Raw genomic sequence first — 144179 nt, 5'->3', positions numbered from 1 at the left:
CCTAGCATTCCAAAGTGCTTGGTCGGATACAACATCATCTTTTGCAGTATCATTTCATTGGTCCCCTCCAGGTGCAACAGTATTTTGGGGACTTTAGATCTTTGAATTTGTTTATCCCCCTCAGCCTCTCTCTGTTGGAAATCAGCAGCATGATTACATCTATATATAAGGGACACAGCACAGAATGTAAAATGTGATGTGATTAAATGAGAGAATGTGTGAGAACTCAAGTGCTTACTATGTAACGAGCTTTCAATAAGCCTATTATGCTGAAAATATCATTAAAAGGAAGGATTTGACTCCTAATTCATTGAACTAAAATCGCATAAACATTGGTTTGGACACTATGACTTTAATAATAAAATAACTATCAAGGAAATGTGATGAATTTGTTAAGTAGGTCTGAGAGGTCACAAAGGTAATTAGATTTCTGGCCACTCAAATTTGCCACTGCATGGGGAAGCTGGCTTTACTTGATTATTTGAAGAATGAAAATCACAAAAATAAATTCAGTGGTTTCAGATTATAATGACCTCTTGAGAGATATTTATCTAGTAAAGCCTTTCTTAGTCACTTTCTATAGGTTCTATCACTTGTGGATAAGCGAGTCCAAAGCACTCTAATCTATTAGAGCCCTCTTGGAGCTAAAATTTCTGTTGTTCAGAAAGCTGCTTTTTAAGTGAGACACAAAGCCTTTTTATTCATCATTTGAGAGAATTATTGGTCTCTCTGGTTTGTTTTTGCAGTTCCCCTGAAGACAAAGGTTGCTGTGACATTTCTTATCACCCTTGCCTCTTGTGAATATTTATCTTCAGTTTTAAGAAAACATTGAGACCTCTCTGCAGAATATTCTGACCTCACAACCCTTCTAAAGAAGGCTTTAATCTTCCTCCCCTTGAGCATGCTGGATGACTAAGAGTTGGCCACATTTCATTTCCTTGCCCCTCATCTATTTGCTGTCTTCTCAACTGAAAGTAGATTTTATTAATTATGTAAAGTATTACCTCCAGAAATAAATACACAGGCCACTTGGACCAAAAATCTGACTTTCAGATAAAAGAAAATAGGCATAACTTGTGCAAAGTTTGCTTTAAGCACCCATTAGGCTGTGTCTATTCAGGGCTGTGACACACCAAAGCACTTTTTGAGTGATTTAGGATTGAAGAAAGAAGAACTTCTGTACTGATGTACACAAAATTCTTGACTTTTTTTCATTGTAGACAAAACATTTGAGTTTAGAGGGAAAGTAACATATTGCTCATGAACCCTAGAACTACATTTTCACCTTTGGTGACAACAATGATAAAACACAAAGGTGACCATCATTTCTTTCTCCACCCTGACAAAAAACTACATGGAAGACTTGCCTCCACAGAGGGCAACTGCAGCTGACTTGATTCTCCTAGGAATGTGAGCTTCTTGTCTTTGTGTTCGCCAGAACTAAGACCTACATGCAAGTATACATCTTTTATGAAGAATTCAGCACACTGTGGTATTAGTTTTGGGTTTCAGTACACACTATGCCATATATACTGCATGGCTCTGAATGAGTCAACTTATATACCCTTAGTAGAAGATGATGAGGCAGTCCATAAACCATATTTATTATGCTCCAAGTGTTCATGTTCTAGTCAAGAAAGAGATACTTTGCAAAGACAGTACAAATAGGCAAGAATAGAAATTGATGCCCAGCCTTTCAACCCATTATATATCTCACTTTGTACTTTACCCACCGAGTATTTTCTTTCCTTAGAAATAACTATTCAAATCAGGAATATGAATGAATGCTGGACTTATTTGCAAATTGCATGACTTGCCCTTCCTTATTTTGCCTCATAAACAACACATCATATTGTTGTGCCTTGGAGGCAAACATTGAAATAGTTAAAACAAGAGCATCTTCTACTTGTGAAATGCCTATGCTCATTTTATGCCAAAGTTTGATGAACAGGTGGATGAAGGCAAAAGGTATTCTTTGTGATAATTTGATTTTTCTTGAAGTCATGGCACAACAGAGTGCAAAATTCTAACTTTCATCAAGGACTTTAATTGATTCAAGTACTGTTAATTGTCTATTCTCCAGACAAGTAAGTTATGTTGTTTCACATCTTTAACAATGCAACCATTTACTTTTTGATTATTCTGGAATTATGCATTTTCTGCTTGTAAACTTAAACTTTAAGAGATTGATTTATTTCTAAAGCAAGGGCAATATGTGATTTGCCTTACAATTTATGTGCATGATTGAGAACAGCATTGGATAGAAGAAATGAAGATTCCATTTTAGCCCTAGCTCCATCATCTGTAAACCTCCTCAAGTCCTAGCTTCTTCATAGGTAGGAGGGAAGGAAGACATTGTATCTAACCACATACTTCCCATAATTTCTATGTGAATCAGATAAAAATAGGTAAGAATGCTTTGAAAACTATGGAGAACTGATTAACTCTAAATTGTTACCATTTGAGAATAAAATTCACGGAAGGAGGGAGATCTATCAATTGAGTGTCAAAATGCAAATGTCTGATTTTTACATAGGAAAGTGATCCTACAGTGGAATGGCACTCTTTCTCTTGTAAGTTGTGGGTTATGTATTCCAGAAGTTGAATTAATTCTGGGACAATTAACAGAACAAATATATTTCAAAGGCAATATTAGTATAAAGGAGAGAATATATTCAGAAAAATTGAGAAACTATCCTCATTTTTTTTTAAAAAACGTGCATACTCTTTACCACACTCCCCTTTATCCAGTAATATCCTAGCTACATGTCAAGAGGGAGTGATCTGCATTCCACTCAGGTACCTCAATATAGATGGCATCTATTCCCACTTCTGGCTAATGGGAAGATGTCAACAAAATTAATTCCAATTGGCTTTCCTCAGGTTAGCTACAAAGAAAGCATTTGACACAGACTATAATATTTGAGTGACCATTCATTCAACAAATATTGACTGTCAAGTATATTCTAGCTTGAGTTTAAGAAGTAGGCATTCAAAAATAACATATAAACAGCCTTGTGCCCTCCAGGAAAGTCTGTCAACTTAGCAAAAGATGAGGAATAACAACTAAACAAACAATAATGGCACTGTACAGTGGATGCTACCATCCAGATATGGAAAGAGGGGTCTGTGGGCAGCCATGGGGTCAGTTTTTTTCAAGCTCCTTGAGCCTTGATAATAATTTCTCCAAGGAGACATCACACTTTATAGGAAAGGAAGGGAGAGGAGGATTTTGGTGCTGAGGGAGTCGGGAATGGCCCAGTCAGAGGAGGATGCAAGTTCAGAATGTGAAACTGGAGCTAGAGAAGAATTGGTATGTTCCTGCAGCGGTGCAGGAGGCAGGAGCAGCCTCACTGACCGTAAGTGAGGCTTCCTGTGCAACAGTAGGGAACACCCATCCCACACTGCGGGGGAAATGGGGCCAAGGATGGATGGATTTCAATTCAGTGATATTTTCTTTAGGAAACTAACATCCACTATAAACTGACAAATAAAGTGAAATGATTAATAACTAGCACTAGGCTCTATTGCTATGACTATATTGCACTAGAGGACTAATTGGAGTTCCTGTGGTTAAGGGTTATAGAGCAAATTGTATTTATCCTGAATTCATTAATTGATGTCCTAACTCCCAATATGACTGTATTTGGAGATAGGCGATTTAAGTTAACTGAGTCATAACGGTGGGACCCTGTTGTCACAGAACTGGTGGCCTAATAAAAATAGCAAGAAACACCAGGGAGCTCTTTCTCTCCTTGTACGCACAAAGAAAAGGCCACGTGAAGCCACAGCGAAATAGGAGCCAGATACCTGCAACCCAAAGGAAGGGGACTCACAAGAAACCAACTCTACAGCATCTTGATCATGGATGTCTAGCTTCCAGAGCGAAATAATACATTTCTCCTGGTAAAACCAACCAGTCTGTGGCGTGTTTTTTGGATGGAGGAGTGGGTTGGTAAGGTGGGCGGGGTTAGCATACCAAGAACAGCATGCAAGTCATATCTACTTTACCATTAAGGTGATACAAAAACATAAATAGAAAAGACAGACTGGGTTTGAATAGCACTCTTAAAAGGTTAAGAATTTTTATATAAGCAAGACAACAGATTGATGTTGTGCACTGACCCTTAAGCTAACCTCAGGAATGTCAATTGAGCAGAGTCTCAGTACCTTCACTGATGAAATGAGAGTGGGCACAGGAATTGGCACTCAAGGATCCTTCACTTCTAATATCAGATTGAATAATACCTATATTTAATCACATACTATTTTCAAAACCTTTATATATATTTATTTTTTAGTATTTTTGGTGTGGTTTGTATCTTTTACAAATCACAACCACTAGCCAATTAAGTAGTAAGCACCAGAAGCCAGAACAATTAGATAAATGGTCTGTTGTCATAATGCTTTCTTATTTTGGAAATAATTCCAGATGTCTTACCACCCACTTAAATAATAAAACCCATCATATTTTCATAACCAAAATATTTTGAGATTATTGCAGACAGGACTAGTCAATCTTTCAGCCAACATTTTTTAGCACCCACTGTGAGCTGGTAGTCATTCACAGCACTCGATCCTTAGGACTTCTATCCAACATGAGTAAAAACTTATTCATCAAAATTGTGTCATAGAAACTGTCCAATGAGTGCTGACTACAGTACCATCTTGCTGTATATAGTTACTATTGTTTTTATAGAATTCTCGACAGGCATGGCCTTGACTTAAGCATGCAGCAGCTTATATAATGGACATGTGGATCTGCCTGAGTGATTTTAAGTGAAGAAAAAATTGAGTTGTATGTAAATTACACCCAGATATATCTGACAGCATTCTAGAAAGTGCTCATTTTTTTTTTATTTGCCCCTTTCTCTCCTCCCAACCATCTTTACCACTATGGAATAAGTTTGAGTCTCCTTGGCCCATCATCATTAATTATAGGTGAACTAGAGTGTATGCATAAGAATGGCAAAGAAGCTCTTATGTTAAATTACTGAATCAGATTCCATGTCATATAAACCTTATGCCTTGAGAAGAAGCCTCTTCTATATTAACGTTCCTTGTCACCAAGCCCTACCTGAATAATTCTGGAGATGTAATTATTAATGTCAGGGTTTCTACACAGAATGTCCACTCCCTCTTTCAAGTAACAGCCCTCAAAACATTCAAGGGTGATATATTTACTCTGCTATTTGCTCCCTCAAACCAAAGATCCTCAGTTTCTTTAACTCTTTGTCTGATTTGATTTATAGTTACCTTTAGCCATCTACATTAAAAAATATTGTTAAATCTATGAATATTCATTTTAAAATAGAGCCTGGTGATGAAGAAGGTTAAGTTTAACTGATGATAATGGTACTCAAACTGACAAAACTAAATAAAATCAAGGCAAAGCAAAAACCTGTGGCAATGCATTGATTCTGAAACTACTGAATGTGGAAGTGGAGCAGTTTTCAGTCATGAAAGACTCTAAGGGCTCAACTGATATCATCAGGAGTAGATCAATCTTTCCTTCTCTTTCTTCTGTATAGGTTAATTCCCTGGTGGGATATCCCCAAGAAGTAAAAACATAGATACTGGGATATTCAGGCTGCCATGAGAGATCGCTTATTCCCTGATAGATGTAGCAAAAACCTTGGGGTTTAGTTAAATTGTCATGGGTTTTACCATGTGTTCAAGAGAATGAGGTCTGGAATGCCTGCCTCACTCCTGGAAATGAGTTGGAATAGCCCCATCCAAAACTCATGGGCAGAGGTTGAGGAGCAGCAGTTCTGATTCCCATAAAAAGTGGGGATAAAAGCTAACAAGGCAAAAGCAACAGATGTCTACTAAATACAGCACTGAGCAGCTAACAACAATTCCTGGACATTCACCCTAACTCTTTGGGAAGCATTAATGATATGATGGTGTTAACTATTTCAGAATTTGAATTTCACTAATCTCAATGAATTTTGTACTCATCAAAAGCATTGTCTTGGCAAAGAACTAATACCTCATGTCCCTTTGTCCAGGAAGAATTATACACAACTTGCAAATTATCTTTAAAGGCAAAAATGGAATAAGTATGAAAAGTTACTGTCATCTAGATCCCAGTGTGATTTTTTAAAATTCTGATTTAAAGTGTTCACACAAATGAGTTATGTGAGCTATTCTAGTGGTCCTGGCATTTATGAATGTAGTCCAATACTTAACCACATTTTCTCTTGCTATAGGTCAAAGAGGTTGTTTGGTTTTTTGAGTGTTATAAATTCTCACTTCTAACTTCTTCCAAAAAAATTCTGGATATTTCATGTCACAGTGTAGTCTTTATCTTCCAGATTTCACTAAGATCAGTAAGTATATTTAACTCTATTATCTCAAATTTTAATTTTGAATATTTCATCTTTTTTTTCTAGATCTCTAAGTGTTCTTTAAACTTTTTCTGCCTTCACTTTTGAATACATGGTTACTTCCAATGGTTTTTCTCCAAGTACATTATTCTGGAGAAGCTAATTATCATGAGCCTGTCTACATAATTTTTGATATTATTTCCAGGTAGGGTGATCATAAAGACAGAGGAAAATGGAAACTACAGAAATGTCAACCTCTATTGACCAAGAGAAAAGCCCAAGGAAAGGTAATGGGCCATGAGCCTACAAATGCCACAGGCAACTTTGCAGATTATGAGCAAGAGTGGGACATTTGCCATCTTTTAAAAAAAAATTATTCTCCATACATTAATTCAGCATTTGTAGTAACAGAGATTGAGGTTAAATATTTATAAACAAAGGATTTGCTAAACAATAAAAAATACTAAGCTAGTAAAATATCTCAACTAGTTAGAGGACAACTGTTTTGCAGTACACAATACTATAAGAGAACTCATTGAGACATCATTGAATGCCTATGTAGAAATAAGTTGTGTCTTTTGCTATAATTTGACATTCCTTTCCCCAGGTATCAGAACTCATTCCTGGTTCCATCTTAATCTGCTCTACATAATGGTATCACTCTTCATCCAAGTAGTGTCCAAGAATACAAATTTCCTACCAATGAGGCTACTCTGGGCATGTCATCCAGAGCAGAGCACCTCAAGGCTTATAAAAGATATTGAGAAGCCTTGTTGGATGGAGATTAATTGACCTGTCAATGTTCCATGATAACAGATGATAAGTTGCTCTGACACCAATGCCCAAGTGAACAGCAGGATATTGAAAATAACATTTGTCTCCAAATTTCCTGCATATTTATTTTCCTTCATTTCTCTCTTTGTTTAATCTCTTCTTTCCTTATCACCCTTTGTTTTCTGTCTTTAACTCATTTCTTCAATTATTTTCTCTTAAAGGGCTTTTAAGCAAGACAATATGGAGCAGAAGTGAATGTGGCATTACATGTATTGAATTGCATTTCATATCACCTACTGTTATGTTAAATTTAATTTAATATTTAAATACAATTAAGAAAAAGTGAGTGCATGCGAATCTTCACTAATGCTTCTTCTGTGGGTCCAGGGTTGTCAGGGTTGTCAGGGTAAGCAAGTCCCTTCAAATCACCACCATCCATATCTGAGACTGTTGATTTTAACTGGGTATGTCTGAAAATAAGAAAATGAATTGCATTTAAAAAATATTATCATTTAAGCTTCAAATAAACTCAACTTAGCTTCTTTCCATGTTTACCTCTAGTAGTATGGTTACCTTAATTGAAGGCTCAGATAAAATTTAAAAGATTATGAAAATCTCCCTGAGATAATCTGACATGGAACCTAATACTACCCTAATGAGAGGTCAATGAAAGGTAAAATGATGAGCATGGGTTAACCAGTTTTAAGATTGTTTTTTCCTAAAGCTCTAAAACTCAAGGGAACCTTACTGAGAAGCATAGGATCTAAAGTCTATGAAAGGGATGGGGCACTCTGATTAAATCATGGCTCTAGGGTTCATCCATCTCCATGCATGCAAGTTTCCAAACAATTCCCAAGGCAATGCCTTGGAACACATGGGATCCAAGGAACACAGTTCACAACCTGCTGTTTTGGAGCTAGGTGGAAGGCCGTGGAGCATGATGGAATTAGGAAATCATGCAGAGTTCATGATTACTACTTAAGAACAGAGGAACTTGGGGACCAATTTCCACCAATTATGGTTTGCTACATTCTAGGGCTTTGAAAACTGTACTACAATAAGTCATTGAACTGATATTAGGTAGTTCAAGAGAAATATTGATCCACAGCTTTTTCCTAATTTATACTTCTGAATGACTTCCTCTGTTAGACATGACATCTCTTCCTCTCCAAACTTCGTAAAGTGCTACTTTTACCTGACTCACCTCTTATTTCAACACACAGAGGCACAAATATATACACAGAGTATTATGAGGTATTTGTCCAGAACAAATGGGTAGCTTCAGTTTACTACTAAATGCCATAAAATACATAGAAGTGAAAAATCTAACGCATCATGGAATTTCACATCGCGGCTGCTGCTCCTTAGGAGATTCTTTTTTTTTTTTTTTTAACTTTTATTTAATGAATATAAATTTCCAGTGTACAGCTTATGGATTACAATGGCTTCCCCCCCCCCCATAACTTCCCTCCCACCCGCAACCCTCCCCCCTCCCGCTCCCTCTCCCCTTCCATTTGCATCAAGATTCATTTTCAATTCTCTTTATATACAGAAGATCAATTTAGTATAAAGATTTCAACAGTTTGCACCCACATAGAAACACAAAGTGAAACATACTGTTTGAGTACTAGTTATAGCATTAAATCAAAATGTACAGCACATTAAGGACAGAGATCCCACATGAGGAGCAAGTGCACAGTGGCTCCTGTTGTTGACCCAACAAATTGACACTCTAGTTTATGGCGCCAGTAACCATCTTAGGCTGTCGTCATGAGTTGCCAAGGCTATGGAAGCCTTCCAAGTTTGCCGACTCTGATCATATTTAGACAAGGTCATAAAAGACAGAGTGAGGATAGTAACCAATGATCCTAAGAGTGGCATTTACCAGGTTTGAACAATTATACAGCATTAAGTGGGGAAGAGGACCATCAGTACACACAGGTTGGGAGTAGAGCCATTGGTGGTAGAGTAGAGGTTATGATTACAAAGGAATGAGGCCCAAGTGCACTAGACAGGGCCTAGAACAAAGGACAGAGTCATTATTAGAGGAGCTAAGAAAGGTGCTGTCTAAGCTACAATTAAGTTTTCTGATTGAGAGGCAAATAGAACCTGACAGAAGCGGCTTGATAATAATCTGGTGGGCTTTAGGCCTTGTAAATTCAGAGGCCCAGACCTATCTATCTCTTCACATGGGGTATATCCTAAGGGAGGTGTGAACCTCCTAGGGGAAGGCACTCTGTTGACTTTCATTACTTGGCTGGCCTGGGAGGAGAGCTGGCCTAAAGGAGGCAGAAGGTTAGCTCCAGGTGGTGTCCACCAGCCTTCCTTTCTCTGTCCTTGGTCCTGACCTCCTTCTCTACGGCGTATCGGCCTCTCCTCGCTCTGTTTCTCTACCTGACAACCACGTTCCCTTCTTTGATGCATGAGAATACGGCACAGCCACATCCAGCCACGTCTCTCAGTTGGACACTCTTCTACCTCCATAGTACCTCTGAGTCTTCGACTTCTGCTTGTCCCACCTTCACCAGTCCTCTGGAGCTCTGACTTCTGCCTGCAGGCTACCCCACCTGTCAGTTTGGACTCTCCATGCTTTTAGCCTTTGGTCCTTAATCTTTTAGCTTCATTTAGAATTAGCTGTGGCCTAGGTACTTTAACCCTGATTAAGTGTCACTCCTAATTATCAATTACTTTGAGGGATGGCATGATATAAACTAGCAAATTAGATTGAATTCGCATGAACTTGCACAAAACTTGCTTTTATTTTCAGTTACAAATATGAAATGCTAATCCTACTGTTATCCAAATAAAATAATTCTTAAAGCTATACCACTTGCTGTTGTCAGACTGCCTCATGCTAAAACTGTTTTTAGTTTCCGCAAAGACCTTGTTCCTAATGTACAGGCATATTTTGTTGTGCTGCCCAAATCAAAGAAACACCAATAAATGTTTAATGGGAGAGTGATTTTGGTTTTTAAGGCAAATAATTGATACATGTATATTAATGATTTTTGGGGGGGAGGGAATTTTTGATGTTCTATGGACCATGTAATCACACTGCCAGCACCGTCAGTTACATAGATCTACAGCTGGAAATGACTGTACACAATTCACATTTTCCAGGAAGACATACAGTGCGAGCCATAGGAGAAAATCTTTACAAACTCAAAGAATCTACTTAAGATTTTCTCTGGTTTTTGATGTTTAAAATATACTGAGATGCAATCAGGATCTGATTCTTGTATATATCATCATGTTTTACCCCAAAAGAAAATGCGAAGAAATATTTTATTTTCACCTTCCTCTTTATAACGAGTGGAAACCAGTCAATTTACCGATTTACCTTCCATTATAGGGCATTTCAGACTTGGGATTATTGAGAAGTAAATGTCAGTAACTTTGCCCTTATAACACTTGCTAAGTACAACTGAGTTCAATGTAGCTTTCTTTATCTCAACCAGACACTAACACTTGCTCTCAGGGTTCTGGGACTAAAATGTGGCGATTGTACTGTCGGCAGCAGCTCGCAGTCTGCGTGTTAATATGCAGACCATTACCAGGGTGCGGTGAGACAGACCATAGAGGATCGATATGTCTCCAAGTGTCAGCCCCGCACGCCCACAGGAAGTCTGCGCCCCCACCTGCTGTGTGACCCTGAGGGTTCCTTGGTTTTTTATTCTGCTGTCAGTGCCTCCTGCTCCAAGATACGCTTTGCATTTTGTTTTTATCCCTGGCTCTTGTGCAAATGAAAGGAGCAGTGCAAAAGATCAAATGGTGCCTTGCTGTGACTCGGCTCTTGGGAGAGATGGCTGATCAGGGCATGGCTGCTCAGGGCCACTCCTGGCAAGAGCTATGGAGGCCGTGGTGAACTGTGTGGATTAGGCCCAATTCATAGCTCAGCGCCAAGAGCAGGAAAAGAAAGACGATGTTGAGGAGGAAGAAGCACCGCATACCTTGACCGGTCTCTTTGCGCCTCTCTTCTCTTACCTTTGTCACAATTATTACTCGGAATATGGCTCTCTCCTTTTCACTTTGTTTAGATGCACGAGTGGCGACAGTATGGATAATACCAACGGAGGTAATACTGACTGTGGCAACCTCAGTTGACACCCTAGTCTCTCAATGATAGAGGCCACAGCCTCTTTCCCTACAGGACCACCGTCTTCACGTTTTACCACGGATGGGGCTCTCTTTCTTTCTTAGGCTATGCCTCCTTAATTACAGTTTTCCTAAAATTTTCCACATGTTGCAATTGTTCTTATGTAAAGGTTACGAATAGAGGAGACCTGGTGATTTTTCCTGTGAGTTTTCAGCCTGATTTAAAGTTTAGAGAAAAGAAAATCGAGAGGACAGCAATTAGTGGAGACCTGTGGCTCCCAGACTCTGCCCCTCCACTCTGGTGTCCTTAATGGCATTGTCACCAGGCTGTTGGTGGCCTGCCGGCTCATCAAGGGTCCAGGACATGGCATAAACACTTTGAGCCTGCTTATGCTAACGTCTGCCAGAGTCTGTTGTGTTTATTATGGAAAGGTTTTTATCATGATATCTTTAGTGGTAAAAGCAGAAAATCTAAATGTGGCTTACAAAATACTGTTCTCCTGCCTCTGACATGATTTTGGTGGTGTGGGGCAAGGTTAGCCAAGTTGCTCTCAGGTACAATCTCCAGGGATATTACTAGAAAAGCATATTCAGGGTCCTGGGACTGTGGAATAGTGGGTAAAGCCACCTCCTGCAGCGCTGGCATCCCATATGGGTACCAATTCTAGACCCAGCTGTTCCACTTCTGATCCAGCTAACTGCTAATGGCCTGGGAAAGCAGTACAAGGTCACTCAAGTCCTTAGGCCCCTGCACCCATGTGGGAGACCTGGAAGAAGCTCCTGGCTCCTGGCTTCAGATAGGCCCAGCCCAGCCGTTGCAGCCATTTGGGCAGTGAATCAACAGATGGAAGACTTTCTCTCTCTCAAATAAATAAATCTTTTTTTTCAAAAGCATATTCAGAAAGATTAGAATTCTGGTTCAGGATACTGTGTAAGGAGGCAGCAAGGTGGCAACACAGCCATGGACGTGGCCATCTCGTGACTTTAGAATATTTACAAAGGCTGGATCTTGCAATTGATGGTGACAGTGATAGAGATAGAGAGATAGTGATAGAGATAGTGATAGAGACTTCTGGAACAACTGGCATAAGAATGAGAGCTGGGAGGTGCAATGTACTCACCAGGGCCTTCCAATGGTTTCTAACCTCAGCTTCTGGATGAGTCCCCAGTGGCTTCCAGACTTTAGTTTTTAAAGTCCCAACATTTCCAGTTAACCTCTAGTAACCAAGCCTGGTGACAGAAAGGCAAGGGTATCACTTTATAACAGAATTTAGACATCAGAGTAAGTGAGAAAAACAACACTCAATATTACTCTAATTCAGTCATAATACATATGGAATTGATATTACTGAAAATCATCTAGGTGTCTTTGAGAGAGAGAGAGAGGAGAGATTGATTCCATCTGCTGGTTTACTTCCCAAATACCACAACAGCTGGAACTGGGCTAGGCTGAAGCCAGGAAATGGAAACTCACTCTAGGTCTCCCGTATGAGTGTTAGGGATCCACACATTTAAACCGTCACCTCAGGGAGTGCAGTGGAGGATGGCTCAAGTGCTTGAGCCCTGCACCCCATGGGAGACCAGGATAGGCACCTGGCTCCTGCCATTGGATCAGCGTGGTGCGCCGGCTGCAGCGCGCCAGCAGCGGCGACCATTGGAGGGTGAACGAACGGCAAAGGAAGACCTTTCTCTCTGTCTCTCTCTCTCACTGTCCACTCTGCCTGTCAAAAAATAAAAATAAAATAAAATAAAATAAAAAAATAAAAAACCGTCACCTGCCCCTCCTAGGGTACCTATTAACAGGGAGCTGTAATTGAAAGTGGAGCCAGGGATTGAACCCAGCTACTCTAACATGGGATGTGGGCCTCTCAAGTAGCATCTTAACTGTTGTGCCAAGCACCCTTTCTGGAGTTGTTTTAAGATATTTTCAGATTTATCATCACTAAGATTGAATGGAATATGTAAGCTGGGTCATGCAGCAATCATAAATTGTTACCTATAATTACCTATCTATAAATTCAGTAAAATGTAGAATTTAGTATATTACAGAGCTATCTTGGTCCTTATTCAAAGAAATTCAGCATTTACAACACATTTTCTGACTACCTTCTGCGTGCTGTGTGTGAGAAGCTGTTTAAGCAGCGTGAGTCTGTTTAGGGCTTAAAATGGAATTGGTCATGATTGTCCAGGATTGGGCTATCTGAAGCCAGCACTGAAATGCTGTTCAGGTGCAAGGTGCAAGTTAGGAACCATCACCTGTTCCTAATGGAAATGGGCAAGAGCAGAAAGTCCAAAGGTCACCTGCCCTGCATTTGGTTCCACTGCATCACCCGGGGCTATTTGTAAGGGGTAAGGGCCCCATGAACTGGGCACTGTCTGTAGACCCCTTTTTCCCTAGAAGTGGGATCCAGACAGCGCAGCTCCCTGGCTATCACAACAAATAACCAGCAGACACTGCAAACATTGAGGAGTAACATGGAGACAATATCAACCAATTATTTAGGAGTTCAGAGCAAGAGCAGAAAAGGCATTCTCTAAAATGAGGTAGGGAAACCAGAGAGGGAATGCCTCATAGAAGAGGCAAAAACAAACACCTTCTTACACAGACAAATTTAACAGACACAGAAAAATTGCATATGGTTGTAGGGAATGGTGTGATGTTTTGTTAAATGTATATTTTATCCTCTCAAGCACTTAACATTTCTTTATAGTGAGAACATCCAAAAATCCTATCTTCTGTTTTTCTTTTTGAAAATCTTATTCATTTATTTAAAAGAATTATAGAGCCGGCGCCGCGGCTCACTAGGCTAATCCTCCGCCTTGCGGTGCTGGCACACCAGGTTCTAGTCCCGGTCGGGGCACCGATCCTGTCCCGGTTGCCCCTCTTCCAGGCCAGCTCTCTGCTGTGGCCAGGGAGTGCAGTGGAGGATGGCCCAAGTGCTTGGGCCCTGCACCCCATGGGAGACCAGGAGAAGCACCTGGCTCCTGCCATCGGATCAGCGTGATGCGCAGGTCGCAGCGCCAGCTGCGGCAGCCATTGGAGGGTGAACCAACGGCAAAAGGAAGACCTTTCTCTCTGTCTCTCTCTCTCACTATCCACTCTGCCTGTCAAAAAAAAAAATTAAAAGAAAAAGAATTATAGAGAAGGAGAGAGAGAGACAACAAATGAGCGAGAGAGCTAGAGCTCTTCCATTTTCTGATTCTTTCTACAAATGGCCATGATGATTGGCGTGGGTCCAGGCTGAAGCCAGGAACCTGGAAATCCATCTGGGTCTCCCTCTTGGGTGCAGGGATCCAAGCATTTGCACCATCTTCCACTGTTTTCCCATGTGCATTAGCAAGGAGCTGGATCAGAATCGGAGCATCCAAGACTCAAACCAGCGCTCTGAGGGCATAGGAAACCAGGATCACAAGCTGAGGCTTAATCTGCTGTGCCACATTGCTGGCCTCTTTTTTTTTTAATGGAGAAACACACAGTAAATTAACATTATTTATCTTCACTCTACTGTGCAACAGAAGCCCAGAACTTCTTATGCCTATGTAGCTAAAATCTAGCACCCATCAATCAACCTTTGTTAATCCCTCCCATCCTATTTCTCTACCCAGTTTCTGGTAACCACACTTATATTGCTAATTTGTATGAGATGCTTCTCATATATGTGTGACATCGTGTGATATTTATATTTCTATGCTTGCTTATTTCACTTAAGATAATGACAACTAGTTGTACTATATTGTTGCAAATGAAACAATGTCAATCTTTTTATAACCGATTATTACTCCATGGTATATGTGTATCACATTTTCTTTACCCATTCATAAGTGGATGGACAGTTGCATTGTTTATATTTCCTGGCTATTGTAACAGTGCTGCATTGACTTTGGGTGTGCAGATGTCTCTCCAACAGATGCATTTCATTTTCCTTGGATATATACCCAAAAGTGAAACAGCTGGATCATATTATAGTTCTACTTTTCTTTTTTTGAGGAAACTCCATGCTGTTTTCCGAAATGGTTGTACTAATTTGCATTCCCACCAAGAGTGTGCACGGTTTCTTTTCTTCACATGCTCTCCAACACTTGCGTGCTATCTTTCTGATAATAAACAATCTTACTGAAATGGGGTGACACCTCATTGTGGTTTTGATTTGTGCCTTCTGGATGATCAGTGATGCAATGTTTTTTCATGTTTTTCATGTCATTTGCGTGTCTTCCCATGAAAAACTGTCTGTTTAGATCTATTGACCATTTTGTAATCTTTTACTTATTTATTTGAGAGGTAGAGTTACAGAAAGAGAGATGGAGAGACACAGAGAAAGGTCTTCCATCTGCTAGTTCACGCCCCAAATGGCTGCGACAGATGGAGCTAGATAGATCTGAAGCCAGGAGCCAGGATCATCTTCTGGGTCTCCCATGTGACTGCAGAGGCCCAAACAGTTGGGCCATCTTTCACTGATTTTCCAGACCAGAGCAGAGAGCTGGATCGTAGGTGGAGAAGCTGGGACTCGAACCAGTACCCATATGGGATGCTGGTGCTGCGGGTGGAGGGTTTGCCTACTACGCCACAGCGTGGGCCCCTGTTATTATTGAATTGAGTTCATTATATATTCTGGATATTAACCCCTTGTCAGATGGATAGCTTGCAAATACTCTCTCATTCTGGAGGTTATCTCTTCATTCTCTTGAGTGTTTCCTTTGCTGTGCAAAAGCTCTTTAGCTTGGTGAAGTCTTATTTGTTTATGTTTGCTGTTATTTCTGTGCTTTGGGGGCCTGGTCCAGAAAATCTTTGACCTTTCCTATGTCTTAAAGTGTTTTCTATTTGTTTTCTTCTAATTGAATCAAAATTCTAGATTGCATGTTTAAGTGTTTAAACCATTTGGAGTTGATTTTTCACATGGTCAGAAATGGGGGTCTAGTTTCATGCTTCTGCATGTGGATCTCCAGCATAGCCAGCAACGATTATTAAAATGACTATGCTAGGGATGGTGCTATGGTGCCGTAGGTTAAAGCTTATGTCTATCCTTTGTATTTAAGGTGAGAGAGGAACAGGCTTTGCCACTGTTTAAATACTTGTGTTCCTGCAGAACTTATAGGTTGGATTCTAATTCCCAACATCATGATGGTGAAAGATAGTAAAGTCTTTGGGGATTTGGATTATAATTCTAAAAGACCCAATTCTGAGTGCCATAATCCTGAAAGTTAAAATCCCAAAATATCAATCTAGAAAGTGCCAAAAATTCAAAATCACATGAATATAATCCTGGAAAAAAACTAGAATTATTTAAAAGACATGTATTTACATGTTTAAAAGAGGACTTGTTTGAAAATTATATAAAAATACTATGGAACATTTACTGGGCCATTTTTACCATAAAGTAGTTGATAATGGCATATATATGTTTGCAAGTATAAACACTGAGGTGTGCAAATGATAGTCCCTGGGTAAATTATTACAAGTAGATAAACTGTATTCATAAAGAAACTGATCAAAAGTGAAATGCATAAATGCAAATCTCTATGGTTAGTCATCATGTTCACTCAGCAACATAACTGTAGGGATCTAAAACATGGCAGACAACCTAAGGCTTTTGAGGGGATCAGTCAAAAACCTTAATGTTCACCGCTGCATACAATGGCCCTAAAGAGCTGAGATCTTAAAACATTTTATCTTTCACAAACACAGGCGTATAAAAGGCATCCTTTTCTATTCATTGGGTGAGCATCAACATTTTTATGGACATGCATGGTGCAGCATACAAAGTCAACATTGTGCTAACGCACTTTTGAGGAGTTAGATTTGCAAAAAATTGCATAAAATTATTTGGAATTCTCTAAAAGTCTCACAATTTACTCAGCATGGTAAATTTTTTAAAAATAATATTAACAACTTAAAGTAGTGGACTAAAACTTTAAGAAAAGGAAAAAAAGATGAAAACAAAAAATTATTAATTGGGGAAAAATTATGGGCAATTGCAGGAAGGCAGTCTGTAAGAGCTGCTCCAACTTAATGCTCATTAACTATGTTTTGGAATTTTGCATCATGATGGATAAGTGTTTTATTTTTGCTTTCAAAACATGATTCTCCTCAGAGAATGCTTTTCCATTCCTTTTCTACATGGTGCTGCTCTTTTTGAATTTTTTTTATTCTATAAGCAGTAATATGAACATTCCCCATTAGATTTTGTTATCTTTTATGTCATGCTTCTGTACTGTTTTGTGTATGTGAAAGCACACACTGCATGCCTTCCCACACAGGCTACAACTACTGGTGATCCAACAGCAACATGGTTGTATAGTGTCTTCTTATCCTGTCCTGCACATAATTATTTTTGAAACAGTCAGTAATTCTGCTGGCTTCTTTTCAGGCAAATGCAGCTTTAATTCATTAAAAGTCCCTGGAATTTTATCAGCTAGAAGCAATGCCAATGCAGACAAAGAATGAATTTTTAAACTGAACTTTTCGTTGTTACTATGCTGCATGGGCATTATATTCATTTGAATTTTTTTGCCAGATGCATTTTGCTAATGGAGAAAAACTCAAATTTTATTGATAACATCTTGAAATTCACATTTGAAAGTCTTGACCTAAGAGGAGCATGAATAATATGTACTTCATTAAAAAATTAGGGACAGTTTTGAATGTGCCACCTGTTAGCTGAAGTGAAGCCTGTACTAATTTTTGATTGTTGATTTAGTGGTAAATAGAAAAGTCTGTCTTCTTTAACAGCCAAAGCCCTATCCAAGAATAGTTTACCATTTAATGTTTAATAACATTGGAGGAATCTCTGTGTTAGCAAGAGCCATAGGTTCAGAAGCTCATTGAGTTGTCAATTAATTTATTATTTGATAAAAAGCATCTTGTTTTTGCAAGCTACTATGGTGTTCTGGGCCCACGTTCAGTATGGTGAAGGGGCCCAAGCAGTACTCAGCTGAATAATAATGTTTACCAGATTCTACCCATTTACTTCATTGACCACAATGCAACTATTCTGTATACAGTCAAAAACATATTAATTCTTTCCCTAGAATCTGGCTTTCTACTTCTCTTATTTGTGTTTTTTTTTCCCCAACAAGAATTGCAGTTATTGGAATTTTGCTTTTCAGATTTCAACAGTCAGGCTTTTAATCTTTTGAGACTGTAATTTTTGGAAATTTTAGGTTTGGGGGAGTTTACACTTTAGGGATTTTGATCTTTCGAGATTTCAGTATTTGGAGTTATGTCTTTGGAGGTTATCACTAGCACCAGGCCTTTGGGAAGTGAGCCAGACATAATGCTAGAATCTCTGTGTGTGAAATGAGTTTATTATGAGAAACAAGAGAGTTTGTGCCTTCTTTCTCTGCTCATTCAATGACGAGGCATTGCCTGCAAACCAGGAAGTGGGCCTTTGCAGATTTTTCATCTGATTTTGGACTTCTAAGATCAATCCCATTCACAAAGCTACAAAAACAATCACAGGGAATTCAAAGCATATATTAGAAAATATCTTTGGCAAATGGCAGGGCAAAGTTACTACTTATCAATAGTCACATTGAACATTAATGGCCTGAACTGTCCAGTTCAACCCAGCCATCCCGCTCCTTGGAATTTACCCAAAGGAAATTAAATTGGCAAATAAAAAAGCCATCTGCACATTAATGTTTATTGCAGCTCAATTCACAATAGCTAAGATCTGGAACCAACCCAAATGCCCATCAACAGTAGACTGGATAAAGAAATTATGGGACATGTATTCTATAGAATACTATACAGCAGTCAAAAACAATGAAATCCGGTCATTTGCAACAAGATGGAGGAATCTGGAAAACATCATGCTGAGTGAATTAAGCCAGTCCCAAAGGGACAAATATCATATGTTCTCCCTGATCAGCGACAACTAACTGAGCACCAAAAGGGAAACCTGTTGAAGTGAAATGGACACTATGAGAAACAGTGACTTGATCAGCTCTTGTCCTGACTGTTGATGTACAATGTAATACTTTATCCATTTTAATATTTTTTGTTTTGTTTTGTTCTAGTACTAGTGGTTGAACTCGGTAATTAACACACAATTATTCTTAGGTGTTTAAATTTAACTGAAAAGTGATCCCTGTTACATATAACAGTGGGAATAAGAGAGGGAGGAGATGTACAATTTGGGACATGCTCAATCGGACTTGCCCCAAATGGTAGAGTTAGGAATGTCCAGGGGATTCCAATACAATCCCATCAAGTTGGCATGTACCAATGCCATCTCACTAGTCCAAGTGATCAATTTCAGTTCACAGTTGATCACACTGATAGGTCTAAGAGTCAAAGGGATCACACAAACAAGACAAGTGTCTGCTAATACTAACTGATAGAATCAAAAAGGGAGAGAAGGATCCAACATGGGAAGCAGGATACACAGCAGACTCATAGAATGGCAGATGTCCTAAACAGCACTCTGACCTCAGAATCAACCCTTACGGCATTCGGATATGACTGAAGAGCCCATGGGAGTATTTTAGACATGGAAAGCCAAGACACTCTGGAAAAAAAAAAAAAAAAAAAAACAAGACCTAAATGAAAGATCTCTGTTAGTGAGATCCCAGTGGAAAGAACGGGGCCATCAAAGAAGGAGGTACCTTTCTCTGAAGGGAGGAGAGAACTTCCACTTTGACTATGACCCTATCAGAATAAGATCAAAGTCAGGGAACTCAAAAGGCTTCCATAGCCCTGGCAACTCATGACTAGAGCCTAGGGAGATTACTGACACCATAAACAAGAGTGTCAAATTGTTAAATCAACAACAGGAGTCACTGTGTACTTACTTCTCATGTGGGATCTGTCCTTAATGTGTCGTCCAATGTGAAGTAATGCTATAACTAGTACTGAAACAGTATTTTACACTTTGTGTTTCTGTGTGGGTGCAAACTGATGAAATCTTTACTTAATATATACTAAATTGATCTTCTGTATATAAATATAATTGAAAATGAATCTTGATGTGAATGGAATGGGAGAGGGAGCGGGAGATGGGAGGGGTGCTAGTGGGAGGGAAAATATGGGGGGAGGAAGCCATTGTAATCCATAAAATGTACTTTGGAAATTTATATTTACTAAATAAAAAAATATTGCCTAGTTTTTGTTCTTTCCCACCCAGTAGACAACAGTGAGGCTGGCTACTTAGGCCTATAAAACACTCAAACATAGGATAACAGGGAGTAACAGGAAATGTGGTTGCTTTCAATGCATTTTCCCTATTTGTACAAAAACAATTGACAAGGACAGGTGCTTGGCACAGCAGTTAAGATAATAGTTGGTACACTTACATCCCATATCAAAATACCTGGGTTTGAGAGTCTTGGCCCCTCTCCTGATCCAGCTTACTGCTAATAAATGTATGCCCTATGAGGCAGCAGGTGATGGTTCAAGTGTGTGGGTCCCTGCCTGGATTCAGTTCAGGTTTCTGGCATTGCGCTGACCCATTTGGGAGTCATGCATTTGGGGAGTGAACCAGCAAATGGACGTTCTCCCTGTCAGTCTGTCTGTCTGTCTGTCTGTCTCTCCCTTAGTGTCTCTCTATTTTCAAATAAATAAAAAATAAGCAAATGAAAACATTTTTTAAAAATGGAATAAACAATGAACCAACTTAAAAGAAACTATAGTGCTGGTTGTAGAAACCTCAGCAGTGGAAGAGTTTTGATCAACAACTCACAAGTTGGGATCACACAGTTAGATCTGAGCTTTCTGAAGGCGGGGAGTGGAGAATTGTCTGTTACTGAGTGAATGAAGACATTAACTTCAAATATCAGAACATGGCTGGTGCTGCGGCTCAATAGGCTAGTCCTCCGCCTTGCAGCGCCAGCACACCGGGTTCTAGTCCCGGTCGGGGTGCCGGATTCTGTCCTGGTTGCCCCTCTTCCAGGCCAACTCTCTGCTGTGGCCCGGGAGTGCAGTGGAGGATGGCCCAAGTCCTTGGGCCCTGCACCCGCATGGGAGACCAGGAGAAGCACCTGGCTCCTGGCTTTGGATCAGCGAGATGCGCTGGCCACAGCGGCCATTGGAGGGTGAACCAACGGCAAAAAGGAAGACCTTTCTCTCTGTCTCTCTCTCTTACTGTCCACTCTGCCTGTCAAAAAAAATATATGCATATATATATATATATATATATATATATCAGAACATAACAGGTAAGAAGACACAGGCCCAATTTTTTTACAAAACGATGCAAGTGAAGACCAAGAAACAAAAGAGAATTTGTGCTGAGAAACCCATAATTATTGAAGATGGAGAGAACTTCAAGACTGAAAACTTGACTAGAAATACTTAATATTTCAGAGGGTTCAAAGAGGAGGTAGTATAAAAAGGTAATACATTTGAATTATCTGCTAAAAAGGAATATGTGTACATGTATTTTTTTCTAATCTAAATATAATACTTTTTCATTATACAAAATTTAATCCCCCCTCCAAAAAGAAAAGGAAAAAAAATCACTCTATGGGTTATTTTTTAGACTCAATGAATGCAGAGTACTTTGGAAGCATGGTGGATGGAGCAGGCAGGCTATGAGAAAATGATTGAGTGCTGTGCGAGTGGGAGGCAAGACTGGTTATTCTTGTAGGAAATTAGATGGTTAGAGGAAAGGAACACACTGGGGGTAGCATCCCTGTGAGCTGCGGACAGATATGGACACAGGGGAACCGAGCCCATCAGAAGTGAATCTGTCAAAACCAGGGAAAGGGCAAGTACCCCAAAGATGATGGCGAGGAGCAAATGAGGAGCTATGTGTGAGACAAAGAAGATCGAGAACCTGGGGAGAACACGTTGCTGCCGCCAAGGTAATAATAATTCCAGCAGGGATCAGCTGGCATGCTGAAAGTGCAATTGAGAAACAAAGTGTGTGTCCAGACTCAAACGATTACCATCCTTCTCGTTAATGCCAAAGAAAGGGGTACCTCACAAGGGATAAATGGGCAGCCACCTTGCTAACTGTTAGCTGTCCTAAACGTTAGTTGCTTAACATTCACGTATTTGAAAGGTTGGGTTAGGAGGCAGGGAGAGACAGAGACAGAGGGAGATGGAGGAGGAGGGAGAAGAGAGAGAGAGAAAGAGAGAGAGAGGTTGAGAGAGAGAGAGAGAGAGAGAGAGATTGATTTTCTATCCCCCGATTCACTCTCCAAATGGCCACAACATCTGGGTCTGTGCCAGGTCGCAGACAGAAGCCAGAAGCTTCATCCTGGTCTCCCACAGGGGTGCAGGGTCCCAAGCACTTGGGCCATCTTCTGCTGCTTGTCCAGGTGCAGAAGCAGTGCCCTGAGATGGAATGCTAGCATCACAATCAGGCCTAACCTGCTGACCCACAATGCTGGCTCTCATAGAATATAACTTTAATGTTGCCAATAGAGAGACAAACTGGCCTATGCCTTTGCTTGGGAGGAATTGAGAGAAAACCACGCCATCTATGGAGGATACTTGCCAACAATATTTCATCTGAATTGAATTTCACCTTAGCAAACAGAAGAGTTTACCCTGCAGGAGCTTCCATGAAAAAACTGGCTTCCTCACTTCCAAAGCGTCAACACTGTGAAGGACCTTTGGGCATTTCACCGCACACCTGCTGGGAGAAGCTAGGCTGTGTGCAACCCCAGGTGGAAATACAATGTATATGCCACAGCTTGTAAGTTTGACCTCGACTGCTCAGGAAATCGAGCCACGGGAAAAGTCGAATCTGATTGTTTGAGGCAATCTGTCTGTCTGCTCTGTCTCCCTGAGGTAGTTGATAGTTACAGGAAAAAAAAAAAGCTTCAGAAGAGAAAGAGATCTGAGGGATTTCTTATCTGAAATGGTTCTGTGGAAGTTGAATCAGGGAAGCAGGACCATTAGGATATAAAAGGTAAGTAAATACTTACATGGGTGTTAATGCATTTATTTTTTTCAACTTTTATCTAATATAAATTTCCAAAGTACAACTTTTGGATTATAGCAGCTTCCCCCTCCCCATAACCTCCCTCCCACCCGCAACCCTCCCATCTCCTGCTCCCTCTCCCATCCCATTCACATCAAGATTCATTTTCAATTATCTTTATATACAGAAGATCAACTTAATATATACTAAGTAAAGATTTCAATGGTTTTATGCATTTATTTTTATACAGTAGTCCCTTTGAGCCCATGGAGAATTGATTCTTGGACTTCCCTCAGGTACCCAAATCTTCAGATGTTCAAGTTTATACATATATATACATACATATATATATACACACACACACATATATATAAGCATATAGTATTTGCATGTAATCTACATTCATCCTTCTGTATACTTTAAATCATCTCTAGATTATTGTAATACCTAATACAATGCAAATAATATGATGTAAATTATTGCTGTACTGGATTGTTTAGGAAATAAAGATTTAAAAAAGTCTGTATATATCCAGTACAGATGCAATTTTTCCCAATATTTTCTTATCATTTCTTTGTTCTTTTATTTCTTTATTTGAATTTTATTCAAAAGATAGCAAGGGTGTGAGTGAAGGAACGCTCTCATTTGCTTGTTCACTCTCCAAATGCCCACAAGAACTAGAGCTAAGCCAGGCTGAAGCTAAGGGCTTATCATTAAATCTTAATCTGGATTTCCCACATGAGTGGCAGGGACCCAAGCACTTGTGCCATCATTTACTATCTCCCAGGGGATGCAGTACCAGGAAACCAAAATTAAAAAAAAAAAAAAAAAACAGAATTGGAATTTGAACTCAGGTATTCTGATACGGGATGCAGGTGTACCAAGGAACATCTTAACACTGCTTCAAATGCCTGCTCCCTCTGGGTATTTTCAATCTATATATTTGAATCCATTAGCTGCAGAACCCCCAAAATGCAGACTGACTATGCTTGTTATAGGGTTTGGATCATATACCTCGTAGGAGCTGGTTTAGATGTTTCCATAAGGCTGATGTCTCACATCTGGTGCTAGAGCATGAGGTTCACAGTACAGGCATTGAAAAGAGAATACAGAAGTAAAGTGGAGAAGAAGGAGGGAACACAAAGAAGATGGAGAAGTAGAGAAGACCAACAGTAGGTTGGAACCCATATACTTGAGGTGGAGCCAAGCAAAGTCTTGAATCTTTGTCAGTCCCGTGACCTCTGATGCTGTAGATGAGGTGTCCTGCAGAAGATAGGTTGGCTCCTCATAAAGCTGACATAAACCTGGCCCAGGAGTAAGAAACGATGAAGGAGAGTCAAGGAAATGTGGAGCCAATTGGCCACTGCATTGTACCACGCAGGTGAACCAGTCAGAAAGTGTGGGGTCACTTACTGCCTGCTACTCCTCCCCTAAGATCTCATCTCTCCTGTCGCCTGCACTAGCCAGAAACTTACATGGGAATGCCACTCGGTTTAAACAAGTGGGCACATTGAAAAACCACCAGAGTTGACTACACGTTTAAGTCGAAGGCGTGATGTGTTGACATTAGGCTAATATGAATTGGAGTAACTTTCCTTCATTCTGGCAGCGTCAGGGTCATCAGGACACAGGCTCCAAGCTTTCTCCTCCATCCTCCTTACCTCACGAGGCTAAGAATCCTCAAGCCACTACCACCCCTAAAGGATTTAGGAGGGAGGAGGTGGAGTGTGCAAAACACTGCATATCCCAGTTGAATCCAGTATTTTGAAATAAATTCCCCAAATGACCTCCTTTGTTGGGTCATACTATGTAGGGTGACTACATTCCTCATTTTTCTACTACTTCTGAAAAGGGAAGGAATAATTGGTCGCCATGGCAGAACCCTGGGTTAAGGAAGACACTATCGTGGGTGAATTGGAAACTCGGCAAGCACAGCCACCAGGAAAGTGGGAAGTACAGTCTTAGAGCTGAATACTTCCCTGCCTCAAATAAACCACGTGTTTTATGACTAAAACAGAAGGGAAAGTGGTCACTAGGGGAAAAGGCAGTCCTGCCTCCCAAGCCCTTGTCCAGCAATGCGTTTCCTTCACATGACTCAAAAGCCACTGTTGGACACCATTTATTTGTGCTGTTTCTGCTTTCCTTCTAGAGGGATGACAGAGGACAGCGTGTGCAATTCCCATTCCTGGGGTCTGAATGGTGATGGCAGAATGTGGGCTTCTCTCCCTTCTCTCTTGGTTATCCTGGGATCAGAGCCTATGTAGGAATCACTGTGCTAGGGAATTGTCTCCTGTTGCAAACTCAGTGTGGGTAGGAGGAGGCCTTGGCAAGGGACACCAGACCATGGCAGTGTGTTTGGGAAGTGTTATCTACTCGTGTATTTATAAACCTCCACAGCTGATTGGGCTAAGTTAATCTGACAGCTACAGCAGCAGAGACATTTAGCATATTAGTTGAATAGGAGTGCCATGTAGAAGGTTGACAACAATACTTGGAAATAATGAATCAGCCTGTTGCATCTGCATCCAATTAGCAATGATTATTATCCAGCTTGTCTTTTGCCAGTTCATTAGGATAAGTGGATGCCCTTCAGAAGGTAGACAACTCAGTGTACCTGTGTTAAAAGAGCACTGAGAGAGTGCTCCAGCCAAGGACTGGAGGGTGGAGGAATCCCAGCTCAGAGAAACAGGAGCCTTGTGCATGGGGTAGCTCAGAGGAGTCTCAGAAACCTAAATGCCAGTAGTCCACTCCACATTTGAAGTAGGAGGGTGTGGCTAAGACATTTCTAAGATACTCAACAGGACTTCTTTCTTACCATTTAATATTTGTCTAATATTAATTAAGATGAATTATGTATAATTAAGATTAATACTTAAGAATAAATATTTGTTTATTTGATAGCCAGAGTTACAGAGAAAGGGAGAGACCTAGAGAGAGAAAGAGAGAGAGAGAGAGAGAGAGAATGTGTGAGATCTTCCAATCTTCCATCTACCGGTTCACTCTCAGTGGATGACAACAGCCAGTGCTGGGCCAGGCCAAGGCCAGGAGCCAGAAACTTCACCTGGCTCTCCCATATGTGTGGCAGGGGCACAAGTATTTGGGCCTTCCTCTGCTGCCTTCCCAGGCAAAAGGGAGTTGGATTGGAAGTGGAGTAGCTAGCTCTTGATGTGGTCCATACAGAGTAACCAGTGCCAGGCATAAAGTACTCTACACAAACCTTGAACTCTACACTGACCTTGAATTGGATTAAGCCCTTAGAGTAAAGCGGAAGATAACCTCCATCACAAGGAAGCACTCAGACACACCTATAAATGTATAACTCACCTGCTTTCTTTACTATATCACTGACATGAAACAGAAAAGGGTCGAATGATGAACAGGCATTGAGAAAACAAACTCACAAACTAACAAAAATTTCTGAGTTCTTCCCTAAACTGGAATAGGATTCTACATTAAGCCTTACAAAAGAATTATTGTTAATTTTGTTAGGTCTAAAAATACCATCGTGTTTCTATCTAAAAGTCTGCTTTATGAAAGGTTCATATTAAATCATGTAATAATGAAATGATGGCTGTGATTTGCTTTCAATTGTATCAGAAAAAGAAAAAAATGAGGTTGCAATTTGCAAATGTGGCATAATTTTGAGAAGTGACAAATCTGGGTCATCTAGAAGTTTGATTATCTCATTTATTTCACTTTTACATATTTTTGAAAATTTTCATTAATTTTTGTTAATTAACAAGAATTGTCAATCTTCTAAATCCTACATTTTGTCAGCAGTTTTGGAAGCAGTTTCTAGATTGCTGCTTGATTCCTCGTTATTGTTAGCTGTTGAGGTGAACTGGGTGACTATGGGACAGAATTCTGTAAAGGAGAGCCCTTCTCAAAACCACCAAGTGACAGGGTTGTGCTCTATTTCTGAGGAATAAATAGTTAATATCCATTAATATCCATAATATCCATTATCCTGAACCAGAATCCATTATTCTGCTGACCCAGCCAACATATGCCTTGCAGCTAGAGTCTTCCCTCCCTTGAAAGATATCTAAAACATCCACCTGGAAAACCGAGTTGGTGACAAGTAGCTGTTTGCTTCGCAGGATTCTTTATTTGCCTTGGATGTTGATGGCTTGACTCAATGAAATAACGTTACATATTATCTATATGTAATTATATATAATATATGTATCTATAATATACACATGGGCATGCATACATACACAGAATAATACATGCACACACATATGTATGTATGTGTGTATATATATCCACAGCAAGCACACACTTAAATTTGCTCCTGCAAAAAACAAGGATGACATCTGATGCTAAGAAAACCTCTCACCAGCTTCTGCATTTTTGCTTTGTCAAACACCAGCCAAAAATAGTTACTTCCAGCTCTGGAGGCCTTCAGAGTTAGCATCAACCAAGCTAAATCTCTGTTCTGCCGTATCCCAGGCCAGTGATGCTGGTTAAAGCTTGTGTTCTCTGAGCTAGGCTCCCTTGGCTCCTCTGCAGCATGAATACAAAACGGCTTGTCCTGTTGTGGTTTGGGTTATGATTTAACATATGAACCATATCTAAGTGTGCCTGCCCTAGGAGATGATTTTTCTGCTCCCAAGAGCACTCAGACCCGCCCTTGAATTTTCAAATGAGGAATGATTTATTTTCAATACAATGTATCTATCCGTTTTTGGTGTAGAGTTAAATCAAGGCATAGAATGATGTCATTGCCCATCATAGTACCCGGTGGCTTTCTGCTATCCATCTGTGCTCTGCCCTGTCCCTCACAGCCACTCTTCTGCTTTCTGTCCTTGCAGACAAGTTTGGCCTCGGCTAGAATTCCCTATCACAGGTTACACATTATGAGCTGCCTTTCGTGTCTGGCTTCTTCACTTAGTTAAACGTCTTGGGATCCATCCACATTGTTGCATGCTATCAGTGGCTCGTTTGTTTTCAGTTACGTAATTAATGAGTAGTGTTCCGCTACACAAGTGTCACAGTTTGTTCATGTGTTCAAGAGTTGATGGATATTTGGGTTGTTTCCAGTTTGGGACTATTGTGTGCTAGTGAGTGAATGTTTAAGCTAATATGATAAGTGTGTGCTTAGCTTTATAAAAAACTTCCCAACTGTTTTACAAACTAGCCACTTGGCTTGCTCTACATCCTCACCTACACTGGCATTATCTGCTTTATTTGTTTTGTTTCTATTTTTGTTTTTGCCTTTAAGGACACGTTGAAAGGTGGTGGTGCTACCCCATTATGGTTTTGACATGTATTTGTCTAATAACTGATGTCAAAGTGAATCTTAATGAAATTCACGCTCACTCCTTTTTAATTTTCAATTTTTTAAAGATTCATTTATTTATTTGAAAGGCAGAGTTACAGAGAGAGAGAGAGAGAGACAGACAGACAGAGAGACAAAGTCTTCCATTCTCTGGTTCACACCCAAATGGCTGCAATGGCTGGTGCTGTGCAGATTTGAAGTCAGGAGCTTCTTCCAGGTCTCCCTCACTGGACTTGGCCATCTTCTACTACTTTCCCAGGCCATCGCAGGGAGCTGGATCAGCAGTGGAGCAGCTGGGACTCGAACAGGTGCCCTTATGGGATCCAGGCACTGCAGGTGGCGGCTTTGCCTGCTAGGTCACAGTGCCGACCCCCATGCTCACAATTATATGTCTTGTTTTTCATTTTTTTAATAAGGGTTTATTTGAAAGACAGAGTTAAAAGAGAGGCAGAGAGAGAGAGAGAGGTCTTCTGTCCTCTGGTTCACTCCTAAATGACTACAATGGCTGGAGTTGGGCTGATCTGAAGCCAGGAGCCTGGAGCTTCTGGGTCTCCCATGTAGGTGCAGGGACCCAAGAATTTGAGCCATCTTCCACTACTTACCCAGGCCATAGCAGAGAGCTGTATCAGAAGAGGAGCAGTTGGGACTCGAATCAGTGCCCTTATGGGATGCTGGCACCACAGGTGGTGGCTTTACCCACCACGTCACAGTGCCAGTCCCTCTCTTGCTTTTCTAACAGATAATATATCAAAAGCATTTTCTCCCAATCTGTGCTTTTGTTTTAACTGCCTTAATAATGCAAAGTTTATAAGTTGATTAAGTCCAACATCCATGTTTCAATTTCATTGACCTTTTTCTTATATTCTACCTTTGAAATCTTCGCCCATGATTAAGTTAGACTGAGTCATAGCAGAAACATTCTCCTACATGTTCCTTCTGTTTAAAGAATTTATTTATCTATTTATTTGGAAGACACAGAAACACACACAGAGAGAGAGATGGGTAGGGAGAGACAGGGTGGGGGGGAGAGATATGGATATATATAGAGAGAAATGGATGGGGGTGGGGGCACGGAGAGAATGAGAATCTTCCCATCTCTTGTTTCGTTCCTCAAATGGCTACAACAACCGGGTCTAGGTCAGACTGAAGCCAGGAGCCAGAATCTCCATCCAGGTCTCCCGCATGGGTGGCAGGAAGTGCAGCACCTGGACTGCCATCCTCTGTCTGCTGGGATGCGCATCAGCAGAAAGCTGAATTGGAAGCACAGAGAACCCAGACTAGAACCGACCCTCTGATATGCAGTACAGGCACCCTGAGCTGGGATTTAACCCACTGTACCACAATGCCTGCTCCTCAATGTTTTATTGAACTCATCAATTGATCCAGCTGACCGTAGACTCTTTACAGACATTTTAAAACAACAAAGGATTTTTTTAATAAATATAGAGCTAGTTATATTTTCTATTTTTATTGTGTCATGTTTGGTAACTTGTGTTTTCCATGTAATCTGTTCATTTCCTCTATATTGTTGAATTTGGTGGCATGAAGATTTCCCTAACATCCGTTTGTATTTATTCTGTCTTATGTTTATACTGTAGTTCGCAAAAGATCACTACCTTCTTGACAGAGAAACAGGGTGAGGGGGGCAAGCGCTGTGGCATAGTGGGCTAAGCCTCCACCTGCAGTGCTGGCATCTCATATGGGTGACAATTTGTGTCCCCACTACCCTTCTTCTGATCCAGCTCTCTGCTATGGCCTGGGAAAGCAAAGATGGCCCAAGCACTTGGACCCCGGCAACTGCATCAGAGACCCAGAAGAAGCTCCTGGCTTCAGATCAGCCCAACTCCAGCCATTGCAGCTATCTGGGGGAGTGAACCAGTGGGTGGAAGACCTTACTCTATGTCTCTCCCTCTCTCTGTAACTCTGCCTCTCAAATAGATAAATAAAATCTAAAAAAAAAAAAAAGAAAGAAAAATAGGATGAAGACACTTCCAGATTCAGATTTTAAAAGCAACTCTCAAAAGTCAAACGGAGATTTTAATTTCTGAAAACATTATGTAAATCAGTTAGATAAATAATATTCTATTTTCAAGAAATGTAAAAATAGACAAACTAGGGGATGGTGGCTGCACTAGAGAGACCAGTAAAACCACATCCACAAGCTAAAGGTATGACCTAGTGCCAAGGTTTTTTGAATTGTAAGAATTTGGTACAAGCATAATGAGAGATAATGCCAAAAAGGTGAATCTAACTCAAACATAGAACACTGTGATGAGCAGGCCAAAACGTCAGGAACAGATCCCATAGTCAACAAGGACTCCCAAAGTCTTTGATTCTGCTATTGGGATAGAAGCAGAGATATAAAAACATATACCCATGTGTATATGAGAGTGCTTTCTAAACAGTGGTAGGACCACTGTAGAAGAGGTATATTTAATGAAACACAAATACAGTAGCATATAAAAACACAACAATCATGATATGTAAAGAAAATGAATTGAATAAATTACAGACACAATAAAGAATAGATACAGAAAAAAAAAATAGAAAACCATGAAGGTGATAGGAGGGTGGCAATTCAAGGGCTTGGTTGCAGTGTCTTTGAGTGACTCTTCAGTATTTAGAGCGACAGTAACAATAGTCAATGTTTATAAAACACTTGCTATGCATTGGGAACTTTCCTGTTTTGCTTTACAATAATCCCTGCTACAATCCTATTTGATAGATACTATTACTGTCATTTGACAGATGAGAATGTTAAGCAATGGAGAGGTAAGGGAACTCGCCCAAAGCCATTGGAGCTCAGAGGTCGTGAGTCTAGGATGCTGTTCATAGTCCAGGTCTACCCAGAGAGAGATTCAATTAAACACATTTACCTCGATTTAATTACCATCTCCTCTGTGCCATCTCTTCAGCCAGGGTTGAGCTAACTCTCTACTTAGACTTGTTTTGGGAATCTTCTTAGGAATCTTCTCAGTCCTTGAGGCAACCATTCCCCATTCCCCAGATAAATCCTTAGAGATGGCCTCTCAGCAGCTGCCCATCTATCTTATGTCTCTGTCTTCCTAGCCAAGGCCATGGTGAAGATGGTCAACTGACCCAGTGTGAGCCAATCAGATAATACATCCTAGAAATCTGCAAGTAAGACTGAGTAAGTCTCTTGTGCTGTGGTGTGTGCACACATCACCAAGCCACAATTGAGAACTGTGTGATGAGTGATTTGGACATAAAATCAAGACCACAGAACACAGGTAGAAAACCAGTGATAGAAAGAGTATACTCTTTGAGGACCTAATAGATTTCCATTTCCAAATTCCATCTCCTCTGTTTCCTTCCAATAAACCATATTATACTGTGTCTCCTGGAAAGCCCTGAGTAGACTTTGTTTGCAAATTCCTGAACGCTCCAAGGAAGATCCTTGGAGGTTCTGATACTCCCTCAGATTTCAGGTGAATTTTGTACTTTTTATTTATCTGAGACCTATAGGCAGTTCCCTTACTTCTGGAAAATTCTGTTCTCTAGTGATCATTCTGATGCAGTTAATTCATGTGTAAGATGGCCTTATTGGGTAGAAGAAAAGCATCTGAACTTTAATTTTCTGCTTGTTAGAGATGGAGAGAGAGAGAGAGAGAGAGAGAGAGAGAGAGAGAGAGAGAGAGAGAGCTGGAACTCAATCCAGGTCTCCCACATGGGTGGCAGGAACCCAACGACTTGAGCTATCACCATTGCCTCTCAGGGTCTGCATCAGGAACGGGAAACAGGAATTGTGCCCAGCTGTGGCATGCAGGCATCTTACCACTAGGTTCAACATCTGCTCTTGAAACATCTGCATTTTGATCTCTTTTTATCTGCACCTCCCCAGGCTGTGCCAATGTCATGCTGTCATTTCCAACTCTTTTTTAAGATGCAAAACATTCATTGGTTGATTCATTTGTTCTTTCCTTCATTATGCACTGATTCAACAAGGACTTATTGTATGCCCACTCTGTTGTTCTAAGGTGTGAGTGAGTAGCTGGAATAATAAAAAAAAAAAAACAAACCACAAACCTCATCCTCATGGAGCTTGCATATTCTTGTTTCCAGAGTCTGACTCAAGCCATAAAAATAGCCTATTAGAAGGTGATAGGCTTCCAGTACAGGAAGATAAAAGCAAGGAGGAGGATGATAATCTGAGGTGGAAGATGAGTAGATTAAGGAGTGAGCTACACAGATAAATAGCATGAATGTTCCAGAGCAGGTGTGAGACTCTTTAAAGAAGCTCAAGGGGGGCCGGTGCCGCGGCTCACTAGGCTAATCCTCCGCCTGCGGTGCCGGCACACCGGGTTCTAGTCCCAGTCAGGGCACCGGATTCTGTCCCGGTTGCCCCTCTTCCTGGCCAGCTCTCTGCTGTGGCCTGGGAGTGCAGTGGAGGATGGCCCAAGTGCTGGAGCCCTGCACCCGCATGGGAGACCAGGAGAAGCACCTGGTTCCTGACTTCGGATCAGTGCAGTGCGCCGGCCTCAGTGGCCATTGGAGGGTGAACCAACGGCAAAAAGGAAGACCTTTCTCTCTGTCTCTCTCTCTCTCACTGTCCACTCTGTCAAAAAAATTAAAAATAAAAAATAAAAAAAGAAAACTTAAAAAAAAGAAGCTCAAGGGGGAGGGTGTGAGAACCCAGGAAAATAGGAAGAGTCGTGATCAGAAGTTCAGGGTGGTGGAGCCTGATGGGGGAGTTCTGGGGATACCCAGGGGACTTTGACCTTTGCTCTGAGTGAGAAGAGGAATCCTTGTGGAGTATCAGGGTAACTCTGAAAGGGGCTTTTCCCCTTCTCTCAGGCTGTTGTGGGGAGAAAGGCACCATGGAAAGTGGACAACGGGAGTTGGTAAGGAGGCCATTACTGTCCATTAAGTACCTCACCCCAGTTCAGTAGTTGTGAAGGTGCCAAGTCATCAGAATTTACTAACAAACTGGATAGTGTTCATGGAAAAATGGCAGCACTGGAAATTATGTTATATCGAATCTCATATTCTCTCTGTGAATGCCAGAAACATTTGAGAACTGAAATGGACTTTGAAGCCACTGTCCACGTCTTCAAATATTAAAGAATGGTAATAATAGCAAACAGGTACCTAGTACTACCTGTGTGCTAGGTGTGGTTCTTAGAACTATCTATATACTACAAAATGTGATCCTCATTTTGTTGTTATCTGATTCCTCACATTATTCCAATATGAGATGAAGAAGGAATTGGACATAGAGATAGAGAACTTAGAAAATGTTCCTTAGTTCAGATCTTTAAGATATGATAAAGTCAGAATTTGAATTTGATATGAAGCCTATTTTGCAAAGTAGCTATGAGCAGCTAATAAGGAACATACAAGTGAATTCCAGGTTTGCAAAATGTGTTGTTACAAAATGGTGTTGTAGCAATGCTAGATATGATTTTTTTAATCTTGGTAGTGCTAAAAATGGGAAGAAGAAGAAGAAGAAAAAAGAATATGCACATCTGATATATGGTATTCCCATCTTTGGGGATGTTACAACTATCTGACTATCTAGTTAATTCTATGTTGACATAACTTTTTTGGCTCAGAAAATCAATATACCATTTTTCTAGGCTGCAGTCTGACAACAACCTATGGCCTGAGAATGAGATTACTTACAATCCATCTTGGCTTCCCTGCTGGCGAATGTGCAGTCTCCAAGCATGGCACCTGCAGTTGAATAACACATCCCAGCTCCGGCAGTTCTCGCTTCCAGAAGGTCTTGCCTGACGCTGTTTCCAGGTCACAGGACATGCTGAAGGGTGTGAGCGTACAAAACACTCTGGCTGCTGCTACAGGCTATGCCGATCCTAACCAGTGTATTTCTCCACCTGTTGTGTCATTTGTAGAGAGGCACGCATTCAATAAACCCCCAAGGATGCAGGTAAGATTTTGCTGTGTAAAATATCCTTCCCTAACTTTGTTAATCTATTCTAGAGTTTGCCCCAGAGGAGATGTGTGGAGCGCTCTTCTGTGATTCAGCCTTTGTCTTTCTACACAAGAGAAGGGAATAAGCTTGCACAACATCCTGCTAAATCCCACTCCTCTCATTTGGAAGTTGGTGATGAGAGGGCAATGTTGACCCTTTATCTGATTCTCCAATTCCCACATTCTAGCAAAACAATTCGAGATCTAATTTGCCTAATCATTTAATGGAACCTGAAGTAAGACAGGTGGCAGAGAAAGTCAAACAGTGGGAAAATTAAGTAAGAAAAAAGAGAAATAGTTTTACAAAAAAAAAAAAAACAAAAAACAAAAACTCCACTGAAAGCGTTCAAATTTTTCTTTTGCTCAGGGATAATTTCCCTGCTATTTAAATTGTTCACAATATGTAATTGTCTGACACAAACAACACCATTCACACATGTATTCATTCATTCATTCCTCCTTTCACAGAGAGAACATTTATAAAGTGCATATACCATGCCATGCACAATACTGCATGCTGGATTTCCATGGAGATTTAGGAAAAAACTTCATTTCATGTCTGAATCGTCTTATCGTCACTCAGTGTAAGAAAACAAAACAGGCATTCCCAAAGGCCCTATTGTACTCATGCCAAAAAACCAGGCCTTAGTGTGGGTAGGGTAGGAAAAATTCTGAGAACAGAAAAATCAAGTTTCCTCTAACACGATTTGTTATTCGCTTTCCATCACTGCTCTTTTGTGGGGGCAAGTACAGAGAAAGACTTCCATGGATCTTCTATTGTTGCTTTTTGTTCAAGTCCTAAGGGTGAACACCTCCCCAATTAGTACTCAAGTCTGGGACAATAAAACCTTGGACTCTCTCGACTAACAAAGACAACAACAAAAGCTTTTATCTGTCTGATAAATTATTAATCATTGCGATGTATCTCCCTTGACATCAGTAAAGCCAGAAAAATCAATTTGTCGTAGTCCAGGGTGTGTTCCTGACCGATTTGCCTTGTCATGTAGGTCAAACTTGGATTTGATGCTCTGATAACCAGAATTGTAGAATGCAGTTGGATTTCTCCCGTGGAACACAGGTTTAATAGGAAGCCCTGGGAAGCAGGGAGTTCTGGGAGACCCCGCAGAGCCAGTCCCTGTACCTCCAGTGGGTGAGGCAGAAGAAATACCTCTAGGAAGCACTTAAAATCCACGGCAGCTGTCCCACTGTAGTTGTTCCAGTCGGAAAGGGAAATAGAAAGGAAGGTATCACATGCTTTGCACTTGCATTTCTGGACAGTTTTGCTACAGCAATTGGTGAAAAATAAGATTTTTCCCCCAAGAGGGAATATCAGAATAGAAATAGTTGACAGAATAGCGTAGACTCCAGATGTTTTTGAGAGGGAGAGGGGAAAGGGGAAGAATGCTTGATCTATTTCTTGGAAAAAAAAATAAAAGGGAGCAGGCAAGCACAGTTAAAAATAACCCTGAACTGGGTTTTAATTTGTGCCTTGCTGCTTGCTGTTTTCTTGGATAGAAACCGGTCCTTGGGGCCAGCATTGTGTAACAGTGGGTTGAACCACTCCTTGGCATGCAGTATCCCATACGGGAGTGCTGATTCTAGTTCCATCTCCTCTGCTACTGACCCACAGTCTTGATAGTGCACCTGAGAAGTCCGCAGATGATGCTCAAAGTACTTGGGCTCCTTCTGTCCATGTAGGAGACCAGGGTGGAATTCCTGCCTCCTAGCACAGCCCTGTCTGTGGTGGGCATTCAAGGAATGAATCAGCAAATAGAACATCTCGCTCTGTCTCTGTATCTCCCCCTCTCTAGCCATTATTCTGCCTTTCAAATAAATAAGTGAATCTTAAAAAGCAAAAAAAGAGAAAGACACCAGCGCTTGGAACAAATGGCCTGAGGAACATTAGCCGCTCCCTTTGAACACCAAACCTTGTAAACAGCCCAGAGCTCAGGGTGTATCTCCAAGGCTGTGAGGGTCTTGCAGAGTGGACGCCTCCAGCCCCGTCTGCATGTGTGCCTCCAGATGGCCCCTCAGCTGCTCCAGATAGACAACTGTCTGAAGCTTTACCCCACTGGCTGCCCCCCGGGGCGCAAATGGATCGTTGCTGAAGTGAGTCATTTTGTGTTTGCTCTGAGTAGCTCTGGGACATAGCTTCCTCTGAGTGTACCAGGCAGGCAGGGAAGGGAACTGCTGACAGCAAATCTAGGAAAAGACATAACTGTCCCGGGGGCAGATTAGAGCAGTTGTCAGCACCTGATCTCTGTCTGTTGTCCCAGACCGACTCCACGGAGGACAGAGTTGGTTGTCAGACAGACTGGGTTCAGATCTGTGTCACTGCTTAGTAACTTCGTCTTTGGGCGATTTACATGATTGCACATGTCTCGGTTTCCTCATCCATGAAACGTGCACTAGATCGATGTAAAGATTGGGTGAGATAATCTGTGACTCCCCACCCAAAGGATATTTCACTTTTTATTTGTTGAGTGACAAACCACACACCAGTCTTTAGAATTCAGAGGTGTTGAACGGTATTCTGCTCATAGATTCCATGGGTCAGGAGATTGAAAAGGCACAAAGTGACAGCACATCTCTCTGGTCCTCAGTGTCCAGGACTGGATGGAGCAGCTCTGTGGTCAGTGCTGGCGTCATGTGGGGTATCTGTCCAGTATATGTTCGGGAGCTGATGGCTGATGCTGGCTGTTGACTGGACCTCAGCTGGGCTTCTGGGGCTGAATTGTGAGCTTGTCAGAATTTTTATGTTGAAGTCCTAACGCCCAGCACCTCACAATGTGATAGGATCTTTCGAGAGGTGATGAAGTCATTGGTTGGCCCTAATGCATTATAACTGGTGTCCTCAGAAACATTCACACCTGGTGGAGGGTGGGAGGAATGACATAGGAAGGCTACCTACAACCCAAAGAGAGAGGTCCTGGGAGGAACCAACTTCACAGACAGCTTGATCTCAAACTTCCAGCCTCCAGAATCATAGGAAAATAAACTCTCGTTCTGTAAGCCAAGAGTCTGTGTGCCTTACTATGGCAGCTCTAGAAGACAAATGCTGTGGGTCACCTAAAAGGGCCTCTCATATGGCCAAGCCTTCCTCTCAACTCAGCCCCTTGAGTGGCTGGAAGCCTGTGTGATGAGTCAGGGCCACAGCCCCAGGTTTTGGGCACAAGGAGGTGGCACATCACCTTGTATCCTGGCTGAACAAAACACAGTCACATGTGGTTGTGCGAGCCAAGAACCCATCCATGTGCCAGAGGAAGGAGGTTACAAGCTGCTTCTTGGTGTGGGAGTGAGGAGGTTGCAGAAGGGAATATGGGGTAGGGAGATTATGGCAGCCATTGTAAGAATAACCAGACGCATAGCATTGATGTGATTCCTGGGCTTCATATTACATCCAGGAAGCTCCACTTCCCAGGAGAACAAACTGCCGATCTCCTCACCACATCCTGTGTGTTAAACAGAGCAGTCCCCAAACTCTTCCCAGAAGTCATCGCACTGAAGACTCCTTGTTCTTTAATAAAGGCCATGGACGCATGCAGCAAGAGACGTCCAACTCTGAAGGCCGAGCCTGGGATTCCGAGTGTCATGTAGCTCATCCAGTGTCCCTTTGTGGAGGTTCATGGAAATATCTCCACTCCTTGTGATGCCTGAAAGGCATTCATTCTTCATTTATTTGATGATCAGGTATTTATCAAATATCTAGTATGTGTCACAGAACACATAGGACTAGAGTAAAGAAACAACAAAACGGGCCACACTTTTCCCAACCATGAGCTTATAGTCTAATGGGGGAACAGATGCTATAAAATTACACATGCAGGGTCCAGTGCTCTGGCATAGTGGATAAAGCCTTGACCTGCAGTGTCAGTATCCCATTTGGGTCCCAGTTTGAGTCCCGGCTGTTCCACTTCTGACCCAGCTCTCTGCTATCCTGGGAAATCAGTAGAAGATGGCCAAGTCCTTGGGCCCCTGCACCCATATGGGAGAACAGGAAGAAGCTCATGGTTCCTGGCTTTGGATTGGCACAGCTCTGGCCGTTGTGGCTAATTGGGGAGTGAACTAGCAGATGGGAGACTGCTCTTTCTCTCTGCCTCTTCTTTTCTGTGTAACTCTGACTTCCAAATAAATCAATAAATCTTTTAAAAAATTACATATGCAAATGAATTCATATTCTTGACCATAATTATTTACTATGCATTATGGAAAATCCTCCAAAGGAAAGGAAAAAGTGAGAAAGTGTAACTGAAAAACCTCAGGTATAATGTGATCCTTAATTCCTAAAGAGATCTGTGATTCAAAGTGTTTACAAGACTGTACTACCCATCAAAGTATCATGAACTATGTAACTATAAATATACAAAATGTTAGTGTTCTTAAGGAGATGGTATAGAATGAACTGACACTAGAGAGAGGAGAAATGCCTGAACCGCAGCCTTCAAAGGTGAGAGGAAGGGGGCATAATGTACTCATGAGAGTGGGTTTTTCTAAGATGCAAGCTCACCTACACCTATGTTGGGACAGAAGATAGAAAGCAGACAATTCAAGATGTGCAGTGGAAAATCTGAGGCCATGCGTTGGAGAAGGTTAGGGATCGGCAGTCAGTAGAAAGATAGCAAGATCAGTGTATTAGTATATTCTGATATGGTTTGAAGATTGGTAGAGGGGCAGGTGCCATGGCTCACTTGGTTAATCCTCTACCTGTGTCGCCGGCATCCCACATGGGCATCGGGTTCTAGTCCTGGTTGCTCCTCTTCTAGTCCGGCTTTCTGCTGTGGCCCGGGAGGGCAGTAGAGGAGGATGGCCCAAGTGCTTGGGCTCTGCACTCGCATGGGAGACCAGGAAGAAGCACCTGTTTCCTGGCTTCGGATTGGCTCAGCGCCAGCTGTAGCAGCCATTTGGGGGGTAAACCAGAGGAAGGAAGACCTTTATCTCTGTCTCTCTCTCTCACTGTCTGTAACTCTACCTGTCAAATAAATAAATAAATAAATAAATAAATAAATAAAAGATTGGTAGAATAGGAATGCTAGAAGGATGGAACCAGAGAGGGAGGAGAGCATGTGTAGAAAACAAGATGCTTAAAACCGAGATTAAGAAGTCCAGTTATGACTAATGACAAGTTCTGCAGCAGGCCTGTGGGTGAGTGGGATGAAGGAAGTGAAAGACCAGAATATCAAGCGCCCTCCCTTTTCTCAACCTATTAGCGACCCTGGCCGGAGCTGATAATTCTGTCCTCTTAAATACTGTCTTGCCTTGGCTTCTGATGCAACCCGTCCTCCCGACTTCCCTTCTATTATGTGATAGGTGGATGCTCCTTCTCCAGTTCTTCATGTCTCCACATTTCCAACTTAATACCCGGGCAGGTGGTCCTTGAGACTCTCCTCCCTGCTTCTTCCCCCTCTCCTGAGTTGTTCCATTCGCTCTTACAGTGTTCACTGTGCCCTCAGCTGATGAGTATGACTGTGATATAATGAGCCCAGATCTCCTCCCCAAAATCCAGATTCTTCTATCCATTTGCTTACTTACATTTTCTTGTGAACCCCATATGTCTCACACTTAATATGTTCAAGACAAAGTCAATCTGTCTCTTGATGCATCAGGACTCTTCAAAATGTTCACAGAAAATGCTGGTTTTGAAAAATCATTCCACAATGTTTTTGTTTTAAAATAATTTTTTGCCATTTTCCACAGATTTTTAACATTTTCCTCATATTTGTTATCTATCAGTGCGTAACAATATCACCAAAAATTTAGTGCCTTAAAATATTAATGCACATTTGTTTTATTTTTAGTTTATAGGTAAAAGTTGTGTGTTTAATGCACATAACATTATGCTTTGATAAATATGTATACACTCATCAAAGGATTGCTAACTCAAGCTATTTAAAAGCTACATGGTTTCAACTACTTATTCTTTGTGTGTGATGAGAATACTTACAATCTCTCAGCAATTTTTGCATATACATTATATTATTTAATACACTCAATATAATGTACAATAGACCATCTGAACTTACTCCTCCTATCTAACAGAAATACTGAGCCATTTGACTAACATCACCCCAGTCCTCCCATCCAGGCTCTGCACTCTCTACTTCTATGAATTACACTTTTTTTGCATTTCAAGTGTTAGTGAAATAATGTGGTACTTGTCTTTCTGTGCTTTTCTTTATTTCATTTAACATAAAAAAAAAATCCAGGTTCATTCATCTATGTTTTAGCAAGTGACAGAATTTCTTTCATTTTAAAGGCTGAATTACATTCCATTGTGTATATATACTGAATTTTAAAAATTTATCTATTGGTGTACATTTAGCTTGATTCGATTTCTTTACTATTGTGAATAATGCTGCAATAAACATGGAAGTGTACCTAGCTCTTCAACACATTGATTTAACTTCCTGTGTGTGTTTAAGTATGTGTGTGTGTGTGTGTAATCAGAATAGGATTGCTGGATCACATGACAGTTCTAATTTTAATGTTCTGCGGGACCTCCATTCTGTTTCCCTTAATGGCTATGCTAATTCACATCTCCACTAACAGCAATGCATGCATATTTATGATTCCAAAGATTTTGATCAGGGTTTGGGCAGGCAGTAGCAAAATCCTCAGCGTCATGGTCTTGCTTGCTTACAATCCAGGTAGATTGTTTTATTATTTATTATTGTTTTATTGGATGAGACCAACCCTGTGGTCTCATCCGAGACTCAACTGGGGAAGGGTATGCATCCAAGCTTCCTTGGTTGTTGGCATCATTCATGTCCCTGCAGGATGCTAGGCTGAGGCTCTCGGTTTCTTGCTAGCTATCAGGTGGGGCTGCAGCCAGGTAACTGTTGTATGGTCCCCTCCATAGGGCATCTCACAAGTTTTTCACGGCCAGGAGAGAGCATTTTCTAACTGGAAAAGAGTCTTACATAATATAATCACATGCATGTAAACACCTAATTCTGTCATCTTTGCCCATACTCTGTTGGTTGGAAGGAATTCACAAGTCCTGCTTATGGGAAGGAGGGGAGTGGAGAGGTGGAAATCACACAGAGGGTGAATGTCTCCCTGGAGTCTGTCAGCTGATGTACTCTTCTCCCACAATCTTCCCACTCAGGGAATGGGAGCCCGATCCTTCCAAATGTTCAGGACAAAGCTGATCCTTCCAAATGTTCAGGTCAAAGCCCTAAGCTTTCTCTGTCATTTACACCCAATTTCTATTTAGTTGGTAAATTTGACTGACACTCCTTGGACTGTGTCTAATGCCTGGCCATCCTTCTTACTATCTCTCTCTCTTGTCCTGGTCCAAGCTCCATCATCTCCCAATGGGCTGGGCATATTCACCTCAAGACTTTTCCCTTAATTTTGCCTTCCCCACATCATAAAACTCTCAAACTAGTAAATAGAAGAATGATACAGAAAGTAAATCAAAAGTAGATCATGCTTGCCCTGTGCAAACCCTCCAGTCTGCATCCTTACAAGGATCTGCAAAGCTTCCACAGCATGGTCTTCTTCCATCCCTCCCTCCAAACCCTTAACTTCCATCTCCTCTGTTAGCTCAATTACTGGCCCCTCCTCTGTTGGGCTTAGTGCACCTGCTCCTTCTGTCTGGAGCCTTCTACCTACCTTCGGCTCTTTGCTCTGAGACTTTTCTTTTCTGTGTGCCCTTTCCTGAGCAATCTGTTCACGGTTGCAGCACTGCACCTCTTCTCCCTGCTCTGTGTTTCTCACTGGCTCTGTCACCTTCTACCAAGGCAATCCTGTTGTCACCTGTTTTGTATGTGGTCTGTCTCCCACCTTAGAAGGCAAGGCCAGGGTGGCGGATGTACCCTCACACTGTATTCACAGTCCTAGCACCTGGGGCAGAGTCTGGCACAAATAGGTTCTGAATATCTATATGCTGAAAAAAATCATGTAAAGAACCTAATTATATAAATCATAGGCTATTCTTTGTGTTAAAAAAGAAAAAAACATCCTCAAGAGTCACTTTTTTAGGTAGGCGTTTGAACTGACAAATTTTCTCTACTACAGAGTTAGTTCTGCACCTGGTAAGTTGTATAATCACCGCACATATCATTATATGTCGTTGAATACATTTGAAACCTCTCAGCTCACCTTCTCTTTATTTCTGGGTTCCACTTAGAGATGGTTAACTGAATACTTGCTGATTCCTGTCTTCTCTGCCATCTATCCCATCTTCTCATGGCCAACCGAATTCAGCATTTGAATTCCAAGGTGATTCCAGTATCCTTCACGGGTATACATCAATAGTCTCTGGTCTCATAGATTCTCACACTTTAAAAATACTCCCAGTTATTCACCTGTGAAGTGCAGGCACTTGGCACTGTAGTTAAGAAGACATCTGTGATAGCACATCCCATATCAGAGTGTCTGGGTTGGTATTCCCACTCTGCTTCCAATACAGCTTCCTGCTAATGTAGAATCTAAAAAGCAACAGGTGAAGATAATTCAAGTGCTCCAGTCCCCAGCACCCACATGGGACATCCAGAGTGAGTTCCTGGCTCCTGGCTTCATGAAGAAACGCTACAATGTATGGACAGAGAGTAACAAGGAAGAGAAGTGATTAGGTGAGTCGTAAAATGCCTGGTTTCTAAAGTATGTTTCAGAAAATGCACTTTGATTGCCTCCAGCTACACGGCCTGGCCCTCCACCCCCAGCAACAGTGATGGGGTATTTGCTTTTGTGAACAGAAGGCAAGAGAGTCTCAGGTCCAAAGTGACTCCTTCTAATTTTCTGAACTTGCTCCGTGGAAAAGCCAGGCCTGAGATGGAGAGCAGGAAGGTGTGGGAGTCCGGGCACATGTGGGGTGGGGTGGAAACTAACTTGGATAAAGACTTTGAAGAGGTTCCCAGGGGAACAGTCTCTAGAGCTTTCTAACAGCCCCTCTCTCTATCTGAAGGCAAAAGAGCTATAAGTGTATAAGTCTGGTCAGACAGCACTTACTTACTCAGAAATGTGGACTGAGAGACCCCGTTTTGTTAGGAACAGGTGTGGGTATATAATGAGACTTCTAAAGTGCTCGAAACAATTAGTTTTCCTAAGCAGGTTGAGTTACACACTTACAATCTTGTTTACTCTATTCATTTGCTTATCTAGTAATTTTTGCAGTTCAGGGCTTGTTGGAATTATCACGATTTGTGAATTAGTGGGGTCTGAAGTAACAAGGTTTTTCAGTTCTTTAATTATATATCGAGGTGGCAGGATAATTCCCTCATTTAGAGCAAGACAAAGGGAATTAATTAAAAATGGAAAAATGAGACACCGAGGTTAGAGATAGGAAAGGATTTCCTGTCTATGAATGTGGTTTCACATTTAAAAAAAAGCACAGGGAGGTTGAATCATGATCCACAAAACTCTTTGACAATAAGTTCTATTTATGTTTTTTTTGGCCTTGTAGATTTTTGTGCACAGCAGGCACAGGTTATAGGAAATCTCTTAAGCCTCCAGGCTGGTGATTTTATTACGATCTTTTTTTTTTGAAGAGAAGAGCAGTGAGATTGTGTTGCAATTATCTACAGCCAGAGAAAGGGTCCAACAGTCCAATAGCAGGCTCATCTCTAAATCGAATGACTAAAAATAAATATTCTAAGAGCTATCAACTGCTTTTATGTTAAATTTGCTTAACCAAAAAAAAAAAAAAAAAGAACTCAAACTAGACTTTTCTTTCACACTTAAACATTCTTTCCAGTGCCAGTTGAAATTTTCTCCCCAATCTTCTAATAGAAATTTGGGAGTGAACCAGTTATTATGATGACCCCGCTTTTCTTTTCTTTTTTCATTTAAGGGTTTAATTTGTTAATTTTCATTAATGCAGAACAGATTTAATGTATTGCATAGATACAGTTCTAAGAAGGCAACCACACTTCCCTCCCTTTTCCCTTCCCTCCCTCTGTCAATCCCCCCTCTTTCCTTCCTTTCTTTTTCTTCCTTTAATTTTTGCAATAATATATTTTTAATTTACTGTATAATCACAGGTTTAATGTACCCCTAACTATAATGTTCAACAAGTAAAGAGTAGGAAGATCAGTGTTACCCAGGAATATAGACAAGGGCTATAAAACAAGAACCATTAGATCTTTATTAGGTATGTGAGTCCAGAATTGTCATGTCCTGGTCCCTGAGAAGTCTGCCTTGGCTCCCCAGGGCTTTCAAAGACTATGACCAGGGGGCCGGCGCTGTGGCTCACTTGGTTATTCCTCCACCTATGGCACTGGCATCCCATATGGGCGCCGGGTTCTAGTCCCGTTTGCTCCTCTTCCAGTCCAGCTCTCTGCTGTGGCCCAGGAAGGCAGTGGAGGATGGCCCAAGTGCTTGAGCCCCTGCACCTGCATGGGAGACCAGAAAGAAGCTCCTGACTCCTGGCTTTGGATCAGCATAGCGCCGGCCGTAGCGGCCATTTGGGGAGTGAACCAACGGAAGGAAGACCTCTCTGTCTCTCTCTCTCTCTCACTGTCTATAACTCTACCTGTTAAATAAAAAAAAAAAAAAAAAAAAAAGAAAGAAAGAAAGAAAGAGAGACAGACAGACTGTGACCAGTACAGGCTTCATGTGGACAACACGAAATCAAGAGGCTGAATTTGACAACCTCAGGAGTTTTCCAACATGGGCGCTGGTAACCATTAAAAATCAAGGATGTTGCAACCCCCCTGAACCAGTTGTTAAACATTTACCCACACATCAAACCCGTCCCATCAACCCAATCATATTCACCCAGTATTTACCCTGAGTAAAGAACGAGGAATTCATCTACTGACATAAACCACTTGTACATATTATTGTGGAGTAAAATCTGTTTACAGGCAAAATGAAGCAGTATTTGAAGTTGTTCTACAACACTGCATGCAACTGGCATTTCTGAAGAGACACAACATCTCTACATGTTGCAAGGTAGCTATTGAGTCTCAGATTCTCCGTAAAAAATTCAGTGATCGCAAGATTTTACTCTAAGAATGCAACACATCCGTCTCAAGAAATGCCCTAAACACATAAGCCATAATATGAACGGGAGCCAGGCTTTAAGAACCTGGGGTTTGGGGCCAGCATTGTGGTATAACTGGCTAAGCCATTGCCTGTGATGCTGGCATCCCATATGGGCACTGGTTCAAGTCCCAGCTGCTTCACATATGATTTAACTACCTGCTAATGTGCCTAGGAAAGCAGTAGAAGATGGCCCAGGTCCTTGGGCCCCTGTACCCACGAGGGAGACCCAGATGAATCTCCTGGCTTCAATCTGGCCCAATTGTGGCCATTTGGGGAGTAAACCAGCAGATGGGCAATTTCTCTCTCTCTCTCTCTCTCTCGCCCCCCCCCCTTCAAATAATTAAAATAAATTTTAAAACATAAAAGATTTTGGGTCTTAGCATTTCTAGAAGACTGACTTACATCCTCAACTGGTTTGATATTCTATACTAAGCACTCATGAAGCCAACTTAATAAAAAAATTACTTTCATAGAGCTTTTTTTTTAACCCAAATGGTTATTTTTAACTAACAGATGATATTATCTATCCATATAATCTAGAACACTATTTACATTCCAGATCATTGGCCAAGAGTTTATTTCTTTGTTGTCCCTTAGAAAAGAGATGTTTCCACTTACTACTACAACAATCAGTGTTCGCTACTCCCTTTAAGTTTATTCTATATTTTTCATTTTTTGTTATTTTTTTAAATTTTATTTTATTTTATTTTATTTATTTTTGACAGGCAGAGTGAACAGTGAGAGAGAGAGACAGAGAGAAAGGTCTTCCTTTTGCCGTTGGTTCACCCTCCAATGGCCACCGCGGTAGGCGCACTGCGGCTGACGCACCGCGCTGCTCCGATGGCAGGAGCCAGGTGCTTCTCTTGGTCTCCCATGGGGTGCAGGGCCCAAGCACTTGGGCCATCCTCCACTGCACTCCCTGACCACAGCAGAGAGCTGGCCTGGAAGAGGGGCAACCGGGACAGAATCCGGTGCCCCGACCGGGACTAGAACCCGGTGTGCCGGCGCCGCAAGGCGGAGGATTAGCCTACCGAGCCACGGCGCCGGCCAATTTTTTGTTATTTTAAAAAGGAAATGAGAAGGGCAGGAAGTGGAGCCCGCCCTTGGCCGAACCACTTGGCCACTGAGGCTGAAACACAGCAGCTTTTGGCCCGGCTGGGGAGCATCTCCAGGGGAAAGGACAGACGTGGGACCCAGAAGCTGTCAAGGTAACTGAGCCATGCCATTCCAAGCCAGGTGGAACGCAGGCAATAAAAAAAAAAAAAAAAAAAAGGAAATGAGAAAGTGATAGATTACGACTCAAGGTGTTTTTTTTTTTTTTTTTTTCCTGTTTTCTGTGTCTGCAGAGCTGTCTCCATGCCACACCTTGTCTCAGCACCCAGCCAGCCCCAATCCTTTTAGCTGGGCGACCCCACAAGTGTGATTTAATCATGTTCTCTCTGCACCTGGTTTCTCATTTGTAAAAGGAGGCAACCGACTGGAATCTCCTCCAGCATAAATACAGAATACCTGCGAGTTAATGAAACAAGTCACTTCTCTGGCCTCCACCACCCCACCCCCTCTAACTGTGCTCCTGGCTACACTGGCCGCCTCGGCACTGGTCTTCAGACACAGTAGGCGCGTCCAACCTCGGGCCCTTTGCGTTGGTTCTTCTCGCACTCCTCTGGGAGCTTTGCTTGGCTCCTTTCAGGGCTCTGTGCAAATGGCACAGGTGCATGGGACACACTATGTGAAGACACTTGCAAAATCAGCTTCGGAGAAGGCCAGTGAACAAGGTATCCCTGGGATGGCGTGAGTGTTTCCCTAGCGACGGACCCATCTGTGACGCTGTGGCAGTTTCTGCTGCAGCTGCTGAGAGAGCAAGGCCATGGCCACATCATCTCCTGGACCTCACGGGATGGTGGTGAGTTCAAGCTGGTGGATGCAGAGGAGGTAGCCCGGCTGTGGGGGCTGCGCAAGAACAAGACCAACATGACTTATGATAAGCTCAGCCGGGCCTTGCGGTACTACTATGAGAAGAACATCATTGGCAAGGTGAGCGGCCAGAAGTTTGTCCACAAGTTCGTGTCCTATCCCAAGGTCGCAGGGTGCTCCACTGAAGACGGCCCATCCCAGCCTGAGGTGTCTGTTGCCTCTGCCGTGGCAAAGGTGGCCCCTGCTGCTGTACATGCCACCGCTGGGGACACCGCCTTTGCAAAGCCAGGCACACGCAAGAAGAGCTCCATGTGGAGCCTGCCTTGGACCGGCCACTGCCCGCAGAAGTCAAAGCGGATGGGCCCAAGGAAGAGTTGGCAGGCGCGGGGGAGGCAGGGTTTGTGCCGGAAACCGCCAAGGCTGAGCCGGAAGTCCCTCCCACAGAAGGCGGGCCGGCGGGTGGCCTGGCGGCTTCTAGCCCTGAAATTGCCCAGCCGCAGAAGGGCCGGAAGCCGCGGGACCTGCAGCTTCCACTCAGCCCAAGCCTGCTTGGTGGTCCGGGACCTGACCGGACCCCAGGCTCTGGAACTGGCCCTGGTCTACAGGCACCGGCGCCAGCGCTTACGCCTTCTTTGCTACCTACTCATACGTTGACCCCGGTGCTGCTGCCTCCCAGCATTCACTTCCGGAGCACCCTGACTCCCATTGCACCCGTAGCCCAGCCAAGCTCTCCTTCCAGTTTCCTTCCAGCGGCAGCGCCCAGGTGCACATCCCTCCCATCAGCGTGGATGGCCTCTCGACCCCAGTGGTGCTCTCCCCTGGAGCCTCAGAAGCCATGACTTCCACCACCGTCACCTCCTCCTCCTCCACCACCTCCTCCCCCTCCTCCTCCTCCTCCTCCTCCTCCTCCACCACTACCACCCCCTTCTGGGGTCACTCCATCCATGCCCCTGAACGTCTCTCCAGCCAGCCATCTCAAGGAGAAGCATAATTCAACTGACAGACTCATGCTCTGGTTGTGGTGGGGTGGGGATTCTTGGGAAGAAGGATCTCGCACTAACTCTTCCACAAAACACACACAACTTCTGTCTTCTTTGTCAGTCCCCCAGTGGCCGGCCTGACACGTCTCCTACTTCAGTGGTAGGGGCGCTTTATTTATTTATTTTTTTGAAGGCCACTGGGAGGAGACTGGCCCAACCCTTTTAAGAAGGGTGGTTGAGACATCTCCCCTACGTCCCCACTTTTTTTCGCCTAGACAAGACAATCAGGGTCTGGCTTGAGATGGACATTTCTTTATTAAAAAAACAAACAAAACAAAAAAAACACCTCAAGATGTCCACAGAAGCCACTGAGATGGGAATGCTGACCATCTCCCTTACTATTCATTTCAGTTTTTCCCTGGTTACCACCATAGCCACTCCCTCCCACTGCCATTTTGCAGCATTTATAACTGTCTCATTCCTAGAAAGACTTTTTTTAAAAAAGATTTTTTAAAAATATAAAAGACAGAGTTACAGAGATAGAAAGAGAGAGAGAAATCTCCCATTTACTTGTTCACTCCCCAAATGGCCACAATGGCCAGGGCTGGGCCAGGTCAAAGCTAGAAGTAAGGCTCTTCATCTGGGTCTCTCACATGGGTGGCAGGGACTCACGCACTTGGGCCATCTTCCGCTGCTTTCCCAGGAGCTCTAGCAGGGAGGTATCAGAAGTGGAGTAGCTGGGACTCGAACTAGCACCCATACAGGACACTGGTGTTGCAGGCTTTGGCTTTACCCACTATGCTGCAACACTGGCCCTCTGAGAAAGATATTTTTAAGCTTAAGTACAAGAAAAAGTGTTCATTGACTACAAGGTAAGCAGACAATCCATTAATACTTTGTAAACGTATTAACTCACTATCTTAATTAGGTGAACTTTTCTGTCTGCAATACTTTGTTGGAAAACACACACACACACACACAAATACATACAGTAAACCAACCAAGAAAATCTTGTTCTATGCCCAGACAAATATGATTTAGAGAATAGTATGATGATACAAGAGATCTTCTAAAAGTGTAGGGAAAATGTGTGTTATGAAAAAAATCACACATGCATTTCTAAATTTTTCACCAAAATAAACTCATCTTTTAACTCCATTTTCCCTGAGCTTTTTGAGGTCCCTTCATGTATTTATTTTCCCATCCACTCTTTCCTTTTTGATTGTATAGCAGTAGCCTCTGCTTCTATTTGCAATAGGCATTCTATTGCTATTGGGCTTGGCAAAGAGACTAAACATGGTATAAAAGGTTGCCTAGTGAGGCAGGTAAATAAACACTCTTAATATCAAACATGTTTTTTTCACAAAGAACAAACCTCTCTGTCCTTGGAACATATGCAGGTACCTTCTCCTGCCTCAGTGCCAGCCTTCCCATGCACTCTCTGAATGTGACTCAGTGTCTCCCCTTCCCCACCCGTGTTATCCCCTACTACCAACTCACTACTTTTGGTGTCGTTTGGCAAGTGGCCTGTTTATAGTCAAGAGTCCCTTTTCTATCCTCAGTTTTTTTTTTTTTTTTAAGATTTATTTTATTTATTTGAAAGACAGAGTTACAGAGAGACATAGAGACAGAGAGAGACTCCCCAGATAGCCACAAGGGCCAGAGCTGCGCTGATCCAAAACCAGGAGCCAGGAGCTTCTTCTGGGTCTCCCACGTGGGTTCAGGGGCCCAAGGACTTGGGCCATCTTCCACTGCTTTCCCAGGCCATAGCAGAGAGCTGGATCGGAAGAGGAGCAGCCAGGACTAGAACTGGCACCCGTATGGGATGCCGGTGCTTCAGGCCAGGGCTTTAACCTGCCTCCCTCATTTTTCGTAGTCCCTGAAACATTCAGCAGAGCTGCCTTCTTTCTCCAGAAACCCAGTATTCTGAGAGCATCCTTGATATCACCTCCTGGTTTGCCAACCCCTGCCCCCCACCAGTGCCTATTTCTCATTCTCTATGCATGACATTTCATCGTAACCCTTGCTGTAAGTGTTGACATGCCCTGAATCTTGGCTCTGGAATTCCTGATGATCACCATTGACTATTTATGATTTCATCTAGTTCCATGGTTTTAAATGTCTTTTAGAAGTTTATGCCTCTCGAATTTCTATCTCTAGCCCTGATCTGTCTTCCAACACTTTTATCCAATTGCCTTTTTGACAAATCCACTTAGATGCCCGTGGGCACCTTAAACTTAATCTATTCCAAACAGAATTCTATTTCTTTTCTCAGTATTTCCATCTCAGTAAGTGCATTAATATCTACCATTATTGATGTAAAATATGCTATGGAGGAAGCAGCCTGCTTCCAAAACACAACTCAACATTTCTATTTCCTTCTATCTTTCCTGCTATCATACCATTTCCCCCCCTGAACTAACACATAACTTTCTACATGGTATTTCTTCCTCATTATTTTGCTTCTATACTGTTCTCTATGCATCAGTTGGGGTGAGCTGCAGAGGACTGTAATCAGATCCTAGCACCCTCTACCAAGGGCTTGTACTTACTCTGACCCTCCTGGGGCACCACACTCACCACCACTCCATGGCCAGCTTAGTATTCGCCCATTCCATGCACATCAGACTTCTTGATGCTTCTCCAGCAACTCTGGTTTGCTTGCGTCTTAAGGCTTCCAGTGAGGTGTTTCTTGTTCCTTTAATGATGTGTTTACTTCTGCACACAGCTGCCTCCTGTCATTCAGTTTATATTCCACCTACTCAGAGAGGCTTTTCCTGAATTCATAGTCTAATGCAATGTTCTGAATTTTCATCACTACCCCATCCTGCTTCGCTTTAATTGCACCCTCTCCCCATTTCTGATATTAAATGCGTATTATCTGCCTTGTCTCCCTTTTTAATATAAACTGCATCAGATTAGTGACTTGGCTTGATCTACAGTGCAGCATTGTGTCCAGAACAGTGTTTGATATGTAAGGGCTTAGTGAATATGCAGTGAATTAATGGATATGTTAATGCCAATTCTTCAGCTTAAGTAGAGTCTAGAGTTGGACAAACATATTTAATAAAGAGAGTTCACCATGACTAGCAATTGTGGCGGAATGAGTTAAGCCACTACCTGTGGGGTCGAGGTTGGCAGTCTGATCCAGTTTCCTGCTAATACACTTGGGAAAGCAGTGAAAGATGGTGCAAGTGTTTGGTCCCCTGCACCCATGTACAAGACTCAGAAGAAGCTCCCAGCTCCTGCCTCAGCCTAGCTCAGCTCTGGCTATTGTGGCCATTTGGAGAGTAAACCAGTGTATAGAAGATCTCTCTCTCTCTTTCTGTAACTCTGCCTTGTAAATAAATAAATAAATCTTTAAAAACAGATAGTCTTCACCAAGTTTTGCTTTTATCTGAAGGTCACTCACTCCTTAGTTCAACAATTCTCTTCAACTCTCTCTCCTTATGTTTGCACATATATGTGAACATGCATGTATATGTAATGATTTTGTATTTAAAATTATATGCTGGATTGGAGGACTCCTTATGGTAAGACTACAGTCTTTCAACCAGTGTCCTGATTGTAAATTTAAGAGAGAAGAAGAATCTTAGTGAAATAAAAACAGGTTAGAGAGGGAAGGAAGGAAGGGCTTGAAGGGAAGGAAAAACAGAAAGATAATGCTTGCTGTTCAAAGAGCAGAGAATGAAATTTGGCTCCTGATTACTGGTTAATTTCATCTCATTTTCCTATCTGAAAGATTTCCAGAAACCATGGGATTTCAAAGTCATGTTCTGTACTTGGAAACTCTGAATGATATAAATAATTCTCAGTAGGAAATAAAGTGACTGATACACATAAATAGGAAAGAAATGTTCTTGGATTGAGGCTTCCAGAAGTTTTCCAGCCCAGCTTCACATCTTGGCGTAAGAGCATATAATCAACATTCCCGTGGGCTGACTCAGACCATTTAGGGCAAAAACAAGGCCAGTTGCAACCTCTTCTCAGATTGCCAAAACATGTAAATGATCTCCGAGAATTTGGCAACATTAGGTGCAAAGGGAAATAATCTAAACAGAATTCACATTCAAAGGTATGGTGAAGAGAATTTTAGAATGGAGAATTTCACTATGATAAGGTCAGTGGAAAAATGTTAAAATAATCAGTAGTCATACAAATAAAAAAATCACAATCAGATTCTGATCTCTACACAAAGAGATCCTTATGCTCACAATGAAAATGCTACTTCTTCCACAGCACAGCAAAGTACTAGATGAGTAAGTAAGAATTAATAATAGGTGGGAGGAAAATTATATTCTACTTTCTTAAATTCCCCTTATAATTCAAGGGTTACTCTTTCTGGCAAAATACTATTCTTAATAAAAACTTCACTTGGAAACTTTGTAGCTAGAACTGGAAATAAATTCTAGTTGGAAAATGAAAGATAGAGATCTCTTTGCAAGTCTTTCCTGAAAATATTGCTGTCATAGTGAAGTAATATTTCAGAGGAAAGCGTAACTCATTTTGCCACTCCATCCCTTCCAGCAGTGTCTGGATGGTGCTTGGGAGCTGAGTCATCAAATCATGTCAAACAATATCTGGAGCGCAGTTTATCATAGCAAATCTTGTTTTTGCCTTCCCGTTGATGTTATCTACTCCTTTTTTTTTTGTGAACTTATTTTGTTGCGGACATTGTCACCATTTAAGTTTATTTATGTATAGCCTTGGGCTCTAAATATAAAAGGAAAAGGTTTTAAACCAAAACCTTTCATTATTTCTCCTACTTGGGGGAAAATGTGAGCCAGGAAAGAAACAGACAAAGGGAAATCTTACTTAAGAATAACCATTTTTACAACTCCCTGCTGACTTCCTATCCTCGTGGCTCAAAGTCTTTCCCAGGGTGGATTCCATGTGTGGACTCATGGGCACCTGCTGCTGTGGAGCGCACGGACATACTCAGAGCTCACATGCAGACTCAGAGCACACTGGTCAGAGACAGTCGTCCCTGGCCAGTGGATGTGCCTGACCCAGCTTTTGCAGACCCATTCTGACTGTTCCAAGGACGCAGATAATCCGAGTTCTGCTTTGTCTCTTTATCACAAGGACTATGGCCTGGACCTTGGTAGCGGTCTTTCAGCTGTAGCCCTGTGCATCTACAAGCTTCATGTTTGCTCATCCATTCCAATCTCAGTGAAGGGTCTTTATTGTTTTTCTTGGGACTTAGGTCCAAATCCTATGGCAGGGTTCTTTCCACCTTTCTTGCATGCTGGTTTGTGGGATGGCCTCCAGGTCTTGGCCAAAACCCACTTGGTGAATACCATGCCAAGCCAATCTTTGATCAATTGTTTTGATTAGTTTGTACACGGTGCAGTAAATTATCAACATGGGAGTTCAGAGGGAGTTTTGGTAGTGATGGGATTCAGAATATAATACTCCAAAATTTGCTATTTGAGAGAACAACGAAAGCAAGAAAACTGCTATTTCCTGTCCTTATCCTCTGAAGCAGGTCATAAGATCCTTGCTCCAGAAGAACTCTCCCCATATCTGGAGAAAAAGAAATCCTTTCTTCTGAAGACACAGAAAAGAATAGAAATAGGCAGGGCTAACTAAGTGCCCCTCTCCCAGTTTATTACAGTTGCATTTCTATTCCAATCATACTTCTCCATGACTAGCTACTTTTTCATCAAAACTAGCATAAAATGCCAGGTAAACTAGGGTTTATCGCTTTCTTTGTGTCTTTATTTCTGGATAGAGACTTCTGTGTCACATGAGACTTACATCAAACAAATCTGCTTGATGATTTTCTATGGATCTGTCTTTTAATATAGTGGCCTCCATCATGAACTAAAATGGGAAGTGAATGTATTCTTTTTTTTTTTTTTTTTTTTTTTTTTTTGACAGAGTGGACAGTGAGAGAGAGAGACAGAGAGAAAGGTCTTCCTTTTGCCGTTGGTTCACCCTCCAATGGCCGCCACGGCCAGCGCGCCGCAGCCGGCGCACCACACTGATCCGAAGCCAGGAGCCAGGTGCTTCTCCTGGTCTCCCATGGGGTGCTGGGCCCAAAGACTTGGGCCATCCTCCACTGCACTCCCTGGCCACAGCAGAGAGCTGGCCTGCAAGAGGGGCAACCAGGACAGAATCCGGCGCCCCGACCGGGACTAGAACCCGGGTTGCCGGCGCCGCAGGTGGAGGATTAGCCTAGTGAGCCGCGGCGCCGGCCGTGAATGTATTCTTTATCCCCTATAATAGTAGGCAGCAATCAAAAAGTTCCTCCTAAATGCTGTGTTGTGTCATGTGCCTTTGTTATTTTCAATATTTACTGTGGACAAATGACACGTTCATATTTAAATTAAAATAGAAATATTTGTTTCAAAGTCCTACTGGAGGAATTTGTTGTTTCTTTTTCCCTATTCCATTAGACACACTGATCTATAGGTGTGCACTATTTATTGATACTAAAACCCAGTCCCCCAGGTATAGAGATATTGAAGGAGACCATTGAATAAGCATCTCATCCCTGCTTGTGTGTGGAAATATATCTCTTTAATGTATCATCTAATCACTACCATTCAGCTAAGGCAAGCATGATTTTTTTCTTAACAACACACAAAAAAATAAAATTGGCATATTGTGAAAGAAAGAAATACAGTAAATCATTATTACTCTTTTTTCTTTTTTTTTTTTTTTGTAAATTATACAGCAGACTATTTCTTTTAAAAAGATTGCTCTATTACCAGTACCCCCATTTTTATTTTTGTTTTACCATGTGGAAATAGTGTTTTGTTGTGGAGAAGATGAATATCAATCTAACCACTTGTTATCATTGTCATCATGCACTTTCCTCTATTACAATTTTTTTAAAGATTTATTTATTTAGAAGAATTACACAGAGAGAGGAGAGGCAGAGAGAGACAGGGAGAGAGAAGTCTTCCACCCGATAGTTCACTCCCCAGATGGCCACAACGGCTGGAGCTGTGCCTATCCACAGTCAGGAACCAGGAGTTTCTTCCGGGTCTCCCACGTGGGTGCAGGGGCCCGAGGACTTGGCTATCTTCTACTGCTTTCCCAGGCCATAGCAGAGAGTTGGATTGGAAGTGGAGCCGCTGGGTCTCGAACCAGTGCCCATATGGGATGCCGGTGCTTCAGCCTAGGGCATTAACCCACTGGGCCACAGAGCTGACCTCTCTTCTAATACAATTTTAAAGAACATAAAATATTATTGGTAAGATCATAAAATAAGGTCTATCCTCTTTATTTTAGTTTTCAAAGATTTATTTATTTGAAAGGCAGAGACGGAGAAAGAGAAAGAGAGAGATCTTCTATCTGCTGGTTTACTTCCTAAATGGCCCCAACAGCCATAGCTGAACAGGTCTGAAGCCAGGAGGCAGGAGCATCTTCTGGGTCTCCCATGTGGATGGTAGGGGCCCAAGGACTTTGGGCATCTCCCGTTACTTTTCCAGGCACATTAGCAAGGAGCTGGACTGGAGTTGATGCAGCCAGGACTCCAGCCTGCTGGCATCGCAGGCTGCATCTTTACCAGCTCTGGCATCATGCCGGCCCGAGGTCTATCCTCTTTAACACATTCTTTTTTATTTTTAAGGTGCATTCTTTATTGTATAATAAATTTTAAATAAAAAGTACATTTCAGTCAAAATAAATTTAACTTCCTATTAAAGTCTACATATTTGGAAGACTGAAAAACAGAGGACAGGGAGATAGAAAGAAACAAAATTAGGAATAGATCTTGTCTTTGACCGACCTGAATGAAGGGAATCTTGAATGCCATATTTGAACGCTTCAGTCTCAGTCTTCAAATTCTAAAGAAGGATGATATAAAGGAAGCTTTAAAAAGGACAATAAGACAAACAGACTTCGGTGGTATAAGAATTCACTAAGATGGGTGATTGGAAGCTAATCTGTGATTGTTCAATTCATTCTTGTATTTTTAAAGAATTATTTATTCATTTGAACACAGAGTTACACAGAAATAGGAAGAGAGAGACAGACAGAGAGAGAGAGAGAGAGAGAGAGAGAGAGAGAGAGAGAATATCTTTCATCTGCTGATTCGCTCTCCAAATGGCTGCAATGGCAGTAGCTGGGCCAGGTTGAAGTCAGGTCCCTGGAACTTCATCCAGGTCTCCTGCATGGGTGACAGGGACCCAAGCACTTGGGCCATCTTCTACTGCCTTCCCAGGTACATTAGCAAGGTGCTGGATGGGAAGGGGAGTGGCTGGGATTTCAACTGCTACTACCCACATGGGATGCCAGTGGCAACTTACCCCACTGAGCCACAGTGCCTGCTCCATTCAAGTAGATCCTTTGGCAAGAAATGTTGGACTTGAATTAGAACCAGGAGAGTAAATAAACAAAAGGTAGAACAGACTGATAAACAATCCATGGGATATAAAATGCACTATAATTAGGATATTTAGCAAAAAGAAAATGAACTCTTGTTTGGAGGTTTATACCTTAGCAACCTGGTAGTGGTGTTATTATCAACCACAATAGGAAATGAATTGCTAACACAGACTTGGAGTGAATATTTGCAGATGTCAAATTTGATATACCTAAGAAGCATCCATTTGTCCATATAGAGTAGTAACTCAAGTCAAACAAATATCAGAGAGGAGACAGAGGCCCCAATGACTCCAATATCTCCTCTTAATTTCATTCTGGAGACTTTTTTATGAAGATCCAGTGTTAATCCCATAATAACTGTGGCTGACCTAGTTTCTTCTGGGCTCATGTGTACTGAGGATTGCAATTCTGATATTGGCAGCAAACAACGGTACTCTTTCCAGACCTAGTATCCTATTGGTTTCCTCAATGGATGCTTGATGTGTGTGAGTATATGCTGGAGCATATGTGCCCGTAGGTAGGTGAGTATTCTGTGGGGATGAGGTGTGTGTGTGTATGTGTGTCCATAGACATGTGTGCTTGCATGTGACTCTGTGTGATGGATGTATGAGGTGTGTGCACGTGTCTGTGTACATGAAATGCATGAGTGTGATATTTATGTGTATGCATGTTCTGTGCATGGTATAAACACACATGAATGATATGTGAGTATAAGTTCAAGTGACAGCATGTGGCCTGTATATGCATGGGTGCATATTTGAACATATGTATGGATGTGAAGTGAATACCAAAGATAGATCTAAATTCCAAAGGTTGACTCTTCCAAATTGCAGTGGAAACAGGCACCGCATGACTGTAAGTATTCACACAAATGATTTCATCTGCATGTTTTCTAAGAAGACCTTCTCAGCACTTCCCTGAGCCTTGGCTAAGCACAGCAGCAACTAAACTTGGATTTCTTTTTAATCACATCTGAAACAGGTTGATTAAATAGGACACAGACCTCAAACTGGGAGAGTGTTCTCCCACACCTCATGAATAGTCACTCTCAGCATGATGCAATATTTCCAGAGCATCATAAGGTTTATTTAGATGCTCTGTTGTAGGCAAGTAACTTGAAGGAACAGGTAAGCCTTCTAATAATGAAACCATTTAGTAAAAGTGTGGTGGTTGAGGTTATTTTTGTCTATGCCCCAGCTTCATGTCAAAATTAGAGGGTTTCCTAAAATAATTCCCTCCCTTAGCTGCTTGTGCTTCAGTGAGAATTTTCTTGTCTTGAAACACAAAGCGCTTGTAGCTCAAAGCAGAATAATGTAACATCTTAAGTTTTTTTCATGAACTTTTTGCTAAGACACAGTTTAGCTATAAAAGTGAGTATATGAGGGCTGGTGCTGTGGCATGGGAGGTTAAGCCTCTGTGATGCCAGTCGCTCCACTTCCCACCCAGCTCTGTCCTAACGTGCCTGGAAAAGTAGCAGAAGATGATCCAAGTCCTTGGGCCCCTGCTTCCATGTGGGAGACCTGGATGAAGCTTCTGGCTCCTGGCTTTGGCCTGACCCAGCCCTGTTCATTGTAGCCACTGAGGAGGAAACCAATGGATGGAAGACCCCTCTCTCTGTCTCTCCCATTCTCTCTATCTGTAACCCTGACTTTAAATAAATAAAATATATCTAAAAAAATTGTACATGTCAGCATCCCTGTTTATTGTGAATTGGTTCCACTCCCAGCTTAATTCTTTAACTTTTTTTGGAATTTCAAAACACTGCTTGTTTGAGAAAATAAATTTTCTTATATAGGGCTCCTGGCCTAGCCCTGGTTATTGAGGCTACTTTGGGAGTGAAGCAACAAATGAAAACTCTCTCTCTCTCTCTCTCTCTCTCTGTGTCTCCCCAAATAAATAAATATATAAATAATCTGTGAACCAACCCCTCTGGAAACAGGAGATTATCTCTCTCATATCCCAGTGTTTCACCATACATAAATACCTTAACTGACCATCCTGATCCAGTCAAATTTGTTTAAATTAACGTTCTTTGTTCTGTTGTCACAGTTGTAAAAACATTGTCCATAAGTAAAGCAATTAGTTTAATGTTGAGTTTGTCCTATCCTGAATATTTTTAAAAATTTTTTTTAATTTATTTATTTGACAGAGTTAAATAATGAGAGAGAGACAGAGAGAAAGGTCTTCCCTCAGTTAGTTCACTCCCCAAATGGCCTCTATGGCCGGCACTGTGCCGATTCGAAGCCAGGAGCCACGTGCTTCCTCCTGGTCTCTCATGTTGGTGCAGGGCCCAAGCACTTGGGCCATCCTCCACTGCCTTCCCAGGCCACAGCAGAGAGCTGGACTGGAAGAGGAACAACCAGGACTAGAACCGGTGCCCATATGGAATGCCGGTGCCACAGGCAGAAGATTAACCTAGTGCGCCATGGCGTTGGACCCTCTATCCTGAATATTTTAAAATTCATCTTCTTAGTCGTTTTCTCCTCTCTTTGATTGCCTATGGACTTTCTGTACATTTAACCTGAACTTTGTCGATTGTCTAATCCTCTGCCTTTTTCCTGATGTAGCAGGTGTCTTTCCAGTTTTGTCATCCTGACCCACCCTAGCACACTTCGGATGTGCCCTGGGTCTATTTGCTGTCATCCACCTTTTTTCTCCTTACCTGGCATCAAGGATTATCTACATTGGAATCTCTATATTTTTAAAAGATTTATTTTATTTATTTGAAAGAGAGTTACAGAGAGAGGGAGAGAAAGAGAGAGAGAGGTCCTCCATCCACTGGTTCACTCCTCAGATGACCTCAACGGCCGGAGCTGTGTCAATCTGAAGCCAGGAGCCAGGAGCCTCTTCCAGGTCTCCCACGCGGCTGCAGGGGCCAGAGGACTTGGTCATCTTCTAATGCTTTCCCAGGCCATAGCAGAGAGCTGGACCAGAAGTGGAGCAGCTAAGACTTGAACCAGCGCCCATATGGGATGCCAGCACTGCAGGTGGTGGCTTTATCCCCCACATCACAGCGCTGGCCTCCATTCTTATTTAATTCTTTTTTTTTTCCGTAAAGTGTAAATTTATTTGGAGCAGAAGAATTTTCCTTACATAGAGTTAACATTTTTAAACACCTTAAGAGGGACTATTCAAAAGGTTAATTTCTGAAGTCTTGCTTAAGTGGTTTTTTGTTCTATCTTGTCATTTTTGTGAATATTTGCTCTATAAATGAAAATATTCTCAGTTACTCCATTCTACTCAAATCTGATGACTAAATGGCTATTTGTTCTGAGATATCTGAAATCAGAAGAGTTTTTCAGATCATTTTAAATTTACATTAACACAATGTGTATAAGAAACCAATAGTACTGATAATACCTCCAGTTTGTCTTCTTAAATGGTTCCTATGAAAAAGTCTTCACAATAAACACATAAAAATACAATACATTTGGTTGAAAATTGAAAAAGTAACTCTAAAAATTAACCACATATTTTAAACAAACAGGTTACTACAGTATGCTTAAAATGCTATAAAAATTAGTGTATAAAACATTTTCTTATAAACATACTGCTTTTGGTCATATATTCAGCTGAGATGCACAGCCTGCATTCTTTTTTGTTCCTGTCCTAAATGGCACACACACAAAGAATGGCTTGATGGTAGGGAAAGGCTACTTCTTGAGAAAACCTGATGCCCATGATCTCAAGCAGTACCTGTAGTTATGTCAAACAAGAAAAACAATTCTTATTTTGTCAGGCACGAAGCACCTTGATTTTATTCAACTTTTGGTAACTTTAGAAAACCATATGGTGTCACTTTATTAAATGTCCATAGTTCTTTATGCAAGAGATGTGACATTATTTGTAAATCAATGTTATTCCCAATGCTAGCAAGGTTTTCTCTTTGTTGCTAGTATGATCTTTATATTAATACTATAGAAATATTTAGGACTTATTTATTCAGGTGGTATGTGGTTATAGCAACTACCTGGGGCACTATGCTAGATACTTAGGATACTAAAAAAATAAGATAGATTCTAGACCGTGCTTGGAACTCAAACAAGTATAGTCTATTCAGGATCAGAGATACTACTTTCTAATTCAAAAATTTTTCCTAAGTGTACTTTATACCGATACCATAGAGGGAGAACAAGAAATCTACCGAGATCATTGGCTCCTATAGCTGCATACCTTGCATTTGCAAAGCTCATTTGCTACTTACACGTAGATGTTATGAGAAAAAGTGCCAACATTTAACATGGGGAGCTATAGATCAACTATGCCAGCAATGAAGCAAGTCCTGGCAGGTAGATTATAACAAGATAGCCTCCTAATTCTCAGAAGAGAAGTGATACCAGAACAAACTCAGATAAAAATGTGATAGTAATGATGAGGAAATATGCCAAAAGCTACCATTCTGGAAACATGTTCCTCTTTTATCAATTATTTCCTGTTCTTTATAAGCAAATGCAGTTCTCAGTAGTAATAAGGTAGGCCTCTTCCTTATTACTTCATGATTAGGACAAACATCTAATGCCAGCAGAAAACAAAAGTTGTATACACCCAGTCATGTATGACGGAATCCTTCAGCCATCTCCGTCTCCATTGCCAAAACTCGCAGACGTATTTACAAATCCAAGGAGGGAAATAATTTAGCCCAACTGTGATTCATCAGCTTGTCCACCAGTAGCACTTCTATTCCAAAACAGACATGGGAGACAAGTTTGGGGGAAATACAAAAGTCATAATTAATAGGATAGGGAAATAGTAAGCCAGAGAAATTTAAAAAATTAAAATAAAAAAAGACATGTGCCTGGGATATCCTGAGACAGTCCAGCAGTGCATGAGATAAGGAGAGCACAAAATCCAGCCTCGAAAGATGACGAGGCTGGCACAGTGCCGTGGCGGGTTAAGTCACTACTTGTGACGCTGGTATCCAATAGGGGAGCCAGTTCAGGTCCCCTCTGCTCCACTTCTAACTGACCTCCCTGCTAATGGCCTGGGCAAAGCAGAAAAAGATGTTCTAAGTGTTTGGGTCCATGCCACCCAGTGGGACACCTGATGAAGCTCCTGGCTACTGGCTTTGGCCTGGCCATCTGAGGAGTGAACAAGTAGATGGAAGATCTGTGTGTGCGTGTGTGTGTGTGTGTGTGTCTGTTTGCCTGTCCCCCTCTCTATGTAACTCTGACTTTTGAATAAATAAATAAATTAATTAATAAATCCTTAAAAAAAAAAAAACAAAAGGACGAGGAACACAGATCATCACTGTAGGCGGGACTTTAAAGCTGTTCAGCGAATCACACACATCTGAGCTCCTAGGATTTATTTAGGAAAGCAAAGTGCCGGTTCTCCTCCCAGAGGCACTTTATAATAAAAAAATTTCATTTTAATGAGCTCCCCAAATGATGTAAACACATACAACTTTGGGAAACTGTTCTTGATTTTTGGAGGTTAGATGGAGCCGAGACTCAAATACATCACCAAGATGAAGGGCAAATGACAGTAGAAGGTAGTTTCTATACAATGTTTGTGGCTTATATTCAAAAAGAGGTTGGTAAACATGAATCTTATTTTTTTCCTCCATGTCTCTTATGTTTCCCTATGCCTAGATTAACTTCAGCATGCCATTATTGTATTTATTTTCTGATGTAAGGGTACCTTTAATTTATATTTTAATGCGATTTCACTAAACACATATGTGTGTACAAATGTGTACCTGTATACATGTGTGAGTAAGTGTCTAAATTTGGTAAGGAACAATACAAACTGGAACAAATTCCTTTAATTTATGGTGAATAAGAAAAATATTTTTACTTAGTAAAGAATGCTATACTTTTCTCTTAATTTTAATAAATGATTGAAAAACCTAGATTTGTAGGTGCAGGTCAGGATGGGAGGATAGTTTGATATATAACTACTTGTGAAGTTAAAGACTTACCTAGTCCTCTACAGCAGATGGAAGGTAAACCACCATCTACCCTCCTGCAAACCCAACTGAACAGGAGACTCAGGTTAGGTCATAGCCTAAGAGACAATACCTGGTGTGATTTCATGAGGTCTGGCCCCAAAATTGGAGATATGGGGGAAAATCCCTAGATGACAATGGCACTAACTTATATTTCCTCTTCTCAGGGCAAAACAATGTTTACAAACTGGAGTCAGAGGGATATAAGAAGATTCAACTTCCAGCTATACCCATGGTCCAGCCAATACACTAGTGGAGAATGATAAAAATTTACTGCAAGCTAGCTTAATCGGAGAAGGGAAGTTATGCCTTTGTCACTGAGAAGGCAAAGAGTAGAGCTGGCCTGGCTATTTTGGTAAAAGAGAGCAAGGAGCCTCTTCCTTTCTTCCGTTTTTTCCCCATGTGGTTTCATTCTGTTTTTTTTTTTTTTTTTTTTTTTTTTTTTTTTACAGGCAGAGTGGACAGTGAGAGAGAGAGACAGAGAGAAAGGTCTTCCTTTTTGCCATTGGTTCACCCTCCAATGGCCGCCGCAGCCAGCATGCTGAGGCCGGCGCATCTTGCTGATCCGAAGCCAGGAGCCAGGTGCTTCTCCTGGTCTCCCATGCGGGTGCAGGGCCCAAGCACTTGAGCCATCCTCCACTGCCCTCCCGGGCCACAGCAGAGAGCTGGCCTGGAAGAGGGGCAACTGGGATAGAATCCGGCGCCCCGACCGGGACTAGAACCCGGTGTGCCGGCGCTGCAGGTGGAGGATTAGCCTGTTAAGCCATGGCGCCAGCCTTTCATTCTGTCTTGATACAGATGCAGATGAGCTAACTACAGGGGATTGAGGGGGGCTGAGCTGTGGACAGGTTCCCTCACGTTAGCCTGACAACTCGGTAAAAAAGAGAGAGCACGTGTCTATCTAACTGGTCATGTATGAATTCTCAGGGAAGGCCTCTGATGAGTTAGATCAAAGTCACATGCTTATCTCTGAGTGAATCATTATAGCCAAAAAGAGCTCATAATTGGCCAATCTCTGACTATATGCCCACCCCCACAGTCAGTGCATGATGGGGTACAATTTCAATCAGAGGCCCTATATGAGTAGGGGAAACAGTTTCCCAAGTTACAAGATGATGTTAGCAGAATACTGGGCAGATAGAAATATCCATTATAATCATTTACTGCATTTGCTACTTTGTCAAATTAATTAATTTCACAATGCCACACAGGGCTGTTATGAAAATTAGATGACATAAATTATATCAAGCCCTCAGCACATAGTAGATACTCAATCTGTAGCTGTTCCTGTTGCTGATCAGCTTTCTTCTGAAGCATTTGTAAACCATGCAAGTATATGAGAGTAATTCCCCAGGGAAAGAGTTTCATCACTCTATTTGATGGTGTTGGGGGTTAGACTAATGCCTACCTTGCAATCTGAGTTCAATCTTCATACTGTCTGATAGATTTGCGACGTTTCTTAGGCATATTTCCTATTTTTAAAAAATTTCACTTGGCAAATACCTCCTGGACTTATCTATTCCCACTATCCTACTTAGCAGGTTAGGGCATGTGTCACAGACTGGCAACCTTGCCTTCTGTGCCCACAGGCTTGGTCCCTTGGCACCAAGCTCTAGACGCAGGTTTATCCCCAGAGTTGCCGGCTCTGTCCACTCCCTTTTAAACCTCCTGAGCTTCTTGGCTAGGGCAGGAAAGCAGACAATCAGAGATGCCAGGGGGCAGCCACTCAAGTCTTCTCACAAAGTTTACCTCATCTCAGATACCGAGCATGGCAAAGTCAGCAGGGTACAAGGGTTCTGCAGTTCCTGCGCTCAGTGGAGTCCTTTGAATGTTACAGCCCAAGTCCTTCCTTCATGGACTCCTTGCTGCCTACTGTATACCTTCTCCAGAGCTCAGACCTCCACATGGGTAGACTGGTATCAACGGGATCACGCTTCAAATTCAAGTGCCTTCCTATATGTGATGTTTTCCCCATGTACCTCCTCACCCCCCAAAGTCTCCACCTGCCCCCAAGCTCTTGGTTTCCTGCCCTCCTGTGGCAGAAAGTAAGAAACACCTGCCCTGACCGCTGGCTTTTCTACTCTGCCTTTCCATAAATTCTTGTCAAAGGTGACATCATTCAACAATTTTACTCAATGCAAGTTGAGGGAGATTCATGGTAGCAATGAGGAGCAGCTTGGGAAATATAGTAGATTCATTGATGAATAATCAGACATACGAGATCCTGTGGAACACACGAGGGGCCAGTGTTGAGGTAGAAAGGCTCCAGGGAGGAAGCTGATGTTCATTTTCATCTTCAAAAATGAGTATTTTGCCGGCGCCGCGGCTCAATAGGCTAATCCTCTGCCTTGCGGTGCCGGCACACCGGGTTCTAGTCCTGATTGGGGCGCTGGATTCTGTCCCAGTTGCCCCTCTTCCAGGCCAGCACATGGGAGACCAGGAGAAGCACCTGGCTCCTATCTTCTGATCAGCATGGTGCGCTGGCCGCAGCGGCCATTGGAGGGTGAACCAACGGCAAAAGAAGACCTTTCTCTCTGTCTCTCTATCTCACTGTCCACTCTGCCTGTCAAAAAAAAAAAAAAAAAAAAAAAAAAGCGAGTATTTTACTTGATGTACAAGGTGTAAAAAAAAAGATTTCTAGTCCAAGGAACCAAAACATTGGAAATGCATGTAGTAGTTAACAGCATTTAAAAACACTGGCTATGCAGAAAATGGAATCAAAGATGATTAAGTCACAGAACTTCAGGAAAGGTACACAATGAGCAGGAGGCTGGAAAAGCAGGCTTGAGGCATTGTGATGTGGACCTTCTGCATGAGCCTGGGCAACTGGACTTAACTCTGGCTGTAACTTAGTCAAGATTCTCATTCCTCATTGTTCTTGGGTGATCTCTGGGTTCCAGGATTCCTCTGCAAGGCTTTGTTTGTCAACAATGCAAGGTTCTTTGAAAAGGATTTCTTCATTTTAATTGTATTTCAACAATGTTTGAATTCATACTATTTTTTTTTTTTAGTTTCCAGAAGCCTTCTTGTTTTGAGCATGATCCTTTGAACTTTTTTCTCAGTGAGTCTAGTTTTTCCTCTTTCCATTTGAGAATACTGTTGTAATAACAAAGGATTTGCTATACTCCATGAAGATTAAGTCTACAGCAAAATGTGGGAGAATTGCTGACTGGTAACCATAGGTACTATCACCCAGGTATAGCAAAGGGCCTCTAAGTCCATGAGATGTTACTGATATAGCTCCTACTGGTAGATAATTTTGGAGTCAGATATACTTAGATTTAAAACATTTCTCCACTGTCACTCTCAATGCTGTGTGATCTCGGATATACCACTTCACCACCCTGAGCCTCGGTTTCTTTTGAAAGCAGCCACATAACACCTGCATTAGGAATCTACTGTAAAATGAAATTCACTTTTCTTTTTTTAAGATCTTATTTATTTATTTGAGAGGCAGAGTTACAGACAGACAGAGGGAGAGACAGAGAGAGAGGTCTTCCATCTGCTGGTTTATTCCTCAAATGGCTGCAACGGCTAGAGCTGGGCTGATCTGAAGCCAGAAGCCCGGAGCTTCTTCTGGGTCCTCTATGCAGGTGCAGAGGCCCGAGGACGTGGGTCATCTTCTTCTGCTTTCCCAAGCCACAAGCAGAGAGCAGCCAAGACACCGACCGGCACCCGTATGGGATGTGAGCACCGCAGGCATAGGCTTAGGCTACAACACCACAGCGCCGGCCCCTTAAATTAAACTTTCATATGATGGGTATGTAATAAAAAGTCAAGAGAGAATGCTTATCACTAGAAGGCCTTACTTTTTTTATTAGAGATACAAGATATTGGCTATTATCTCAAAGATAAGTCTCTTGGTATAAAAACAAAATCCTTTTGATGAAACCCATGAAGTTATTTCTCATCATTAAGAATTTTAATAATTGAACAGTCATCTGCCACTTTGCTATTGTCAGGGACTACCACTCAAGGCAGGGAACATTTGAGGGTGGGGAGTGGAGACTTTGGTGGTGAGGAGGCTGATCCCAGTTGGAATGATGAAGTGGAATAGTACTGTAGAGGAGTCGTGGTGTCTGGGAGGAAGATTCCACAGGGATGAGAGAGACAAAAGAAGAGGAAATAACCTGAGGTTGGGGGTCAGCAGTGGAGCCCTCCCCAGAACAGACTACCGGGCTCCTTGAGCTTATGGGTCACGTGCTACCTCCACATTGTGCCTCTGGACTTGCGGACATTCACATAAGCACAGGGTCTGTGAGTTCCAGGGATGCAAAAGATAGGAAGGAAGCATTCTCCAGGTTAAAACCCATTTATCCAGGCAACCAACCAGCTGCTTTCCAAATTACCTGTGTTCTCATTGTCCTGTTGGAGGAGGGAGCAGCCCCACCACTACCAAAAACTTCTATTTTGTGCTGACGTGTACTATATTTTCATGCACTTACTATGTTGATGGAAAGTACAGAAGGTGGTGACTTGCGATACTATACTGTGAGGATGGCATTATTGGCTACTCTCAGGAAAGAAGGAAGTCATAAAATCATTTAGATATTGAGTCTTTTATGTGCATTTTCCCTCAGTATATATCTAAATTATTTGCAGATTTACATACTTTTGTAGTAAGAATTCTGGTTGTCACTGAAAAGAACTAATACTTCTAAGAGGAGTGGCCAGTGGGAATCTGGAAAAAGTGGAACTGTTGTAAAACTCTGTTTACAAAAGTGAAATGTTCATAATTATGCACAAACCAGTCTTCAGCTGCCCAGCTTGATGTTTTCATGTGACTCTTTTGCTACCACTGTTTTGACCCCAGGGACTTTTGGACATGACCTAAAAAGATCTCATTAAGCTTTCAGCTATTTTTATCCCAAGCAATGTGCTCAGCAAACATCCTCCCCACTCCCCAGGGTATCCTCCCTTCCTAAAACGCCCTGAATCCCATCGAAGGATGATTGCAGGGGGGAAGGTCAGAGAGAATAAGGAATCCTGGTTGTCTCATTAATAACACATTTTGTCTTTACATTTTGTAGGCAGGCAAAGGATATGGCACCAATAAAGATCGTATTCAAAATGGCTCCCAGTAGAAAGCGAGTGTGTCAAATTGACCATGTTATGATGACTTCCTTACTAATAACTGCAGTCGCTTATTCTGGGACCCAGGAGGGACTTCAGCGTGCACAAAGAAGAATAAGCAGGACTGGCTACCAACCACAGAGTCTTAGCACTTCTTGTCCTGTGACTCAGTTCTGCCTTGTTATTTATAAAGAGTTGGGTAGAAGGAGCATTGTAAGGAAAAAAGACTTTGGAGGCACATCGGTGTTTGACTCCCTGGCTGACCTCTCCTGTGACAAATTCTCTGTTGTTTTATGGACTAATTTTGGGAGAAATTCTCTGTGTTTTATGCTCATCATGCATAAAATAGTATTAGGGACTGGGTATTTAGTTTAGTGGTTAGCACACCCACATCCCACATCAGAGTGGCTGTGTTCAACTCTTGGCTCAGCCTCCTGAGTCCAGTTTCCCACCAACGCAAACCCTGGGAGGCACTGGTGGTCACTCAAGTAGTTGGGTTCATGCCACCCACATATGGGAGACCTGGATTGAGCTCATGGCTTCCAGGTGTAGCCCTGACCCAACCCTGGCTATTGAGGAGTGAACCAGTGATGAACACTAACCCTGGTTATACAGTGAGCCAATGACAAGGTCTCTCTCTCTCTCTCTCTCTCTCTCTCTCTCTCTATCTCTACCATCTTTTTCTGTATTTTAAATACATAATTATAATAAGGTAAAAATAAAAATGATTTATGTAGGATTACTATAAAGGTGAAATTGAACCACAGCTACTATTTCCTTAGAATTACACCTGACTCATCTTTTATGGTTTCTGGTACAGAATACATTGCTTGGCATGTCTGAGAGTTTCCACAAGAATCTATTAACTGAACATGTATATTGAATCAGCTCAGGGGAAGATAAGAGCAGAGAAGTACTGGAACTGATCTCTGCTTCCTCCCAACAACTTCATCCCTTTTTGGCAGTGAAGAAACTGGGAATCTCTAGCATTAAATGACTTGTTAGAATTAGTGACAGGAGTTAAATTTCAACTAAGGTTGCCAGATTTAACAAATAAATACAGTGGATGCCACGTTAAAGTGAAAGTTTGGAAAAACATGAACACATTAATAACTGAATATATTAATACTAAAATTGAAAATGTTGTCAACTTGAAGTCAAATGGCATCTGCATATCATCTGACAACTCTGATTTGATTGAGAACCTTGACTCAGTAGCCTGGGCTCTTTCTGGTTCATTGGGGTCATCTGGAGAAGAAAGACACTGGTCAGTCAGAGCAAAGGGAGCCAGGTAGGGCCAGGAGAGTGAAAATAGGAAGTCCAGATGTGGATATGCATGTATAAATGTGTATCTGTGTGTATAAAAGCACCCTGTACCCAGGCTCCTAGAAAGCCTGGGTTGTTTATTGAAATGCTATGGAAATATGACACACCCACACCAGGTGTAAGGAGCTGTGCCTGGATGGGAAGGAGCATTTGATACTTGCCACAGAATACACAACTGATTGCTAATTCCTTGTAAGTTGGCAGCTTGCCTGCAGTCCTTGCACATTTCATGAAATAGGAAGCTCTCAAAAGATCTCAAATTGTCCATGATTTCTGCATTTCTTTCATTCCAGGACACATCCTATGAAAACTGTGTGATTCTCTTTGTGGATAGGATATACTCCGTATGGTTAGTTTAGATTATCTATGGAAGTATTGTAGGTAATACAGAGGTATTATACAAAGTTGCAAGGTCAATTTTTTTCCTTCACTGTTGAAATCAGTTTTGTGCCTTCTGGCAAACCCTGGGCAGAAAATGCAGATGCTGCAGAGAGGCTTTTGCATGTGCCTCTTGAGTTATACTAATGACACTCAAAAGTGAACCTCATAAAACCAAGCACATGCCTCTGGATATCCACTGAAGGAACTGACACTCCACCGAGCCACAGAGGAATAATTCAAAGATAGGATAAAACCAACAAGTGTTTCCATAAATGCCTAAAAATAAATGCAGACATTCAAGAAACAAGAATAAGGAAGACAACATGACCCCCCAAAAGGAACACAACAACGCTTCAATATTATTAGAATGGGAAGATGAAGAGATTGATGAAATGCTTGAAAATAAATTCAAAAGAATGGTCATAAAATTACTCAGAAACACAGATAAATTCATGAGCTAAAGAAATCCATATTTATTGTGGATGAAAAAAAATTTCCTGAGAGATTTAGATATTGAAGAGAAATCAAACTGAAATATTAGAAATGAAGAATTCAATATTACAAATAGAACATGCAGTTTAAAGCCTTAACAACAGACTTGGTGAGGCAGCAGAAATATCCATGGAAATATCTCAGTCAGACCAAAAAAGAAAAGAAAAAATTAGAAAAATGGAAAGCAGTATTTGAGATTAGCAAGATCCTATCAAATGACCAGACATACATCCTGAAGGTACGCAAAGAAAGAACGGATTAGAAGGGCTATTAAACAAAATAACAACAGAGTACTTTCCCAATTGGACAAAGAAAGGGACATCCAAGTACAGGAAGCACATAGAGCTCATAATAGACATGATCAGGAAAGATCTTCACAAGGCCACACTATAGTCTAACTTTCAACAGTAAAATATAAAGAAAATATTATATAAAATGTGCATGAGAGAAATGCCAGATTATCTTCAGAGGATCCCCAATTAGACTAAAAGCTGATATCTCATCAGAAACCCTACAGTCTAAGAAAGAATGGAAAGACATAGTACAAGTCATAAAAGAAAGAAACTGTGAACCCAGAATAATGTACCCTACAAAACTCTCATTGATAAATGAAGGTGAAACAAAGATCTTCCAAAAAGAAAAAAAAAAAAAAAACAAAAACAGAATTTGTCACCACTGTGCAGCTTTACGTATGATTCTTTTTTTTTTTTTTTTTTATTTTTGACAGGCAGAGTGGACAGTAGAGGGAGACAGAGAGAGAGGTCTTCCTTTTTGCCATTGGTTCACCCTCCAATGGCCGCCGCCGCCGCGGTAGGCGCGCTGCGGCCAGCGCACCGCGCCACTCCAATGGCAGGAGCAAGGTGCTTCTCCTGGTCTCCCATGGGGTGCAGAGCCCAAGGACTTGGGCCATCCTCCACTGCACTCCCTGGCCACAGCAGAGAGCTGGCCTGGAAGAGGGGCAACCGGGACAGGATTGGTGCCCCGACCGGGACTAGAACCCGGTGTGCCGGAGCTGCAAGGCGGAGGATTAGCCTGTTAAGCCACGGCACCGGCCATACGTATGATTCTTAAGAATGTCTTACCCACAGAAACAAAACTATAGTCATCATTATGAAAGAATATAAAGGTAGAAAATCTCCTAGTAAAAATACAAAGGCAATTCAAAGCAAAAAATACAGTTATTTATGGAAAAGTGGTCAGATCAAACAGTTACTTATCAATAATAACCTTCAATTTAAATGTTCTAGTTTCTCCAACTAAAAGACACTGACCAAAAGGATTGGAAAACAAGACTCACCTATTTGCTGTCCAAAAGAAACACATCAAAGATACACACAGACTAAAAGTGAAAGGATGGAAAAAGATATTCCATGCTAACAGGAAGTGAAAATGAGCTCGTGTAGCCATCCTAATATCAGACAGAACAAACTTTAACACAAAAATTCCTAGAAGAGACAAAGAAGGGCATTATGTAATGACTAAATGGTCAATGCAAGAGGAAGATGTGACTATAATAAATATATATGCGCAGATGCAACGGTACTTGGCTATTTAAAGCAAATGTTAATGGATCTAAAGGGAGACATAGACTCCAATATGATAGCATTTGGGGAATTCAACACCTCGCTTTCAGCAATGAACAGATCAGTTAGACAGAAAATCAACAAAGAAACAACAGAGATAAAATCTACACTATGAATCAAATGGATCTGATATCTACAGAACATTCCATCCCATAGTTGAAGAATACACATTCTTCTCATCAATGCACAGAACTTTCTCCAGGATAGACTATATGCTAGGCCATAAAGCAAGTCTCAACAAATTAAAAACAACAACAACAACAACAACAACAACAACAATTGAAATCATACCATGTATCTTTTCTGAGCACAAGAAAATGAGTCTGGAAATTAATAAATTAAGAATCTCTAGAAAATACACAAACACACGCAAACTGAACACACTGAACAACATTGAAGAAATGAAAAGAGAAAAAAATTTCTGAAAATGAATGAAGATGACAACACAACATATTAAAACTTACGGGATACAGCAAAAGCAGTGTAAAGAAGAAAGTTTATAGCAAATAGTGCCTACATCAAGAAATTGAAAAGGCATCAAATAAATGAGCTATCAATGCATCTCAATGACCTAGAGAAACAACAACAAACCAAATACAAAATCAGTAGAAAGGAATAATTAAAATTAGAGAAGAAATAAAAAAAATTGAAATAAAAATATAAAAATCATTGAAATGAAGAGCTGGCTTAAAAAAAAAAAAAACAAAACTGACACACTACTGGCCAAACCAACCAACAAAAATAGGGAGAAAACCCAAATCAATAAAATCATACATGAAAACAATGGGTAACACAGAAATAAAATAGGGAGAAAACCCAAATCAATAAAATCATACATGAAAACAATGGGTAACACAGAAATAAAAAGAATCATAAGGATTTTTTACAAACAGTTGTAAGTGAACTTATTGGAAAATTTAGAAGAAATTGATAAGTTCCTGGACACATACAATCTGCCAAAAGTAAGTCATGAAGACATTGAAAACCTAAACAGACCAATAACCAAGACAGAGAAACTGAATCACTAATACAGATTCTCCAAAGAAAAGTCAAATTCTAACAGACTTTTAAGGATGAACTATTTCAAATTCTTCTCCAACTATTTAAAACAAAAGAAATGGAGGGAATTTTCCCAAACTCCTTCTAAGAGACCAGCACACCTTAATTTCTAAACCAGAAAAGGCACAACAAAGAAAGAGAACTGTAGATCAATATTCCTGATGAACAGAGACACAAAAGTCTGCAAGAAAATACTAGCTAATCAAAGCTAACAACACATCAGAAAGATTCAGCTGGACCAAGTGAGATTTATCCCTGGTACTCAGGAAGGGTTCAACATATGCAAATCAATAAATGAGATACATCACATTAACAAGTTGAAGAATAAAAACCATATGATTATATCAATAGATGCAGAAAAAGCATTTGTTAAAATACAACATTCTTTCATGATAAAAAATACAAGCAAATGGGGTATAGAAGGAACATTGCTCAACACAACCAAGACAATATATGACAAAGCCAGCATCTTACTGAGTGGGGAAAAGTTGGAAGCATTACCCCTAAGATCTGGAACCAAACAAAGATGCCACTCTCACCAATGTTATTCAATATAGTCTTGGAAGACATTTAGGCTAGAAAAATAAATCAAAGTGATACAAATTGGAAAGGAGGCTGGTGCTGGTGCTGTGGCACAGCAGGTTAAAGGCCTGGCCTGAAGCGCAGGCATCCCACGTGGGCACCGATTCTAGTCGCAGCTGCTCCTCTGCCAATCCAACTCTCTGCTATGGCCTGGGAAGGCAGTGGAAGAAGGCCCAACTCCTTGCGCCCCTGCACCCACGTGAGAAACCCGGAAGAGGCTCCTGCTCCAGGCTTTGGATCAGCACAGCTCTGGCCATTGCAGCCATCTGGAGAGTGAACCAGTGGATGGAAGATCTCTCTCTCTGTCTCTACCTCTCTCTCTAACTCTTTCTTTCAAATAAATAAAATATTTCTAAAAAAAATTGGAAAGGAGGAAATCAAACTATTCCTATTTGTAGATGATATGATTCTATATATTTTATATTATATATGTATATATATTTATATATGTGTGTGTTTGTGTGTGTTTATATATATATGTTTATTATATATATATATCTCCAAAGATTCCACTGAGAGACTATTGGAACTCATAAAAGAGTTAGGTAAACTGGTAGGATATAAAATTAACACACAAAATTGAATAACCTTTGTATGCAAAACAATGACATGGCTGAGAAAAAACAGTCTCTTATTCCCAAAAAGATTGGAACCAGTCAAGGATGCCCACTCTCATCATTACTATTCATTATAATCCTGGAAGTTTTATGCAGAGTCATTAGGCAAGAAAAAGAAATCAAAGGGATACAAGTTGGGAAGGAGGAAGTCAATTATCCCTATTTGTAGATGACTTGATTCTATATATAGGGGATCCAAAATATTTCACTAAGAGATTATTGGAAATTATATGAGAATTTGATAAAGTGGAAGAATATAAAAAATACATAAAAATCAATAGACTTTGTATACACAGTGCCACAGCCAAGATAGAAATTATAAGATCAATCCATTCACAATAGCTACAAAAATATTTAATACCTTGGAAAAAATTTAACCAAGGATTTCAAAGATTGCTATGATGAAAATTACAAAACAGTAAAGAAAGAAATAGAAGACATAAAAAATGGAAGAATATTCCGTGTTCATGGATTGAAAGAATCAATAGCATCAAAATGACTGAAAGTAATTTACAGATTCAATGTGATCACAATCAAAATATCAACCACATTCTTCTAAGATCTAGAAAAATAATGCTAAAATTTATATGGAAATGTAAGAGACTCTGAAAAGCTACAGCAATCTTATACAATGAAAATGAAGTCAGAGGCATCACAATACCATATTTCAAGACAGTTATAATCAAAACAGTCTGGTACCTGGACAAAAAAAAAAAATACACATAGACCAATGGAACAGAATAGAAATTCCAGAAATCAATACATACATCCACAACCAACTTATTTTTGACAAAGGACCTAGACTCAATCCCAGGAGCAAGGACAGTATCTTCAAAAAATGGTGTTGATAAAACTGGCTCTCTGCATGCAGAAGTATGAAACTAGACCCCTACCTTACACCTTACACAAAAATCCATTCAAAATGGATTAAAGACCTAAATCTACTACCCATTACAATCAAATTACTAGAGAACACTGAGGAAACTATGCAAGACATTTGTATTGGCAAAGACTTCTTGGAAAAGACCCCAAAAGCAGAGGCAATCAAAATCAAAATTGACAAATGGGATTACATCAAGCTGAAAGTTTCTGTACTGCAAAAGAAACATAGCAAAATGAAGAGACAACTGACAGAAATGAAGAAAATATTTGGAAACTGCACAACTGATAAAATGTCGATATCCAGAAACTCTGAAGAGCTCAAGAAATTAAACAACAAAATCCAGTTAAGAAATGGGTAAAGGACTTGAATAAGCATTTTTCAAGAGAAGAAATTCAAATAACCAACAAACAGTTGAAAAAATGCTCAGGATCACTAGCCATCAGGGAAATGTAAATCAAATCCACAATGAAGTTTCTCCTCCCCCCAGTTAGGATGCTCCCATACAGAAACTAACGAACAACAAATGCTAGTAAGGATGTGGGGGCAAAAGTTACCTTAATCCACTCTTCATGGAAATGTAAACTGGTTTAGCCATACTGTGTAAAACTGTATGGAGATACCTCAGAAATCTGAATATAGACCTACCATGTGATCCAGCCATCCCACTCCTGGGAATTTACCCAAGCCCAAAGAAATCAGCATATAGGAAAGAGTTATCTGTACCACCATGTTCATTGCAGCTCAGTTGACAATAACTATGATATTGAATCAACCCAGATGTTCATCAAGTGATGACTGGATAAAGAAATTACTGTGTGTGATCCAGGTGGAAACCACTATACTTGGTGAATTAAACCAGTCCCCCAAAAGACAAATAGCTTATGATGTCCCTGATCTGTGGTAACTAGTAAGGCACAACAAATGTAATGTACATGAGCAAAATTGACAGTTTGAGATTTGATTATTGTTTACAGCTCTTGTCTCTATTGTTGAGGAATAGTGTGGTTTTTTTATCTTACCGCTTGTTGAATTCTGTACTTAGTGCAGGTTAAGCTTATGATTATTAAATAAACTGAAATTATGTTATTGTGAAAATTGAAAGAAAGACTACAAACCGAGGGGAGAGGGGGATGGGATCATGGGAGGGACAGTAAGGTGGGAAGTATCACTGTGCTCCTAAACTAGTATATATGAAATACATGAAATTTGCTCAGTTTATATAAATAAAAAATTATATAAAGTTACTTTATTCATCTCTAGTACACATAATTTCCATTCAATGCAAACCATGCTACAAAACTTTTCCAAATCTCTTCTATGATATTAATGGGGTTACAGCTAAAATGTCAGGGTGACTTTGCTCCTGAGACACACCTGTGGGCAAAACCACCAGACTGGCAGGGGAATCTCTGTAGAGCAGGGTTGTAACTCTTTCCAATGCAGAGTTAGCTTACACAAGTCAGTGCAGGAGCAATCAGAGCTTCCCTTCTGCCAGGAAAGATCAGCAGAAATCATGAATAGAAAAAAAGAGAGAGAGAGAAAAGAAAGACAAAAAGTACTTCTAGGTAAATGGGATTGTTTTGGCTTGAAGAAAGGCTGATTGCTTTTACAAAAATCCCCACAGGCCCTGCAGCAATTATTAAAGAAGTGATTACAGAGGATAAGGGAATGGTGATTTCAGATGAATATGCAGAAGTCTGAAGTCATGTTTAATGCAAAGAAGTAAGCAAACAGTAGAAATAATTAAAAACTGTTAAGACATATGTCTGTTTGGTTGACACATGTTATTAAAAAAAAAAGAGAGAGAGAGAGTATATAGCCTGTTGCCTCTGAGAATCTGTGCCACAAACTATTTCGATGAGTAATAATGTACAACAATATTTTACATCCATGGAGTGTCTTTCATCAAACACACCAGAGTTCCCACACTCTGTCTCTCTCTTCGGCAGACAGATATGACATTCATAGTGGAAGTAATTCACCTCTGGCCTTATCAAAAGCAGCTGGTTTAGGCTACCTCTTCCAACTAGCTTTTAATTACCTACAGATGGATTCTATGGTACAGAAGCCCCCTTTTGCTACTCTGCTAGCCCAAAATCCGGTTTGCCACTCCTTACTTTCTTCATGGGCATGAGTTGAGATGGTGGGAGAAATGGTTACTAGCCTGATAGCAAACTGTCCTTAGTTTCTGTTTTTGTTTTGTTTTTCTTTCTCTCCCCTTCTCACCCCCAACTTTGATTTGGCTAAATTGAGGATAAATCATATGAAAGGTGCCAGATTAAGCTTCAATAAATAGAAATCTCAATCTATAAGAGACCAAAATCAATGAAGATTAGGTTTGATGGCAAAAAAAGAAAAACCCACCATAACATGATTTGACCAAGATAGAGCTGATTTCTCTTATAAAGTTGAGGTAACCATTCCAGGACTGACAAAGAGAATCTGTGACTCTCCCTTCATCTTGCAACACTGCACACCTAATTTATGGCTTCTCTTTGGTCAAGAAGACAGCTGGAGTTTCATCCTGACACCCACTTTCCACCAGCTGGGAGGGGGAGGGGAAGAAAGAAATACTCACTCCACTTAAGAAAGTTGTTGAAAGCTGCACCCACACTTCCATTCATCCAAGGGATGGAACTTAGTCACCTGGCCATACCTGGCCCTTTGGGAGGCTGGTGAATGAGTTCTTATTCAGAATTTCATGTATCTTATTGAGAACTGGCTGCCCTACTACTAAAAATAGGACAAATATGGGGGTAAACTGTTTTCAATAGGGCCCTCATACAGTCCTTTCAAAGTTAAGTAGACATGTCTATTAGGTTAGCTATTGACACATCTGATTTTTTACTGAGTTTAGGGGCATGAACATAAGGCAATCCTTTATATAAAGTGATCTGCCAAGTTGCCCTGTAAGAGATAGAAAAATAAAAGTTTTGGAGCTTTAGATGATATGGTCTAATATTTACTTGTAAGTTAGTTTACTAATTTGTGTTTTAAAGTCACAAACTATATGGGTACTTTATTAATGTAGATATGTTGCCATCTTTCATTTATTTTTAAAAATAATTCTTAGTAATCAATCATTCACAAATATGCTTCATAGAGGTCAGCCTTGAATAGACTTCCTAACATTATCTTAGAAGGCTACCTTTCATCAGTGGAGGTGTCATTGTCAATTGTTATTTGAATCATGACTACAATCAACCATTACAGTCAAGGTGATGATGCCATACTAAGTTTTATGTGGTTCAGATAATGAGCTGACACATGAACTTCCTGATCTTGCCAAGTGAATCAAGAGTCACTGGATTTTGGGAAGTGAATTGCTTTGAGTAGCCATGTACCATCATCACTCAGAAAAGATAGCAGAAGTTGTTTCTTGTCTATTCTATCACGTTGCATAAAGGATGGCTCATCGGGACTATACTACATATAACTCAGCATTCTGCATTTCATAGGCAACCAGAGAATTTGAAAGCTCCTCATAGCAGCTGCTCTTGAGTCAGTAATACTTCAAATATTACAGCCAAGAGGAGTGTTAGCATTCAAAAATTAAAATATCCAATTTTGCTGTATTTTTTGTATTTTATATATTTTATTATGAAAATAATTTACAGTTATTCATTAGCAGTATTCACTGGGCAGTCTAGAACAGTGATTTTCCAGGCAGTGTATGATAATCTATTAGGCAGATGTGCTTCTGACTGCAGACCCCTAGGCCCCAACTAAGACCTGTTGAATGAGTATTTTTGAGACAGGACACTGGATTCTCCATTTTTCCAAATCTTCCAAGGAGACTCTGAAGCAGCCAAGTTGATCTTATTCCTTGGACAAGGCTTTGGGAAATGTTGGCTAAAACTTTCAAGAATGTCCTCACCTAGGTCTGGCAAAGACTGGCAAAGTGGAAGATAAGACCCTTGGATAAAGTGATTCAGAAGCCCAGTGACTAGGTGTGTCCGGTTCCCTAGGTATTTCCTTTTTCGTTACTTTAACATGTTTTCTTTCTAGTGGGCATACTCAAAGTGATCCTCCCACCTTGAAAACTTCCCAATAGCTCTGATGGCTTTTCCTTTTTTCCCCTCCTGTTCTCTTTTCAGTAAATATGCTCTTAATTCTAGTGGATCACATTGTCTCCCTTCACTTTTATGAATGCACAATTGAGTCTTTGAAGCATGATTTAGATTGAATTTTGGCACAGATCAACAGCTCATTTATAAAGTGTGCAGGTTATCAATTAGATCAGTTACTTCATATATCAAAACCTCGGAAGGTACTCCCACCAACACCCTCCTCATGCCTTACTTATTTTAATAGTACATCACAGTTCAAACATGAATGTGCTCCAGTGAATTAATGGAAATTTTATATAAGAGGACCCAGGTGATCATAAACTATATAAAATACTGTAGATTTAAATTTTTACTGTCAGCACATTGCAGAATTCGCTATTTCACTTTTGAAGCGGTGAATGTGGGGGACTACAGAGGCTTAAGGGACGTCTAGTGAACCCCTTCATCAAGTAGTTCAGAGTAAGATTGTTATCTGACCACAGCTTTGCTTAGTACTGCTCCTGTTTATAAGAAAGAGAGCATGACTCTCTCTTTCTAAAACATTTCCCTCCCTTTCTTGTTTTCAAAACACTCTGCTTCTGTGAACTGCGTGATTCTATCTCCCACACTTCTAAGAATCTCGCTCTTTTCTGGAGCCTCACCTCCTATATCCTTGTACTAAGTACAACAGCCTCCCTTCTTCGCTATTATCAAGTTGATCACTGAAAGACAAAAGCTATTAAAGGCTTTCACATCAAGTTATACCCACAGATCTCAAGTGGGCACAGCCCAGCAGCTCATTTTTGATTTTCTGTTGTTTGCTTTGCTTTGTGTAAAATTCCCTGCCTTGAATCTCCCTTCCCTCTTGCTCATCCCCTCTCCCCACCCTGTCACACAATATTTTTCGTGAGTCAGTTAATCTTTGCTGTTTCCAATTCCTTATAACCACTTTCAAATCATTTTCCTGGATAATCTGAAATGCTTCTTCCTTAGGACTGGAACTCATCACTAGGCCCATGAGTTGTTCTCTGTCCATGTCCTGTTCTCTCATCCCAGCAATCAACATAGTTGACCCCTCTCTCACTTCCCTGTGGAACCTCCTGGAACTTCATTCTGCTCTTTTCTCTAGCAAAGCTGCTGTTTTATAGTCCCTCCTGAAGGCTCCTTTCCCTATACCTAACCCCAGAGCTGCCTTTGTTTGCCAGCCTCACTTTTTTTCTAAGTGATTTCTTCCACTCCTGTGGTTTCAAATATTTTACACCTGTCCATGATTCCCAAATCCCTGTGTCCAGCCTGGACAACCCCTGCTTTCTTCCTGACATCTCTTTCTCTATGAATAATGGCTGTCTCAGAAATGATGTTCTAAAATGGGCTCTTAGTTTCTGCATCCCTTAAAAATCACTTCCGTGTGGTAAGAAGAGTTTGCCTAGTGGTGAAGCTGCCAGATGAGACACTTGCTTCCTCTATCGAGTGCCTATCTACAAGCTCCAGACTTATGCTCACTTCCAACTTCCTGTTAAGGCACATCCAGAGAAGCAGTAGTCAAAGGCTCAAGTAGTTGGGTCTCTGCCACTCACGTGTGAAACCTGGACTGAGTTCCTAGCTCCCAGATTTGGCCTGGCCCAGCCCTAGCCATTGCAGCCATTTGAGGAATGAACTAGCACATGGGCGTTCTCTGTCAATCTGTCTGTCTTTCTCTCTGTCTCACAAATTAAAACAAGCACACACACAACACTTCCATGATGTTCACTCTGCCAGTTATTGAAGACAAAAAACAAAGTCTCATTCTTGATTTCATGTCTACTCTCAAACACACACACATACATACACACACACACAGATTTTAGTTTATTTATTTATTTGAGATACAGAGACACAGAGGTAGACAGGCAGAGCTCCTATCTACAAGTTTACTCCCTAAATGCCCAAGATAGCAAGGGCTTGGCTGAGACCAAAGCTTGAAATAAAGTATGCAATCCAGGTATCACATGTGGATGACAAAAACTCAATTACTGGGCCATAACCTGAAGCCTCCTAGGGTCTACATAAGCAGGAAACTGGAGTCAGAAACCATAGCCAGGAATTGAGCCAAGGCACTCTGGTCCAGAACATGGCATCTTAAATGCTGGCTAAATGCCCACTCCCTTCACACAAATTTTAAATAATGCTTTATTTATTTATTCATTCATTAATTCATTCATTCATTTTAATCTACTTGAAAGGCAGAGTTGTTCAAGAGAGAAAGAGACAGAGAGAGAATGCGAGAGATAGAGAGATCGATCATCCATCTGCTGGCGCAGTCCACAAATGTCTACAAATGCCAGATCAGAGCCAGACTGAAGTCAGGAACCCAGAAATCCCTCTGAGTCTCTCATGTGGGTGTGAGGGGCTCAAATACTTGGGCCATCCATCGTCTGCTGCCTCCCAGAATGCATTAGTAGAAAACAGGATCAAAAACAGAGAGTAACCAGAACTTGAACTGACACTCCAAAATGTGATGCAGGCATCCTAAACAGTGTCTTAACCCACTGCACCACATTGCCTACCTCAGCGCGCTCACACACACACATACACACACATTTTTAAGAGGGAAAATGATAATATATAAGAGTTAGAACTGTCAAGAAAAAATTTTGTCAAATTTATTATGTGAAAATTCACAACGCTGCAATACATGTGATTGAACTAGGAAAGTAATGATGCTGAAAATTGATATCAAGTTAAAAGAATAAAAAATGCCATGATAGCCCATATCCAAAAATAATAGAAATAGTTATTTATGCCAAGTGGGCATCGGACATGAAAAAACTAGTAATAAGTTCCGTTTAGATTTTCAGAGGTGAATTTTGCGTAAAGAGAAGAACCTTGAGCTGAACTTTGAATTGTGTTAATATGTACAAATCACAGGAGAGCATTGAGCTTTTTAATGGGATATAATTAAGTTCCTTCCTGAAGGTTTGATGATGCCACTGGGTCAGTGCTTTGCTTTAATAATTTGGCTCCAAATGCCTTTTCCCCTTCTCATTCTAAATGCAAGATAGAATAACAATGATGGCTGCCTTTTACATTACCATAAATTATATTCAAAGATGATAGGATAATGGGGAAAAGTGGGGGGAAGGGAGAAGAGTGAGTTTCCTGCACCATTTGACATTGAAGAGGCTGTGGTAGAGATTGTCAGTCTTTGGGCCCCAGATCTCTGTTAGCCTTAAGGGAATGTGTGTCTGAGTGAGTGGGTTCACTGAGTTAAAAAGGAGTCCACAGTCCATACAAGCAGTGCAATATCTCTCCCTCATACATTACAAACTACAAAATTGTATTCAGAAAATAGGGATTTTTTTTCCAGATGTCAATTATTAAGTGATTGCAAAAAAATAAGTAACAATTTTCATGAGTCGGTTCATAAGATTTTTAAATGCCCTTCAAGGTAACTTTGAATTCACACTTCATATCTTAAAGCAGAATACATTTCAGATGAATCTAAGATACAAATGTGAAATATTAATAAATGTATAAGGAGGAACTACAGGACAATGTTTGTAAGATAGTCTTGGAAGGAGGAGGACTTTTCTAATACAAAAGGCATGAAACCTAAACACTATGAGAAATAAAGATTATGGATTTGTGTTATATGAAACAAAAGTGATCTGCATGTTAAAAACTATCACAACAAATGACAAGCTAGGAAAAACATCTGTAGCTAGTTTTACAAAGCGTACTTTTCAGTAATATATAAATAGCCCCCATGAATCTATAAGAAAATGCCAGTAACTCAATGGGAAAAGAAAAAGAAATTTTTAAAAAGATTTTATTCATTTGAGAGACAGTGTTACAGACAGAGGGACTGAGAGACAGAGAGAGATCATCCACCTACTGCTTCACTTCCCAAATGCCTACAACAGCAAGGCTTGGGCCAGACCAAAGCCAGGAGCCAGGAGTTTCCTCCATGTCTCCCACATGGGTGCAGGGCCTCAAGCACTTGCATCACCTTCCATTGCCTCTCTCAGGCACACTAGCAGAGAGCCATATGGGAAGCAGAGCAGCAGGGACCTGAACTGGGGCCTGAATGGGATACCAGCATCACAGGCTGCAATTTAACTTGCTACACCACAATGCTGCCTTCCCGAAAAGGGGATTTTCGATCAGGTAGTTCAAAGACAGGAAATACAAATAGCTGTTAAGTGAAAACATATCTAAGCTCATTTGTAATAATCATAGGGCAAATTAAAACCTCATGGAGATATTTTTTGCCAAACATTTCCAAAGAGCAGAACTTTAATAAATATTTTGTTGGCAAAGATATGGAGAAAATAGCAGCTCTCGCTCATCACTAATAGAGTGATGCACCCTATCCAGTGAAATTTAGTAATTATATAAATGTTCTATACATATCCCATCTACCTAGAATTTCTACTTTTAGGAATTTATCAAATAGATGTGATACACACACACGTGACGTAAGTTATCTGAAAGATTAAAGATTATTTATTGCAACATTATGGATGATAACAAAAGTCTAGGAAAAATCTGAATGTTCACCATTAGGTCACTTAAATAAATGATGAGAATTACAAATACTATGCATCTATAAAGACTGGTTAGACTCTTTTTGTAGAAATATGGAATTATCTCTTATTTTATGTTATTAAATGAAAAATAAGCAAAATAGTAAATATAGTATGCCACCATTGGACAATAGAGGAGAAAACAATTTGTGTTTCTCTGTATGGATAAAATGTCTCCAGAATAGTAAATAAGAATTTGATTATATTGGTTGCATCTAGAAAGAAATTATATGAAGAAAGGGATTTTTTTGATTGAATACCATTATATCCATTCGCATTTTTTTAACTTCATTTAATGAATATAAATTTCCAAAGTACAGCTTATGGATTACAATGGCTTCCCCCCTCCCAAAACTTCCCTCCCACCTGCAACCCTCCCCTTTCCCGCTCCCTCTCCCCTTCCATTCACATCAAGATTCATTTTCAATTTTCTTTATATACAGAAGATCAGTTTAGTATATATTAAGTAAAGATTTCAACAGTTTGCCCCCACATAGCAACAGAAAGTGAAAAAATACTGTTGGAGTACTAGTTATAGCATTAAATAACAGTGTACAGCACATTAAAGACAGAGATCCTACATGATATACTTTTTAAAAATTAATTAATTTTCTATGCCATTTCCAATTTAACACTTTTTTTTTCATTTTCAATTATCTTTATATACAGAAGATCGATTCAGTATATACTAAGTAAAGATTTCATCAGTTTGCACCCACACAGAAACACAAAGTGTAAAAATACTGTCTCAGTACTAGTTATAGCATCACTTCACATTGGACAACACATTAAGGACAGATCCCACATGAGATGTAAGTACACAGTGACTCCTGTTGTTGACTTAACAATTTGACACTCTTGTTTATGGCGTCAGTAATCTCCCTAGGCTCTAGTCATGAGTTGCCAAGGCTATGGAAGCCTTTAGAGTTTGCCGACTTTGATCTTATTCCGATAGGGTCATAGTCAAAGTGGAAGTTCTCTCCTCCCTTCAGAGAAAGGTACCTGCATCTTTGATGGCCCCATTCTTTCCACTGGGATCTCACTTGCAGAGATCTTTCATTTAGGGTTTTTTTTTTTTTTTTCCAGAGTGTCTTGGCTTTCCATGCCTAAAATACTCTCATGGGCTCTTGAGCCAGATCCGAATGCCTTAAGGGCTGATTCTGAGGCCAGAGTGCTATTTAGGACATCTGCCATTCTATGAGTCTGCTGTGTCTCCCGCTTCCCATGTTGGAACATTCTCTCCCTTTTTGATTCTATCAGTTAGTATTAGCAGACACTAGTCTTGTTTGTGTGATACCTTTGACTCTTAGACCTATCAGTGTGATCAACTGTGAACTGAAATTGATCACTTGGACTAGTGAGATGGCATTGGTACATGCCACCTTGGTGGGAATGTATTGGAATCCCCTGGCACGTGCATTTATTAAAGAAGACAAAAGGCATCCCTGGTCCCATTCTTTAGTTTTGAGCCCAGATAGGAATAATTTGGAAAGAAATGCAGATGGCTTGAGGACAGTGAGCTCAGTGGCAGGACTCTGGTGTGGTGTTTATCTCTATGACTTTCCACCACACACACAACCCTCCTGCTCAGCTTCAGGATGAGAGAGGGACTGGTTACACCAGAAGGACAAGGAAGGAGTGCAGGAACGGTGAACTCCAGGACTAGGTATTCCAGGAGAAGGGGAAACAGATATCAGAAAACATAGGGCACATCCAGGGAACTCATGGGCAGAAGAATAGATTGAAGGAGAGAGTTGAGCCCAAGACTCAGTTAGGGTGTGGAGAAAGTAGGAGAAGAAGTACAGGAAGGAACGGGATGCCATTTTAAGGAGTTAGTTGGCACTTCCCATACAGTAGGCAGAAGAGAGCCCAGGAAACACTGTTAGCTCACAACTATTGTGAAGAAACATGTGTTGGACTTGAAAATATTGTTGTAATAACAATGTGTGGAAATGGACTGTCTTGAATTCTGGCTCCCTTTCAAATTCCAATGTCCAGCTAGTGCACACCCTGGGAAGCAGCAGATGATGGTTCAAGTACTTGAATCCATGCCACTCATGTGAGATACCCAGACAATGTCATAGGCTCTTGGTTTTGTCCTGGCCCAGCCCCTAACCTTCGTGGATATTTGGAAATCAGTGGATAGAAGATCTCTCTCTCTCCCTCTTTCCTACCTTAAAAATAAATAAATTTAATAATACAAATTAATAGATGACAGTTATTATTTCTATACTGTAGATGGACAAATAAAGTACATTAGCTTTGTAACACTCTCCACAACATTTTGGATTGCTGCCCAAGAGCTTTGCATGCTGAGGTGACTTGGTTTGGAAGTATGATTGCTAAATTAACTTTTTTCTTAAAAGAGAATCAGAAAGAGATCTTCCACATGCTAGTTCAATCTCAAAAAGTCCACAACAGCTGGAACTAGGCGAGATTAAAACCCAGAACACTATCTAGGCCTCCTACAAGGGTGGCAGGGGCCCAAGTATCACCTACTACCTTCCCCCATGGTGTGCATTATCAGGAGGTTGAATTGGAAGCAATACGGGAATTGAACCCAGGGACTCCAATATGGAGTGCAGCTGTCTCAAGTTTCATCCCAAGATCCAACTGATGCTCTAATGTAGGATGTCAGCCACACAAGTGGCAATTTAAAAAAAAAGATTTGTTTATTTATTTGAAAGAGATATAGAGAGGAGAGAGAGAGAGAGAGAGAGAGAGAGAGAGCGAGCATATGAATCTCCCATCTTCTGGTTCACTCCCCAAATGGTGGCAATGGTTGGGCCAGGCTGAAGCTAGGAGCCAGGAGCTTCTTTAGGGACTCCCAAGTTTATTTAGGGGTCCAAGGACTTGGGCTATGCTCTGTTGCCTTCCCAGTAGCATTAGCAGGGGACTGGATTGGAAGCAGAGCAGCTGGGACTAGAACTGACGCCCATATGGGATGCCAGCACTGTAAGCAGAGACTTAACATTCTAGGCCACTATGCCAGCCCTGCAAGTGGCAATATTTTTTTAATATTTATTTTATTTATTTCAAAGAGAGAATTACAAATAGAGGCAGAGACAGAGAGAGAGGCCTTCCATACACTGGTTCACTCCCTAGATGGGTGCAACGGCCGGAGCTGTGCCGATCCGAAGTCAGGATCCAGAAGCTTCTTCCGGGTCTCCCACACAGGTGCAGGGGCCCAAGAACTTGGGCCATCTTCCATGGCTGTTCCAGGCCATAGCATAGAGTTGTATCGGAAAAGGAGCAGCCAGGACTCGAACCGGCGCCCTTATGGGATGCCCGCGCTTCAGGCCAGGTCGTTAACCCTCTGCACCACAGCACCGGCCCCTTGCAAGTAGAAATTTAACCTGCTACATCACAATGTCAGCCCCATATCATCAAATTTTTATTTTTGTTGTCAGTTGTGTGTTATTGTGACAGTCAATATGTCAAACTAGGCAACTTAATTGCTCAAAAAGATACAAAGATGTTCATTATTTTTCATAATAGCCCATGCTCCCCAGATAGGAACAACTTAAATACTCATCAAGAGTAGATAAATAAGGACAGGTTCTTGGCCTGTCAGTTGAGACACTATTAGGTATACCTGTATAAACACAGTGATTTTAGTACCTCTCACAAGCATTGTGTTGAACCAAAAAACAGAAAAATCTTTTATATTATATGATTAGTTTTCTATAAAATTCAAGTTGATTAAAACTAACTAGACTGTTAGAGATCTGGAACAGAGGCCACCTTTTGGGAGTAAGTTGATCATAACGGTAAGAAGGAGGCATCTCTCAGTCTCTTGATTGTGTACATAGTTGGCACCAGCATGTTTACTTTGTGAATTTATTCAACTGTACACTTATGAATTGGGCACTTTTCTTTTTATGGGTACAATTTTAAGAGCATTTGAAATAATTAGCTTCACTTTTCTGTTAAAAATATCCATTACTTGGAGCTGAAGTTGTGGCATAGCAGACAAAGCCAATGCTTAAGTCCCAGTGGCTTCACTTGCAATCCTGCTCCCTGCTAATGGCCTAGAAAAAGCAGAGGAAGATGGCCCAAGTGTTTGGACCCCTGCCACACCTGTGGGAGACCCAGAGGAAACTTCTGGCTCCTGGCTTCATCCTGGCCTAGCACTGGCCATTCTGGCCATCTGGGGGCTGAATCAGTGGATGGAAGGTCTCCCTTTCTGTCTCTTCCCCTCTCTCTGTAATTTTGTCTTTCAAATAAATAAATCTCTTTTTTTTTTTGAAAAAAATCCATTTCTCTAAGCTACAGGAATTATGAGGTGATGCAGTTTTATTAGTTGGGTATCTTTAAAGAAACAGAACTAGCAGGATGTACTATTCATAATACTTGGTTTGTAGAAGCATCGCCCTCTTTGTCCTCATGTCCATATGACATTCTCTTCCCTGCATGTCTCTTGTTGATCCAATTTCTCTGATAAAGTTGCATGTGATATTATATTAGGCCCTTCTCCAATGACATCATCTGAACTTGATCATCTGCAAAGATCTTATTTCCAAATAAGGTCATGTTCACAGATTTCAGAAGCTAAAATTCGATTTTTGTGGCCTGAGTTCCACAAATGTTTTGCAGACTCACATAGCCAGATGTGGAATTAGTGAATACCTCGCAGGCTAAAGAAGTTTCATCTGTAAGGGTTCCCTAGGTTGTAGCTTCTCAGATTCTGACTGCTTTTTTATAGGGCAACAGCAAATGCAATCCAAATTACATTAAAATTCTACATAAACAACAGATAACTTTTGACATGTATATCCCATGCAACATGTGAGATATACTAAAATTACCTACTATCCATCTGAAACTCAAATTTAACTGGGTGTTCTGTATTTTTACTTATGAAATCTGAAGAACCTACCTTGGTTGCAGCAATATTTGCAAAACACATTCATATTTTTAATACGTAGTAAATCTTGCCATTTCAGGTTGGAAGGTGGCTCAGAAACCAGCGAGTTGGCATTACTAGAAGATTCCTCATCACATTGTTTTCTTAAAAAAATTAAAAATATTTTATTTATATAAAGAGAATAGATTTCATATAATTCATAGATACAATTCTAAATACATAACCACACTTTTCTCTCTCCCTTGCTCCCTCAATAATATATTTTCAATTTACTTTATAATAACAGGTTTAATGCACAGCTAACCATAATGTTCAACAAATAAAAAGTGGAAAGGCCACTATTCTAGAGGAATATATTCAAGGGCTATAGAAAATAATCAAGTCATAAGATGTCAGTTTTATTCTTACACATTTTTTGTATTCTATATTAACTACCACATATTAGAGAAAACATATGCTATTTGTCTTTTTGGAACTGTCTTATTTTACCAGTTGATTAACTGGCCAGTGATTCCCAGAGGACTGGACATGCATTTTTCCTCCCTTGTTTCTTTACTGCTTGAACTACAGAGATCACAGATAAAAGACAAATTAAACCCTCTTTTAACTAACATGCACTCCTCTCTCACATTGCTATGCATCTAGGTTATCTCAATTCCAACATGACTTAATTTTCTCCATGGATGAGGGGCATCTGACATCATCTTAAGTTTCATCATCCTGCTGGGATGCCTTTGAGAAGTATATATCTATTTTTTTCCCCCGAATTGCAATTGTTGAGTTCTCAAATATGTTTTCGTCAGTGTTGAGGTTTCAGTACATTTTCTCATGATAAATTGTCTAGCTTTCTCGTTTTACTCTATCAAGAAGCACGTCCAGATCCTCGTCTCTCCTTCTTGTGAGCCATTTGAGGTCAAACTGTGGGTGTGTGTTAGTAACCCATGCATGGGATATATACATTGTAGATTGATGAGTTGGACGGCCTGGGCTGTTTTATTTTCTAAAGAACTGATAGGTTGAGGGCACTTTACTGCTAAGAGAATGGAATGATCAGTAGCTTAATTGAGCTGAACATAAACGGCCCTATTTAAATCTCTTAAAATCTGCAGAGGAAACAAATCTCTCCCTTGATGAATGTTAAATCAAAACAAATTGTTAGAGAATTTCTGTGTTCATTTAGCCTACTTCCCCCATGCTACAAAAATCAGAAAACAAAGAGCTCTATAATAATAAAAGGATCTCTATAAATGAAATAGTTAGCAGGCAAATTTAAAATTTTGAAAATAAAATAATAAAGCCTTTTTTAAGAAAATTCAGAAGGTTCTGAAGTATATAGCAATTAAAATTACTCAGAGGACATTACATAATCTAATGATGTAATTTTCATATCTACACTTCATTAATCTAGCATTTCTTAAGCAAAAACTACTGCTTTTCTACTTTTTAGGACACATTTCAAGCTGTCAAAGACTAATTAGATAAATCATCACTAGTATTTTAGAATAATTTATCACTTTATTCTCCCTTAAGTGATAATCTCCATTTTTTCTTTTCATTGCTTTTTAATAAGCCTCTTGGCTATTTTTTTTTAAATGAAAACCTAGTACTCTGAAAAAGTTAAAGGATGTCTGCCTTTCTTCAGATAGGTTTGGTACAATTAATATAAGCCAGAAATAAACTAATTCTGGATTAGGGAAAAAAACCTAATCTCTGATTAATTACTTGGAATACTTAAAAGCTTTTGTTTCTTATGTCTATATTTTTTTCTTGAACACTAGGAAATTGGCTCAAGAATTAACATCTCAACCATCTCAGTACTTTTTCCAAGGTGGACTTTCTGGGAGATGGAATTTTGTTAGACTTTGATAGAATTGAGCTGTTCTGGCAAATCCTTACCCGTTACTTAATTTTCTCCTTTTATTTTAATGTGTACATTCAAATTGTGCTTTTGTCGGAATTTGGTGGTATTTTCACCTTGCCACAATGTTTCAGTTGACACTCAGTGACCTTCCACACTGTGCCAGATCCTCTACTTGGATGTCTTCCTTGTGCAAAACATATTTTCCTATTTCTCTATACTGCCAGTTTCTGTTTTATGACCCCTACACTGAATTTCTATACCCAGTTTCTTAAATACACATGGAATGGAGAAGAGAAGCAAAAATGAAGATTTATCATTTGAAAGTCTTAACATTTATTTTATCTCTACTTAATCAAAATCCATAATTGAGTGTTATCAAATTAAATTGTGCATTAAAAATGCCACTTGATTCATTGTGAGTTGGAAATTTTAGCTTTACTACATGTATAGAACATAGATAGAATATGATATTGCTACTGAGGTATACCCTAGATAGTAATAATTCTATGAATGAGAGGACATGAAACACGCTTTCAATGTAGTCTTTATTGGATTCATCCGAAAGTGAAGTTCATGTTCATTGAATTATAGAGTCGCTTGTAACCTTTTCCCCCATTCCACTATTTTTAGTGTACAAATTTTGCCAAGCCTGGGTCAATTGCTATGTCAAGCATTAAAACAATGCTGCAGTGTTGAATTCCTGAACACAGACCATCTCCTGGGCTTTGGTTTCGTAACTGTCGTGTCCTCATGAATTGAAGGCTTATGCTTCTATTTTGAACCAATCTGTTAGACTCATTAGCATTCCCATTCGCTCGCACTACATAGCTGGAGCTGTTTCCCTCTTAAGGTGTGAGAGCAACAGCTGCAGAAAAATATTCAAATTATACTGGTGACCTTGTTAACAAGGAACTTGTGAGCACATTTACCTCCATTGGAACTGTAATTTATAAAAATATAATTTGGCCAGAGAGCTAGTAAAATGGGTTAACAATTATTTTTATTGTCTAGGCTGTTTTGCTGTTTTGTTCTGTATTTGTTACTCAAATCACAATAACAGGAACAAGGTATTTTACCATTCTCATTACAAGTCACATAATGTCTAATCCATGCAGTGATTTAAAAGAAAAATGAGAGTGCAGGAGGTGGAAATAGTAGTAAGTTTCTTTTATGAGTAAAGCCAATCAGCATAGAAGAACCAGCCCTTCTCTTCCCATGTTGGCCCAGACACTTCTCATTGGCCTGGTCCTGACATTTGCTGCTGCTCTTTCTGACCCCAGTAACCAAGTTGTTTAATTGATCCAGATACCTTGGACTATGTTAAAATTATTTTGGTTCTGACACCACTGATCTTGATCTTTTTTTCCCTCTGTTCTTTCTGCCTTCTAAAAAATGGATTGTCTTTTGTGTGGTCTTGGAGATTTTCTACAGCCTGGTTCCACCAACTACCACAGCGTCCTCTGTGGTACAAGAGCTCTGTGGCTCTGACAACCCTAGTGATAGCTGGGCCTTCCTTCTGGCCTCTGTTCCAGGCAACAACAGCATTTGGGTCTTTCCTTTTTTCCTATTAACAATGGCTCATGAAGGCTCATCTGAAGGCCAACTCCTCCACCCAGTTTCCCCATGCACTCCCACGTAACTGCCTGTGCCACCCTGAAGGCACATGTGTGCATGCTTTCATGTACTCTCTGGCCTTCCTCTTTACACATCACGCTCTGGGTTTAATAACCCTGGGAGACAGAGACCGCTTTGCTCATTTGTCCCATGGCTCTGTAAGCTAGCTATGCAATACATAGTCATAAATTCCAAAACTTAATTTTGTTGGATAATAACCAGAGAACAGGGGCAGAGGGGAATTCTTTGTTGTTATTTTTGTTGTTCACACAAAGTGCATTGTTAGACATGGACAGAGAGTGTTGGAAGCTAGGACCAACAACAGCATTTTCCCAAGAGCCACATCAGCAGCTGAGTCTGGAAAGTTCAGTAAGAGACTCAAATTTCTTAATGTATCCACTATGTCACCCACCACTGTATGTTGTTAAATTATCTTTTCCGCTAGTCATTGCTATTTCCTTCTTTCTTTTTTTTAAGAAAACTCTTATTTAATAAATACACATTTCATAGGTACAGCTTTAGGAATACAGCGGTTCTTCCCCCCCGTACCCGCCCTCCCACGCCCACTCCCGTCCCACCTCCTACTCCCTCTCCCATCCCATTCTTCATTAAGATGCATGTTTAATTATCTTTATATACAGAAGCCCAATTCTATACTAAGTAAAGATTTCAACAGTTTACACCCACACAGACACACAAAGTATAAAGTACTGTTTGAAGACTAGTTTTACCATGAATTCTCATAGTACAACTCATTAAGGACAGAGGTCCTACATGGGGAGCAAGTGCACAGTCATTCCTGTTTCTGTAAGTCAGGCATTTCATCCTGTTACCTCTCTGTATCCTCTTTCCCTTAGCAGAGAGTATCTTGTCAATAGCAAGTCCCCAGTAAATAATGCCACTTCATAAGCTCGTATATTGTTCAAGTGAACACAGTGCTTTGTTTTGCATCTGCCTGTATTTGTAAATTCCCATTAAGCTGGTCTCTTTGGCTGCCCCACCTAATCTTGCTTTTGCTACACTTCCCAGATCAGGCAGCCTACCCACTCTATGCCTTCTAAGAGTTGCTTCCTGGATCCCCAATGGGCTTCTTCACTGGAGCTGTTGAGGTTGTTTGTATCACCTCCTGGATGCTGTGGCTGAGAGTTGGCAGTGTTTGGCTACTTGGTAGAGAGAGGAGCTCTGGGCACTTTGAGAACTTAATTTGGGAACTTCTTTCAACTAAATGTCTTCTTTTTAGACCCCCTTATTGCCCAAAGTGAGGAATATTAATAAAATTTTATGTGTCTGGTCTTATAAACCCTATTATCATTGTTTATTTGTTTTAGTTGTATGGACTTAGTAGGAGTAGCAACATTTGTATTTATTCAAGAGCCAAAGAATTCCCATCTGCTGATTTGTTTCCCAAATACCCACAGGACCAGAACCAGACCAGGTCAAAGTCAGGAGCCAGGACTAAAACCCAGGCACTCTGATATGGGATACACCAGGCATCCCAGTAGACATCTCAACTGCAAGACCGAATGCTTGGCCCCTAAGTATCTGTTTTAAAGAGGTGCAGATATTTATGGGAAATAACTCTACTATGCTTTTTCAAATGATTTCAAATTAGCTTTTCTTTCTCATGTATAATATGCTGAGCAAACATTTTGACAAGGACAGATGACCAGAGCAAAGTCTAAGAAAAACAGATTAGAAATCCCGAAGCAAAGTCCAACACGGCAATAAAAGGGATTGGTTTCTTGCTTATTTGTTTGTTTGTTCTTTGGCTAGATTTCTGCTGGTGGTGCCTCTGCGAGGGCTTAAAACCAGCAAGAGCATTTGCCTCTTGCAACCAAGCCTACACCCTGGGAGACAATGGCTTTGTTTTGTAAAATTTAAGTCTAATTTTATTTATTTGAAAGGTAGAGAAATAAAGATGGGGAGACAGAGACAGAGAGAGATCTTGCATCTGCTGGTTTACTCCCCCAAGTGACGACAACAGCTGGGGCTGGGCCCGGTAGAAGCCAAGAGTCAGGAACTCAATCCTGGTCCTCCGTGTGGATGGCAGGGTCCCAAGTACTTGAGCCATTATCCAATTGGATTGGAGACAGAGCTGGGATTCAAATCCAGGCACTCTGACATCATATTTACCTGCTGTGCCATACGTAATACCTACACCCATAAATATTTTTTAAAGGAGAGGTGTGGAGAAAATGGCTCTATTAGCACTAGAAATTGGTCAGAATTATGAAACAGGGGCTGGGCGCTGTGGTGTAGTGTGTAAGGTCACGGCCTGCAGTGCCGGTATCCCAGATGGGCACCGGTTTGAGTCCCAGCTGCTCCACTTCCATTCCATCTCTCTGCTATGGCCTGGGAAAACAGTGGAATATGGCCCAAGTTCTTGGTCCCTTGCACCCACATGGGAGGCCCGGAAGAAGCTCCTGGCTCCTGGCTTCAGATTGGTGCACCTCCAGCTGTTGTGGCCATTTGGGGAGTGAACTAGTAGATGCAAGACCTCTCTCTCTCTCTCTCTCTCTCTCTGCCTCTGCTTTCTGTAACTCTGCCTTTCAAATAAAATTTAAAAAAATAAAAAAAAGATTATGAAACATATATTCCTAAATCCGATGTGATTTTTGACTATAGAAGTTGTGTTTAGCTATCACTAGTTTTGATCTCAAAATTCTTTTTACAAAATATTTATTTTATTTATTTGAAAGGCAGAGTTACAGAGAGAGACAGAGAGACAGAGAGAGAGAGACAGAGAGATCTTTCATCTGTTGGTTCACACTCCAAATGGCTGCAATGGCCAGGGCTGGGCCCAGCTGAAATCAACAACCAGGAGCTTCTTCCAGGTCTCCCATGTGGGTTCAGGGGCCAAAGGACCTAGGTCATCTTCTGCAGCTTTCCTAGGAGCAAAAGAAGGGACCTGGATCAAAAGTGTAGCAGGGAGAACTTGAATTGGTGCCCATACGGGCTGCCGACACTGCATACAGTGGTTTAACCAGCTGTGCCACTGAGCCGGCCCCAGATCTCAAAATGTTTAATCAAAGGAGCATTTCTGCCTGCCTAATGTCAGCGTTAGCATTACTGAAAATGATGGGGCTGGCTGCGTGGCACGGTAGGTTAATTCTCTGCCTGTGGAGCCTGCATACCACATGGGCACCAGTTCTAGTCCTGGCTGCCCCTCTCCCAATCCAGCTCTCTGCTGTGGCCTGAGAAAGCAGTAGAGGATGGCCCACGTCCTTGGACCCCTGCACCCACGTTGGGGACCGGGAGGAGGCACCTTGCTCCTGGCTCCTGGCTTCGGATCAGTGCAGCTCTGGCCGTTGCGGCCATCTGGGGAGTGAACCAATGGAAGGAAGACCTTTCTCTCTGTCTCTACCTCTCACTGTCTGTAACTCTACCTCTCAAATAAATAAATAAATTCTTTAAAAAAAATTACTGAAAATGAAGGAAATGTTTTAAAATAGTCTTGGTGACAAACACGCCTGTGAAATACTGGGTTAAGCAGAAATTGAGAGGAGTTCTTTCCAGCAGAATGTGGTAGTGCTTGTAATTTGCCACAGTGTTGTGAGACTCTCTAAGGGGAGAGAAGCCTGTATTATGGACTGTAGCCCATGATTACTTGACCACGACAGATTTTTCTAGAAATAAAGTTTTTTTTTTTTTTTTTTTTTTTAAAGAAAGAAGACAAAGAAAATAACTCCCGGACACTCTGGGAAATGCAAACCTTGAGAGCGGAGAACCACAGAGATTCAGGGGCTCAGGCAGAGGCAACTGAGAGATCTTCTCTCTGTCCCCAATTTAGAATCTCCAGGCTGCATTATTTGTTCATCCGTGTGATAGCTCAGTTTTAACATTAATTTATGTCCAAGACTTTGGCTAACCCCCTTCTCTGAAATCAAAAGGTCAAATATTTTCCATAATGTAAAGCTCTCCAGGAATATATTGTCATTCCACGAGGGACTTCTCTTGTTGTCTGAGGCTATCAGAACCTAATGGAGCAATGAGTGGCACGCCCCCTTCAATCTGTAATTTTATGGAGGATTAAAAGTAGGATACACAAATTTGCAATAAAGCCGGCACAATTTATGGTTGCATTTCCTGTACGAATTGTTATGAGAGGATAATAAATCAAGGATGTTTCCCCTTCCCACTGCTGCTCCTGCAACTCAGTGGGAGCCAGAGTGCCCGGCAGAGCAGACGGAAGCCATTATCATTCAAGGCCACTCTTACCTGGTCTTAATAACACCTTCTAGCAAAATTAATTTACTTTTAAAATTCCTGTTGCCATAACAACTTGGTGCAGCTGTTCATGTGACTTAATGAGATTCCAGAAGAAAGACCGTTTCAGAGAGAAGGTGGAATGAATGGAGAGTAACTGCCTTGAAATAATTTTATTTAAACATTCTTTGATAGCTGAAAGAAACGCTTACTATGTAAGAAGAGGCATAGGCCTTGGGTATTTGCCTTTATTTTCTTTGGTCTTGAACCTCAAGGTAACTGTTTTTTTTCTTCTCTTCCCCTTCTTTTTCCAGGGTTTCCTTAGGTAGCAGTAGATTACAACTGTGGTTTAGGGCACACTGACATGAAACAAAGATTCTTTTGATTACAAAAAAAAAATAAAGATTACTTTATATAAAATGTTTATTACTTTCTTATGCAACTTGCTAGTGTGGTCAAAACATGTTATGCTCGGGGGGGGGGGGTGTTGTAGGATAGCAGGTTCAGTCAAACCATGGGATGTCATATCCCACACTGCAGTGCCTTCTTTGTATCCCAGTTGCTCCGTGATTCAGCTTCATGCTAAACACACCTGGATGGCAGCATGTGATAACCCAAGCACTCCAATTCCTGCCACTTACCTGGGAGCTGCACCTACAGTGGCTGGTCCTGACTTTAGCTTGACTCAACCCCAGCTACTGTGAACATTCGGGTCATGAACCGGCAGATCTTTCTCCACCTCTATCTCTGTTGCTCTGCCTTTCAAGTCAATAAATAAATACAGCTTAAAAATATAATGTTTGGAATTTTTAAGAATGTCCCCAGGGAATCTCACTTACGTTATTCTTGTATTTGTGTGTTTTGAAACTGCCTGGGGTTCTAAAGTGTTATTCATCAGGTAAAACCCTGAGGTTGGGTCTGTCTAATGTTGGGCCACTCAGATTTCACATGTATCAGGTTTATATCTCATTCCTCCAAGAACAATTGAAAGTGGTCTTTAAACACAACAAAAAAGAATCTAAAGAGTTACAAAAAAAACTATTGAAAAATAAGATCAGCAAGGGATTATGCATCTTCTTTCATTCAGATTTGCTTATTTGATTGTTTGATGAATGTAAAGATAATACATGTTGATTGTGGAAAATTTGACAAAGTAAGATAAAACAAAAGTCTTCCATAATCTCGTTACTTAAAGATAATCTACACATATTACAGATCCTTTTAGAATATAAACTATCCTTTTTATTTAATGATAATTTTTACATACTATTTCTGGGGTTCCAGCTTTTTAAAAAATTTTGAACATGTAAAGCATTTTCTATAATAAAATAGTGCTTGTGAACATGAGTGTGAGACACACACACACCTTTGTAGAGAGAGGGAGAGTGAATAGCAGAGGAAAGTAGAGAGGACAGCAGAAGGAAGGGGGGGTATTGTGTTACTATGTAATAAATATTTGCGTCAATCTCCTTTATTAAACATTTACATTACTTCCATTTTTTACTTTTATAAATAATTCTGCAAAAGATATCAATGTCCACAGATTTTTCTATGACTATCTGTTTCCCTAGCTAATAGCCTAAGGAGAGGCTCCTGAGTGACTATGTTTAAGACTTTTTGACAGACATTGCCAAAGTCCTTACACAAAGGCTGTGCCACTTGACACGTTCACCCACCGAGTAGGACAAGGATCTTTCTTCTCTATCCTATACTTCCATACTTGATATTATCATCAAAACGTTCTTCTCCAATTTGGTAAGTGAGAAATGAAAACTCAGTTTTTGTGCCTTTCTTTGATTCCCAGTATAAGATTAAACTTTTAGTGACATGATAGCACCTAAAATCCAGATTGGATAGAGCTTTTCACAGGCCACCCACATGTGAATTTCAATACATCACACTTGGCCACTTTTGCCCCAAGTTCAAGACTCTTTCAGCTTCTTTGATTCTATTCACACGAACCCAGATGGGAACTGTAGATCCCATTTTAATCATGCATGTTTGCACACATGGGCATGCACACCCGCACACACACACATCAATGAGGACAGCATTGGTAAGTACACACAGATCTGTTGATGCAGTTTTCTGAAGAATGTAGAAGAGTTGGGAGGCTATTTACATGGCAACAGTACAAACAAATTACAACAGAATAATTTGCATTCCTATTCTTAAAGACTTTCAGTCTCTCTTCTATTTTTTATGACCAACTTCCCCTTTCCAATCTCTTATTTATCTTTCTTTCAGGATTAGCTAAATTCCCTCCATACTATTAAGTAGAGAAAATAACACTTGTCTCCTCCATGCTCCAACCTCAGATCCAAGTTGCTTCTTTGTTTGCAAAGATCTTTTCCTGCGCTGTCCTTTGTCAGGGGGCTATCTACTCAGCATTCACCCTGCATAAGAATGGGTGTGGAGCAGGACAGACATTTCTTCTCTCCTTTGAAGCATTTCAACTTCCTTAGGAAGCAGAAAACAGCTAAAATTTTAAATAACAGAATTATTCATGTTAGAGAACCACAGTACATTGGCAAGGATGTTAGCTAGGGAAACGGATAAATGAGATCCTTACAGCTAGCCCAGGATAGAACTTGTGTGGGCATAGTTATCTAGCAGAATAGTCCTGTTAGGGAAGGTATGGCTTGGGTTCAAGTCATTATGAAGAAATTCTTAGGTTGAGATAGAGCCTAAATCCTTATAATATCTAACCAAAAGTCCTCATTTAGCCCAACATTTTTTAAATACAAGTGTACAGTGGTTAGAAGTTAAATATGTAAATTTACTGAAAAAATTTTCCTATATAGCTTGAAATGTAGATTAAGACCACCACTTGCAATATGTTTCTCAGACATAAGAGTGACAAGAAAATATAATACCACCTTGTGTGCTCCAGTCAGGCTGGTAAATACTGGGTTGAATTGGTTTGAAAACCTGGGACTTACCCACTGTGCTACATGAGCTAAGAGAACCCTGTCAAACATCCTACACTTGTTTGACCAAGTGGCCTCTTTGCAAGGAGAACCTCATGTGCTTAATTTTGCAAAGAAAAGACTTTGGGGAAAACTCTGTGGTGTGGAGTTGGTAGAAATTGTGTTGAGGGTAGTGTCATGTCAACTATCACTCAGCGAGCCAGGTGATTAGATTTCTTTGCAATGTTACGATCTTTAGCCCTGAGCCTGAGAATTCACCTGTAATATGGTGAAACCAGTGCACATATATTTACAGATTCCCTACAGGACACCTTCTGTGTCTGACTTACTTTCTCTCGTGCTCTCTAGCTCAGTTTCATTTGCAAATACATGTTTAGACGACAAGTACTGCACTATGATAGTAGAACACTCATTTTATAACTTAGCATGGTTGTATTTGTTCTTTTTATTCATAATTGTTGTCCTTCAGGCTATATTATTTGACTGGTAGCATTAATATGCTGATGTAATAGTGATCCATGTAACAGTAGTAATGTATACTAATTATTAGGGTCATGGCTTCCTATTTCTTATTAGTAACCATCCACCCAGGAAGTTAAAATGTTTCACATATCCCTTAAATCATATTTGATAAATTCTGTTATTTCCTCATATATGGCTTTAAAATTACATAGTGTGCATGGAAATTAGCTAATTTGTACAGAGTGCAACACATCCCACCTCCATTTGGATTGAAGCCTCTTTTGTAGCTCTATATGTCAATGGAATGAAAATAGATTTTTTTTCTTGTATTTTCTCCATAGCTTTTTATGTATTTCATGTACTTCTCTCTAGTTATTACATTGGAAGTGAAAGCCAAATATCTCCCTTTGTGTGGCATCATTAGCAAACTTTAACAGTGTCATGATATGAGGCTGGAAGTATGATCTAAATATAAAAGAAATTTATTTACAGGTTAAAAAAAAAGGAATTTTTCTTCTCCCCAAATTTTGTTTCCTAGTTCTTTTACTCACTGTGCTTGAAGGCTGCTTGGGATTTCTAAGATTCTTCATAGAACACATCCTTAATGGGAAAGATTCCGAAGATATTAAGGTCATATCCATGATTCTATGGCAAGTTGAAAGCATAGAACAAAGACGGAATCTGTGATAAGACCAATGGACTCAGACGAATTGAGCTTAAAAAACACCGCAGAGTGCTTTGCATTTCTAAGAGATTTGCAGGATATTCTGCAGGAGAACAAAATGAAGACATGGGCACTTTCATAGGGCTTACACTTAACATCAGTTTGTGCTGATGGTCTTTACTGAAATGGAATTTCTTGGAGAGAAGAACACAGCCAGTGAGATCAGCAAAGCAGAGGAGCCCACATCTCAAGCTGCCAGACCACTGCTTCTCCTATTCAGCTCTAAAGTTGGTTGGAGGTGTGAGGTCTTTACAAGGAGCCTGCACAAATCATTTGCCTGCCCAGCTTGATGGTAGCAACACACAGAGATTCAAGACAGAGAGCTACAGAGGTCTCTCTTGTAATGTTGCTCATAGAGAATCCAAGGTTTCCACAGGAGGACATCACCCTTGGGAAGAACCTGCTCACGGTAGTGCAGAGATGGGCTAATCTGGGTTTGGGGAATCTCAAGAAGCTCTAGAGAGACATGCAGATGCTCATGGAGCCTAGCTCACTGATGCTCTCTCCTTTGTTAGATAGCTCAGTCAAGGACCATTGACAGGAAAATCGCTCCTGGAGAGGAGGCCCTAGCTGAGATTGGAGATTCATGTGGTAAGAGAATGTATGCCATTTACTGATGTAGATCTCAGGAGAAGCAGCTCAGGAATGAATCCTTTGGATTAGGAACCACAGGGAAGGGGAAATGGAAGGCTTGTTGCTAAGTGAAAAGCCTCTTGGGGTGGTGATACCAATTAGAATGTAGAGATGGGAGGACTTCGTGGGGTGTCTGCATTACTTACCTAGCACAAAGCCCTGGCCCAGCTACTAGGAGACTGGAGGAATTCAGTGGGGCACACCTTTTGGGAACACAAGGATGAAAGGGGAATAAATGTGGCTCTAATTAGACCATAGCTGTGCAAATAATGACCAATGGCCTCAGAGAAGCAAGATCGTGGCTTTTGACTTCGTGCAGTCAAGATCCATGCCATTGGAAGTGGGAGAAGTATTTGGTAATTAGGAACGAATTTTCCTTCAGTAGGGGACTTACAAATTTCCTTGCTTGGAGGAAAGGAAAGAAGTGAGAAAATAAGAGGAGGAGGAGAGGGAAGGAAGGAGAGAAGGAAAGAGGGAGAAGGAGAGGGAGTGGGAGTGAGAAAGACAGAGAGAGAACAGAGACGGAGGTTAGATTTAGATATGAATGTGTGTTCTAGAGATAGGTCCTTTATCCTGCCTGCTGACACTCCATATTGATCTCTGTATGGAGGGGTTATCTAAGATGTGACTCAGAGATGTGGGACCAAACATTATACCCAGAAATATTTAAGAGGCTCTCAAGATTCCCTTGATGTCCAAGAGGGGCACATGAAGGTTTATGCAGGAAAGACTGCCTTTGTAGAAACGAAGATAACCTTCTGTGTAATCCGGCCCCTGGAGACACAGTGGAATAAGTCATCTCACAGAATACTACCATGGGTGGGAAAACTCAGCACGGGACCAGGTTCCTCTGTTTTCACTCTGATCTTTGCTGTCCATCTGTCCCTGAAATTCGGACACAAATTCAGCAAAGATGGTCTGAGATCATTCTGACCAGACTGATACGTTTTTATCATTTGTTGGAAACAAAGCTCAATAACAGGTATTAAATTGAGTGGAGCATTTTGCATTTGAAAATTCATACATAGAAATGTCTAGCTAAGGAATAAATAGTTCACGGATTTATTGGCTTCTGCTCATGGCTTTTGCATATCTGTGATGGATATAATTATTTTTTGTAAAAACTGGTTAAGAGTCATTTTCCTTCAAGTGATGTGGTTTTTGAATAGTATGGATTAGAAGAAATAAGAGCAGGAAGAGGAAGAAAATATGTTATGTAATGTGCCTGAAATATTGTGGTGGATTTATGAGCCTTTATGTGGTGGTTTATGATACCAGGAAGTTTCCACAATCGTTGCTGGGAAGGGACCATTGGCTCTTAAGTGTCCACTAAAGAAATGGATGGTCTTAAAGGTGAAGAAAGGCAGTAATTTGTCCTCAGAGGCCCTTGCTTTTGTTCCTCATCTTCTAATTTCCTTTCTCAGGTGCCACAAGGATTGCAATGCCTTCCTCCTCCTCCAAAGCTGTCCTTCCTCCTGGCCTGTGTTGTTGTTTTTTTTTTTTTTTTTAAATTAACTTATTTATTTGAAAGGCACAGTTACAGAGAGAGAAGGTGGAAAAGACAGAGAGAGAGAAAGCTTCTATCCCCTGGTTCGCGCCCCAGATGGCTGCAAAGGCCGGAGTTGGGCTGATTCGAAGCCAAGAGCCAGGAGCTTCTTCCAGGTCTCCTGTATGGATGCAGGGGCCCAAGGACTTGAGTCATCTTCTACTGCTTTCCCAGGCACATTAACAGGGAGCTCAATCTGAAGTGGAGCAGCCAGGACTTGAACTGGCACCCATGTGGAATGCCGGTGCTGTGGACAGAGGCTTAGCCCACTACACTACAGAGAGAGCCCCTGTCCTGTGTTTCTGATGGAGGCAGAGACAAATGGACAGGGCTTTGGTTTTCAAATCTCACTGTCATGACTAAGCCTGGATCTAATGTACTCTTTTTCTGCCTCATATAGCTAATATAGCCAATGTCAATTATTATGCCAATTAATTTCATTTCCTACTGAAAACCAACATATGAAAATATGAAAACATTTTTGTAATAATGCTTATTATCAAAGCATATCTCATTTGCTCAAGAGGAAGTCAAAAGCAGGTTCTATATTAACTAGAATTTAAAGTTTACTTAATTCTTTTTAATCATATAATTTGGGAATATACAGAAACTTGACATTTCACATTTAAAAACAAAGTAATGTATATTTGATTCAATAACACACAGCAGAATTTTACCAAAAGAGTACTTTAATTATAAACCATGTTATGTTCTTTCTTCTATATAATAAATCACATTTTCAAGTTTGGAAAATACCCTATCCTAGTTCCTAATCTTCTCTGTGATGATGATGATGAATGATAATCCATAGCATCTCCCTTGACCACATCACGTCAGCAAAGACCTGGAATGTGCCCAAGTTCTCAGAAGTTTTGTATTCTCTCCACAATATAGAGCAAGAACAAAGTCCAGGGGGGATGGTGTGGACATTTCCATTGGCGAGTTCCTGATGCTACTGTTTGCTGCTACTGTGTCATCTCAGTGTCTCATTTGTTGTTTCCCGAATGTTTCCCCATAAAAAGACACATAAAGCAGCTCAAGTTTATTTGTCTTGATTTTATGACCACAGGTCATCTCCGAGGGAAACACAGTGGCAGGCATCTGACTCATTGTCTATGCTTGTGAACAATGCCAGCACAGGGCAAGGAAATGCTTTTTGTCCACATGAACTAGTGAAGATCTGTCTCCTGATGAACAACCTGTCCTTTACTCTCCTCCACTGAGTCTGATCTCAGACTCAGAGGGAAGATACTGACACGTAAGAACATGATAATTCTCTTATAGTCCACACAGATAATAGAATTTTTCAAAAACGTCCTCAGTTGTAGCAAATGCTGTTTTGCTGGCTCAACTGAGCGCAGAACACCCCTCCCTTGTACAATTCTGTCATAAAGGAGATAGCTACCTTTCCTTTTGAACTCTGTAGCAGCTAGTGCCTTGTCATTCATTCACTCAGCAAATATCGTGGGGTAAAGCTGCCACCTCAAGAAACTCATGCACCACCGTTGCTGTCTTTACAATTCTGGTTAACCTGTGAGGAGCCTAACAAGGTATCCATGTACAAACACAATATGTAGATATGATATCTGTGTGTGTGTTTCAAATAGAACACCAATTTCACTATAGACTTCCTCAACCAATTAATCGTACAACAATATAAAAAAAGAAAAGAAAGGAATTATAATAAAGTATGTTGTCATGGTAGCCAAAATACTGAGTTCAATGGAAGAGAAAATGCTTGGAAAAGTCAACGATTGGAGTATATATAGCATTCCAATGACTTGAAGATCACACACACATGCACACACACACATTTCTATTTCTAGAAACTTATTTTTTTTATAAGGACTTCAAATGAAGCAGAAATTAAATGCATACACTTAATTAAAAAACAAATACCTGTGTTCTAAAATTATAATTTCTATAGCCTTTTAATATTTGGCGGCTCTCTTGTTTTCTGAGAATTTATTGTGCTTTTATCTTTGGCTTCTAACTCATCCAAATTATCGCTGTCATTCCTTTCATACTGGCAAGCAGCTGGCCCTGACTTGGCATTTTCTATTTTACTCCTGCTTTTTATTAATCTACTCTTGGTCTCTCATGGCTTTCTTCACCTCAACCACATGAAATTAAACAAACCTTTACCTCTAAAAATAGCATGAAAGGAGGCCAGCAACCACATTCCCCCCAAAAGCTTTTAGTTGCTTTGTTGCTGACTTTAATTAAGTAATTTATTTTGTTACACTGTATTCTTTACCTCAGAGTCCCACCACATTTGGCTAAATATAACACTAATGTATATTTGAACAAATCTTCCAAAAATGTTCTAAAGCCAAGTCCAATATATCAAAAAGAATGGAAGGATGTTTAAACTAAGTGGATTTACGTATTTCCCCATTGTGTATTTGTCAGATTCTAAGGAGATACAAGAATTGAAAATTTTTACAAGGTACTTAGCTCTGCAGTTCCTGAAAGAATCAAATAGAGCGTTAAAATCCTCAGGATGAGATTTGGAGAGGATTCTAACAATCCTTGTTTCTAAACCAATTTCAAATTATGAAAAATAGAGAATGTCCTTTACAAAGTGTTGTTTTTTGATTTTTTTTTTAAGATTTATTTATTTATCTGAGAGGTAGAGTTACAGACAGAGAGAGTGAGAGAAAAGAGAAAAGTCTTCCATCCACTGGTTCATTCCCCAAATGGCTGCAATGGCCAGAGCTGGGCAGACCCAAAGCCAGGAGCCAGGAGCCAGGAGCCTTTTCTGGGTCTCCCACCTGGGTGCAGAGACCCTAGTACTAAGGGGTCTAAGGCCTAGTACTAAGGCCATCTTCTACTGCTTTCCAGGTTCATAAGCAGAGAGCTGGACTGGAAGAGGAGCAGCTGGGCCATGAACCAGTGTCCATATGTAATTCTGGGGCCAAAGTTAGAGGCTTAGCCCACTATGCCACTGTGCCGACCCCCTTAAGAAATCTTCTAACAAATGAGTTAGATGTGTTTGCCTCAACATGGAAACATGTATTAAAATATTTAAATTGATGTAAGATTTACATACAATGAAATGCACTGGGATCAGTCAGACACGCCCATAACCTCCCAAAATCCTCTCTTGAGTGCTTCCAGTAAATCCCAACCCCTTTTGGCAACAACCAGGTTGATTTATATCATAAGAATTAGTTATGTCTGTTCTTGAAGTTCATATAAATGAGATCATATGAAATATTTTCATCTGTAACCAGTGTCTTAGATCAGTACATCTATGTTACTCATTCATGTTGTTGCATCAACAAATCATTCTTTTTTATATCTGATGAGTATTCCATATGTGATTACAGTTTGTTCTGTGTCTCTGTTTATGAAATTTTGAATCATTCTCAATTTGGGGCTATTATGAATAAAAACACTATGTGCTTATTTAAGTGTTTTTGTGAACATGTATTTTCATTTTGGGAGCATAAATATCTGGAAATAATGTAATTTAGTTATAGGATAGGCATATGTGCTGTCTAGGAAATCTTCACTCTCAAGTTGTGAAGATGTCCTCATGTTTCCTTCCAGAAACTTTATGGTTTTAGCTCTTAGATTTTTCTGTATGGTATGAGGTAGCATTTAGGGTTCAACTTTCTCCAGGATCATATTTATTGCTTTCTTTAGCACAGGTTGCTTTAATACCTTCTTTTCACATTAAAGTGTTGTTACCTTTGAGAAGATCTATTTCCAGAATTTCTGTTTCATCAAAATAATCTATTTTTCATTCTTTTTTAAAATTTTTATTTAATAAATATAAATTTCCAAAGTACAGCTTTTGGATTACAATGGCTCCCCCCGCCCCATAACTTCCCTCCCACCCACAACCCTCCCATCTCCCGCTCCCTCTCTCATCCCATTCACATCAAGATTCATTTTCAATTATCTTTATATACAGAAGATCAATTTAGTATATATTAAGTAAAGATTTCAACAGCTTGCACCCACACAGAAACACCAAGTGTTAGGTACTGTTTGATTACTAGTTATACCATTGATTAACATAGTGCAACACATTAAGGACAGAAATCCTACATGGGGAGTAAGTGCACAGTGACTCCTGTTGTTGATTTAACAGTTGACACTCTTGTTTATGATGTCAGTAATCACCCTAGGCTCTTGTCATGAGTTGCCTTTTGAGTTCGCCAACTCCAATCTTATTTAGACAAGGTCATAGTCAAAGTGGAAGTTCTCTCCTCCCTTCAGAGAAAGGTACCTCCTTCTTTGATGGCCCATTCTTTTCTCTGGGATCTCACTCACAGAGATCTTTCACTTATGTCTTTTTTTAATCCCTGTTTCACAATGTGTTTATTATTGCACCTTTGTAAGTCTTGACATAATGTATCTAAGTCTTGAGAATTTGATCTTCAAACAAATACAAATATTTTGGTACAAAGAAATAAGATATGAAGAGATGCATATACAAGATGACACATTAATGTAAATGTAAGGCAAAGCAAGAAACTGTAAGTAATGATATCCTTTGGGGATAGATATTGTTATCAGAATGGGAAAGAAGTCTTACTTTTGATTTTATGCTCTGTTGAAAACATAGTATTCTAGTCACTTGTATTAATTCATGAATTGTGTTTTGAAGTGTTCACAATGAGATTATGAGTCTCTCCTATAATGTTAAACATATATTAGAAAATTTAAAAAGTGCCTTTGCCCAAATTTACCAATTTTGCAATGACAAATATGCTGATAAATCTATCTGCTCCCAAATGATCATGTAAATAGCATCAAGTGTCTGGTAATAATAGAATTAAAAAACAGAGAATGTTCCAACATGAGAAGCAGTCCACACAGCAAACTCATAAAATGACAATCGCTTTAACTAACACTCTGACATCAGAATCAGCCCTTTAAGACACTCTGGTCTGGGTTAAAAGCCCATGAGAGCATTTCAGGCATGGAAAGCCAAGACAAGATGGCAAAAAATGTTCAACATGAAGGATCTCTGTAAGACCCCAATGGAAAGAAGTAGCCATTAAAGAAGGATGTACTTTTCTCTGAAGGGAGGAGAGACCTTCTACTTTGCTTATGTCTTTGTCTAAATACTGATGGAATTTGTGGATTCAAAAAGCTTCCATAGCCTAGGCAGCTCATGTCAAGAGCCTCGGGTGATCACTGACGTCATACATAAGAGTGTTAATTGTTAAATTAACAACAGGAATGGGGCCGGCGCCATGGCTTATTTGGTTAATCCTCCGCCCGCGGCGCCGGCATCCCACATGGGCACTGGGTTCTAGTCCCGGATGCTCCTCTTCCAGTCCAGCTCTCTGCTGTGGCCCGGGAAGGCAGTGGAGGATGGCCCAAGTACTTGGGCCCCTGCATCCACGTGGGAGACCAGGAGGAAGCACCTGTCTCCTGGCTTTGGATCGGTATAGCTTGGCGTAGCTCTTACTGTAGTGGCCATTTGGAGGTGAACCAACAGAAGGAAGGCCTTTCTCTCTGTCTCTCTCTCTCTCACTGTCTAACTCTATCTGTCAAATAAAAAAAATAGGAGTCACTGTGCACTAACTTCTCATGCAGGACCTCTGTCCTCAATGAGTTGTATTATGAGAGTTATCTGTAAAACTAGTTCTCAAACAGTTTTTGTGTGTGTGTACATTGTGTGTGCACGTATGTAAATCGCTGAATCTTTACTTGGTATAGAGTTGGTCTTCTGTGTTCAAAGTTAATTGAAAATAAATCTTAATGGAGAATGGGAGAATGGGACTGAGAAAGAGGAGAGGGAGGAGGAGAGGTGGGAGTGTGGGTGGGAGGGCAGGTATGATGGGAAAAATAACTATATTCCTAAAGCTGTACTTCTGAAATTTGCATTCCTTAAAAAATGAATTTAAAAAAGAGAATGAAAATCCCTGCTTGTCAATGCCTAGACTAGATCAACATTTGTAGATTTACCCCTTCAACAGGAAGATAGCACTGACTCAATGAGGGTAGTTACATATTCAAGGTCCCATGATCAGCAGGTGATACAAGTGTTTTATGCCTGAGACATTTAAAAGTCAATACTTTTTTAAAACCACAATCTCTCTTTAATTAGAAAATAAACAGAGTTTTCCCGCATGGCCTCATAGAGCTTGACCTTGCCCTTGCTTCTTTATGTCCAAGGCTGACTAATGTGAGGTAGCAAGGACTGTTCCTGTTTTCTCCAAAGACCTTCTCCAACTTCATGGAGGCGAGCAGATACCTGGTCTGATACTGTGGGACCCTGGAATGCCACTGATTGGGGCAGATGCTCCCACATGAAAAATAAAATAGGATCTTCACAGAACGTCCAGCCAGGGAAATACCACAGATGTCAAATACTTAATGAATCGATTTTCCAAAAATTTGCAGCAAAGTTTTTTCATCTCAGAACTCACTGCATACTTCAGTCACACAAGAAGCTCTCGTCTTTCACGACCAGACGTACCAACTCCTCGAGCCTAAGCACTCTCCAGATAGTGAGGCTACAATGCTCATGTTCTGGTGAGAGGCTGGGCTTGATGACAAGGACAAAAATCACCTCACCGACTCAGGTGTGTGGACAATGACTCCCTCCCTCTCCTGGATGGCCCGCCTCTTCTGTACAGATCATTGGTGTACATCTCCATAGTAGCTATTATGGGTTTCACCGAAAGTCTTTGACCCAAACCTCCTTGGAACTGTCACACATCCCTTCTGCCTGTTTTGGAAGAGTTTAAAAGCCATGTCCTTATTTGCTACTGTTTTTTCTCTTGACCCCCATGCTTCATCCTTTTGTCATACGGCAATGGCTTCAACTTTCACCTGTGGGCAGCAGCATCCACATGCTTTCCTCTCTGCTTGATATGAGATGCTGGATGTGCAAGCCTCAAAGTGTTGATGCAGATCTGCTTCTGGAGCTTAGCTTCAGAGTGCTGGTTTTGATTCACATCTTGGATTATAAACTTCTTGGGAATGAGATTCAAACTCTATATTTTTTCTTATACTCCTACAGTCTTGCATTTTGATGTCCTCACAGTATAAATTTTTATATTATGTTTAAAATAAAAGCTTGGTATGTCTTGTTTAAGATCAAAGTAAATATGGATGCTCTTTTTAAAACATAACATTCCCTTCAGCATGTTGTAACGTCTTTAACAACACGTAACAATGACAGGAAAAACGACTGCAGATATCACAAGTCATGAATACATTGTCATTGTTCCTAAATTTGGCAGTGTCTACCCTGAGGGAGGAGTATTTCAGACAACCATACAGATTTAACCGTATTCACCCAGAGTTCCATGAAGAGTGATCTTATTTGAACAGCCTTTCCAGAAACCAAGTCTTTGTTGTTCATCAGGTTACTAACTGAGTTGTATCCCTGAATTTACAAAAACATATAGCAGTTCTTTTTTTCTTGCTATGAATTCAAGGTTTTATGAGGTCAGGACAAAGGGTTAGTTGGGATTGACTAAGTCCACATTATGTGATGGACCATAAATCGCTTACAAACACTGTACATTTCCATGTATTTAAAAACTGCAAACTGTATTGTGTACACCTTACAGTAACTACACCCGTCTGTCTCACTGTAGTGCCGGTCGGCACCATGCTCAGGTGCAGCTACTGGAAACACGTACGTCTTAATTCTATTGATTCCTCTTCTTTCCTTGCGCTAATCCTGTGTTCTCTTCTGACCCCTCTCTGTGCCATTGTCACAGAAGTGTCCATTCTCATCTGACGGTCTTTATGGAAACTGCAGAGGCCTTTCTGCTAGGTTTTGAAAGTTTTCATCCCTTCCAAAATTCCTGTTGAGACTTAAGCCACAATACAACGGGCTTGTGAGGTAGAGCTTTCGGGAGGTGATGGAGACAGGACAGCAGAGATTATTAGCACACGTATAGAAAGGGCTTGGCAGAAGGAGGGAGGGAGGCAGGGAGTTTACCTTGTCTTGTCCTGTCACTTTCCACATTTTAGGTCACAGCGTTTGTCCCCTCCAGATGATACGGCCCTCGTCACACATCAAACATCATGTCTCATTCTTAAGCTTCCTAGCTTCAGAACCATGAGAACTACATCTCCATTACAGCTCTGTTCTTTTTTTTTTTTTTTTATTTTTGACAGAGTGGACAGTGAGAGAGAGAGACAGAGAGAAAGGTCTTCTTTTTCCATTGGTTCACCCCCCTAATGGTCACTGCAGCCGGCGCACCGTGCTGATCCGAAGCCAGGAGCCAGGTGCTTCTCCTGGTCTCCCATGTGGGTGCAGGGCCCAAGGACTTGGGCCATCCTCCACTGCACTCCCGGGCCACAGCAGAGAGCTGGCCTGGAAGAGGGGCAACCGGGACAGAATCCAGCGCCCTGGCCGGGACTAGAACCTGGGGTGCCAGTGCCGCAGGCGGAGGATTAGCCTATTGAGCCTCGGCGCTGGCCTACAGCTCTGTTCTTCACAAAGGACCTAGCCTCGGGTGTTCTGCTATAGCAGCACACGTGGACTGAGACTTTCTCATTGGTTTCTGGCTGTGGGTCTTTATGTTTCAGACTAAGAAATCAGAAGCCAGGATTGGAAGCGTCTCAGGCAAAATACGACTAAACGCTGTTTTGTTTGGTTTTTGTCCCACAGATACTTCAGTGAATTGTTGATGTTTTTAAAAGTAGGATAGAGTCCACATAAAATGAAGATTTCCGGTCTTTTGAGCAGCTCTGCTCGTCTGGAGGCACGGTATCTCAGACTCCCTCAGGTCTGTCTCCACTGTGATTTTATTCTTTTACCTTCTCACCCCTCAGGGCATTTGGGTTTTTGAATTCTGGTTTCTGCATATTCTGCTGCTCCATTGTCCCACACTGCACTTCGTATGGAACAGATCTGAGTGCAGACAGGGTGGGGGGGTGGGGTGGGGGGGGTGTAGATGGGGGGGTGGGGGGGTGGGGGGGTTGCCCTTCATTGCTCTGGGTTTTGTAATCCTAATTGTCCTGTAAATGCTTCACCTTGGAAAGGGTGACCTCTTCATTCTGTGTGCCACAAAATGCTTGCTTTCTTCCCATCAGGGGAGGTTTATGTAGCCTGTCTTTGTTTTGGGCAGGACCAGAGCATCTTCCAGGCAGAGTGCTAATGGAAAAGTCTTTCCCAGTGTATGGAAGTTCCTCCTGTGTTACATTATCCCAGGTTCTCCGTGGATTGCTTGGGATTTTAGTGCTTAACTATTTCATGCTCTGTGTCTATGAGTGAGGGTAAAATTAAGTTTTTCCCCTAATGAAATCACCTGGTTGAGACTGTCCATCTTTCTCTCTTATCAGATTTGACCACTGAGAAATAAAAGAAATGTAGCGTGTTTTCAATTCAAATTACACTGTTAGTCATAAGGTTTTCCTGCTATTCCTGTCTGTATTTTTTAAACCTGAATTTGAATGAACATTGTCTATTTTTAAATGCACCATTATTATATTTTTATTCATTCATTTATTTTTATATGAGAGGCAGGGAGATGGACAGAGACACAATGAGTGAGAGGAGAGTCAGACAGAGAGACAGAGATCTCCCCTCCCATCTACTGGTTCACTCTCCAAATGCCTGCAGCAACCAAGGCTGAGCTAAGCTGAATCCAGGAGCCAATAACTCAACCAGGGCTCCCAAGTGGGTGGGAGGGAGCCATGTACTTCAGCCATCATCTGCTGCCTCCCAGGCCATGCATTAGTAGGAAACTGGAATCAGAGCCAGGACTGAAACCCAGGAACTCTGATGGGGAATGTGGCATTTCAACTGATTTAACCTCTGTGCCAAACACTAGCCTCAAGTGACGATCTATTCACAGAGTTGATGAAAAATAACATTTTACATTTTACTTTTTTAAGATTTATTTATTTATTTGAAAGAGTTACACACAGAGAGAAAGAGAGGCAGAGAGAGAGGTCTTCCATCTGCTGGTTCACTCCCCATTTGGCCACAATGGGGCCAGAGCTGTGTAGATCCGAAGCCAGGAGCCAGGAGCCAGCCAGAAGCTTCTTCCAGGTCTCCCACGTGGGAGCAGGGGCCCAAGAACTTGGTCCATCTTCTACTACTTTCCCAGGCCATAGCAGAGAGCTGGATTGGAAGTGGAGCAGCCGGGTCTCGAACCGGCGCCCATATTGGATGCCCGAGCTTCAGATCAGGGCTTTAACCTGCTGTGCCACAGCACCAGCCCCTTTCATATGAAATTTTGAAGACAAGGATTAACTCACCTTTACTATTTACTTAAAGGGCATGTACATTTTTTTAAACATATTTATCATCTACAGAATTGGGGATTTTTCATTTCCATTACTGTAACAATGCTTTTCCATAAAAATTACAAGCATTTTTGTCTTCTAAATATGTCTGTTTAATTCTGCATGGCCTAAAGGCCAGTGTTTATTAGTTTAAGCTCTGATGGTTGATTAAAGTTGATAGCCGGGATCCTTTAGGGTTTTCTCAACCAGGGGCTGATGTGAGAGTGGAATACTTACACTGCCTAATAGGAAAGAATGATACATGATTGCCAGGCAATCAGAAAACACGCATGTGCATATTTAACCAAAGCTCTGTGAGGAAACACTCCCAACGCTTGGTAATAAATCCTACTACTGTACTAGTAGTACGGTGAAAATCTCCCTTTTCACTAATAACTCAGCAGAGCATGCTTCTTTTGTGAGCATTCCAGATGGATTTCATAAAAGAATATCAGACTAAATAGCATACACTAATTCCCCTTGTCTCATCAAAAAGGCAGCCTGGTCATGGGACTGGCAGCTCTCCTACACTTTCCTAGTGAGTCCCTGTGACATTAAGGTCCTCTCAGCCAAGAACATGAATAGGACTCAAGAAACAAAAAACAAACAAACAAAAAACTAGTCAGGACTAAGAGAAATCTCATTCCATCCTTCTTCTACTCTCCAGTTGGTAATCACCCAATAAATTCCAATGAGTAATACTGAAAACACAAAGGGGCTTCTCCCTTCCAGAGACAACACCAGATTTTGGACAGTGCAGTTAGCTGGCGTTGTGACACCGGGTAGGGAATGCCAGAAACTTCTCCAGCCTCCTCTGGAGATGTTTATAGAAATTTAAAGAAAATTATATTCAGCAGATGTACCCAGCAGTTATACTTGAAAATGTTCATAGACTACAACTCCAGAGTTGGAAGATATGATTAGTGTTATTTAATGTGATTATTTTTAGCTGTGTTTTGGGTTTTTGTTTTGTGTTGTTTTTGTTTCTGTTTCTAAAAATCTTTTTCTTCAAGTAAAGTCTCATTTGGAAGTCCAGTTTTTACAACAGATAAAAACAATGAAAAGAAAGTAGGGTGGGGCCGAGTACGCCACCCCCATTCTCTGCCATGCCTGCCTCTGGCTGGTGGTGCTCTCTTCCACCTAAGGACTTAGTGATGCACATTTTTTAAAGTAGCGGAATAAGTCATTCATGTTTTACAGACAGAGTACAATTTTTTTCAGAAAGGTAGACTTTCTGGAGTGTAGTTTTTCTGGCTATACTGGGTTACGCTGATAGTTTCTTCTGAAAACAAATCTAAAACTAGTATACTAGTGTGAAAGGCACAATTTCATTTCATAATATTATGCATATTGCCTGGAAAGCCTGCACCAATACTTTCTTTTAAATGTCGCTCTTAAATGTAGCTTGATATAGTATTACTCTGTTATTTTAATTTTTGATGAGTAATCAGGGTAGACTTTTTCTGATGTATTTGACTATGTATGCTTTCTTTGTTAACTGCTTTTCTATGTCATGTCCTCGATTTTCTAGTGGGTTATTTTATCTTTATTTTATTAGCGAACTCATTTTAGTTTTAATGTTAACCTTTAAATTTTAACTACCAATGCTGTATTGCATGGTAATAATTGCATTGATCTGGACATTCTTACAAAGAATTCATAGACTAAACAAGAAAAAGACATAAAAATGTTAAGTAAATAACTTTAAGAAACAATATTAAGTAGAAAAAAAAAAACAGCACCCAAACACTATTACATCAATGGTACTAACAATTCCAACTGCTTGGTTTCTTACTATAAAACCACTACTACATGTGGTGCATACACCAGCTATTTAAGATTCTGTCAGATGGGTTTTATCATCAGTTTCAGAAAAGGAAACTGACGATTGTCAAGGTTAAATAACTTGTGCAATAAAATATGGCTTGGGGGCCGGTGCTGTGGCACAGTAGGTTAATTATTTAATTCTCTGTCTGCAGCACTGCCATCCCATACGGGTGCCAGTTCTAGTCCCAGCTGCTCCTCTTCTGATCCAGCTCTCTGCCATGGCCTGGGAAAGCAGTGAAAGATGGCCCAAGCACTTGGGCACCTGCACCTGTGTAGGAGACCCAGAAGAAGCTCCTGGCTCCCGGCTTTGGATCAGACCAGTTCCGGCCATTGCATCCATTTGGAGAGTGAACCAGCAGATGAAAGACTCTCCCTCTGTCTCTCCCTTTCTCTGTCTATAACTCTACCTCTCAAATAAATAAACTAAATATATGTATTTATAGATGGCTAACATGTTGTGGAACTACGGTTAAAATCTGGATTTTATTGACTTCAATGCCCATAGTCTTAGTTACTTTCTCATGGCAGCAAACTGAATCCCAAACAAGCACCCTAAAAGTGCTCCAGAACAGCTGTAGACATGAACTTCCACAGAATCCCACAAGGGCCATTACAGTCATTCCTAGAATCCTGATCCCTAAACTTCATCCCTGTGATCTAGTCCCTCTTCATTCCCATTCCTCTTCCATGAAAATAAATATGCACAGCAAGGCTGAAAAACAGAGAAACTGCTGGGGTAGAAACAGACGTGTCTATTAAAAATACTGTATCCTAAATTATCCAGTATGAGTTTATGTGTTATTTTCATTTCATATCAGGGATTAAAAATTATGTCGGCGCTGGTGCTGTGGCGTAGCAGATAAAGCCGCCACCTGCAGTGTCGGCATCCCATATGGGCATCCCATATGGGCACCAGTTCAAGTCCGGGCTGCTCCACTTCTGACCCAGCTCTCTGCTATGGCCTGGGAAAGCAGTAATGGCGCAAGTCCTTGGGCCCCTGCACCATGTGGGAGACTCGAAAGAAGTTCCTGGCTCCGGATTGGCACAACTCCAACTGCTGCAGCCATCCAGGGAGTGAATCGGGGATGGAAGACCTCTCTCTCTGCCTCTGCCTCTCTGTAATTCTGCCTTTCAAATAAATAAATAAATCTTTTTAAAAATTTATGTAAAATCTGCAGACAAGACTTCCTCATGTGTGTAACATCCCTGAGTTCAGAGAATTCTCACCTAATGTTCTCCCCAATTGGAATAAAGCCTTGGGGTCATTGCTGTGGCTTAGTGCGTAAAGCTGCTGCCTGCAGTGTCAGGATCCCATTTGGATGCTGGTTTGAATCCCGGCTACTCCACTTCTGATCCAGCTCTCTGCTATGGCCTGGGAAAGCAGAAGATGATCCAAGTCCTTGTGCCCCTGCATCCACATGGGAGATTCAGAAGAAGTTCCAGGCTCCTGGCTTCGATCGGCACAGGTTCAGCTGTTGTGGCCATTTGGGGAGTGAAACAGCAGATGGAAGACCTCTCTCTCTCTCTCTGCCTCTGCCTCTGTAACTCTGCCTTTCAAATAAGTAAATAAATCTTAAAAAAAATAAAAGAAAGACTAAGGTTGTCTTTAAAGAAGAAAAAGAAGAAGAGGAGGAGGAGGAGGCGGAGGGAGAAGAAAGCAAGCAAGTAGGCATGCAAATCTCCAGGAACCTTGTTAATATCGTAGGTTCCAAACCCACGTTCTGTGGACAGGAGCACAAGGCCATTCTAGGAAAGTAGAAATTAGAATCTTAACTGGCATGTTCCAATTACCGTGTTTTGCTGCTTGCTTCTATTTCCTTTTATAGTCATGGGAAGGCGGAGAGTATGGAGGCTAAACACTCATGGCTCACAAAACTGTTTCAGAGACAATTATTTAGATGCTGCCTACCATGTAAGTGAAAATCTATTTGGGAATTCTATCTTGGTTTTTATACTGAGACTGCCTTTTATTTAAAACGTAAAGATCTATTCCATCTTAAAATAGCACTCTCAGAGAGGTGGGTGTTAGGATTCTGCCTTCCAGACAGAGTCACAGATGCAAATGACTGAGCGCTCGCTGGCGGTGGGGACTGCCGGGAGCCTCAGCCAACCCGAGAAGCTGAGGCTGCGCATTGAGCTTTGCTCGGCTCCGAGCTTTGTGCAGGCCCCCGTGTTCTGTAGTTGAGTCAAGAGGTGAACAGCAGCAATGGGTAAGTGCTACACATGCTGAGTTCAAATTCTGTAAGTGGTACCCGCTCTAAATGAGCTGCAGGAACTTGTCATTATTTACATTTGTTCATTGACACATCAGACATTTGTTCACCTCTTGCTAATCAGGCTACTTTCTGTGTTCTAATTGCAAATCTGGAAATTTATGTAAAAATCTGTATGACACTCTTCTTCAAGTGGTTGTGCTGCTTGCCCAGATCTCTTCTAGATTTTCCTTTTGAAGAAATATCAAAGATGCAAGGTCTAAATCACCACTTACTTAAAAATAAAAATGTTATTGAAAAATAAGTACGACTCATATTAAACATAGACTAAATTACCAAGTCATCTGCTACTCTATTAAACCTTATTGATTGGTTCAATAAATTTTTACCCTTTGAACTAACAGAGCATTGTTGCAAGTAGAGAATTCGCAATTTTCATGATTTCTTTTTGAGAACTGGGACCATTCTCTTTTTGGAGAATTGGACTATGATTATCATTCTCCCTTGAGAATCAAATACAAATAGTATAGGTCTTATTGGGAATTATTTTTATGTTCCTTTAATTCTCATAAAAGTGAGACTTTTTTTCCCAGTGCTCACTTCTTTCTTGTCCATGGTATCTCTGTTTCTAAGGAATATCAAGCTATCTTAATACAGCCTGTCCTTCATTAAGAAACACGAATCCAAAATAAAAAAACACTTTATTTCTTTAAAAAAAAGATTTATTTATTTATTTGGAAGTCAGAGTTACACCGAGTGAGTAGAAGCAGAGAGAGAGAAGTCTTTCATCTGATGGTTCACTCCCCATTTGGCTGCAACGGCCGGAGCTGTGCCAGGAGCTTCTACCAGGTCTCCCATATGGGTTACAGGGACCCAAGGACTTGGATCATCTTCCACTGCTTTCCCAGGCCACAGCAGAGAGCTGGATTGGAAGTGGAACAGCCGGGTCTCGAACTGGCACCCATATGGGATGCCAGTGCCTCAGGCCAGGGCATTAACCCGCTGCGCCACAGTGCTGGCCCCAAGACTTTATTTCAATTTTGATGTATTTATAATGGCATTTTGCCAATTTGGCAAAGCTACTAAACGTGTCAGGACATACAAATTATAAAAATATATCACATGTAAGAATTTTTGGTCTTTAATTTCTTTGATGTGTAAGATAAAATTAAAGAAAAAATAGAATATTAGATTTCACCTATTTTGCTCTTTGCATATTACTGGGGGAATAAAACACTGTTTTGTAAAACTATCATTGCAAATACCTCTCAATGGAATCCATAGTAAAGTTTCCATATAGTATCTATAGATAATTATTCAATAAGACATCTTCAAAACTTTGCAAAGCCAATTTTCACATTTCTTTTTTTTTCATTTTCAATTATCTTTATATACAGAAGATCGATTTAGTATATATTAAGTAAAGATTTCATCAGTTTGCATCCACACAGAAACACAAAGTGTAAAATACACTTTCAGTACTAGTTATAGCATTACTTCACATTGGACAACACATTAAGGACAGATCCCACATGAGAAGTAAGTACACAGTGACTCCTGTTGTTGACTTAACAACATTTTCACATTTCTTTTTAAGAGAACAAAACATTTATTTTAAAAGAAAGATATTGATAAAATTGACAGTCTTCATAACTAAAATCAAGGCTTGACATTACTTTCACTCAAAGCAAATTAGGCAGATTCTTGCTGCCAGGACCTCGCCTCCCCTTCCCAACCTCTGATCTCCTGGCCTTTCTCCTGCGCATCTGACCTCTGCTTTGCTGCCTTTTCGGCTAGGAAACCTGGCACCTACAATACCACCTTACACTTCTGGGGACTTTGCGGGAGCCAAGCTTCTCCACATCCCTAGGATAACAGGAACAAGCCTAGTTCTTCGCTTGTAACTTTTGGCAGATCTGTTGTGCATGCATGTGCACACACACACTCAGGCACACACATACAGACAAGCACACACACGTACACACACATGCAGACAGGCAAACACACACATGCAGGCAGGCAAACACGTATGTACACACATATATACACACATATGTACACACACATGCAGGCAGGGAAACACACATACACACACACAGGCTTTCCTATAGGCACTGAAATGTAAGGCACACATCCAGGCACAGTCACACAAATACAGACCCACACATGTGAGGGCACGCATAGGCACACACAAATACACTGCTAATACTGCTTAGGAAAAACACTTTGTCCATGTCCAAAACTCCACGGGAGAAATATTTTAGGGACTCTCTGACTTGAAATTCAGAATTAATGTCAATTCAGAAATAATGTAATGAATGATCACCTCTGTAGAAATACTTAGGCTAAACCCTACTTTGAGACATATTAGAGTATGTCAGTGAACACGTTGTAATTTTACACGTGTTCAACCCATTTTCCTTCACATCAGAACGCACAATGAAGGAGTCAAGATCTTAGCACTATGGTGATTATTGGTCTTTGTTCTACCTGAGAACGAGTGTAAAGATGCTTTTATGTATTTGGAGGATCTAGGATTTATATAACTTATTAAAAGACTGTTTCTTCCTTTGTGATATGTTAAAAAATCCTCTGTCTCTCTTAAAGGAAGGACATGAAGTAAATGGAGATGTTAACTCACATTCCATCAAATCACATTTCATCTCGGTTTTCAAATGTGTGACTCAGTTATGCAGCTTACCTATATCTGGTCCTATTTTGCCCACTTTTGAAATAAGAAAGAATGAAAATGTGCATGGCGGGATTGAGGTGATAAAAAACGTAGTCTGTTTGAAAGGACTTTGAAAGATGACCTGGCCCCATTTGTGTAATTTTTTGCCTGTATGCCTCAGTGATCTGTGTTAACAACTACACATCCGCCCACTAAAGAGACACAGAAGTCATGGTCTGTACTGAGCATCATTTATGAGCAAACCATGTGCTATGAAATCACAAAGGCTGGTTTTTAATTTTGGCATTCATACACCATCTCCTTACCTGAATGGAGCTTCTGGTGTATCCTGGGGAGCACTCCACATCACTCAGTGAGATGCCTGGCTGAACTTCAGGAATTTTTTACTATTTGCAAAAATGATAGCTGCCCTTGACTTTATAGGGTTATTGCTAATTGGGTTATTGTCATTTGGATAGCCGAGACCAAAAATCATCACTCAGTAGTTGCTTTTGTTACTGTTATACAGGCCCCCAAGTCTGAAGGCTGCACCCAGCTGAAGACTTTGGGGGACGACTTAGATCCCTGAGAAGGCAACCAGTGCTACATCCAAATCCGTAGTTTACTAAGATTTTCAGGGGGAGGGTGAGCAATTGCAAATAACAATGACCGTTCCTGCCGCTCGAAACTCAAGGAGGAATGTTAGCACTGCAAGACGACAAGGATGGAGTCCATGAACCTGAAATGGTGCACCTGCAGGACTCCGGAGATTAAAGGAGTTGTCCACTCCCAAACAGTTCAGAAGCCTGTGTTGTGGTGTCTACTTTACAACAACTAAAACAGAGATGAGGAGGCAATGAACACAATTTTGCGCAATAATGGCCACAAACTATGGGTTACCTACCACAAATCAAGCCCTATGGGAAATTAAGACACCTTTAAAAATATTTTACCTGTATTTTATAGATGAGAAAAGTGAGGCTGAGGTTGAAAGAATAAACTTACCAACCGAAGTATCTATTTATAAACACAGATTCATCTGACTATGAGGTTTAGATGATTTTATTTTTAAGAGAAAAGGTAAGTTATTATTGGAATATCAAAAAGAGAGTTGCTTAATGATGAAACTGCTTATTGACTTCATTTTGTTTACTGTTTCCATGGAGAGCTGAATTCCTTTCTTAGCCAACAAGATTGGGGCACTCTGCAGTCTTAGCATGTAGGATGTCTGCCATAGCATGTGGAATAGCAGATGGTTCAGGGCAGTGGTGGGCCCCCTTCTTCTACCTGGAGCCAGCTGCCCAGAGTTCAACCTCCAACAAGGCTTCCAGAAGCCAAAAGACCAAGTCAGAAGGAGAAACACAAAGCCACAGAAATTCCATGACTTTCTCACCACCTTCCCTCTTTTTCCCTCCCATCTTCCCTATGTCCTACTTCTTTGCATCCCTAATACAGCTTCAGCTCAAATGAGGGAAAATTTAAGAGGCTGCTTTTCATATGGCCCCAAAGTGGTAACCTTAAATAATAATGGTTCTCATATTCTGGACCAGAATTTCTACTTCGTCTTTAGAGAACTATAAAACAAAGCATGTGAAGAAATACCTTCAGGAATGATTACTGTGAAAATCCCCATAAGAACACTAAATATGAAATGGATATGCATGCCCAATAACTGGAATATTTGCAAGAAACTCTATTACCTTCGTACTCTGGAAAATAATTTTATACAACCATTAACACTGTTTTAAGAGTAATATCTATTGATGTGGAAAAGTATTCATGCTTACTAAAAAGAAAACTAGGAAACCGTGTGAACAAAATAATTTTAATTCTGTAAGATAGACACGCACACTGAAAGTCCAGAGTGATGACTTTTGGATGAGGAATTACAGAGAGGCGTGTCTGTGAATGCACACGCCATGTTTTGCTTGTTTTCTGCGTTCCCAGAACTAAGCATGAATGGCTTAAATATAATCTGGCAGACTCTATTAGTTTCTTTATATATTGTTGCAAATTACCCCAAATTTAGTGGCTTACAACAACACAGACTTGCTTTCTTATTTTTCTGTAAGCCAGAAGTACAGTGAGGGTCTCTCCAGGCTGAAGTCCAGATTTCTGCAGAGCCACGTTCCCTCCTGGAGTCTCCAAAAGAGAGTCTGCTTTTTTGTCTTTCCTGACTTCTAGAGGTCACCACTCCTTGGACTGTGGCCACGTAGACATGTATTACCTTTGAATATTATGCTATTCATAGTTGCAACTGATTCTACCCAATGCTTTTGTAATTTCTACTTTCCATGGTTTTCTTTTGATTTTTTAAAATTTGGCCTCCTTTGCTAATTGATGTCAAATGACAGAATTAATTCTCATTTTCCCTCTCCCAGTTCTATTAATTTAGTAGTTACAATAAAATTTTAGCATACTTTTCTTTTTCTAGCAATGTCTGACATTAGTTCCTCTCTCCTCTTCTACAAGAACTTAGTTTGCTTTAATTTTCCTCCAAACCCACTCTACCATCTCTGTGTTGTTTCCAATGTAATTATAACTATTTCTTAACACAAACAACTGTCAACACAATCATCATTGTTTATTACTCAGATGATCTAACAATGCTTATTCATGATTTCACTGCCCACTATTGATTCTTACATCTGGTTATTTTTTCCTCATGAGGAGCTTTGTTTATGCTTTGTTGAAGCATACTCTGTGTTATTTTTTACATGAGAGACTGTGAGTAGTAAACTATCTTATCCCTGGGAGATCAGAAAATATTTTCATTTCGCCATAGAATTCCAGATTTCTAGTATTTTCCTTAGCACAAGGAATATATTCTTTGACATCCTTTATTGCAATAAGATAGTCAGCATTGCTTATTTCTGACAAGAAATGAAGAGTTAAAACGATTGCAGTAGTTGTCCTTGGTAGATAATCTGCCCCTTTCCCATAACATATCCTACACTGTGCCTCTACCCCTAGAACATTGTAGCTCCACAATGATGACTTAGCAGACATTGTGATGTTTTTAAAATATTCTCCAACTTATTCCCATCTGTATCAGCAGCAAGCTTTAGAAGATGACTGTCTCCCTAACGTCTTCTAAACACGATTACTGTGTGCAAGTAAATGTCAAGTACCATGCCAAAATGCAGATTTCCTCCAAACCCTATTGAACACCAATACATTCTTTTTTTTAACTTTTATTTAATAAATATACATTTCCAAAGTACAGCTTTTGGATTACAGTGGCTTTACCCCCCATAACTCCCCCCCCCCACCCACAACCCTCTCATCTCCCGCTCCCTCTCCCATTCCATTCACATCAAAATTCATTTTCAATTATCTTTATATACAGGAGATCAATTTAGTATATATTAGGTAAAGATTTCAACAGTTTGTACCCACACAGAAACACTAAGTGTAAAGTACTGTTTGAGTACTAGTTATAGCATTAATTCACATTGGACAACACATTAAGGACAGAGGTCCTACATGGGGAGTAAGTGCACAGTGACTCTTGTTGTTGACTTAACAACTGACACTCTTGTTTATGGTGTCAGTAATCACCCTAGGCTCTTGTCATGAGTTGCCCAGGCCATGGAAGCCTTTTAAGTTCACCAACTCCAATCTTATTTAGACAAGGTCATAGTCAAAGTGGAAGTTCTCTCCTCCCTTCAGAGAAAGGTACCTCCTTCTTTGATGGCTCAATCTTTCCACTGGGATCTCACTCACAGAGATCTTTCATTCAGGTTCTTTTTTTTTTTCTTTTTTCTTTCTTTCTTTTTTTTTTTCCAGAGTGTCTTGGCTTTCCATGCCTGAAATACTCTCATGGGCTCTTCAGCCAGATCCGAATGCCTCAAGGGCTGATTCTGAGGCCAGAGTGCTGCTTAGGACATCTGCCATTCTATGAGTCAGCTGTGTATCCTGCTTCCCTTGTTGGATTGTTCTCTCCTTTTTAATTCTATCAGTTAGTATTAGCAGACACTAGTCTTGTTTATGTGATCCCTTTGACTCTTAATCCTATCATTATGATCAACTGTGAACTGAAATTGATCACTTGGACTAGTGAGATGGCATTGGTACATGCCACCTTGATGGGATTGAATTGGAATCCCCTGGTGGGTTTCTAACTCCACCATTTGGGGCAAGTCCAATAGAGCATACCCAAATTGTACCTCTCCTCCCTCTCTTATTCCCACTCTTTTATTTAATAGGGATCACTTTTCAGTTAAATCTCAATACCTAAGAATGATTGTGTGTTAATTAAAGCGTTCAACCAGTATTATTAAGTAGAACAAAAATACATTATGGTTTCTTTTTTTTTTTTTTTGACAGGCAGAGTGGACAGTGAGAGAGAGAGACAGAGAGAAAGGTCTTCCTTTTGCCGTTGGTTCACCCTCCAATGGCCGCCGCGGTAGCGCGCTGCGTCCGGCGCACCGCGCTGTTCCGATGGCAGGAGCCAGGTGCTTATCCTGGTCTCCCCTGGGGTGCAGAGCCCAAACACTTGGGCCATCCTCCACTGCACTCCCTGGCCACAGCAGAGAGCTGGCCTGGAAGAGGGGCAACCGGGACAGGATCGGTGCCCCGACCGGGACTAGAACCCGGTGTGCCGGCGCCGCAAGGCGGAGGATTAGCCTGTTGAGCCACGGCGCCGGCCAACATTATGGTTTCTTAAATGCTCAGTGCTTGATACAGTTTTTCTGCTTGAATGCTCATGACTGTCTCCAATCCTTTTTTTTTTTTTTTTTTTTTTTTGACAGGCAGAGTGGACAATGAGAGAGAGAGAGAGACAGAGAGAAAGGTCTTCCTTTGTTGTTGGTTCACCCTCCAATGGCCGCCGCGGCTAGCGCACTGCACTAATCTGAAGGCAGGAGCCAGGTGCTTCTCCTGGTCTCCCATGGGGTGCAGGGTCCAAGCACTTGGGCCATCCTCCATTGCACTCCTGGGCCATAGCAGAGAGCTGGCCTGGAAGAGGGGCAACTGGGACAGAATCTGGCGCCCCAACCGGGACTAGAACCCGGGCTGCCTGCACCGCAAGGCGGAGGATTAGCCTGTTGAGCCGCGGCACCGGCGAAAAGCTTGGGCTTATTATCGTGGTAAGTATCATCATTTCCTGTTTCTTCCATTTTCTTCACTATCTTTAATATCGTGTATCATTTTTGTGTATTTTCCATCTATTCATCTCTCTGATTTGTGTTTTAGGTCCAGCTTATTTTACTACTGATCTGCTAGTATTTTTTTTTATTTTTAAATATTTATGCGGTGGGTGCCGGCGCTGTGGCGCAGTGGGTTACTGGCCTAAAGCGCCGGCATCTTATATGGGCGCCAGTTCGAGACCTGGCTGCTCCACTTCCTGTCCAGCTGTCTGCTATGGCCTGGGAAAGCAGTAGAAGATGGCCCAAGTGCTTGGGCCCCTGCTCCCATGTGGGAGACCCGGAAGAAGCTCCTGACTCCTGGCTTCCAATCGGCACAGCTCTGGCCATTGCAGCCATCTAGTGAGTGAACCATCGGATGGAAGACCTCTCTCTCTCTCTCTCTGCCTCTACTCACTCTGTGTAACTCTTTCAAATAAATAAATAAATCTTTAAAAATTATATTTAAAAAAATATTTATTTTATTCATTTGAAAGACAGAGTTACAGAGAGAGGTAGAGACAGAAAGAGAGAAGCAGACATTTTCCATCTGCTGGTTCACTCCCCAAATGGCCACAATGGCCAGAGCTGAGCCAGTCTGAAGCCGGGAGCCAGGAGCTTCTTCCGGGTCTCCCACACAGGTGCAGGGGCCCAAGCACTTGGGCCATTCTCCACGGTTTTTTCAGGGAGTTGGATTAGAAGTGGAGTAGCCAGAACTCAAACAGATGCCCATTTGGAGTGTCAGCACTGGAGGTCAGGATTTTAACCCCCTGTACCACAGTGACAGCCCTAGCTACTAGTATTTTTAAAGTCAAATAATTGTCCTGAATTTCAAAGATTTCCACTTGATTCATTCTCATTGTTGCTTCTCCCTGCCAGTTTGAGGGCATGTCCCTTATCAATTGAATATTTATATGCACTTGGAGTATCTTTTTTGTATTTCTCAATTGTCTTTTTTTCTACATTCATAGTGTTTCTGTTCATTTGTCGTTCCTGGCTATGAAATTCTTCAGCTGCATTGCCATTCTAGTGAAGCACCATCTTGTGCAAATATTTTCTCCCATGCTAGTGAGTCTCCTTCAGGCAATTATGATATTTTTTCAACCTACTTGGGAATATGGCCCAGAATTGATTCTGGTAGCAGCTTGGGCCTTTCAGCCCGCACAGATGGTGCATTTCCAAACTGATGTCCATTTATAAGTGTCTCTGCTTCCCCCTTCCTCCAAATGCTCATGTTTTTGGCCACAACTTCAAAAAGCTGGGCAGAGATATTTTAGCTTCTGTCAAAGGAAGAATGGAGATATCAACCAACAACTCTCCTTTAGAAGTTCTATTCTAGTTCCTTGCCAGGCCTGGGCACTCTGGAAAGAAGTTGAAACACTCATCCTGATCGCAGATACGGCTCCAGTTTCCCATGAGCCACAGACCATGCAACATGCCTTTCTACCTCTCATGCAGACGATGTCCTTTAGATTTTAAGTGTAGCTATTTCCTTTTGCCAGTTATTCATCATGATTCTCTATATACTTTATGTGCACACTGTGTGTATTTTATACTTTCTGAAAAGGTATAAAAAATGTGATTATATTTTAAGTTGTAATAAGTGAAGAGCAAAAAAGGCACAAGGCTATATATGTGTGTGTGTGTATATATATTTATACACATATATATACATAATGCACTCTAACATTTATTAGACAATTACTGTGTTGAAATATCTTCTACACATTTGGTATGAATCAATTCATTTAACTCTCTTGAAAATCCCGTGAATCTGGTCCTAATATTATGCCCATTTTGCAAAGGAGAAAATAGAGTTGCAGAGAATTGAAGTAACTTGCTCAGAGTTACAAAGTAGAAAAAGTGCAAGCGCTTCACTGCCTTCTTATTGCTGTGTTATACTGCCTTGTATTTATATTTATTATTATTTATTATACTCGTATATGCATGGAAGATGGAGACCAATATTTCTTTTTTTGAGATTTATTTTATTTATTTGAGAGATAGAGTTACAGAGAGGTGGAGACAGAAAGAGAGAGAGAGAGAGGTCTTCTGACCACTGGCTCACTCTCCAAATGGCCAAAACAGCCAGAGCTGAATCAATTGGAAGCCAGGAGCCAGAAGTTTCTTCCGAGTCTCCCGTGTGAGGCCTGAGGAGTTGTGCTATCCTCCACTGCTTGCCCAGGCGCATTAGCAGGGCGCTGGTCAGAAGTGGAGCAGCCGGGACTCAAATGTGCACCCATATGGATGTGGACGCTGCAGACCAGGGCTTTAAACCACGGCGGCAGCCCCAGTATCTTGAAAGAGATTCACAATGAGCTGTAGGAGCATAGGCTTCTAAACCTGTACTAGTTTTGTAATGATAAATAAAGAGTAATGCAATATTTTCATAAGGCTTTCTTTGCAAACAATGGCATCATGTTTTAATAATAGTTTTGGTGTCAGATAATATTAGCTGAGAGAAAGATGCAAAGGGCAAAAGTGCCTGCAAGATCAGTCTGAAGACTCACAATCGGGGAAACACAACCATTTCTCCAAGATAAGAAGAGAAGTACATGAACCTGAGGTCCATTTGACCTTCCTTACTCACGTCTAGAGCTTGCCCTACTTAAAAGCTGAAAATCAGCTTGGTGCCCCTTCTGGCCTAAGTGGTTGGTTTGGTTCACTTCTCTTAGTTAGGGTTAAGTAATCATCTTTCTACGTATCTTAAGGCTGAATCATTCAGTTTCTATGGTAATGGATACTATTCGAAATGTAGAGAAAGAGCCATCTGTGTTCTCCATTGATGCAACATTTTCAATCATTATGCTAGGTCACTCATTAACAATCCACATGAAATATCACACTTTCATGTCTCCTGTGTGATAAGAATAAAAAGGCATCTGTACACAGAATCCGTACTACAAAAAAAGCCACAAAGAAATGCACAAATATGCGTAGATGAATTTAATAAACAAAAACTTATTATATGGATGTCAAGGTATTTATGTCCCATAGCTGCCAATGCTGATGAGAGAGACCACATACATGGAGCCCCCCAATCCACCCTCAGTCCCAGTCATTCCCAGGGAGGGGGGAATTCTGGGGCTGCAGCCACGAGTTGGCAATAAAGCATTGAATCAAACCTCTTCTCAGCTTTGTGGTGGTCCCTATAATTGTGACACAGAGAGTGTGTAATTTACAAAATATGTTTTATAGGCCTAACACTGTATAGTGTACATACTTATAGTGATAAATCGTAAGTTACATTTAAATAGCCTCAACCCACATTTTTGCATTATCATCCAGCAAACTCTCCTTTTATACTCCATGACCTCTTATGCTGGCCTCCTAAAGACTTTGTGGCAAAAATATTGCATCAGAAGTTAAACTGTCTATTCTTCCAAATAGACAATGTGGTGCTTTATCTTCAGAAATACAATAATTCCAATGCAAAGGTATCTCTTCTAAATCCTCTTCATTGGCAGGAAATCTATATATTTGACAAGTATTTCCTAAGAGTTGACAAAGAAGAGCAGAATTTACTCAAATTTTCTGATATGCAAATTATACATATGTATATTAAATGTATCTTTGCTTATTAAAAGCCTGAAGCATTCCAGTGTCATGATCTTGATTTACATAATAAAACTGACACAAAGGTCCATACATTTATAGCAGGATTTTGTGATTTGCATGGAGAAAATTGTCAAAAAGAGGAAACATTTCTTTGAAAAAGCAGCAAGTGTCAGGGATCCTCTACAAGTACCTAAGGCAGTGGGTGGGAGAAGGTTTATAAGAGTCACAGATTAATAAATCATAATAACTCTCAGCATATGATGAACCCTAATTACACTTGCAATGTGGACTGCCAACAAGGCAAGAATAAAGTATTTCAAGTCATCATCTTTCAGAAGTTCCTATTACAATTTTCAAAGAGCTTCCAATCTGTCAGGTTCATCTAAGACAACTCAGAAGTTGATTTTTATGTTGCTATAAATGATTTTTACAGTTGCCATAAACTCTGAAACATAATGTCCTAGATACTATAACTGCAAGGGTCCTAATTAAGGTGCCGCACAGAGGGATTTTAAATAAAAGACAGCTTCCATGTCACTACATTTTTTTCTTTGTTTTTTTTTTTTTTCTCTAAAAAGAAATGTACTGATACATATGTACTGATAACATATTTTCAAATACCAAAGGGAAAATATGGCTTTGCTGGATTTGACATCACTGAAAAAAAAATGAATTCAAGGGTAATTATGAGGAATGTCAACATTAGTTCTAAAAATGATATCAACGAAACAGCACAGTGAGGTGTATAGAGGCATTTGAGTCACTATTTTGGTCTGTATAGTTCTTTGGCATCAATACCACAACTTTTCTAGATCATCACCCTACAAAAAGGCATTTTATGTTCTGAACATAATATGAACATCATTTAATTAAAAAGTAAAAGGAATTCATAGTGAGCTGTGTGAAGATTCAGAATGCAAGGATACCAGTAGTATAAATTTCTCCAGAAATCATGTGCTATTTTATCCCTTCAGAATATCCCAGTATGTGCCCAATCAGCCATGGCATAAATAATTGCAGTGATTTGGATTTTTGAAGAGCTCATTTTTTTTTTAAAGAAGTGTTCTTCTTTGTGTTAATTCAAATAATTTTGCTTTTGTCCAGTGCTGACAAATGGATCCATGGTAGGCTATTTGGAGCAACACAAATCAAATGTAGCCTAAGTCCTTAACATGTGCCAACTCATCACTCTACAGAAATATGCCCCTTGGCATTTGAGACCTCAACAAACACTTCTGCACTAGATAAGGAGAAATAGCTGAGTGCAGAGTGGGCAGGCACATCGTTGGTTGGAAACACATTGGTTGGAAACCTGCTGCTCTCTGTCAGGTAGGAGCCAGATACAGAAGCCACGCCAGTGTGGGCAGTTGCCCTGGCCTTGCTGGCTCACTCCAACTGCACTCGGAGCAGTTCTTCACATCTGCTGGATTCACCGATTCCTTCCACACACCTCCCTTCTCTGCCAGCGAAGTCTGTCGGCTTCCATGTGCGTTGCCACAGTCGCTGCTGGGTATGAATAGAACTGTTTCTGTGACACCCTGCAGCCCAACGGATGAATGATCTCTAGCTCAGAGACCCTGCAAGGAAAGAAAACACATCCACCCATGTTGCTGAATTCTAGTGAAAATGAGTATAGCATGCTTTACTTTTCCCTCTAGGAAGATGAGCATCGCACCGCATATTGACTCTTGTGACTTTACTCCCTATCCTTTGTCTGAAACAATTAAGACAAAGGTGGTGAGCAGTTGCCAGTACTCATTTGTATACAATGGGAATGGAGCCAGGGCTGCCCAGTACTTGTTGGAGAACAGCTAACACCCAGCAGAAGCATTTTATGGAGGAAGCAGATATGCACTCCACGGACAGGGCGGGTTCACGTGTCCAGGAATTGTGTTTAGCATTGTATGAGTCATTTAATGAAGAGGGGCGGGGTGTGGTTGGCACCGTGGCTCACTTGGCTAATCCTCCGCCTGGGGCTCCGGCACACTGGGTTCTAGTCCCGGTCGGGGCGCCGGATTCTGTCCCTGGTTGCCCCTCTTCCAGGCCAGCTCTCTGCTGTGGCCCGGGAAGGCAGTGGAGGATGGCCCAAGTGCTTGGGCCCTGCACCCGCATGGGAGACCAGGAGAAGCACCTGGCTCCTGGCTTCAGATCCATGCAGCGCGCCAGCTGTGGAAGCCACTTGGGGGGGGTGAACCAACGGAAAAAGGAAGACCTTTCTCTCTGTCTTTGTCTCTCTCTCTCTCTTTCTCTCTCTGCCCATCAAAAAAAATAAAAGGGAGGGGGGTTTGCATTCTCAGGGATGTAGCTGATTTCTTAGAATCTGTCTACCACCTTTTCCCCCCTGCTTATATGATCTGATGTTTCCTTTTGTGGCAGGGTGTATCATTCTGCATGTTGATATATTACAATGAGCATAGAATGGGGCTTAGGTTTAGGTTAGCTTTGTCCTCCTAAATGATATGAACCTGGTCTTGACACAGAATCTACTTATCTTCAGAGCAAGAAGAACCAGATTCAGGTTGATATCCTGTAGGTCTTGAGATAATAGGAACTACCTTTAGGTGTCTTGATTGCTCCTTCAGCCTCCCTGTATCAGATACATATGTAGTATGTACACCAATAGATGGAATGTAGGTAATAAAAAACCACCACTCTTGTAGAAATCAGGAAATGTAGTTTCTTGCCACAAACCTTTTGCTATTATCTTTCTAACGGAATTCAAGATAGGTCACAGAATTCCCAAGACTGAATTCTTTCATTGATAAAATTGTAAGGATTGAGTTAAAATAGTGGTCATTATTTTTCTTACTGAAACATTTCCTGATTTAACTCTGTTCATAGCCTTATCTAGTGTGCAACATCACACTAGATGCTATGAGCTGACGAAAAAAGGAAGGTAGAAACATTATGGGGTTTGCTATTTAATTATAAAATTATAAAAATATGGTTGAGGAAGGGCAAAGCCAATCACAAGCATCGTGAGATGGAAGTTTAGTGTTAGATGTTGCCTGTTGTGCACTGACTGTGTACAAGTAAGAGAGACCCATCTAAGACCAGGCTGGGATGGGCAGGGTAGGCTGAGGATGGTGTGAGCTCAGAGAAATCACTTACAGAATGAAAGCCCAAGGCTTAGCCTCAGAGAAGTGGTGTTCTTTATTGAGGCTCACAATTTCTTTACCACCATCACTTTGATGCAGTATGGAACACCAACCACAATACAAACCACTGAAATTTGGAAATTGATCTCCACAAGAGCTACTCATAAATGCCTATACATTGGTGCATGCCAGTGAATGGGGCCATCACCATGACTAGGTTGACTGGGCTGAAAGTAGGGTCTTTTTCTCGCGGTCAGCCACTTGTGGGACTCTCTCCATATAGGAGTCAGCAGTACACACACCCATGAACCAGTGTGTAGGAGCTCGGGAGACCTCGGCAAGCAATCTCTCTGTTCTCTCTATTTAAAATGTGTGCCCTCATTTTGAGCTAATCCTTTGAAATATTATGCTGTTTAGGTAAACAACTCAGAGGAGATTCTGTAATCAAAGAAGTCCAGTTACTACCAGTCAGCTGGACTTAGAATTCTGGAGGTTGTCATTCAGTAGACATCTACCCATCAGCATTGGGCTTTGGTTACTTGTCAAATGGCTGTCTTTTGATTGTGCTTCACAAGCCTTCTGCCTCACTGGGATTAGGTTGGAAGGTCCAGAAAAGTCCATGCATTAGGGGCTGGTGTTATATTCCAGTGGATTAAGCCGTAGCTTTCAACACCAGCATCCCATATGAGCACCAGTTCAAATCCCTGCTGCTCCACTTTTGATCCAGCTCCCTGCTAATGTGCCTGGGAAACCATCAGCAGATGATCTGAGTACTTGCACCTCTGTCACTTATGTGGGAGACCCAGATGGAGTCCTAGGCTTCTAGCCTTGACCTGGTCCAGCCCTGGCCATCACAGCAATTTGGGGAGTGAACCAGTGAGTGGAATCTCTTTCTCTCTCTCTCTTTCACTCTGCATTTCAAATAAGTAAATAACTGTGAATTTGATTTTGTTTCATTTTCTGTGCCCTGTTGGACCTCTGGGACCCATCTAAAGTGTCCAGCCCTCCCTCTGTGTGTTATTTGTCTTTGAGTTTTCTTCAATTCCACTCAACCTAATGAGATCCTCTTGTCCTTCCCTCTGAAGCAACTCTCCTTCTGGGAGATTTAGGTAACCCCCCACCCCACTTTTTTAACTGCACTTTTTCCTGTCTCTTTCTGAGACCAGTTCTTATGAGGGAAGGATCAAACACTGCCTCCTCATCTCATTACCATTTTTTTCTCTTCTCTAAATAATGATGGAAGACTTAGTATATACAGAGTACTTTACTAGTCACAGAAGGCATATACAAACAACTTAAAAACCAGACTCCATTCTCAAGAGGCACAAAATCTCATATGATAGGTAATGTAAATAAGAGTGGCTTGATAAATATTAGGTAGTAAATGTATTCTAATGAGTCCCTTGCAAGATCATCAACTTTCTCTAACTATTGGAAAGTCTTCCTGGAGTATATAATATAACAGACTTCTGGCTGACCTGTATTTTTTCTAGCAAACATTATTTGAATGGAGAAAGGTTTTTCATTATTGAAAAACTTAAGATCATGTCATTGAAGTGCACAAGTCAATTTAGAAGTGGAAGTTCTAAAATTCTTTTCCGTAATGACTGTCATTATGACTGTCTTTAGGGTGAGTACGGAGCCTTCTGAGTGCATTTTGAAGAAAATAATACCAAGTTATACTCCTGTGTATAAATCGTAGTAAATTTGAAAGAGTAATTCATTGTATGTGAATATAAGAGGAAAGAAAACAAGAATGAAAGTAAGAGGTGGGGCTGGCGCTGTGGCGCAGCAGGTTAACTCCCTGGCCTGAAGCACTGGCATCCATATTAGAGCCGGTTCCAGACCTGGCTGCTCCACTTCAATCCAGCTCTCTGTTGTGGCCTGGGAAAGCAGTAGAAGATGGCCCAAGTCCTTGGGCCCCTGAACCTGCATGAGTGATCTGGGGGTGGCTCCTGGCTCCTGGCTTCGGATTGGCTCAGCTCCAGCCGTTGCAGCCATCTGGGGAACGAACCATTCACATGGAAGACCTCTCTCTCTCTCTGCCTCTCCTCTCTCAGTGTAACTCTGATTTTCAAATAGATAAATAAATCTTTAAAATAATAAAAAAAACTAAGAGGGATTGGAGAGAGGCTAGTAAGGCAGAAAGCAAAGATACATGAAAATGTCAAAATTAGGAAGCAGAAAAATATTGATGTTTTAGGCAAATATACTACATCCATAATTTCCATTGGAAAAGTCTTTTTAAACAATTATTTATTTATTTCTTTTATTTGAAAGGCAGAGAGAAAAAGAGAGAGAGGTAGAGAGACAACAGAGATCATCCATCAGCTGCTTTATTTCCCAAGGTGCCTGCCACAACCAGACTTGGCCAAAAGCAGGGGGAAAGAACCCAATCCAGGTGTTCCATGTGGATGTAAAGGACTCAAGTGCTTTGAATAATAACCACTCCCTTCCAGGATGCAGAGAAGCCAATAGTCAAATTAGACACCACCAGGCGGCATGTGGGCATCCCAAGCAGCTTCTTAATCACTGTGCTAAATGCCTGACCCTGGAAAAAGTTTTTAAAACTGATAAAGCAGCATTTGTTTCTTGTAGAAAATGGATGCTATTTCCATTAGTCTCAGAAATATTATTTGTTGAACTTTAACAGTCGTTCATTGATAAATCAATCAGATTAAGATCTCATACCTCAAACTGGGACCCATGGGACCCTATCTGCTAGTTTGAGGAATCCCTGGGAACTTCTGTGAATTCAAGGGGGGAGTGGATTTGTGGACTGGAATGTATTTTATAGATTTAGGGCAACTTCGCATAAGCAGTGTGGCTCAGTGGGTTAAACTGCTGCTTGCAATGCCTGTATCCCACATTGGAGTACTGTTTTCATTCCTGGCTACTCTGTGCAGGTTATTGCTAATGTCTCTGGGAGGCAATAGACTATGGCCCAAGTGGTTGGGGACCCTGACACTCATTGGGAGACATGTTTGGAATTCCAGATTCTTGGCTTCAGCCTGACCCAGTCCTAGTTGTTGTGGTCATTTGGGAAGTGAACCAGTGAATGGAAAACATTATTTTTTCTCTCCTTACCCCCTACCTCTGTGTGTGTGTGTGTGTGTGTGTATGTATGTATATGTGTGTCTTTATCATCCCTAACTCTATCTCTGTCTCTATCATCTCTCTCCTAGTCCCTTGTTCCTTTCTTACTCTGCCTTTCAAATATATTAAATAAATGAGTAAACAATAAACAAATACAGATTAAATGGGAGCAACTTTACATCTTCTCATTGGAGCACTGTGGCAACAGATAACTGTACTGGAATCTTGTATTCACATTTACAAAAACACTAAAAGCCTGTTGGCAAAGAAGTCATTCTAATGGGGGTCAAAATCCTCCATACCCAGAAAACAAGGCACCCACAGATATGGTGCTGCTTAGCCAACATTATCTCTGCACTGAGAGACACAGTTCACTGAAGGAGACATTTAGACCCACGGAGAACTCAGCACGGCTCTTGGTGCAGTGACGATGGAAAGGAATAGGTGATAGAATTTGGGGATATACAGATATTTCAACTCATTGAAATGATATGAAATATACAGCATAAATAATAATGCTAAAGTAGTTGAAAAAATATATACATGTCATTTAAGCTCACTGGAAGGACACGAAATACATTAAATAAATTATAATGCAAACTACTTGAACAGGTGCTGTTGTGTATAGTACAGAAACAATGAGAAAACTCTGTGGGGATGCATGTAGTCTGGAGCTGTGGTGAAAGCCAGATGAAAGAAAGGAGATTGAGTCTGGTCTTTGAGGATTAGTCAGGATTTGGGTAAATTGAGGGAAGAGGAGAATAAGAAAAGCAGGTTGAGCGGCCAGGAGGATGACTGAGCAAGTCCCAGGGTTCTCAGGGTGTTAGCTGGAGATAAGAACGCTTACCAGAGACCCCGCTGTGACGGACTTTGATGACTAAACTAAGGATTCTGGAATTTTTCCACTAGCAGTAGAAAGTTCTAAGAAATTCTTCTCTAATGTTTTTGTGGAACTGTTTTCTATTTATTGATTTTAATTATTTGGCAATCTTACTGTTGTTTACTTCTTCCGAGAAATTTGTAATCTGGAGAAATATGGTGGACGTGCTATTTAAGAAAAAGCTAATTTGGTTTCATAGGAAGAAAGAAATCAGGTGTATTAAGACCAATGAGCAGAGCAGATGGACACTGATGAGTTCTGAATCCTGTGACAGTGGTAAAAATAGACACAGAAAGGAATGTTCAGAAAAGTGAGATGTTAAGCCTTGGGAACTAGAGAGCCACAGCAATAAAAGATAGATAAAGAAACAAATGGATTCTGAGCTTCAAATGCAGAAGACTACGTCTTTGGATGAATAGAGGATCAGAAATAATCGTCCCATATGCATGTCCATCTTCTTTTATAATCGAGTCCAACAGGAATATAATGTGAGCTACACATGGAATTTTACATTTTCTAGTAGCCATATGCTTTGATTTGAATATGGTTTGTCTCCGTCAAAACTCATATTGGGCTTGGTTCCTAGTGTAATGTTATTGAGAGGTAATGGGCTTTTAAGAGATTTTGGAGGCCAAAGGGTTGGATCCTTATGACCCCAAAGAGATGAATATTATTAATAATGAGTTAACTCAAGATTGTGTGTTATTGTGAGAAAGGTTGCTACAAAGTGATTCGGGGCCCCTTGGCTCAGCCTCTGGCTTTTCCTCCCACCATGAGATCTCTTCTGCATGTACCTGCTTGCTCTTCCTCTTTCCCCCATGCATGGAGAAGTGTGACTACTTCAGCAGAAGCTGAGTAGATGCAGCCAAACCCTTGGGTTTCCAGAACCATGAGCTAAATAAGCCTCATTTCTTTATTAAGTACTTATCCTTAGGGGTTTTTTTTAAATAGGAATAGAAAACAGACTAAGACACCACAATAAAAAAATTGAAAAGGAATAGAAAACACTTCCCTTTCATCTCTGTATCAACACTATCGTTTAAACATGTAGTCTATATAAACAACTATTATTAAAGGTACTTAAATTTCCTTTCTTTCACAGTAGGTCAATGAAATCCTGTATTTCACATTTACTTTATGTCTCATTTCTTCAAGTGCTAAATAGGCCTATGTGGTAGTGGCTACCTTACTGGAAAACACGGCTATGAGCCTAGAGTAGAGAGTCAGGAAGAGTTAAGACCATGTAATTGGTATGTTCCTGTCTTAGCCATATCCAGGAACAAGTTATACAAGTGGGGTGTGTGTGTGTGTGTGTGTTTTCTGGGAGTACATTCTGCACAAAGGGACTTTATGTATCTACATGTGCGGATGCACACAAAAACCGACACATGTATACTCTTGACTCATGAGAAATCCTGGAAGCTCCAGGAAGACATTTCTAGAATTTTTTTCATAAAAGTGATTTACTAACATTTGCTAAATGTATCACTCTTCACTGCTTGTCAGAATCTTTTTTAAAAGAAGTATATACGAGGAATATTCAAAAAATTCATGGAAAGTGTATATCATTGAAAAAAACTATGCAGGGTTTTCAAATTTAGGGCATAAAAAACTAAACTTATTTTTTTTTGACAGGCAGAGTGGACAGTGAGAGAGAGAGAGAGACAGAGAGAAAGGTCTTCCTTTTTGCCATTGGTTCACCCTCCAATGGCCGCTGCTGCCGGCGCACTGCGCTGATCTGAAGGCAGGAGCCAGGTGCTTCTCCTGGTCTCTCATGGGGTGCAGGGCCCAAGGACTTGGGCCATCCTCCACTGCACTCCCTGGCCACAGCAAAGAGCTGGCCTGGAAGAGGGGCAACCGGGACAGGATCTGTGCCCCGACCGGGACTAGAACCCGGTGTGCCGGCGCCACAAGGCGGAGGATTAGCCTATTGAGCCACGGCGCCGGCCAAACTTATTTTTGAATTTCATTTCCCATTAACTTTTTAATGTACCCCCCCCACCCCATATGGAGAATTTCCTGAAGTATTAATCCACTTGCCAACTCTAAAGTCCTATGAGCCAATGTAGTCTGCAGGTGACATAGGCAGTCCAACACAAATATGAAACTGACTTCGAGTATTTAGGCAAAGCATGTACTCTCCACATTCCACCCCCAGCAACCAGCATCTTTGCATGTTTCCATTGCCTGTCTGCCTTTGGAGGCATTTTTCTTATTTCTGCTCTAGATATTAAAAATGTATGCCTGTACAAAAGCCAAACTAACACAGGGCAGAAATCCCAGGCCACAGCACTTTGGTTCCCTGCTTGACTGACTTTTATAGAATTGCTTTTTGCCTTCAAACTATCATCCTGGATTATGGTACCCTTTCTTAGGATGTTGTTAGTGGCATTTAACACACTCTACACTGAAGCTGAAGGAGAGCATTTTCTCTTGACTTGGTGCTGGAAGAGCTGAGCTTTCTCAGGGCACATAATCAGGAAATTGAGGATCATTTCCTTTTCTATTTACATCCTGCAAAGTCTGCCAAAAAACTGACAGCAAAATTTTTATCTCATTTCTAGCTAATGCATACATAAGATATTACATTTATTTTCTGTTAAACTCACCCTCACTATAGCTTATCTTTTCTAGGCTCACATTTCTGCAGGAATTTCCTTAGGCCTTTTTTTTTTTTAGAATTTGGCTGTGCTAATGCTTTTCAAGAGTGGAGATTCCATTTGATATCTATCTATCTATCTATCTATCTATCTATTTATCTATCTATCATCTCTTATATGACTCACCTCTCTACCTATATCTATCTGTGTAATTTCACCCTATCCTCCTGTATACACAACTATTCACATTTCTCCAAGGTAATGCATTTCCTTCATTTAGCTCAGCTCCCATATTCTTAACTTCTCTGTTGATTGAATCAGAGTTGGACGTGTGACTCAGGGTTAGGCCAACAAGGTTTTGGATTTGGGATACGAACCTGTGTCTTACCAAGTATTGTAATTGTCATTGCACCACTCAAATTGTATCAATAATAACAGAATTATAATAGTAATACCAGCATTAAGGTAGCAACACAAGGGCAGTAATCCTAATAGTAGCACAGCACTAGGAAGGTGATACAGAAACAGTGATGATAATGGTAACACTAAACATAATACAAGCCTAGTGATAGCAGTTCATGAGTTATCAGTGGTAACACTTAAACAAACCTTTTTGGATAAAGAATGAATCAAAGATCACTGTTTGAAGGGTGGAGAGTAAGAGTTAGGAAAGAGTCCAGATTTAGCTTGATTCTGAAGTTCAGCACAATCTCTGCCTTTGTTGACATTAGACTGCTCAATTTGTTTTGCTTTTTCCCGTACAAGAATTTCTAATCAGCTTGTTTATTGTTGTAGAAAATCCCTTGCACCTAATCATTAAAGGGTTAAAGCTAACATGATATCATATAAGACAATTTATGCAAATGATTTGTAAATATAATTGTTCTAGAAAGCTTATTAAGTAAAGCAAGCAAGAACCAAAATCTATTCTAATTTGTGAACCAGTGTGTACTGTGGATAAATCATACAAATTATAGAATCTTTTAAAAGCAGCCAGTTCTGAAACATTAAGAATGGAAAACAAATGAGTTTCCTGCTGTAAGTAATATAGACTCACTGGCATTAAATCCCATTTCAGGGGCCTACAGTGTGGCACAGAGGGTTAAACCACTGCCTCCAATGGTGGCATCCCATTGGCTGCTCTACTTCCTATCCAGTTTCCTGCTATTGTGCTTGAGAAGACAATGGAAGATGGATCAAGCAGTTGGGCCCTTGCCATCCATATGAAAGATCAGGATGGAGCATCAGAATCAGCACCAAGAAAAGACTTCTTCTTAAGAGAAATGAGAGAAGATGGCTGTCGTGGGTGATACTGCCTGAGGGAGAACCTTGCAGACCACATAAACTTTGAGTCCAGCATAAGGCACTAGCAGGAGACAGGCTGCCCACCTAACCCCATGAAGCTAGAGCAGACTGTCTGCTTCCCATTCTCCCTCCCCACAGGGGTTCCTGCTGAATAGCAAGGAGGAAGCGCCATCTTAAAAGACAAGTACATGCTGCCATGGGTCAGGTGTGTGTGACTCGAGGACTTTTATCTGAGGGATAAATCAGGGGGCCCCAATGACTTTGAGTCCAGTCTTGAGGATTGGCAAAGGGCGGGATGCCCCACATGCCTCTAAGGCACTCATCACTGGCACCTGCACTCAAACTGCCAAGGCAGTACACGAGCAGGCAACTGGATCTGGAAGCACCTCAGCTCCTTCATGGGATGGAGCAGCATCACAGGGCTGATAGTGGATTCCCTGCTCCCTGTGACTGTGGAAGGCCTGGACACTATGGCTGTGGGAATTCTGAGGCTGCACGATAGGGCGTGGAGGATAGCTGGGTCTCTGAGCAATCACTGCGTCTGGCTTCAGAGGCCCTTGAGTGCCTGGATGGATCATTGCAGAGGGTTCAGTGCTCACAGTGAGGACCACACAGATCCTTTGTGTGATTCTTGTAAATGTGTGGTTGGGCTATAGCCACTGTGAGCTTGCCCTGGCATTTATCACCTTGGCAGGGAGGAGGTGAGGCACTGATCATGCCAGCTGGGATGATCATACCCTCCCCTCTGCTGACAATAGAGATCTACCAGGCTTACGTTGGACTCCTATACCACCCTCAAGCACTGACTGGAGCTCTCTGGTTCCACCCTGCACATGCTTCTGAATATCCAGGGAAGGAGCACACACTCAACTAAGCCACAGAGGCATAGTTCAAAGATAAAAGCCATCAGAAAGGAACCAAGCAGTGGTTCCACAAATGCCTAAAAATAAAGGCAGAAATGTAATCAAGATGATCAAGGAAGGAAATACAACTCCCCAAAAGGAACATAACAACACTTCAATATTAGAATGCGAAGACAAAGAGATTGATGAAATGCCTGAAAAAGAATTCAAAAAAATGCTCATAAGATTACCCAAAAGCAATAAGAATGAAATTCAAAACTTAAAGAAATCCATAGATATCATAGGTGAAATATTTTTCTGTAAGATAGAGATGTTGAAGACAAATCCAACTGAAGTATGAGAAATGAAGAATTCAACATGCCAAATAAAAAATACAATGGAAAGCCTTAACAACAGACGTGGTGAGGCAGAAGAAAGAACATCCTAGCTAGAAGACAAATCTTTGGAAAAATCTCAGTCAGAAAAAGAAGAAATGAGAAAAACTGAAAATAATATTTGAGATTTATGGGATATGTCAAATGACCCAGGAGTTCCTGAAGGTATGGAAACATAGAATGAATTAGAAGGCCTATTCAGTGAAATAATAACAGAAAACATCCCTGATTAAGAGAAAGAAAGGGAGATCCAAATATAGAAAGCTAATATAACTTCTATTAGATATGACCAAAAAAGATCTTCACCAGCACACATTATAGTCAAACTTTAAACATTAAATCATAAAGTAGAGATCCTAAAGTGTGCACAAGAGAAATACCTTCAGAGGATCTCCAATTAGTCTGAGAGTTAATTTCTTATCAGAAACCTTCAGGAGAGAAAAGAGAGCTATGGTCCAAATCTGGACCAAGTGGGATTTATCCCTGGTATGCAGGGATGGTTCAACATATTCAAATCAATATATATGATACATCTCACAAACAAATTGAGGAATAAAAATGATTATCTCAATAAATGCAAAGAAAATCTTTGATAAAATACAATGTCCTTCATATTAAAAACCTTAAGCAAATTGGGTATAAAAGGAACATTTCCATAACACAATCAAGACAATATATAACACATCCACAGCCAGCATCATATTGAATGGGGGAAAGCTGGAAGCATTTTCACCAAGATCCAGAACCAGATGGGCATGTCTATTTTTATCATTGCTATTCAATACAATTCTGGAAGTTTTAGCCAGCACCATTAGGCAAGAAGAAGAAATCAAAGGGATACAAATTGGAAAAGAGAAAGTAAACTCATCCTGGTTTGCAGATGACATGATTATATATATATATATATATATATATATATATATATATATATATATAAAACAAAAGACTCAACTAAGAGACTATTTGAACCATAAGAGAGTTTGGTAAGGTTACACAAATTAAAATACAAGTGCAAGAATCAATAGTCCTTGTATATATAGATAATACCATGGCTGAGAAAGAATTTTTAAGATCAGTACCATCCACAGTAGCTAAAAAATTAAATATCTTGGAATAAATTTGACCAAGAAGGTAAAAAGAAAATCTCTGAAATGAAAATTACAAAACACTGAAAAAAAATAAAAGTAGACACAAAAAAATGGAAGAATCTTCCATGTTCATAGATTGGAAGAATTAATATCATCAAATTGTTCATACTACCCAAGGAAATACACAGATTCAGTGTGATGCCAATCAAAGCCTTGCAGCGCCGGCACACCGGGTTCTAGTCCCGGTCGGGGCACCGATCCTGTCCCGGTTGCCCCTCTTCCAGGCCAGCTCTCTGCTGTGGCCAGGGAGTGCAGTGGAGGATGGCCCAAGTGCTTGGGCTCTGCACCCCATGGGAGACCAGGAGAAGCACCTGGCTCCTGCCGTCGGAACAGCGCGGTGCGCCGGCCGCAGCGCGCCTACCGCGGTGGCCATTGGAGGGTGAACCAACGGCAAAAGGAAGACCTTTCTCTCTGTCTCCCTCTACTGTCCACTCTGCCTGTCAAAAAACAAACAAACAAACAAACAAACAAACAAATACCAAGGACATTCTTCTAAGACCTAGGAAAAAATGATGCTAAAATTCACTTGAAGTCACAAGAGACCCTGAATAGCTAAAGCAATCTTAAATAGCAAAAACTAAGCTGGAGGAATCACAATACCAGTTTCAAGATACAATATGGGCAGTTTTAATCAAAAAAGCTTGAAATTAGCACAAAAATAGATGTGTAGGCCAATGAAGCAAAATAGACACACCAAAAATCAATAACTATATCTACAACCAACTAATCTTTGACAAATGAGCTAAAATCACTGCCTGGAGAAAGGACAGTCTCTTCAACAAACAGTAGGAAAATTGGATCTCTGCACACAGAAATATGAAAAAAGACCCCTTTCTTACACTTTATACACAAATCAATTCAAAATGGGTCAAGGAGCTAAATCTCCTGCCTGATATCATCAAATTATTAGAGGAAAACATTGGATAAACTCTGCAAGACATTGGCATAGGCAAAGACTTCTAGGAAAATACCCCAGAGCACAGGCAATGAAAACAAAAGTAGGCAAATGAGATTACATAAAGCTAAGAAGTTTCTGCACAACAAAGAAAACACAACAAAATAAAGAAGTAACCAAAAGCTTGGGAGAAAATATTTTCAAATTATGCCACTGATAAAGGATTTAATATCCAGAATCTATAAAAAACTAAAGAAACTTAACAACAACAAAACGAACAATCCAGTTAAAAAAAATGGGCAAAGGACATGAACAGGCATTTTTCAAAGGATTAAATGCAAATGGCAAATGGCCAACAGACACATAAAAAATGCTCAGGATACTAGCCACTGGGGAAATGCAAATAAAAAACAAAATGACATTTCACTCACCCCAGTTAGAGTGGCTCTAATACAGAAATCAAAAATAATAAATGCTCATGAGGTTGTAGGAGGAAAAGTACCCTAATGCACTATTGATAGGAATGTAAACTAGTACAATCATTATAGAAGACAGTATGGAGATTCCTCAGAAATCTGAAAATGGATCTACCATATCACAAATTTGTCCCACTCCTGCACATTTACCAAAATGAAATGAACTCAACATATGAAAGAGTTATCTGTTCCCCATGTTTTTTCAGCTGAATTCACAATAGGTAAGATATGGAATCAATCCAGATGTCTGCCAGCTGATTACTGGATAAAGAAATTGTATATATACACTATGAAATATCACTCAGCCACAAAAAAGAATGAAATTCTGTCTTTTGCAGGAAAATTGATGCATATAAATTAAATTATGGTTACTGAAATAAGCTAATCCCCAAAAAGAAAAATATAATATGTTTTCCCTAATCTGTAGTAACTAATAGAGTACAAAAATGTAATATAATAAGCAAAATTGACATTTTGAGATTTAACTGTTGTTTAGAGTCCTTGACGATACTTTTGAGGAAAAATAAGTATTTTCTTCTTGCTATTTGTTGAATTCTTTATTTAGTGGGAGTTAACTTTATAATTATCAAATAAATTGAAACAATGTCGTTATAAACATTGAAAGAAAAAATAAGAAGGGAAGTAGGAAGCAGGATTTTAGCATGTGTGGGAGGGAGGGAAAGATGGAATATCATTATGACCCTAAATCTGTATATATAAACACATGAAATTTGTTCAGCTTTTGTAAATAAAATTTTTAAAAAACTACCTGCACCTAAATTTAAAAAAATGATCAAGATGGATTTTCTGACCCAGTCCACTACATACCTGGCTGCTGCAGCCATTTGAGGAGTGAACCAGTGGGTGGAAGATATCTCTCTCTTTCTCTGCCTTTCATATAAATAAATACAATAAAACTTTTTTTTAAATTCCATTTTAAATGGTCACACTTAATCTAGAATGTTCTTAGCCTTTTAATTTTTATACAGGGTTTATAAGGTCAACGCACAAGAAAGAATTGAGATGAGTACTAGTTCTCTAGGAAGGTACTGTATTATAAATAACTTACAACCAATCTCTTAAGAATTTTGACACTGACTATTGTCCCTCAGTGTTGGAACAGGTTATTTGTTCTTTCATTCACTGGGTCCCAGATGAAACAATCACCTTGCCTTTAGAGGGTAATGCTATAAAGAGCAGAAGCAAATCTTTAGATGCTAAATACAATAATCACACTGCAATTCTCTAGCACATAAGACCTGAAGAGGATTAGATAGCATACACATAGCAAAAATACCCCATGTTCATACTCACTCAGTACAAAAATCACTGAATGGAATGGGAAAGAGAATTGGCTATATTGATGAAACTGTGTAAATTGTTTTATTTCTCTCTCTCTTCTCTTTCCTCTTTAAATTAAACTTACATGAATTGAATGTACTTATCACACAATTCCATTATATAATTTTATGGTAAAAATTATTTCACTTAATAATATGTTTTCATAATTTCTTAATTTATTACCATTGAATCCACAGCATAAGCTATTAATAAAATTTAGAAGTAAGCATAATGTCACTATTTGATGATGGTTCTGACTTTCCTGTACAATACTGTAGCATAAAGAAAGGCAAAATTCCAGAGAGATGACGAAACAATGAACGTCTATCATGATAGAAAAGGAAACACTCAAACATCCGGAGGTAAAAAAAAAAAAATCTATGAAAGTACAGTTCATTCTTATGAATTTTGTGATGCATTTTGAGTCCCAGTTTCCAACTATATTCCCACAGGCTTCTCTTTCATATGTTCAATAAAATAAAAGATTACTAAAGAAAAATTTCCTGGGATTCTTTTCACTAGGCTTTTCCCTAATGAATTAAATACTTTATGATATTAGATCT

The 144179-nt window shown here is 40.7% G+C and overlaps 1 protein-coding gene across 1 annotated transcript; it reads left to right on the top strand.

Annotated features, from left to right (window-relative positions):
• Positions 1 to 24937: 24937 nt before the first annotated feature.
• Positions 24938 to 108944, top strand: LOC133773504 (ETS domain-containing protein Elk-1-like). The gene is given in 10 exon segments (XM_062210819.1): positions 24938 to 25011; positions 34116 to 34257; positions 34311 to 34434; positions 36241 to 36410; positions 37769 to 37922; positions 47098 to 47499; positions 47502 to 47915; positions 47918 to 48054; positions 100261 to 100336; positions 108916 to 108944. Coding segments are annotated over 10 exon segments (1722 nt in total).
• The last annotated feature ends 35235 nt before the right edge of the window (positions 108945 to 144179 follow it).

The sequence above is a fragment of the Lepus europaeus genome, chromosome 14, assembly GCF_033115175.1.
Source record: "Lepus europaeus isolate LE1 chromosome 14, mLepTim1.pri, whole genome shotgun sequence".
NCBI classification, from domain to species: Eukaryota; Metazoa; Chordata; class Mammalia; order Lagomorpha; family Leporidae; genus Lepus; species Lepus europaeus.
Note: the sequence above shows the minus strand (reverse complement) of the source record. Positions and strands in the feature narration are given on the sequence as shown.